This window comes from Psittacula echo, assembly GCF_963264785.1.
Source record: "Psittacula echo genome assembly, chromosome: 12".
Lineage (NCBI taxonomy): Eukaryota > Metazoa > Chordata > Aves > Psittaciformes > Psittacidae > Psittacula > Psittacula echo.
Window position 1 is genome coordinate 13,484,007 of NC_137747.1, and position 139,973 is coordinate 13,623,979.

General features: G+C 53.7%; 3 protein-coding genes across 10 annotated transcripts; 1 reads left to right on the forward strand and 2 right to left on the reverse strand.

Annotated features, from left to right (window-relative positions):
- Positions 1-9,553: 9,553 nt before the first annotated feature.
- Positions 9,554-21,162, forward strand: GSS (glutathione synthetase). Of its 7 annotated transcripts, none has more exons than XM_080628226.1 (13): positions 9,554-9,609; positions 9,933-10,069; positions 11,212-11,357; positions 13,356-13,431; positions 13,967-14,106; positions 14,235-14,351; positions 14,778-14,858; positions 16,015-16,092; positions 17,331-17,397; positions 17,972-18,166; positions 18,343-18,424; positions 18,912-19,101; positions 20,025-21,162. In XM_080628226.1, the coding sequence occupies exons 2-13, from the start codon at positions 9,941-9,943 to the stop codon at positions 20,146-20,148; spliced, it is 1,425 nt and encodes a 474-aa protein (XP_080484352.1). In that variant the 5' UTR covers positions 9,554-9,609; positions 9,933-9,940; the 3' UTR covers positions 20,149-21,162. The 7 variants fall into 7 exon arrangements, with proteins under 7 accessions (XP_080484352.1, XP_080484354.1, XP_080484353.1 ...); XM_080628227.1 differs by lacking the exon at positions 9,554-9,609 and adding an exon at positions 9,835-9,854; XM_080628230.1 differs by lacking the exon at positions 9,554-9,609 and having other exon boundaries at positions 9,930-10,701.
- A 911-nt stretch (positions 21,163-22,073) lies between these two features.
- On the reverse strand, positions 22,074-57,169 carry ACSS2 (acyl-CoA synthetase short chain family member 2). Its single transcript, XM_080627961.1, has 18 exons — positions 57,084-57,169; positions 56,681-56,876; positions 37,536-37,627; positions 36,587-36,690; positions 36,213-36,285; positions 34,883-34,958; positions 33,183-33,297; positions 29,936-30,073; positions 29,543-29,713; positions 28,690-28,823; positions 27,507-27,639; positions 26,977-27,033; positions 26,678-26,758; positions 25,748-25,856; positions 25,566-25,634; positions 24,240-24,416; positions 23,479-23,553; positions 22,074-23,318 (listed from the first exon to the last, which is right to left on the reverse strand). The coding sequence occupies exons 2-18, from the start codon at positions 56,767-56,769 to the stop codon at positions 23,191-23,193; spliced, it is 1,821 nt and encodes a 606-aa protein (XP_080484087.1). The 5' UTR covers positions 56,770-56,876; positions 57,084-57,169; the 3' UTR covers positions 22,074-23,190.
- Positions 57,170-67,560: 10,391 nt separating this feature from the next.
- On the reverse strand, positions 67,561-92,046 carry MTCL2 (microtubule crosslinking factor 2). 2 transcript variants are annotated; one of them, XM_080628116.1, is made up of 15 exons: positions 91,912-92,046; positions 83,505-83,729; positions 81,823-81,981; positions 78,897-78,959; positions 75,253-76,473; positions 74,180-74,296; positions 73,924-74,049; positions 73,006-73,236; positions 72,743-72,850; positions 72,324-72,491; positions 71,080-71,331; positions 70,914-70,985; positions 70,475-70,545; positions 68,774-70,223; positions 67,561-68,680 (listed from the first exon to the last, which is right to left on the reverse strand). In XM_080628116.1, exons 1-15 carry the CDS (start codon positions 92,041-92,043, stop codon positions 68,531-68,533), a joined length of 4,545 nt encoding a protein of 1,514 aa, XP_080484242.1. In that variant the 5' UTR covers positions 92,044-92,046; the 3' UTR covers positions 67,561-68,530. The 2 variants fall into 2 exon arrangements, with proteins under 2 accessions (XP_080484242.1, XP_080484241.1); XM_080628115.1 differs by having other exon boundaries at positions 74,180-74,299.
- Positions 92,047-139,973: the final 47,927 nt, after the last annotated feature.

Sequence of the window (139,973 nt, forward strand, 5' to 3'; positions counted from 1 at the left end):
GGCAGGTCCTCTGCCCTCCCACCCTGCTGTGGAGTGAAGCCTGGGACATCCATGGGATGGAGGACTGCAGACGTGTCCTCCTGAGCCCCACAGAGAGGATGGCTGGGCTCAGGGATGGGTGGATGTTGCCTTCATTGGCCGCACTGTGCAATGTATGGGCATCGCATGGTGCCAGTGTTCCCATGAATTACAATGGTCCCATAGAGGGGAGCCTGTAGCCTGAACAAGCTGACTCTGAGCACATCAGCAAGCCCCCACCTCCACGTCCCATGTGGGCATTGTCTCACCAGGCTCAATTCAGAGGCTCAGGTCCTCATCAGGATTGGACTCCATGGATGCGGACACTGCAACCACCCTGGGGACACCATTCCAGGGACACCAGAGCTGAGATTCCTATTGAGAACCCACGGCAGAGGTGCCCACCCTTGACGAGGCAGGTGTCCTGAAGAGCCAGGGGCGCCGGAGGACCAGAGGTCCCTTGAGGTTACCCTGGTGGTCTCCTGCCTCTGCCCTGGGCTCCGCATCAGGTTTCCACCCACAGCCTGGAGGGACCCAAGGCTCTGGTGGGTCCGGTGCCAAGCACCTTTGCCCGCAGTGCCCAGCAGTGGGCTGAGCCCAGCCCCAGCAGCTGGCCCAGCCCCGCACATTCTTCCCAGGGCTCCTCTCACCCCCTCCCGGCCTTGTCTTTAAAGAGGTTTTATGTTCAGAGATTCCTTCGGCAGCTCCTTCTGCTCGCCCTGGTTTCTGTCCCTCTTTGAAGAGGTTCCAGCAGGGTCCATCAAAGGCCGAGCAGATCTGTAAAGGGGAAACGTGGAGCGGTTGCTCCGGCAGCTGCTGAAGCGCAGTTCCGCTGGGTTCGGATGCCTTTGGCGCTGGTGTTTGTGATGTGGTTTTCGGGGCAGTAGGAAGCTCATCCTCACATTGCTGGCAAGGCCTGAGCTGGGCCCTGCTCACATGCCCACGCCATCCTCATGGCTCCTATGGACCTCCCACAAAACCCCATGGGCACAACAAGGAGCCTGACAGGAGTTTCCTTTAGGTGGCCATTGCCCAAAGCAGGCTTCCCCAATGTCCCACCAGCCCTACACAACCATCCTCAGTAGTGGGAGCATGTCCCCTGACCATTGAGGCACCCCTGTTCTTCCCCTCATAGCTCTGTACTTGATGTTGGTGTCCCATGATGCAGAGGGTATGAGGATGGGGTATATGGACAAGGATGGAGCCTCTCAGATGTGCCCCCAAGGGCTGGACAAGCCTCTCCCCACGGAACAGGGCACCAGCAGCACTACACTGCAGAGCTGCTCCTTTAATGAGCATCAGATCACCTCCAACCCATCCCTGGGGAGGCAGGAGGGTGCCAGGGGCTCAGCCATCCTCTCCAGTGAGATCCCCTGCCTGCTCCCTGACCCCCAGGAGGAATGTTTCCCATTAGCAGGCTCTGATAAGTGCAGGAAGGAGAATTACTCTCCGTGTTGGGCAGTTTGCTGGAGGTTTCCACACTTCACATATCACTGCTATCAGCTCCCTGAAATGCACTGGAGGCGAGTGCTGATTAGATAAAGACAATCTGCAGAGGGGCTATTTCGGGCATATTTCCATCCAGCGGGAATGTCTGTGCACAGTGGGGCAGGCGGAGGTGACAGGCCAGCGCTGCCGGTCCCACAGCAGCCCATAGCCCAGCCTGGCCAAGCAAGGCTCCCTCCAAAGCAAACCCACAAAGCCCCACAGCCCTGTCCCACCACAGCAAGGGAGGCAGCAGCCACCACCGCAGCACAGCTCACCATGCACCCCTCACACCAGCAGCAGATGGGTGCAGCATCAGTGCCACTGCAGGGGCCCCAGAGAGACTCCTGTGGGGCTCGGGATGGGGTTAGCACTGGATCCCCTCATCTCACAGCTCCGTGGGCACTTCCCAGCATGAGTGCTCTTCAGCCTGGATGTCCCATCCAGTGCTGGTTGCCTTGTCCTGAGCTGGCTGTCATTTGGCCAGGGGTGAAGTGCTGCCTCTAGAACCCTTCATGAGCATGCATGAATCTGCTGCTGCCATGAGCACCTTGGTGCAGTGTTGAGGTGCAGCTCACCATAGCATGAGGCTTGGGAAGCATGGGTACGCTGGAGGTTGACTCTCCAGACACCATGGTTGCACTGCGTGCAGGATGTCTCCAAAATGAGTATCAGGACTGAGAAGGTACCTGGAAGAGACATGATGTGCACAATCAGTGTCCAGAGTTAGCAAGTAAGGTCATACGTAGGCATGGAGACGGTGAGGTCACCTGGAGACTGGGACCATTGGAGAGGTTTTGTTTGTTTGCTTTGAATTTACCAGCTTTGAGGTTTAAGGAGCTCTATTCTGGGCATTGCCACTGTAAAGGAATGAAGGTTGTACCAAACACAGCAGAAATCACAGCAACGTCTGAGCCTTCAGTGAAGACACTTGAGGTTTTGGCAATGCACTTCAAAACAGTGAGAGCAAAGAGAATCTGTTCATTTGAATACTTAATAGCACCTTAACTGCAGCTGGCCTGCCAGGACAGACCCTGGTGCAGAGCAGCCATGGGGAGTCATGACCAAGAGCTGCTTTGGAGGCTGCAAGGGCGGTGCAGAGCCTGACCAGAACCAGAGCTGGGATGTGGTTCTGCCAGTCGGTGTGCAGGATCTGTCCCTGCAGTGCCCTACCTGGTCTGGTTTCAATAGCTGCTCAGAGAGCAGGTCCTTGGGGTGATCTCATCACAGCCCCCTGCTCTCTCCATCCCTCATGTACCTTTTCCTTTATTCCATAGGAAACTAGACTAGGGTGGTGTCTAGGACATAAGATGATGGAATTGGCTGCTCTGGGCTGGGACCTGCTTGGCTTTAGCAATGTTTTCTTGGCTTGATGAAGGCCATGGCTCAGCTCTCCTGGCCCATTGACCCAGCATTCTGCTCACCCCAGGCTCAGACACTGCTTGGCTCATCCTCCCCGCTGTGCTTGGTCATCAAGACTCACACTAGATTGGGCTCAGTCTATCTCATGGCAAGGGACCATTGTTCACAATGGAGTGGCAACAAACATAGGAGTTCTTCATGGGATCTGGTAGGCTTAGACCTTTCTCAAGGCTGGCTGTTATTGCAGGAAGGAGCAATGTTCTGCATGTCATCATGTCATGGCAGGAGACCTTCTCACCTCACTATGGCCCATCAAACAACATGGGCTTTTCTTTCTCCAAACTGCAGCAAATGTCTGATTCCAGGTTCCCAGCCTCTAGTTTGGATGCATCCTGGTAGGATGCCACCTTGCAGGCTTTGGCTTTCCCCTACAACATGTCCCTGCCCCTAAGCAAAGTCTGTCCAATGCGTTTGGGCTCAAGGGTTACCTTGAGCAGCCCAGTGGAGCAGCTGAGCTGGACACACACACACACAGCCCATGCTACCGCTCTTTGTTGGCCAGAGGGTGAAATAAACCCCCTTTAAAGCTCCCCCAGGAAGCAAGTCCTGGTGTTGGTGGGACTCTGGCCCAGGGGATGGGCTGCTGGGATGATGTATGGCCAGCATGGTGCTGTTGGGGCTGCTACAGGGACCTGCTCCCATGGCAGAAGGGATCAGCATCCACAGCCGGCTCAGCTCGGTAGCTCCAGTTTGCCTCTCTCCCAGTATGGTGCTATTTATACCTCTCTCCACAGCACTTCACGGCGCAGAAAGGCCTGGTGGAAGAGCTAAGGAAGTGAAATTACTTTGGGGAAGAAATGACACTACCCATTTATAAATAACCCGGGTTTCATTGATCTTTTAGATGCTCTCTTGGCAGAGAGTCCAATGTCATCGCTCCAGCAATGCAGACAATACTTGGGCATTGTTTTATTCTCAGTTACAGGGAAAAGGACAGCACCAGCTGCCTTTCTATCTTTAGCCCATGAGAGCACCCCTCAATTGTTCTGCACTTCAAACAATAGGCACACGTGTGGGGGTTTAAGATTGCTGGCCTTACCAGAGCATTTCGCATCGAAATACGGCCTTAGAGACAATAGATTTCTCTCATGCCCTGCCTGAAGCTGGTATTTATCCGACAGAGAAGCCAGGGTGCAAGAGCTCTGTCTTGCTGTTCTTGCGCATGCTGGGCCAGCGAGAGGTTCAGCTCCCGAGGGAGCCCTCTGAACCCTCTTCCATGAAAATAGCCCTATTGTTCTCTCTTTATTTGGCTGGTGCTGAGCATCGCATCATCCCTCCGCTCCTGGGGTCAAGTTAATGGCTTTGGTATGGCTCTACTTCAAAAATGAGTTGCATTAATGCACAAAGAACCTGAGACACCACAGAGCTGGCCAAAACCTCAGGCTGGGCTCAGCTGGTTTCTTTGCAGCTGGAAGAGCAAAGGAGAATTGGGGGGTTATTTGGTTTGCCCCCCTTACAGAGTGCCAGGGCAAGCGAGTGTGCCTGCGAGCAGTGGAGGAGCCACTCTGTGCAGCACGGAGGGGCAGCCACGCACCCAGCTCTGCCCCAGCCCGTCAGCTGCAGTGGATCAGATGCCAGTGCATACCTCAGCAGTGCTGTGGGCAAAGGATCTGCTCGCTTGCTGGTGGCTCTGCAGTGCCCTGGTGCCCATCTGATCTGCCCTGCACAGCTGGGGGGACCTGGGCTCTGCCATGGGCATCCTGTGTGGATGTGGCAGCAGGGGCGATGTACCTGCCGCAGAATTCCTGTTCATGTGTCAGGAGTGAGAAAAGCAGGGTCATGTCAGAGCTATTTATTCCCCCCACGCACCCCACTGTAGCTGATGCTGTATTGAGTTTCAATTGTCTGAGCCTTGGGCAGCCTCGGAAAGGGAACGCGACATCCCAAAGCCACAAAGCCCATCTTTAAAGGCTCTTTCCCAGCCAGAGGAGAGGTTTACATGTATAAAGTGCTTTTCTTTAAACTTTGAGGGACTCTATTTTTAGCAAACAAAGATAATGTCCCAGTTGCTGTTGTTCATCTTTTGTTGCATGTAACATGCCAAATACTTACCGTGTCTGCCATATTCTTTTATCATGTAACCTTCTCCGAGCTGCTCTGTGGCTCTCTTACGTTGCAGCAGAGATTATGGGCTATCTGCACGTACAAATCCTTCCCGGGCTACTGGAAAAGGTTTCATTGTCCAAACTGAATTTGGGAAAGAGAAAGAAAAGGCAAGTCACAGCTCTCTGTAAAGACATTTCCCAGCTGAGCAGGCTGCGTTTGTTCTGGGAGCTGCCAAGGACAGGGCAGCACCATTTACCAACCTCCTGCAATGAAATCGTTTTTTGCTTAGAAACTCAAGCTTTTTATGCCCTTTCTGAGACTCTCAGAGCAAACATAGGAGGGGACTTAGGACCCTGACAGGACTGAGGATTGAGAGGGGAAATGCTTCTGTTTGAGTAAACTCTGTCTTTTTGCATCATCATTAAAGCTCTTGGACTTTGTTCCTCATTTCCATCCCTTGGCGAGCGTGTGGATGAATCACTTGCCCTGTGATGGGGTCTGAGCAGGCTCCAGGCACAGGGCAGTTTTCCAGCAAGACAAGACTGGATCATCAGTCCGCTTCCAAATTTACAGCCTGGATCTGTACTAACAAAGGTGTGAATCCACAGCCAATGATCAAAGGGACAGCAGAGAGGAAAACGAAAGAGACAAGGCGGGTGTATTAAAGAGCTATAACCACAGAGCTTCATTTCAGTGACTCAAGAGGCTTGCAATGACCTGGACAACTTCAGGCAGTGGTAATAGGATAAAGAGCCAGGCATCTCCCAGCCTGTCCTGGCCACCAGTGATAATCTGCCTACGGAGGGCAACCAAGTGCTCAGTGCTTGCTGGAGAAACCTCTCCACCATGGACAGGCCTGTCCCAGGGTCAGGGGCTGCCTTTGCACCCTCCTCTTAATGCCTACAGCTGTGGGTGCCCCTGCCAGGGGCTCTCCCTTGCTGCCACAGAGTGAGGGCATGAGCAGCACATGTGTGAGCTGGCACCCTCCTCAGCTGTGCTCTAGGGTAAAACGTGTATGTATGTAGCATAGAATCATGGAATCCCAGCCTGGTTTGTGTTGGAAGGGACCTTAAAGCTCCTCAAGTTCCAACCCCTGCCACAGGCAGGGACACCTTCCACTGGAGCAGCTTGCTCCAAGCCCCTGTGTCCAACCTGGCCTTGAACACTGCCAGGGATGGGGCAGCCACAGCTTCTCTGGGCACCCTGGGCCAGCGCCTCAGCACCCTCACAGGGAAGAGCTTCTGCCTAAGAGCTCATCTCAGTCTCCCCTCGGGCAGGTTAAAGCCATTCCCCTTGGCCTGTCCCTACAGGCCCTTGTCCCAAGCCCCTCTCCAGGTTTCCTGCAGCCCCTTTAGGCACTGGAGCTGCTCTCAGGTCTCCCCTTCAGGAGCCTTCTCTTCTCCAGGCTGCCCCAGCCCAGCTCTCTCAGCCTGGCTCCAGAGCAGAGCTGCTCCAGCCCTCGCAGCATCTCCATGGCCTCCTCAGGTCTCCATTCACAGCCTCTTCGCAGTCAGACGGGTCAGGAACACTCCTGTGCACACAGGTTCCAGGGTGAGGACTCGCTGTGGGGTTGGTGCAGTTCTAGGCTTGGTGCTGCCTTTGCTGCTGGGTAACAGTGGCTCTTAGGGCAGACGGGAAACCGAGGCAAAGGATAAAGCCACAAAGTCATCAGTAAGTCAGTGACCAAGCAAGGAAAGGATCCCCTCTCCCTCCCAGGCAGTCCAGCAATGCATCATACAGCTCTGAGGCATCTTACACCTCTCTTGGGTCATGAAGGTGATAAGGATGTCTCCATCCTGAGAGGTTTCAGGGCTTGGCTAAGGAAAGCCATAGCAACCCTGATCAGTGCTAGGGATGGTCCCACTGTGAGCAGGAGGTGGGTTAAATATGAGCCCCTTCCCTCGCTCTTTCCCTGACACGAGGAAATGTCCAAGCCAATCCCTGCTCGTGGAGCAGACAGAAAAGTATCCACAGGCAAGGCATTGGAGTCAATGAAATAATTCACAACTTCCCACAGTTTCTGAGCATCATATGTGGATTAACTTGTTCTGCTGCTCGTACAGAGCTGCATTAGTGACAAATTAAGTCCAAATAAAGATCATAGAATCATAGAATCATAGAATAGTTAGGGTTGGAAAGGACCTTGAGATCATCAAGTTCCAACCCCCCTGCCATGGGCAGGGACACCTCACACAAAACCATGGCACCCAAGGCTCTGTCCAACCTGGCCTTGAACACTGCCAGGGATGGAGCATTCACAACCTCCCTGGGCAACCCATTCCAGTGCCTCACCACCCTCACAGTAAAGAATTTCTTCCTTATATCCAATCTAAACTTCCCCTGTTTCAGTTTGAACCCGTTACCCCTTGTCCTGTCACTACAGTCCCTGATGAAGAGTCCCTCCCCAGCATCCTCAGATGTAGATCTGAGGCTGGTGCTCAGCCATTGTTCTGCTGGCTACACGCAAGCACCACACAACCAGCAAGCAATTACTTCAAACCTTCATAACAGAGGTCACAAACCAAGTCCAGACCCACTGCTTTTGTTGGGACCTCACAGTTTCATCATGAATGTGCTGTGAAAATGCTTAAGTAACTACATTACCCCAGTAGCTACCCAAACAGCTGCCTTGGAATGACAATAAAACTTTTTTATGCTGTTGTGTTGATGGTACCTTACTGGCAAATGAGTTAGAATTGGTTTATTTATCACTTTTATTACACTTATGACACATTTTACTACACTCATCATAAGGGCAGAGAGTTAGGACTGACAGTCCCTTTGCATATTGAAACAAAAAAGTAAGAAGGACCTGGTTTGGTTTGGATTTATTTACACATAAATCAACTTTATCTGTTGCTAAGCCAGACGCGTTCCTGCAGAACTACCCCCTCGATTTGTCACGCTGCCATTTCCAGCCCCATTGCTGGGAAATGAGCATCTTGCAAGTCTATGAAACTGCTCTGAAACCTGAGATTTACCAGATGTACTCAACTGAGGAGGCACAGAACAGCCCCCAGCCTTGGATCTGTCCGGAACATGAGCAGAGAGCAACCCTATCTGCTGAGGAACCCAAAGTCAGCACAAACACTCATCTAAAGAGGGAGAAAAGATCAGCTTGCATTATGCCGTGGGGCATCCTGGAGACTGCTGAGGCCCTGGGAGCCTCCGAACTGCAGCACAGCACATGGCCAGGGACATCCCATGGGACACCCGGGTGCTCTCAACACTGGGAACAAGGGGGACTGCATCCAGGTACCCCCGGCCACCCTGTCCCCAGGTCCTGCTGGTACAGCGCAGCAAAGGGATGTGGGCAATGACGATGTTGAAGGAATGGAAAACATGAAAATGCTTCCAGCACCAGATCAGTTTGGGCTCTTTATTTCCAATTCCAGACTTGTAGAGCGTCTGTCTTTCTCTGATTGCAAAGGGCAAATTTCAGCTCCTGCAAAGGCAAGGACGGCACAGCTTCAGTACAGAAGGAAGTGTCAATGAGTTAACATGGAATCATAGACTCTCAGACCGGTTTGTGTTCAAAGGGACCTTAAAGCTCATCCAGCTCCAACCCCTGCCATGGGCACGGACCCCTTCCACTGGAGCAGCTTGCTCCAAGCCCCTGTGTCCAACCTGGCCTTGAACACTGCCAGGGATGGGGCAGCCACAGCTTCTCTGGGCACCCTGTGCCAGCGCCTCAGCACGCTGAAAGGGAAGAACTTCATCCTTAGATCCAATCTAAACTTCCCTTCTTTAAGTTTGAACCCGTTACTCCTTGTCCTGTCACTACAGTCCCTGATGAAGAGTCCCTCCCCAGCATCCTTGTAGCCCCCTTCAGACACTGGAAGCTGCTCTGAGGTCTCCACGCAGCTTCTCTTCTCCAGGCTGAACAGCCCCAACTTTCTCAGCCTGTCTCCATACAGGAGGTGCTCCAGTCCCCTGATCATCCTTGTGGCCTCCTCTGGACTTGTTCCAACAGCTCCATGTCCTTTTTATGTTGAGGACACCAGAACTGCACACAATGCTCCAAGTGAGGTCTCACGAGAGCAGAGCAGAGGGGCAGGATCACCTCCTTCGACCTGCTGGTCACGCTCCTCTTGATGCAGCCCAGAATACGGTTGCTTTCTGGGCTGCGAGCGCACACTGCAGCCGGCTCATGTTCATTTTCTCATCGACCAACACCCCCAAGTCCTTCTCTGCAGGGCTGCTCTGAATCTCTTCTCTGCCCAACCTGTAGCTGTGCCTGGCTTAGGCGGAGAAGAGATTCAGAGCAGCAGATAATTGATTAATGTCAGATAACTAATCTCAGGTCAGTTGCTGAGCAGCAGACGGGACAGGGGTGCGCTCTGCCCCCCTCCCTGGGCCGGGACAGGCAGAGCTGTTAATGAAGATGGCGATCATCACCTTGAGATCCCGCTGCACACCAGCACCCTCCTTACGTCACAACGTGACGTCACACCTCCCCGTGACGCACCCCCGCTCCCGCCACTTAGCCCCTCCCACAGCGACGTTTCCCCGCCCCCGCGCGTGCCGTTCTCCCACGCTGATTGGTCGGGTGCACTGCCAATCCGCGTCCGGGGCGGGGCGAGAGGGGAGCGCTGTCCAATCGCGTGCCGCGGCGGCGGGCCGCAGCGGTGGGGACAGGTGAGGAGCCGGCGGGGGCTGCTGCGGGGCGGCGGTCGGGTACCGGGATCAGGGCCCAGGCCTCAGGGCGGGTCCGCTGCTGGGCCGGGGCCTGCCTGGAGCAGGGCGGGATGTGGCGGCCGGGCCCTCCGCAGGCCGCGGGGATGCCGCATGGGCCAGCCTGAGGGAGCCGCGGCCTCGGGCTGTGTCAGCCCGCGGTGCCGGTCCTGAGGCGTGGTCTGGTGCCGGGGCTGGGCCGTGCTGAGGTCTGCGGGCCGGGCCGCGCCGCGCTGTTTGCCGAGGCAGCTCCGGCCCGGGTGTGTGACTGTGCTGTGCCCCCGCAGCGCCGAGCATGGCTGCGCCCTGGGAGGACGTGCTGCGGGACAGACCCGCCATCCAGGAGGCCGCGGCGGTGGCGGTGGACGCGGCGCTGCTGCAGGGCGTGTTGATGCGGACCGAGGGGCAGCCCAACGCCTCCGATGTAAGTGCCAGAGCGCAGGCACGGGACGGGTTCGGTCCCGCCGCGGTGTGAGTCAGCAAAGCCAGAGGAGCGCGGGAGGAGCCGGCTGTCATCCTGGGGGCTGAAGCCCGACAACCTGAGGCTTAACTCACCCCCCATCCTGCTGATGAGCGCATCTCCCTGAGACACAGCCCTGCAATACCGTTCCAAGGAGAGGGATAGATCCGGAAATTTTTGGGATTGGAGAGATTGCCAGGAGCCTGCATGTGGGTGGTGGTGCGAGTTCATCCCTCACCCAGCCTCTGAGCACCCCACTGAGCCTTTGAACCAGGAGAGCATCTCTTGCAGAGAGTGCTCCCTGGGGGTGGCTGATGTGTGGGCTTACCTCTGGTGAATCCCGGGCAGCCGGCTGGGGTGAGGGTGTTGATGGGGGTCTCGGCCTGCTGGAGGGGGATCTGGTGAAGGGTCTCAGAGGAGGATGTACCCCTGTGCGGGAGGGGTGGGACACTGTCAGGGATGGGTCTCTGAGGAGCTTGGGGGCAAGCAGGGAGCTGTGCTGGTACCTGGCAGGGGTGCAAGGAGGGAGGTCTCCACCATGAGGACTGCTCCTTGATGTCAACCCCCTAGTCAGAGCTCTGAAGGAACCTCAAAGGGTGAGAGGAAGAGGGAGCTTGGAGAGGCCGAACACGCTGCCAGGGTCCCTTGTCATGTGTAAAAGTCAAGGGGGATTGGGAACTTCTCTCTGGTGTCATATTTTGGCTTTGAGGGTGGGCCTGTGCCTGAGCTGTGGGGTCTGGAATCACCCCTGGGACTCAAAGATCAAAGGCAATGACTGAGAAAAACTAGGACTGGCAAATTCCCCTTAGCTCTAAACCAGAGGCATTTTGGAGACAGTGCTTTCCAGTTGAAGTAGAAACAGGGCATCCTTAGAGAGAAGCAGTCACCCAGCTTGAGCTGTGGAGCAGCTGCTACTGCAGTCCCTGTGGATGCTCTTCAAGCAAAGCCCTCAAAAGCCAGGGGTCAGCAGGGTTGAGCCATGTGTCTGTCAGGGTGCACCCAAGAGGGCTTAGGATGGCTTCAGCCTTCACAAAAGCAGAGGCAGCCCCTCTTCAGTCCCACTTAAGCTGCACAGACCTGACCTCTTTGCTGCTGCATCTTTGCAGGTGGTGAATTTCGCTCCCTTCACACTGTTGCCATCTGCAGTACCCAGTGCCCTGTTTGAACAAGCATACGCTGTTCAGCAAGATTTTAACATGCTGGTGGATGCTATTAGTCAAAACAAGGAATTTCTGGAGCATACTCTGGCCAGGTAACGCTCTTTCATGGTGCATTTTAATGAACTATTTTAAATGCAAAGCATTTACCACCTTTCAGCATTCCCACCTTCCATCCATTCATGTCCTTCACCTGAGGCAGGCACTCCTGTCCTCTGCAGAAAGTGTATCCTTTCCTGCATTATTTGTCCTAAGATTAATCCCCATCAAGTCTCTGTGTTTTGAGGTCTTCTTGGGCCTCAGGAGATGGAACATCTGGCCAAGAGGTGACTCCCTGCAATGATCTTCAGTTTTGCCAGTGCTTCAAGGTTGTGAATTCTTATTGTGAGCTTGATAGTCCCTGGGCCTTAAATTCAGATTGCTGGGTCCAATAACCACCAGCTCTGCCTGCTGTTATGAAGAGGTGTTTGTCCTCCTGCCATCCTTCTCTGTGCTCAGACACCCCATGTCTCCTGCTCTCCCAGCCATGCTGGGAAGGTGATCCAAAAGCTCTGGGTGATGGAGCGACCATCCCTCACTGTGGAACCCATAATCCATAGGGCTGATGCTTCCACAAAACCCGTTTCCCTTCCTGCTATCTGTGGGAGTGCTGCTGGTGTGGAGGTGCTGACACCTCTCTGGCACTGGGACAACGCAAAGGAGACTTTTCCAGCATCCTTCTTGTTCTGGCCTCTCAGAGCTGTTAAATGCTTGTGCCTGTTCCAGAGCTGGCTGCAGCCAGAGCTTGTGGGGACATGCTTATACCTGTGGTGAAGGAATGCAGCGCCTGGGGCTTGGGTGCACTTGGTGCCTGCCTTGTGCTGCCTCCTGTGCATTGTCTCAGGGCAGCTCCTTGGAGGTGCTGCTCACCACTGGCTCAGGGATTTGGGATCCTGAAGAAAAGCCAGACCTTCTCTAGCAGGGCCACTTGGTACCACAGTGTGTGGGATTTGGAAGCCCACAGGGTGGGGATTCGATGAAGCTGGTAAAGCTTCCTCTATGAGCTGTGCGTGCAGGCCCAGAGGGACTTTTCATTCCTTTCCTGTGTGCAGAATTCTGCTGTGTTCCTTTGCTTTTGCTTGTCTCTTGCCCTGCAAACGAGTCACCTCTGCACATGGTGCTTTTTGTAGAGTGCAATGCTGAGCAAAGCACGTTTGTGTTGTGGTTATACACCCTTGATGAGGAGTGCTTTCATGGTGAGATGCTTAACAGTGCTGTAGGACCTGATTTAGCCACAGCCCTGCTGTTTGTGCTGGGGGGTGTCCCTGGGAAGGTTTTGTTTGTGGAGAAGCGTGATTCAGAGATATCTCCAGGAACTCACCAACAACGTTGAGGAATTCTTTATTGTGGCGCCGGGAGACACGGGGGCTAGCTCCTCCTAGCGTGTCTCAGCCGAACCTCAGACTGTGGTTATATTGTTGCTTAGCATGCATATTCATTAAACGTCATACATATTCATTAACCATCTGAGAGCCGCTTTACATCATTCCACGCCCATTTTCACATGCGCACAACAACGTGGTAGTGGTCTTTTGGGAGTCGTTTACTTCTTCCAACAATCTTCATCACTTCTGGCAGTCTTTGAAACACACGCAGTAGATAATGCTTACATCAGCTTAATTGGTTCGGTAACTGCAGACATAATCATCCTGTCCTTCTATTTATCAGTTAGCTTAGCTGCAGCCCATCCTGGACATCTGCTAGGTTCAGATACTCTTTATCTACACGTCCTGTTTTTCTATCCTGTTTTTCTTACACTCATTTTTGTACTAAGGTCATAAGGACCTAAAACTACGTCAGCTACAATGGTTTATCTTATACAAGGATTCTCATTATGTTCTCTAGCTGCACTCTGCTATTTTTTTTTGTGAAACATATACCTCAGTTATTTTCCATTGCTACTGCTACAAAGCCATCAAACTTAATGTTACTTAAAACTGATTTTACTTATTTACAAAGGTTTGTGTTTCATTTTGTGACTCCTTGTCTCGAGTTAACTTCTTTGTTCCTCTGTGACAGTGTAAGGGGCTGATGTGATGTGTGTTCCTCTCTAGCACCATCAAGGTGGATGACTTCACAGCTCGACTCTTCAGGATCTACACACAAGTTCTGGAGGAAGGCTTGGCTCAGGTACCTGCCAGGAGACCCCCCCCAGTGCTCAGTGTCCCTCTGCACCGTGGTGGCCTTGCCTGGGCTCTGTCTGCAGGCTTGCTGCTGCTTGGGACTGTCCCCTGGTCAGCCAGGTCACTCCAACACCACAATGTCTTGGGTACAGCCTGTGACCTCAGGACTTTGCCCTGTTTGATGGTCGTGCCCTTTGGTTAGTGCTGCTGGAAGCAGTCAGGCCTTGACTGGGAGGGTTTAATATGTCTTTGTCCTCTGGGAACCTAAGGAGAGTGCAGGGATGCGTTCCACGTCAGGACCTGTGCTGACAGGCTCTCCCTGCACAACCTCCTTTACTCTAACAAGTGTTAACTCCTTGGAGTGCTAAGGAGGGCGGTGGTTCCTAAGCAAGGGCCAAAGCACCCATGGGCATGGCTTGCAGGGGTTTGTATCAACGTGAAGGTGACTGGATCTGTCCCAGGAGGATTTTGAAGCAAGGTCATCCAAGGGATTTGCAATTAAAGGCATCAGGAGCCCCCACTTCACCTCCCCTTTGTTCCAGTCTGTGTTTTTAGGCATAAATCGCTCTGATTACATGTTTGACTGTGGGGTGGATGGGCCACCAGCTCTGAAGCAGATAGAAATAAACACCATTGCTGCCAGCTTTGGAGGCCTCACCTCCCGCACTGTGGCGGTCCATGGGTAAGGCAGCATCTCCGGCCTGTGCTGCAGCAGCTGTATGCATGGCCTGTCTCTGCATGCTCCCAACCTCCTGCTCCCTGTGACTGGCCAGGGGCTCTCATGCCATTGAAGAGTTCTTTGTTCCACAGGCAGGTGTTGAAAGTGCTGGGAAAGCCTCAGGAGGCATCACGTCTGCCACCCAACAACCCATCCAGAGGCCTTGCCTTGGGTATTGCCAAAGCCTGGGAGCTCTACGGCTCTCCAAGGTAAGGAGAGAGGAGGTGCTGGAGGCTGCTCTCGTCTGCCCTGAGGATGCATGTGTTTAGGTTTGAAACTGTGCTTTCTGTTTGCAAGACGAGCTGCTCTCAAAGCCTGGGACACCCTGGAAAGAGCACTGGGTAGTCTTAGCGCACAAAGCTGCTGTGTCCCAAAGGCAGAGAGGGGCAGAACCCTGGAGGAGTTGTGGGGTTCAGTAGCCCTTCACAGAGGTTGCTTCTCCTCCTGCCCTTGAGCGCATGCCCTGCACTGGTTTGGTTGTTACACAGGAGCAGTGCTGCTCTCTGTTTGCATGCTGACCCATAGGGACACTGGTGAAAACGAGCAGGAGCAATGCAGGAAGCTCACAGAGTTGGCATTCTTGGGTGCACATGGAGTGTTTCTGAGTTCAATGATGGCCTTGGTGTTTCTTCCAGTGCTGTCGTGATGTTTCTGGTGGAGAAAGTCCAGAGGAACATTTTTGATCAGCGATGTGTAGAAAATGAGCTTTGGAACAGGTAAAGGTTGGATTTTCCTGGGATGAGAAAGGAAGGAAGTGGTACAGGCTTGGAAAAGGGAAGCAGAGTGAGCTGCTGCCAGATTGTGGTGTTTCCCTCGAGGCAGCTTTTGGGGTGTCTCCAGGCTCTCCAGCAGGCACTAGGAGTGAAGGAGCAGGCCAGGGAAAGGTGGAGGTGTGCAGAATCCATTTGCCACTCACGGATAAAGTCAAAACACTTTTAGTTTCTGGGGCTGTGAGAGGCCACATGTTGGTATGTAACAGGGCAGCCTTTATCTTGGACTTTGCTCTGCTATGCAGCTCTCTCAGCATTCCTTCAGTGGCCTCCTGCCCAGGCTCAGCGCCCACCTTCATCTTTTCACCAACTTCCTAAAGCCTCTCACCAGCTCTTTGCTGGAAATACCAGCAGCATCAAAGCCTCTGGTCTCCAGGGCTGATTCCTTGCTGATATTAAGCCTGTGTAGTCCTCAGAGTTGCACCAGTGGTAGCTTTGTTGTGTGCCCCATCTCTTAGATAGAGACTGTAAGGAGCAGAGCAGGTTAATGAGGGTCCTGCTTGCCTGTGACTCGGGAATTGGCACAGAGCATTTCATGAAAGCTTAAATAATGAAGCTCCAAAGCAGAAGGAATCAACGTGGCCTTGGAGGGAAGCACTGGGGAGAAGGAGGTGTTCAAAGGGTTAGCCCCGGAGCAGTGCTGGGGTGGTGGGAGGTGGATCCCGTATCGTGCAGTGTCTCCACATCAGCAGCTCCACACTGCCGCTGTGTGGAGGAAAGGCTGGAGAGCAGGAAGGAGGTAGATAAAACATGGGGGAAGTCGCTGTCTGCAGCTCTTGGCTTGGAAGGCAACAGTGGGTGAATCTGTTGTGTAGGGATAAAAACCCCAGACTACCAACTTGTCTTAGAAGCCCTTTAGGAGATGAAAGGGGAGATGGAGAAATCCAGGGGTTCAGGGACATGTTCTGCTTCCTATAGTATCTGGGTGGGAAACACAGGAGAGGTGCTAAAACCTGGGACTGGTTTGCCCTGTAGGATTCCTCTGGCTCTAGTGTAAAGCCTGTGAAGGAGCCTCCAGCTCCTCCTTGCTGGAGCCACTGGCTCCACCTCTGATTCCCAGTTCAGTGCCCTGCTGGTGACTCTCCCACTCCTCTCTTGACAGGAATATCCGGGTCATCAGGAAGCGCTTTCGGGATGTGTTTGAGAAGGGCTCTCTGGATGAGGCCAGGAGGCTGTATATGTGAGTATGAGCCAAGGTGCGCATCCCGGCTCTGTGTTGGGCACACGGGGCTGCAATGGGAATGTTCAGCCAAAGCTGGTGGGATGTTCTGAGTGTCAGTAGTGCCTTTCTGAGAGTACTTCTCCTCCATACTCCAGGCTGCTACTTCCCCTTAGGGCTGGAATGATTTGTTTGCATTCACACACCAATCCCTTACAGCTGGAAATGCAATTTCCCTCCTTCAAGGAACAGCCATTAGAGCTCTGTGGGATCTTCAGTTCCTCCACATACATCTGCTAGGAGAAGTCCTGGCTGTTCCAGAGGCTTCCCCAAAGCCATTTCCTGTTTACTGCTCACATAGGGGTCTGTCAGTGGGTGCTAGGGTGCTGGAGGAGGAAGCATCCCACGTCCTCATGCTATCTGTTGGATTTGAATTCACTCAGCATCTTGCTGTCTCCCTATGAAGGCCTGTGCAGGTCACAGGCTCCAAGTGCTGGCCATTGGTCCCAAGTGGGACATTTGTCCTGTTTCCAGGTACTGTGTTTGCAGCTGTACAAGCCCAGAGGAAGCTATGGTTTCATGGCAGTGTTTTTACTGTAGTTAGGCTGGTTTTTCCCTGGTTTGACCTTTGGTGCCTCTGCTGTGTTTAATTAACAAACACATTTGTCATTGCCAGACAGTTGAAGTGTATCCACTGCACTTCCTCAGAGCATCCTCTCCTCTCCCTGCTGAATGCCTTTACACTTACACTGCCAGCAGGTTCTGTGCTGCTTTCCCTGAGCACATGCAGGGTGGCCCAAGTTTGGGTGCGTGGTGCTGCAGGGGTGCTGGTGGCCCTGCCCTGGCGGGGTGATTTGGTGCCTGGGCAGGTTGTGGAGTTGATGTCCTGCCTTGGATTGCCACTGGAGAAGGACCCTGTTCCCTCCCAGCTTCCAGCATCTCCCAGGCCTGGCTCCTGGTGGCAAAAGCTATTGAAAAGTAAGGATCTTCCGTCTGTGCTGGCTGGAGCCTCGGAGGCTGTGGCTGGTCATGGGCAGAGGTGAGGTGTCAGCTCCCTGTGTCTCAGGCAGGCGGCTGGGGTGCAGTGGAGCAGAGCAGGGGCTGGCAGCTTCCCCTGACAGAGCCAGGCAGGAGCAGAGCAGCCTGGGAGAAGGGGCGAATGGTGGAATGTTGCCTCCTGACTCCACTGCAGCCCCCTTGGTGCTGGGGTTCGGGCAGGGGTGGCCTGGTTCTGTGAGTGCCTCTGGTTTGTGTTCCAGGGACGGGCAGGAGGTAGCAGTGGTGTACTACAGAGAGGGCTACGTGCCAAGCAACTATGACGAGCAGGTCAGTGCTGACCCCTCTGCTCCAAAAAGCCACCCATGCTCTGGCCTTGTCAGTGAGTGTGAAGTGCCCTGTGATCCCCGGGGCATGTGTGCTGTCCGGGAGGGTTGGGGTTAGTCCTGTCCCACGTGGCTGATGGCATTGGGAAGCTGTGACGCTGCAGTGATATGGGTGTCCCTGGCATACAGTAAGCAAAACGAGTGGCTTTCTTACTGCAGCACTGAACTGCTTCTGTACAATAGGGGTTAGCACAGGTATTAGCACCAGCTTAAAGGGTTTAGGCTTGATCTACAGACTGCACTCTCCTCTGCTATAGGGCTATTAGGCTGCAGCTAATACAGACCAGATCTTGCTGTTGCCTGCAGGTGGCAGCACTGGAGAAGCTGGGAAGGGGGTGGCGGCAGAGGAGGTGGACCAGTGGTGGTGGGAAATCCATGTGTGCATCTCCAAGATGCTGTTCCCATCCCGGGCAGGCAGGCAGGGAGGAGGCAACTCATATACCCGTAACTGAACAGAAGGGAGTGGAGAGAAGCTTTAAACCTTCGCTCATGGGACGGTCACTCTTTTTGTGCCTCAGAACTGGGAGGCTCGGCTGCTGCTGGAGAGGTCCCGGGCAGTGAAGTGCCCTGACATTGCCACCCAGCTGGCGGGCACCAAGAAGGTGCAGCAGGAGCTGAGCCGCCCGGGGACTCTAGAGCGGCTGCTGCCCGGCCACGCTGAGGCAGTCACGAGGATCAGAGCAACCTTTGCTGGGCTCTACTCCCTGGACATGGTGAGTGGGGCGGTGCAGGAACAGACAAGCAGGCATGCGCTTGGCCTGTGGGATGTTTCTCTCTGGTTAAGGAGATGCTGTGGTCCTCGAGGGACCCTGTTGATCCTGCTCACAGGGGGGTTCCTGGGGAGCCCCTGCTCCTTCCTCATGCTTTGCTGTTTCATCCTCCCTGGCAGGGTGCTGAGGGGGACAAGGTGGCTGCTATGGCTATCGCCGACCCCGACCGCTTTGTGCTGAAGCCGCAGCGAGAAGGTGGAGGTATGAGCTGAGCCCATGTGGGGCTTCACTGCTGCTCATGCTGGAGCAGGAGAGGTGATAGCTCTGTGGTGGCTCCTGGTCCTCTGCCAAGGGGGTTGGAACTGGGCGATCCTTAAAGTCCTTTCCAACTCAAACCAGTCTGGGATTGTGTATTAGGCAAAAACTCTTCCCTGTGAGGGTGCTGAGGCGCTGGCACAGGGTGCCCAGAGAAGCTGTGGCTGCCCCATCCCTGGCAGTGTTCAAGGCCAGGTTGGACACAGGGGCTTGGAGCAAGCTGCTCCAGTGGAAGGGGTCCCTGCCCGTGGCAGGGGTTGGAGCTGGATGAGCTTTAAGGTCCCTTCCAACACAAACCCATCTATAAAAGATGGGTGGAGGAGCTGGGCTATGGGGAGCCCCAGGCTGGGTCTCTGGCTGCTGGGGCTGCATAGCTGGGGCCAGGGGGTTCTGCTGTGCTGGGCAGTCCTTGACTTGCTGGTTTTGTTGCCAGGGAACAACCTCTATGGTGAAGATCTCAGGCAGGTTCTGGAGAAGATCAGAGACAGCCCTCAGAGAACCTCCTACATCCTGATGGATAAGATCAAGCCACGGCCAGCCATGAATTACCTGCTGAGGGCTCACAGCCCCCTGCAAGAGTCCGAGTGCATCTCAGAGCTGGGGATTTTTGGTGTCTATGTCAGGTGAGAACGTGCTTGTACTGCAGATGCTTTCCTGCCCCAGACAGCACTGGGGTTGGGAGCATTCTCCTCTCTGCACTGGGAGCACAGCAGCAGGGCTGATGCCTGCGGGGAGGTGGAGGTGCAGGAACAGCCCTGGCCGTGCAGCCTCTGCCCTGGTTGCAGCTCCGAGCACTGCTCAGACCCTGCACTGCTGCTCTGGCCCCACTGCCAGTGAGCTGGTGCTGGCAGTGATGGGTGTAACAGCCACATGGAGCTGCAGTGTTCACCCGTGCTCTCTGGGAGCGCTGCTCAGGTCTCTGGTGCAGCCATGTGCTTCTCTAAAGCCCTGGTTAGAGCAGGAGTACCTGAAGGCTGAATTTTAACCCTAAGTAGCTGCTGCTTTTGTTTAAAACCCTCGTAGGCCCATTGAAATGGTTCCAGAGCTGCTAAATTCAAGTCCTTCTGGTATAATTTTAGACACAAATGTACTCTGGCAGCATTCAGAACCTGGCACTGTCTGTGCAGTCACCCAAAGCACCACTGAGGGAAGGCACAGAGAGGGCAGGGCACAGCTCTGCTGTGTGCAGACACCTCTGCATCAGCCCTGGGGGTTTTACCTGCCCTGCACTGGGGTAGGGAACACAAATCCCACCATCCAAGCTGAAATTAGACCAGGTTGGATATAAGGCAGCAGTTCTTCCCTGTGAGGGTGCTGAGGCACTGGCCCAGGGTGCCCAGAGAAGCTGTGGCTGCCCCATTCCTGGCAGTGTTCAAGGCCAGGTTGGACACAGGGGCTTGGAGCAAGCTGCTCCAGTGGAAGGGGTCCGTGCCTGTGGCAGGGGTTGGAGCTGGATGAGCTTTGAGGTCCCTTCCAGCCCAAGCCAGGCTGTGACTCTGCCATCAGCTCTGTGCTGCGCGGTGCTCACCTGCCCTTTCCTTTGCAGACGGGGCTCGGAGCTGGTGCTGAACAAGGCCGCGGGGCACCTCCTGCGCACGAAGGCAGTGGAGCACGCGGATGGGGGGGTGGCGGCGGGGGTGGCCGTGCTGGACACCCCATACCTGGTGTGAGGAGGTGACCCCCTCCTGCTGCTGCCTCAGGAGCTGAGCTGCCCCAGGCTGTTCTTGGGGTGCGCTTGCCAAGGCCTGCCCTGCTGGGGATGGTGAGGAGGGGTGGGAGGACACCGCTGCTCAACCGCCCCATGGACCAGCCCCAGCTTCTCTGCACGACAGAGGGGCTCCCCTGCACATGTCCTTGCCCCTGCGCATCCCACCCGTGGCCTCCCAGGACAGCACAGCTCTGGCTGTCCCTTGGGAGCCACAGCAGGCACTCATGCTGCTCCTGGTTGTGTGCTCCGTGATGCTGTTGTTCCTGGAGACACAAACCCAAAGCATGTTCCTGTGCCGCACGAGGCAGGCAGCAGTGCAGGCTGCATCTGAGACCCCCCAGTGATGATGAGGAATTGGAGCCTTTATCACTGTGTCCATAAACCCCAAATCCCCAGTGTCTCCCACTGCAAGTCCCGCACTGAGCAGCTCCCGCCTGGGCTGCTGCAGCACTTACAGCCCAAAGGGGTGTCAGGGAGCCCCAGCCTCAGTGAATGGTCCTGTGGGACCTGGGAGCTTTGTGCTGAGGAAGCAAAGGAACTGCAGGAGAGGCTGAGCGGGTGCAGCCTTGCTGCCGATGCTTCCCTCTGGCACCAGCACAGGGCACAACGTGTCACCCTCCAGGTTTCATGGGTTGGGAACAGCAGCAGTGCAGGGATGTGGGCCCAGCCTCTCCTTCCCAAAGTCTTTTACTCTTCCTCCAGCCCCTCTTCCTCCTCAGCTGAGCAGTTCGAGGGGAAGCAATCACAATGCACCTTTCCAGCAGTGCCTTGGTTAAAGCAGCCTCAGCTCTACCCTTGTGGTGACACCAGAGGAGCAGATTAAAGCCACTATTCCTGAAGCCCGATTGTGCTGAGTGCCAGTGCAGCGCTGCTGCTGCCCCTGTGCACCTCAGTGGTCACTCCTGTGAGGGGGAGCGGTTCGACATTCCTGGGGGTTGTGGCACTGGGGGGGTGATTGCCCCCAGCCACACATTAAAACATGATGTGCAATCTGAGCACTGCTTCTGTGCCTGTTCTGTGTGATGCTGGGTGCAGAGGCTGCCTCCTGGGTGCCCGGGCTGCTTTGGGCAGGGGTCCACGTGTGCACAGCCCTTCTGTGTACCTTGAGCCCAGGGGTGGCTGAAGCCAGCCCATCCCTTTGTGCTCTGGGTGCACCGTGATGGAGGTGGGTCCTGGCATCGCAGCTGGTGTGAGGGCTGCCAGGTAGGACACGTCTCCAGGAGGAGATGCTGAGCCCGGAGCTGGGATGCAGTGAGCTGGAGCAGCAGGGGAAGGCGCAAGGTTGGACCAGTCATGAGGAGCAGGAGCACAGCGATGGAGCATGGCCCTGGAGCTGACACGGGACCACAGGGTGGAGGCAGAGGCTGGTACCCAGTGCTGTGCCCATGTGAGGACCAGGCCTGGTGTAGAAGCGAGCCCTGAGCTCCTGTGGGTGCTCAACTGCATCAGCGTCCTGTGGTGTTGATGTCAGATGGGTGTCACAGTCTTGTGAGCCTCAATGGAATAACCTTGGCTGGAGCCCAGGGAGAAACTGAAGCTCTGCCCTTGCCCCAGTGCCCAGCAGCAGCACAGGCAGTCACAGCCCCTAACTCTAGCCCATGCTCTGAGCCCATTTCCATTTTGTTTCCTTGAACTTTATTCCGTAAGACTCGAGCTGTTTCCAGCCAACACGACACAGTGAACAGTAACTGAGTGAACAGGAACAAGGTGGCAATCCAGTGTTACAGAGTTGTGGGGGACTGCACACGCAGGTTATGGATCACAGACAAGGGCCGTGCCAGCAGGAGCAGCAGGTAAGGAGTGAGCCATAGTCTTTGTACTACAGCAACCAGCCCCAGAGGCAGCTGCCTCACCCTCCCCACTCTGCTCAGCTGCAGGTAAAGCCTCTACAGCTGCTGCAGCACGCTTTAAAGCCCATTTCTCCTTTGGTTTAAGTGCAAAATCAAACAGCTCACATGCAGTGTTTATACAGACATTACAGAGGAGGTAGCTCAACACAGGGCTGGAGTTAAATGTACTTCACTGGAAGAAGAATGGCTTTGGCAGTGCCCTTGTGATGTTCAGGCTCTTGGGCTATGGGTTTTGGGGTTCTTTATCCCTCTCAACATCATAAATCCCTGACACATTTAAGCAAAAGCCAACCTTAAACATCTTCCACAATGTTCTTCCTGATGATGAAACACCAGCACTAACTGCCCTGCCTGCCTCGGTGGCCTCTGCATGCGCTCCCTGCCTTGGGTACCACAGCACCTGCTCCTACCCAGGACACAAGAGGAGCATCAGCCCGAGCTCAGCACATCACGCCAGGGCTTCTCCTTGACCATTTGTGGCTCTGTGTTGTGTCCACGGCCAGTGCAGGACCTTGGGTTGGGTAAAACACAGCCACTGGCACTGGGCACTTGGGAAGCAGCAGATCTTGGTACCCAATTGCTCTAAGCAAGCTGTTTAAAGCATAGAGCCCCCTCAGCCTTGCCCCACTCCCTCTCAGGCTCAAGGACCACTGCTAGCAGCAGACTTGGACAGTGGATGCAAGATTGAGGCTCAGCTGTGCAGCTGTAATGTGCTTTGCAGGGCTCCAAGAAGAGGGAGCTCAGCTGGGCCTGTGGGGGCTGCAGCTCCCTTCCCTGCCTGCATCGAGTAACTCCAGCTCCATCTCCCCTGCAAGCCCCAATGTTCCTTCCCACTGTGCCCAAGGTGCCAGACCCCCCTCAATTACATAAAGTTAACCAACAACCCCAGCCCCAACTAACTTAAACATCAAGAAGGAGGCGCTGGAAAGGGAGGAGGAGTACCCCTGTGCATGAGGCTCAGCCTCACGTGTACAGCTCCCATGTGGAACAGGATGCACTCACTCCGAGGCAGGGACACACCAGTGAGACCTCTCCAGAACCTGTCCCTCCTTCAAACACTTGTACATTCAACTCAATGGGTGAAGGTCCATATCCCGGGGCAGGCAGCTGGGACCTGCTCACGGGACACTGCTGCCACAGCAGGGCCGATGCTGCTACTGGCCAGTGTTACATCTGTTGTTGAACAGTTGGTCTATGATGCTCGGGTCTGCCAAGGTGGACATGTCCCCCAGGTCATGGTCATTCCTGGCAATCTTCCTTAAGATCCGTCTGGTAATCTTCCCTGTAACAACAGCCAGGAGAGAGGAGCAGAGTCAGCATCTCCTCCACATCCTCAGCACGAGTGGGGAGTGCCCAGACCTGCAGCATCCTCTTTGCCCTGAGGTTGCTCCCCCCTGACTTTGGGTGGCCCTGGAGATGCAGTTGAGGGCTGGCTTCCCTACCTGAGCGGGTCTTGGGCAGCCCGGGGGCATACTGGATGTAATCGGGCGTTGCGATCGGTCCAATCTTGTCTCTGACTGCGAGGAAGAAGAGATGTTAAGTGCAGGTAGGAGGCGGCACCACACAGCTCTCTTTTGAGGCAGGAGGCCCATGACATGCACAGCCCAGCTGTAGGGCAGGGCTTAGGGCTGCTGCACCCGCACCTCCAGGCTGATGGAGGGCGCAGCGAGACCTGCAATGCCAATGGGGCCATAAGCACATCCTGCCAAAGGCAGCAGCACTCATCTTTTCATCCTCTCCATCCTCAGGAGACCTCTCCAACAGCTACAGCCAGCACTAAACACCATTTTGATAGAGCAAGGCCTGATTTGCTGTTGGGTTCCTCCAGACAGGAAACTATCACGGGCCCATTTCATGTCTGATGTGGCCATGAAAGAGCTCCCCTGAGACCAGAGCACAAACACCCCAGAGCACCCAACAACCCTCTCAGCAAGTCAGGATGTGCCCAGGGGAGCCGTGCCCAAACAGAAGAGCACAACAAGGCTCTGGGCACCCCAGCCCTTCACAGAGCTGCCAACTCCCCTCCCAGGAGGTCCAGAGGGCATCACATGTACAGCCAAAGGCTCAAGAACTAATTTTAGTGCTTGCCAGCCGTGCTCTGTGCTCAGAGGGGCACCTTGTCACACTTGTCCTCGCTGCATTCCCCACACTCCCAAACCCTGCAGCACCCATTCTGCACCTCCCCAGGCCTGGCTGGTGGTACCTTGCTTTTTGAGCTCATCCTCCAGGCTCTTGGTGAACTCGTAGCCAACCCTCAGGGTGACGAAGCAGTAGAGGCACTCTCCCTTCAGGGAGTGGGGGTGACTGACCACTGCAGACTCCGAGACAGCCGGGTGCTCCAGCAAGGCTGACTCCACCTCTGACGTGCTCAGCAAGTGGCCTGGGAGCAAAGAGAGGCAGAGCTTTAGACCTGTATGGGTGAGGTGAGGTCCTGCAGCCTCCAGCTGCTGGGAGGAGGAGGGAAAAGGCCCTAAACTATGGGTTTGAGAGCAACAATTCCACGTGCTTGAGAAAAGACAACGGCCAGAGAGAGAAACCCCAAAGGCTGCCAGGCATCAGCCACCTGCAGAGCAAGGCCACCTCCCTTGGCTGTCCCCACTCCCACCTCTGGGCTTCTTGACCAGCCCAGGAACTGCTCACAGCCATGGGATTAGACAGAGCACAGGCTGAGGAGGAGCTGGATGTGGTAAGAGACCGGCCCACATGGGGAGCTGGAAGGTGCAGAGGAGAAAGAGGCTGGACCTGCCATGCACTGCCCCAGCTCATGGCTGTGCAGGGATGACGTGATGCTCCACACCTCGGAGCAGGGGCCCAACTCCCTCCTGTACCCCTGCTCCTGCACTCTGACATTCCACCCTGGAAGTGCTGCCACAGAAAAGCACTGGAAGGCGGTTGACCCCCAGAATGATCAGGCGGAGGATCAAGCACTGCTGGTCAGATAAAAGGATCTACTTTGATGCAGGGACAAGTACAGCAGCATCTCACAGCCACCAGTAAGTAACTACAGGCTACAGCCTCCAGGGAAGAAGCTATTAAATGCAGTATACGGATAAGGATGGGCTGAGAAGCAGCTGAATCTCAGACTCACTCAAGAGAGGTGGGACAATCACTACCCTCTGTAGACATTAGCTCCAAGCAGCCTGATTCAGCTTCAAGGTTAGCCCCATGGTCTTGCCCCATCTCTGTGATCCCCTGTGCCCCAAAACCCAAAGCACAGAGGCACTTGGCTGGTTAAGGATCTCCTCTGAGTGGTTACTGAAGGTTCCTTCCCTGCAGTGCATTGTCTCCAGAGGAAATGATGCAGAAAGCCACCAAGTCACAGGCTGGTGTCTCAGAAAGAAGATGACCCAGCAGTTAGATCCACTGGAGGGCAGGTTGCTGGGCAGAGTCACAATGCAGAACCAGCCCGCATAAACCAAGGTGTATTTATAACTAGTGTCAGGAATGGACGCACCAGTGTCCCCCCCAAGGTGTCTATCAAGCAGTGTCAGAAAGCACACTGGTACCCACTGAAGACAAAACTTCTTACCAGAAATATTCAGCATGTCATCCATTCGCCCTGTGATCCAGTAATAACCATCTCTGTCTCTCCGGCAGCCTAAAAATAGCCAGAAATGCCAGGGTGAGGAGCAGTGCCAGCACCCAGCCACTGCCTGCCAGCACTGAGACTGCTGTCCCCAGGCCTCTGCAGCTGTGTGCTCCCCAACCTACCATCGCCTGTCACATAGTACCCAGGGAACTTCTTGAAGTAGGTTGCTTCAAAGTGCGAGTGGTTCCCATAGAGCGTGCGCATGATCCCCGGCCAGGGCTGCTTGAACGCCTGAGAACACACCTGAGTCAGAGAGAGCAACACCAGCAGCCCAGGCTCTGCCATGCTGAGACGGACACGGACTTTGCATAGGATGAAACACAGAATCCCAGCCTGGTTTGTGTTGGAAGGGACCTTAAAGCTCATCCGGTCCCAATCCCTGCCACGGGCAGGGACACCTTCCTGTAGAGCAGCTTGCTCCAAGCCCCTGTGTCCAACCTGGCCTTGAGCACTGCCAGGGATGGGGCAGCCACAGCTTCTCTGGGCACCCTGGGCCAGCGCCTCAGCACCCTCACAGGGAAGAGCTTCTGCCTAAGAGCTCATCTCAGTCTCCCCTCGGGCAGGTTAAAGCCATTCCCCTTGGCCTGTCCCTACAGGCCCTTGTCCCAAGCCCCTCTCCAGGTTTCCTGCAGCCCCTTTAGGCACTGGAGCTGCTCTCAGGTCTCCCCTTCAGGAGCCTTCTCTTCTCCAGGCTGAACCAGCCCAGCTCTCTCAGCCTGCCAATGAACATACAGTGATAAAGAGATGCCAGAGACAGCCAGGACTGATGACACTTGGACACTTGCTGCCCAGTGTAGATCTACTGGGAAAGCCTCACCAGGCTTGACACAGGGGAAGGAGCTTGGCTGAAAAATTGTTCCCATCCTCCTGCATTTAACCATCAGCTGAACAGCTTATTTACAGCAGAAAGCTCCCAGCAAGTTATGACAGTGAAGAAAGTTCCTACCACCCAAGAAGGGGGTCCCTTGTGTGGACCCAGAGTAAGCAGAGACGTGTGTATGCTACCAGGAAGGCCCAGGGAAGGGACAAGAGAAAGGTGAGATCATCTTTACCAGGTAGCCTTCTGCTTCTCCTTCCATCTCTTCCCCTGACTCGTTCAAGATGGCAGGGACCACACCGAAGAAAGGGAATGTCTGCAATGAGGACCAGAGAGAAAGGAGACATGGAGGTGAGCCATGAGCCACTCCTGGGAGGCAGAGCAAGGGCAGCTCTGCAGAGGCTGTGGCACATGGGGCCACCTCCCTGCATGTACCATGGTCCCACAACCACCCCGAGAGGCTGGAAACCACCAGGCCATGGTACAGGCAGTGCCAACTGCTGCTGCAGTGCCCTGGGGAGCAGCAGTACTCACAGCAGAGCCTGGCTTCAAGGGGGTGGCAGCAGGGAGCGGTGTCAGCATGTGGCCACCCTGCAAAGAGAGGGAAAACCGAGTGAGTTTGGGCCATGCCAGCCTATCCCACGCTGTCTGCATCAGCTTTGATCACACCACATCAGACACAGGCTGCTCAGGGTAGTTGTGGAGACAGGGCCTTGCTAACGATAAAGTAGGGGATGGGGGCCTGTGTTTGGGCACAAAGCTTTGGAGCTGCTGGGGGAGAGAAAGAAGGGCAAGACAGGGTTCAGAACAGACCTTGGCAGGGACCAGAACAGATCTTGGCAGGGACCCTATGGAGAAGAAGGTTTCCCCTTGGAGCCTGTCTGAGGTCCAGGAAAGAAAGAGGAAAAGGGGAACCAACACTTGCAGTCCAAGCCTGGAGTCTCCTGGGCAAGCAGAACAACTAGTGCCCATAGAACCAAAGAAACAGCATGGCAAAGCTGCCAGCACCCTGCAGGGAGCACGAGGGAAAGAGAGGCCCCAGGCACACCCAGGTGAGCACTCACTGTCTCTGTCTGCCAGAACGTGTCCACAATGGGACACCTCTCTTCTCCCACCACGCGGTAGTACCAGAGCCAGGCCTCAGGGTTGATGGGCTCACCAACGCTTCCCAGCACCTTCAGAGACTTCCTGCTGTGCCTGCAGAGAGGAGGGGGCTGGCAGGGGCTCAGCAGGCCATGGAGGGCAGCTGCTCTGAGCCTGCTGCACAGCAGAGCCTACAGGAGCCTCTGGGGTACCCCCCGAGTGTACTTTAAGCTTCCAGGCAGAACTCAGACTTCCTTCTCAGACTTCCAAACTCAGACCCTTCTCAGCCGTCTTCCATGGGGGAAGAATGAAGACCTCTGTGATTTTGGTGTCTCCCACTCCAAGCTCCCACTTGGCTCTGCTCGTCCCTGGGCCAAGGAGCAGCTCTCTGCCCAGCACAGCTCTGTGAGCTTTGGGTCAGGAGTAAGGAGAACCTACAATCTCTGAACTTAACTGCAGCTTACACTGAAAGAGGACATGCTCAGAAGTGCCATAATGAAGCCAGTGCTGGGGGGACAGAAACATGGCCTGCATATTGCTGTGAGGCAGAAGATCCTGATCTGCTCAGAAAATCTGCTGGGGAATCATAGAATGGCTTGCGTTGGAAGGGACCTTAAAACTCATCCAGCTCCAACCCCTGCCACAGGCAGAGACACCTTCCACTGGAGCAGCTTGCTCCAAGCCCCTGTGTCCAACCTGGCCTTGAACACTGCCAGGGATGGGGCAGCCACAGCTTCTCTGGGCACCCTGGGCCAGCGCCTCAGCACCCTCACAGGGAAGAGCTTCTGCCTAAGAGCTCATCTCAGTCTCCCCTCGGGCAGGTTAAAGCCATTCCCCTTGGCCTGTCCCTACAGGCCCTTGTCCAAAGCCCCTCTCCAGGTTTCCTGCAGCCCCTTTAGGCACTGGAGCTGCTCTCAGGTCTCCCCTTCAGGAGCCTTCTCTTCTCCAGGCTGCCCCAGCCCAGCTCTCTCAGCCTGGCTCCAGAGCAGAGCTGCTCCAGCCCTCGCAGCATCTCCATGGCCTCCTCTGGACTCGCTCCAACAGCTCCACGTCCCTCTTGTGCTGCTGCCCCAGAGCTGCTGCTCAGAGGAACTTGGGGCTCCTTCCCCCCACTGCTACCTCTGGCTGTGCAGGGATCCCTGTGCTCTGGGGACTCGCACTCACTTTCTGACAGGCTCGTCCCCGTACTTCATGAGCAGCCGGATGGCCGTAGGTGCTGTGTAGAACTTGGTCACCTTGTACTTGTCAACGATGCTCCACATCCGCCCGACATCAGGATAGGTGGGGACACCTTCAAACTGAGAGGGGACAGGGCAGTGACAGGGGCACCATGCATGGAATCAACCCAGTCCAGGGACCTCTTACTGCTTCTTTGGGATGGATCTGGCATCACCCGCCCCAGGTGTCCTAGCAAATGTCACCTGAATCACCCAGCAACACAGGCACTGTGGTACCATCCACCAGCCCAAATGACCCGTGCCCACATGGTAAGTGGCAAGAGGTCCAAACACAGTGACAGAAACCCAACCAAAAGTACCAAGAACCCCAAAAGGACTCCCTCAACGTGACAGTGATTTTCCTGCTCACATTTCCCCAGGGAGCCTGGGACACAGGCCTCTGCTACCCAATACAAGTTACAGCAACACACTGCCACAGGAGATGTTAAATGCAGGGTGTGCCATCAGCAGCAGCAGCAGCAGCGACAACATCATTCCCTCCTCCTGGTCTAGTTTTCCCATTACCCCGCAGCAGTCCTGGCTCCCCTGGCTCCCCAAGGCTTGTACTTCTAAGGGAAAGAAACCAGGGAGCACTTGAAAAGTTAACCCCCGAAAAGCACACACTGGCTGTCCCCGAGCTGTCACCATGTCCTTGGGGACCACCACTCTTCCTTGCACATCCCAAGGCACTGCACGCAAGTGAGAAGCATGTTCATCACAGAGCAATGCAGGGATGCAGCTCAGCACCACACTCTCCACTTTCTTGGTGTAAAAGCACCCAGCTACCAGCCAGCACTTACTATCACACTGGTTGCCCCATTGGCCAAGGGTCCATACGTGATGTAGGAATGACCTGTTATCCATCCAATGTCAGCTGTGCACCAGTAGACATCCTCAGGCTGATAATCAAACACATATTTAAAGGAGGTGGCAGCATAAAGCATGTATCCACCCACTGTATGCAGCACACCCTGCAAGAAGAAGGCACACAACTGTCAGGGTTAGCTCCCCCCAGGGCCCTCACCCTCCCAGGCCAAGTTGAGCATCACTGGTCCACTGAGTGATGGAACAACTGGCACAGCTCCTTTCTAAGACTTCTGTGGCTCCTCTTACTGGGGCCTCCCAGCGTGGCCTGGCCACTTCCTAGATGTTACTGCAAGCCAGCTCTGGGGGTGAGCTGGGAAGAAGCATACCTTGGGTTTCCCAGTTGAGCCACTGGTGTAGAGGATGAAGAGCTTGTCCTCCGAGTCGCACCACTCAGGCTCGCAGTCCGTGCTGGCACCGCTCATCAGCTCGTGCCACCACATGTCTCTACCTGGGGTCCAGGGGATCTGAGGAGAGCAGGAGAGTAGAAACAGGCCCCAAAGCCATTGAGAGTGCAGCCCCCACTTTCTTCCTCTCATGGACCACTGAGGCAGATATTCACAGCACAGCTTCTGTCCCAGAGCTGTCTGCTGCAAACCATGCACCACAGCTGCAGCTCTCACTCCAGAAGCTCCTTTTCTCAGCCCACAGCCACAAGGAAAACCTTTAAACAGTCTGTCTGCACACACCTGAAGCACTGGCAATGCTGCTAAATCCCTCTCAGCAGCCAGGAGAGGGCTGCTCTGTGCTCTCACAGCACAGGCTCCTCTTGGGCTGCAATGAAGCAGCCAAGCAGCAAACACTGAGCACAGCCACACACACTGCAGGGACCCCGATGGCAGCATGGCCCAGACAAACAGGAACACATTGGGCTCACACTGCAGACCCCCAAAAAACTGTTATTTGGATTTTAAGGCAATTACCCTGATAAGAAGCGACTGTTCCATCACTGAACCATCACCCAGCACTGGCTGCCAAAGGCTGCTGCTTGAGGATGCCAGAGGTGTACCAGAGCCACCAAGGCTTGTGGCTGATGGTCAGAGGGCAACCCCAGAGCCGTGCTGGCTGGTACCCCTCCAGGGTGGCACAAGGCAGTGCAAGACCCAGCTCCACTTTCTCTCAGAGCAGCCTAGGGGCAGCAGCTCCCCAGCACAGAGCTCCACTTCCCACATTGACCCTGGGCCTTGCAGCTCCACATGGGGCACATCTCCTCCTAAAAGAGCTACAGCCTGCTCAGTTGGGTTGTGGGGGCATGGAGAGCAGCCACGGGCCACACAGTGACTCTCTGCAGCCCTTAAGATGTTCATGGGCCATCCGGAGGCACCAGGATCCTATGGTCCAGCACATGTGGTGCAGGGGATACCAGACGCTTCACAGCCCAGCATATCAGAGCCTGCTTGGAAAGCTCTCACAGATCCCCAGGGCTTTACCTGGGGAAGCAGTTTCCACAAGGCTGTCCCCATCAGCAAGCTCCCAGCAAGGCACCAGGTCAAAGAAGCCCAAGGTAGGCTCCCACCAGCCCACCCAACAGTTGTTTTCTTGCATCCCTCCTTGAAGGATCCCTCCATTTTAACACCCAAATTCCACTACCCCATGGAGGAGGTGAGACCCACACCGCAGCACCCAGCCCTGGAGGCCAGGCCTGCCTCTGCCTGCTCCTCATGGGGTCCTGAGGCTGCAGCTCCTTGGATGGGATGGGCAGAGTCCAGATGTTGGGTCTGGAGCTCCAGGTTGGCTGCTGCAGCCAGGAAGCTGTTCGTGATCCCACCAGCATCACCACAAAGGGGAATCTGCTACAAGAGCTGCTTTAGAAGGCAGAGAGATGAACATCATGGACACACTGGCAGCACACCCCAGAAGCTGTGCATCTCCCCTCCTCAACACCCTGATGTGCACTCAGGCGGTTCATGGATGAAGATTTATCTCTGGCAGTGAAGTTGGTGGCACTGCGTTCACCCTGAAACCGTGAGCAGCTCTGGCCAAGCAGTGAGTGGTGTCTACCACTAACATGCAACTGCTGGTAGCCCGATGAGGAAGGCATGTGTGGCTGTGCAGTCAGAACAGTTAGGAAGGGGGTGCAGAGGGAGGTGCCACGAGGAGGAAGGCAGTGCTGGGTGTAAATACCTTAGGATGGAGTCTCTGGGAGCTCTCCGTCTTTTTTCCCTGTTAAAAATCCACAGAGAGGGTGTGAAAGTGGAAAACTGGAGGATCCACACCAGAAATTGCAGGCAGAGATGCTGGGAAACCATCCCAGTAGCTTGGAGAGCACTTGGATCCTGTGCCAGGCCAGGAGAACCCTCTGAGCAAAGTGCTGCCTGTTGCTATCACCTTTCTTGGGCACCCAGAGACCACCCCTGCACACTGGCCAGCTGGGTACAGAGCACAGAGCCAGAATATAGCCCACAGAGCAACCAACAGTGTTACACAGGCCAACAGCATGGTGAGAGTGCACTCACCAGGGAAAGCAACCTTTAATAACCAGGAAAATTAACTCAAAGATACAGAATCTGCTGGACTTGTTGTTCCAGGGATGGGCACAGACCATCCCTTTGGAAAGCAGAGACCAAAGCTCGAATGCACTCCCCAAATACAACCCATTTCTGAAGAAGCAGCAGTCTGGGGATGACCCAATGCAAATCATCACCTAACACAGATGGGCAGAAGACACGGAGCTGTGAGGTAGTTGGAAGCAACCTGCCTGTCATGTGGATGGAGGCAGCAGGACTGCACCCCAGGCTCAGGAGCTGAGCAGGCAGCCGGGGCTGCAGGACACCTTCTCCTCCTTCCACCCCCATCTCACCACATGCCTCTGGCCCACATCCTTTCATCTGGTTTCAGTTGCAAAGGAAAGCCCCAGCCCTGACAGCTGACGCAGTTGTTGTGCCAGCTACAGAGACTGCACTGTTCTCAGTGCATGATTGTTGGGAGGGCTATTGGACCCACACCATGAGCATAAATGTGTTTTAACTCTCTTAATGCCACTGTCACAGCTACAGTGCAGAAGGGCACTGGTCTTTGCATAGAAGGGGAGAGAGACATAGAGGTAGGAACGAAAAGTTCTTCATTAGGTGGAGGAAAACAGGCATCTTGTCCTTGTCCTAGTGGCTTCAGAAGTTCACAGAATCCCAGTGGTTCGTGTTGGAAAGGACCTTAAAACCCATCCAGTTCCAACCCCTGCCACGGGCAGGGACACCTTCCACTGGAGCAGCTTGCTCCAAGCCCCTGTGTCCAACCTGGCCTTGAACACTGCCAGGGATGGGGCAGCCACAGCTTCTCTGGGCACCCTGTGCCAGCTCCTCAGCACCCTCACAGTGAGGATGGACCTGCTGTGCTCTCAGGGGTCCTGCAGCTGTCAGCTACTGATGGTATTAAAGGAAGAAGCAAGGAGAGGATCTGGTTAAGACAAAGGAACCACTTCCAGACCATTCTCAATGCAACAGCAAGGAAGAAGAAAACAGGAACAGGAGTCAGAGAACAGGAGCATCCAGGGAAGCAGTGTGGTGGTTTTACACTGATGGATTTTCTGGGCTCAGGCCCATAGAATAAAATCTCCCCTCCTAAGCCCCAGGAGCATACCTGTACATCCTGGCACACCCTTTTGAGAGGGGGAGACTTGCTGCATGTCCCAGCCACCGCTATCTCTTCCCTCCCCAGGTGCTTCACCACAATGCACTTCTTCAAAGGGCAGCCCCTGTAAAAGGCAGGAGCTGTCAGATCAGGCTGGTCAAGGGCTAAGCCTGCCCTTCACAGGCAGCACTGGAGGCAGAGAAGGGGCTCTGAGCAGCTTTTGCTGAGCTACAGTATGTACTGCCATGCAGGCTCCAGGCACCATGAACTGCCAAGGGACACCAGGCACAGGAACAGGGCTTGGAGAAAAGGAAAGGTCTGTGCACACCTCACTGGGGATTTATCAGGAAACAGGATCCCACAAGCACCTCTCACAGGTCACTGCTGGGGAGACTCCTTGCAGATCCCAAATTTGCCCATCTGTGACCATGAATAAGACCTCCCACAGCACCCAGGAGATAGGAGGTGGCTGCTCCCATCCCTAAGCATGATGGACTGAGTCAGAAGGAGGAAATGCTTCCAAAGCCAGATTATACATCAAGGAAAAGAGCAGGCATTTGTCCCCTCAGGAGGGCAAACAGCCTACTTATAATGCAAACAAAATGCCCTTATCTTCCTCCAGCCCCTTCAGAGTACCATCACCCTGTCTCCATGAGGTAACTGGCAACTTCAAAATCACCCGTCTTCCAAAGTCCCTACTTCTACAGACATACAAACTTAGGTTCTAGTGTTTGAAGTGCTTTAAGAGTTTTAATTTCTAACATGCACAGACTATCATGCACAGATCTAACTTACCAGACCACATTCAGTCTCGTACAAGCTATGCAGATACTGTCTATAAGCACGGCAAAGTCATTTCACCATGATCATTTCCCTTTCTGTAAGATCTGACGGTAGATGTGTCTATCTCTGTATGGTTACAGGAGCTCAGTGAAGATGTTCAGTAAAATAAAGCAGCTTCACCATCGGCTTGTGTACAGCCAGGCCCTGATCCTGCACACACATTGAGCATGGCCACTGGAATGCCTGTTCCTGTTCACACAGCCAGTTCCAAAACTTGGTTTATTAAATTATTAATGAATTAGTGGCTTTGGAGCAAGACTTAAGCCTCATCTTGACATGCCCCAAGGCACTGTGTCCATCTGTTCACAACTGGCACTGCATTATTCCCTCCACTCCAAGAGCTGCTGCTGCACAACTGGGCGATCTGCCATAGTATCATAGAATGGTATTGGATGGAAAGGACCTTAAGATCATCTAGTTCCAAACCCCTGCCATGGGCAGGGCTGCCTCACGCTAGATCAGGCTGCTGAAGGCTCTGTCCTACCCTACCTGGCCTTGAACACTGAAAGGGATGGGGTATTCACAAAGGTGAATAAAGGTAAGGAAGTTGAACAATGTAATTCAGTCCTCTTGGCCTCTCTGATAAAGGAAGGCAAGTGAGTCCATGGGCTGTAATGATAGTGGATCAGTTTGTCTCCAGCACATCCTCTCATCCAATATTTGGGCCTTGAGGTCAGAACGGACAAGAGGAAAGTTAAAAGAAGGTATTTTTAAGATGAGAGAGTTGAAGCATTGTATTACTTCCAAAAGGCTCATGAATGTAGTGCAGCTCGTGTCTGAAATGCTGCAGAGTCTGCCCACTGCCCATGGCTCAGGAGCAGATTCCACAGCAGCAATGCCTTTCTTAGAAGGGAGTCCAAACTTACTTGTCTTTACATTTCTGGAGGGCTTCATCTGCAATCTGCTTCAAGCTGATCAGCTTGTCCCCTCGATAGAAGGCATCTGCAAAATAGAAAGGAGAACATTAAAGGGGCTTCAGAGCCAAGGCAGCCTGGGACAGCTGGAAGCAATAGGCAGCTCCAGGAGGGCAGAGCAGAGCTCGTGCACTGGAGTGAGGAAAGCAGACAGGCAGCTGGAGGGAAAGGTTTCTAACATTCCCTTTTAGCCTATAGAAAACATGTCAAGAGAAATGGTGGAACTCCTTCCCTGAGAGAGGTTCCAATTTGACCCAACAAGGCTGTTGGGAATATTCTGTGGGAAATAATCCAACACAGCCAGAACACAGATTGCATCTTACTGGGTCCTTTCCATGCCATGGGTCTACTAATAAAACCGCTATTTCTTGCACTATTGCAAAAAAACAGTTGGGAAATGCAGTTTGGCTTACATGCAAAACTGCCATTTTCTTAATCCCTTGCTTTACAAGACTGAGAAGTGCAGCATAAACATCCCTGAAATTGGGAAGGGAATTCTCATGTAAGGACTGCTTCATAAACAATACATCTTGCAAACATCTGGCTGGGTTTGAGAGGAACACGGATGAGAAGCATTTGGAAACATGTTATTAGCAGCTGGTGACATCATGCTCTACAGGCCCAAGTGGGCGGGCTGTTCAGTGCTTCCCTGTGTGTTCTGGGAGGAAAGCAGCCCTCGAGCACCACTACAAGCAGTGCATCCGCCCTGTGGTGGCTCAGCCGCAGCACTGCCCCTTCCTCTGCCAGTTCCACAGCATCTGGCTTTAAAGTCAAGTCCTTTCAGACAGGCAATAGTAGAATCACAGAATGAACCAGGTTGAAAAAGACCTTTAAGATCACTAAGTCCAACCCTTACCCCAGCAGTGCCAAGGCCACCACTAACCCATGGCACTGAGGGCCTCATCTACACAGTTTATGAACACTTCCAGGGACGGTGACTCCAGCCCTGCCCTGGGCAGCCTGTTCCAATGCCTGAGCACCCTCTGGGGCAGGAATTGTTCCTCAGCTCCATCTAAACCTCCCCTGGTGCAGCTTGAGGCCGTTTCCTCTTGTCCCATCCCCTGTTCCTTGGGAGCACAGCCCAGCCCCTCCTGGCTCCATCCTCCTCTCAGGCAGTTGTAGGGAGCAATCAGGTCCCCCCTGAGCCTTCTCTTCTCCAGACTGAACCCCCCAGGTCCCTCAGCCCTTCCCCGTCACACTGTGCTCCAGGCCCTGCACCAGCTCCGGTGCCCTTCTCTGTACCTCAACAATAGTGGCTCAGGGGCACAGAATAATGTTTTACCTGCTGTGATGAGGAGACAACAACCGCCGTCAATAATCCGCTCACAAAGGGAGTCTGCTGAGAAACCTGCAAACTGACAGAGCACACAACAAAGTCAGCAACGACACACAAAACCGCCAACCCAGAACACCCAACAGCAGCTCTGCATTTCACCCATGGTAAATGATACCACCAGGCACAGACGGAGAGAGCTGAAGGAACTTATTCCACAGTTAACACAGAAAAAGGCTAAGAAACAGCAGCACCTTAACCTAGCTTCCATGTATCTATCTCACGGTCAGCACCCATCCCTGCAGCTCCTCTTCCTAAAACAAGAGCTGGTCTCCCCCTCAGAGAGCTCAGTACTGAAAGCAATGCAAAGGGCTGGGTCCTACCACAATGGTGTGCAGAGCTCCAATCCTGGCACAGGCGAGCATGGCTATAACCAGCTCCAGGATCATTGGCATGTAGATGGAAACGCGGTCTTCTTTCTTCACACCTGGGGAGGCAAAAGAAACGTGGCTTTTGTCAAAATGAAAATGTCACATGTCAAAAGAACAGGGTATAGAAAGAAACTGATGATTTAAACTCAACAGTTTTATGCACACAATAAAGCTTCAAGTTCTAGAGCCAACCAGCCTTGGGTTCTGCCTTTCAAACCTAACGGCTCTTGTAAGAGCCACTGTAAGAGCTCAGTGAAGATCTTGTAAGAGCCATTAGGGGTAATGGGTTTAAACTTAAACAGGGGACCTTCAGATTGGGTATAAGGAAGAAGTTCTTTACTGTGAGGGTGGTCAGGCACTGGAGTGAGTTACCCAGAGAAGTGGTAAATGCTCCATCCCTAGCAGTGCTCAAGGCCAGGCTGGACAGAGCCCTGGGTGACACGATCTGGTATGAGATGTCCCTGCCCATGGCAGAGGGCTGAAACTGGATGAGATTTAAGGTCCTTTTCAACCCAAACTATTCTGTGATTCCTGTGATTCTATGATTCTAAGATGACTGCAACGACTCCATGTTTTCCCTGGACACAGCCCCTTGAAGGAGGCAGAAATGCAACCAGTGCCTGCTGCTCACTGGAAATCCCAGAGCAGGAAGTTTGGAGCACAGATCTCTTCCTTGTACAGCTGCCATAACCACCAGCAATCAGTTTTCACACTCACAGCCAGAGATCAACCCCCAAAAGTGTGTTGTGGTGCAAACCTGCACCCACCAACTGTGGGAGCAGAGAGAGAAGCCAATGATTTTGCACAAAATGACTCAACAGGCTGGCGAGCACACACAGAATGGGTGCAATCTCCTCCAAAGCCCTGCTCTGATGCTTTCCGAGTAGCCAACACAGCGTACCTTGGCTGCGGAGGACGTTGGCAAACTGACAGACCTTGTGCAGCAACTCGCTGTAGGTGATTTTCATGGAATCCTCAGGTTCATTCCCTTCCCTGGGAAAACAAGGTAATATTTGTTAGTGTACAAGCATTACAAGGCGAGAGGGACACTGCAAGGTCAGAGGTACTGCTTTGGGCAATATGTATGTCCTCCCCTGCCCTTCCGAGCACAGAACAACCGAAACCCAGAAATCCAATCCTGGACTAAAGTTCTCCAATAGTAGGAAAATTTAGTCCAAAGTCCCCATCCCTGTGTAAATAGTACACTTGAAAGCAACCGAGTGCATGCAGTGGAAATACATGGGATTTTCAGAGAGGCAAGAAGGGCCTCAGAGAAACAAAGCTAAGAGCAAGCTGGGATTGATGGCACAGCACCCTTGTTCACATGTACTTGTGCCTGCAGATATGTCTGCATGAAACATGGGCCAATGCTGTTGTGCAGCAACACCCAGCCCTTAAATACCTCCCATCTGATTGACAGGGATGGGATGCCAAGGGCTGGCTTACCTTCCAAGGTCATATATAAATATACTCCTGTATCTCTGTCAGTGCTATGCCTGCTCTGCATCATCCTCTCTGTGGTTCTCCATGAACCAGCTCTGGCTCCTGCGGCCCTGGTGCTAGTTCAGTAAGACCTTGACATTAAACACACTGACTGGGAGAAGAGCCAAGAGCTGCACATGGAGATGGCCCTGGATGTCACGTCCCCAAGGAAATGGTTTGCCACCAAAGTAAAAACCAGCTGATTTGAATGTGACACAGCACTTCAGCCATGCAAACAAGGCAGCACTGCCACAGACCAGGAAATTAACGGAGAATGTGAGATGACTTCATTCACTTGGTCTCCCACACGCAGGAAGGAAGGAGACACCTTCCCAGGTCTCTCTCCAAGGCAGCCAGCACAGAACCATCAGTGATCCATGAAAGAAGAAGGGTATCACTCTCAGATAGTGCCCCTGGAAAAGCGTTCTCTTGAGTATGTGCATCCAAGTGAAACACAACACGGGTGCTGGGGAGGAGCCAGGAAGCACCTCCATGGTGTGTCCTCCCTTAGGACTGCAGCCAGGCTCCGGCTAACTCAGGAACAGCAACCTCACTTCTTCAGCATCTCAAACAGCCCAGAGCATACACAGTATGTACTGCACTTAGCTAAAACTAACCCCTGCTCTCCTTTCCCCCAGCAACACCATCAGGAGGGCTCTTGTGATGCAGAAATGCATAAACACACCCCCTCATTTCTCATGTAATTCATAGAATCAACCAGGTTGGAAAAGACCTTTAAGATCATCAAGTCCAACCTTTAGCCCAGCACTGCTAAGGCCATCAGTAACCCATGTCACTGAGGTCCTTGTCCACATGGTTTGTGAAACGAAGGAGATTCTGGTGGAAACAGCATTAGGGCTGGGACACCCCCACTGCTATAAGCTCTGTGCCCCCCGCCCTGTGTAGGACAGGGGTATCAGAACTGGTGGTTACATTTGGATCATCCCATTCCAAAGCTGCTCATGGATCTGCTGCTTACAAACTTGATTTACCCCACCTGACACCTGGTTATACTCCTGGCTTCCGTGGTACTCTGCAGCAAGTGGGTCCATCCATACCTGTACTGACATGCACAGGGCAGTGTTCCTTCCCACCAGTAGCTCCTGAAAGGGAATTCCCTGCTTGATCCTTTATGCAAGTTTGAACTCTTTTAAGTGTAACAAGGAAAGAAACAAGAATACAAAGAAGAAAAGCACAGGAATGAGAACCAGCGCCCAGGGCAGCTCTGCCCTGGCATCCAAGTGGTTTCCTGCTCTCTCCGTCATGAGCAAGATCACCACTTTGAGCTAACTGCCATATGAAACCATGAGATGAGGTCCCTTACAGCAGGAAATCAGAGCTTCCTCTTTGCTTTTATTACTTGAGGGTCAAAGATCAAAGAGCTGATTTCAGTGCTGGACTGAGCAGCTGGAACTGATCTGGCTCAAAGGAAGAGCATCTGCTGCTGTTGCTGCTGGCTGCACGCTGAGTGCCTTCCCTCACCATGCAGAGGTCTTCCATGCTGGAGCCACACTGCAGGTGCAGCAACATCAAGGCCAGTGCTGTGCAAACCTGCCTGCAGTATCATTGCCAGTGCAGCTCTACCCTCAGCAATGAGCCTTGCTATGAAATACCTCCTAAAGACAACTATAATGCTTCCAAATACAAGCTGGAGCATCCCAGCCCACTAATCCCTGCTCTGCAGATCTCTGCACTGTGGTTTGCTGGGCACTGTGGGCAGGCCCTGGTTGCACAACCCAGCCCCCAGCCCAGCATCAACCTACAGAACAGGACAGGGAGGAGGGACATCCCTTTGCCCATGATCTGCTGCGGCCTCGGATCTACTTCCAATCTTTGCTAAGGAAGAAACACAACAGGAGGAAAGACCAGCATAGGCTGTCCCATCTGGAAAGCTTCCCACATAGGGCAGGCAGGCAGCCTGTGCTCTGTGTGCTGTCTGGAGGCTTGGCTCTGTAGGTGAGCTGCTGCTTTAGCCAAGGACACCACAGAAGGCACACTGGTTCCCCAAGCCAGGAAAATCAGGTTTTCCCATCGATGTGGTAGTGCAATACCTGCTGAAGAAGGGAGGGGAAGGCTCTGCTTTGTGCACTAAACCTGGGAGTCCTCCAACACAAGCAATCGCAGCAAAGCTCAGCTGGTACCCGTGAGGGACATGGACCTGCCCAGAACCATTCACTGCTCATGGCCTTGCTGTTCCTGCACACAAGAAGTGCATCTCAAGCGCTCCAGGTCCTCCTCAGTGCTGGGCTTCAGGAGGGAAATTCAGGCCAGGGAGTGCACCCAGGCTTGTCCTCAAAGCCAGCACACACAGGGCACTGCAGGAGAAACGTCAAAGGGAAGTTAAAACTCACAAGGATTTTCAGAGGGCTTTCAAAGTCCTTTCCACTCATTCTCGTAACTGCAGAATAACCCCACGAGCACCAGCGGCAGCGACCTCAGGCTTTGGCTTTGAAGCTGATGTTTAATGGGAAGCAAGTCACATCCACCCTTCTGCAGGACAAGCTGCCTCCTTTCACCTCCTCTCCAGCAAAGGCCTCCAAGCAGTCTCTCAAGAGCACGCCATTGCTTTAAGTTTCCTCACATCTGAAAACAGTGTGGAGTGCCCACAGCTACACTCAGATTGCTCCGTCCTATTCTCCAGAACAAAAGTCCAGAGAATGATGGATTTTAGGCAGGGCATTTAAAGGAATGCCCACTCGCACGCTACCCAGTCCTCTGGGCAGCAAAAGCAAGCCTGCAAATCCCCGGGGTTGGTTTTGCAAGCAGCATCTCCCCTTCTTCGCCCATCAGATGTAAGAGTTGTCAGCGCTGAGCCTCTCGCACAGACTCACTTGTTCAAATTCAATTGAACTAAAAATGAGATACAAACCCTTGCATTTCCGAACCCATTTTACAGCGCTCACCTTCCACAGCCCTGCAGAATCCAGCACCCCCAAACACAGCCTTTGGTAAGAACTGCTGCGATTGCCAGCGTGCCACCTTTGGTCTAACAGGGAAAAGCCATTCCCACCTCTCCGAACTGCCCAGAGACATCATGAGATGAAGCACAGTTTGAGCCTGATGTTTTCCTCATCTCCCTTAACCCAAGTCCTGCATGTAGCAAGGAGTAATCCCAAATTCCATAGTATCATCTGGGGCACAGCAGGAATGTATCTGAGATCTTTTAGCACTTGAGCAGCCTGTGTTTTACACACCACATGTTGAGTGCAGGCTCAGCAGGAGAAAGTCAGCTTTTGGCCATATGGTCTCAGGGGAACCACCCATCAACTAAGTACATGCAAGTCCTTTAAATGAACCCACCAGATGCACAGCTGCAGACCTTCTGTGGCAGGCTTTCTCCTAGAAAGTGGTGCTTTGGTGAGTAAGGCAGGTTTTATGCAAAGATGATGACTTCCTAGCTGCCTGCAGCCATTCACATAGCCCAGGGGCACTGGGGACCATCACCACAGTGGTGTGCAGGGTGGTAGTGCTCATCTCTGTGCAAAATAGATCCCTGTCAGCATATTAAAAGGAAGAACAGGCTCTGCAGAGGACTTATCATACTGCCAGCAGTTAAAATAATGGGCTCTCCACTTCTGAACAGGCACCGTGATGCACACAAGCCCCATGGTACATATGTCTTCAGTGGCCTTACCAGTGTCTCAGCAAGAAACAATCTCATGGAGAAGTCACCCTGGGCAGGAGAGGAAGAAAAGCTCAGGTAGGAGACATGAACACTGTCACCTCTGAGGTGCAGCCATGCTTCCAGGAGCCTCACAGAATTCCTGCCTGCTCAGCTGGAGCTTCACCTTGGAGCTGCAGAGCCACAGACCTGTTGCACTCAGTGCCCAAGGAGCTAAATCCAGGTTAAGCTTCCCTGATAGTTTAGTGAAAGATTCAGTGTTGTAAGCATGTTATGTAGTACGGAGCATGGTTTGTAGGAGCAGCGAAGCATTTCTTTAGGGGCACGCTAACTCAGGTTGACCCTGTGGAGCAGCAGTGTGGCCAGATGCACTCGCTGCAGAGCTGCACCGTGCTCTGCTCAGCATCAGGGCTGACTACAGCACTTGTCCTGAAGCTCTGCTCCAAGCACCCATCACACAGCCAAGCCAGACTCACACTGCCATCTACATAAGCAGAGCCCACCTCAGCTGGAGGATAAGAAGCAGGAGGGAGGGGTGGTGGCTTCTTAACCTTCTACTCAGTGGCCAAGGACATGCCCATGTCCCAGAGCACCTGAATGGACCAAGCAAAACTGACCTGAGAACAAACCATGAATGCTGTTTGGTTCCTCTTTCACCAGATTCCTAACTGAGAGTTATGCGCATGAGGTGCTGGAGTACCAGCTGAGCACAGCTTCCCTATGCTACACTTGCCTTGGCACTCGCATGAAGCAGCAGGAAGCACAGGTTGCATCAACGGGAATTCTGGTTTTCAAGGTAATTGCTGATGATCATTGTGGTTTCACCACTAAGGGAAGGTGGTGTAAGGAGAAAACACTGAAATGAAGCCAAGCAAGTGAAGTGTGACACGTTTCCAAGACCTGCCAGACCACAGACAGTCAGGAACCGAAAATGCAGAGACCAAAGCAAACTAGGGCACAAACCCAAAGCCTATGTGATGCCTGTAAATGCTCCCACTGAGGAGCAAAGGGGCTGAAGATCCTTCAGGTTTCTCCTCGAAGCTCCTGTGACCACATCACCCACAAATAAAAGCACTAACCCGCAGTCAGGAAGCCCTGCTGGGGTGTGGGCCACCTGGAAGGTGATTTTTCAGAGCAAAGCAAACCACCAAGTTTCACTCCAGGACCAGCAGAGGCAATGGCAGCTCTTAGAGCAGTTTTGCTTAATCCACATTTTAGCTACAGAAAAGCACTCCTAAGAAAACAGGGATTTGCCATTTGAAAAATGTGCTGGAAGAGGAAAAGGACCCTCTCCCAGATGGCAAAACACCACAGGAAGAATGTGCACAGTGGGGAACCATGGAAAGCCTCCAGTGGAGCAGAGATGGGGACTGTAGGAATGTCCCAAAACATCTTTGGTGCCATCTGAACTAAAACACACTCAAAGCTCAAAATCCCTCCTAAGCATGGGACCAAGCTGGTGCATGGATGGAGACAGCAAGTTCTCCAGCTCCTGCTCCACCAGCAGCCTGTTGCCAGGGCACAGTGCACGGCAAAGCAAGTAGCTTTCCTCTACCACAGGCTCCTGTATGGTGGCACCTCCTCATATGTGAGCTTGCTGGGGGCAGGGCTTCCTGATGTGTTCTGCATCCCGAATTAGAGCAGCAGAAATACCAGGCAGAGCTCCTTGCCATCTGGGAATGGGCTCACGTGCAGGCCGCATGGGCAGCGGGAGCCCCAGCATTCCCGGGCTGCGTGCTCAGCTACCACGGCCATCAGCTGCTCCCAAACCTCCTGCTGCTAGAGCCTCAGGGAAGCTGTGGCCTCAGGAAGGCTCTGCCTGGAGCCAGCTTGGGAGTTTGGGAATAACAGCTGCTAAAATTGGGAAAACCACGATTTCTCCCTTCACCTCCAGCCTTGCTTGTCCTATCTGACATGGGAATGGTGCTGGAGCTGAGAGCACCCTGTAACATCTGCCCTGAGGAAACAGATTATGTTGAAATGTGACATTTGGAGAGACCAGCTGTGCAAGATCATCAGAAAAAGACACCGTTTCATCAGGAAAAAATGCCTGTATTTGCATGGATCATTCCGTATGGGAACTCCTCCCATATGGAGACAGGCTGAGAACATTGGGGCTGTTCAGTCTGGGGAAGAGAAGCTGCATGGAGATCTCAGAGCAGCTTCCAGTGTCTGAAGGGGGCTACAAGGATGCTGGAGAGGGACTCTTCATCAGGGACTATAGAGATAAGACAAGGGGTGATGGGTTCAAACTGAAACAGGAGAAGTTCAGGTTAGATATAAAGCAGAAGCTCTTCTCAGTGAGGGTGCTGAGGCGCTGGCACAGGGTGCCCAGAGAAGCTGTGGCTGCCCCATCCCTGGCAGTGTTCAACGCCAGGCGGGATGTTGCCTGGAGCAAGCTGCTCTAGTGGAAGGTGTCCCTGTCTACGGCAGGGGGTTGGAATCGCATGAGCTTAAGGTCCTTTCCAACCCAACCCAGTCTGAGGTTGCTCCTATGCTCCTAAACAGACTGCCCAAAGCAGAAGCGTCTCCAGCAGTACCAGCACCAGGATTTCAGGAGGAAGCTGGGAGGGGCAGAAATGGGCTTGCAAGAAACTTTCATGAGAACATTTCATACTAACAGGACTGTCTGCCCAGCCCTGGTCATGCTCAACGTCATCCACTTCCCACCACAGGAATCCATGGCAGGAAATACCCAAAGGAGTTCTGGAAATGCCGAGAGGTTTCCCAGAAAGCTCAGCCTCTGCAGTCATGCTCGAACCCCGTTGCGTCATGACAAGGATCAAAAAGGAAGAAGTTGTGCAATGATGGAACATAAGTTGGGAGGGGCTGGTGAAAAGGGTTTCCCAGCATGTTGAGAGGTACCTGGCAGCACTGAGGGAACACTGCGGAGTAAACCTGGCACAGGAACCCCAAGGGAAAGAAAACTTCATGAATATAACAGCTCACCTTCTAAAGCCATACAGTGAACTGAGACCTGCATTAAAACCACCCTACGGTTTTCTCCTCATACACACAGGTAGGGCCTAACAAAGCTCCATTGTCAAACCCCTCTCTGAGCCAAACCATCCCAACTGAAAGGTGACCATGTCCCTAGGATGAACAGGCTCCTGTTGCTGTAAAGAAACCCAAAGCAGGTGTCAAACAGCGCTGTGCAGTGCCAGAGCAGGAGCCCTGTGCCCTACAGAGCACCATGTGCTGTGTCCAGCCCATTCTTTCCAGCCCAGCTGACTCAAACACAGGCATTACTGTGCCTGTATTGCACAAAGCAGCTAAAATGGAGCTGATTTCTAAAGGGTCACAGGGCCACCATCTGCTCTATGAGCAGGGCATCAGTCTTCCAATCATCTTTAAAAACAGCCATATGGAAGTACAGCTAACAAAGCAAACACCCAACACCCTGCATGGCTGCTGGTGTCCCACAAGAAAGACTGCATCAATCTTTGTCCTTCCTTCTCACTACACACACTCTCAGCTACTCTATCTGGGGCCTTTCAGATCCTGAATGAGTCCCAGAGGCATCTCAAGAAATAATCTTTGCCTTCTGCAGTCCAACCACTGTTCACTTCACCATCTCCTGAGTGATGCCTTCAGCACAGAGCCCAGCTGGATGTGGACCCTGCTCCAAAATCACTCATCATTCACTGACCTTCCAGAATTCCCTCCAATTTTCCCACTCACCTGCCAGGCTATCCCCTAAGATTTACTTCAAGCCCCTTTCTCTGGATTGTGGGATGCTCAGACATCTCTGAAGGAACCAACACCTCCTGGCTTATACTGCTGCCAACATCAGCAAGAGGGTAAAGTAAGTGTGATGGGGTTTGTGCATACTGTGTTCACACCTGAGAGCCACAACACTGATGGGTAACAGGGAAATTCAAGGGAAATCTACTATTGTTTTGCTACGTTTGATCAAATAAAGCAGTTTACAAGTAACACAGAGCACATGTAAATACCCCAGTGCTGGTGTTAGCAGCCATTCTGTGCTGCCAGGTATCTGCTCAGCAGCAAGGGGAATGCTGCTCCTCTGGGGCTTTGTGTTTTTCCTACTCACTTGATACGGAACATCAAGTCAAAAGGATATCCCTGCCCATGGCAGGGAGTTGGACCTGGGTGAGCTTTAAGGTCCCCTCCAATCAAAACCAGTGTGGGATTCTGTGATTATGTTCTTACTTCAGTGTTGTACAGCACAGGAGCAGAGCCAATGCATCCAATGACAGCTTTATACCAAGTTTAGTGAGAGGAAAGTTTAAGATTTTGAAACATAAAGATTTTAAGGGTTGTTTTTATTAAACAAAATGTTCCATAGTGTTGAAACAGAGCTCATCTGCAAGACTTGCACAGTAGGTCACTGAGTCTGGCTGCCCTCAGCCAGCACTTCTAGCCTTGCAAGCTAAAGCCATGCTGTAGAAGAATGCAACAGTTTGAGAAGAGAGGTACATTTGATGCCTATCATGAGCAGTATTTTCAGAGAAACAGAGCCCACTGGGGGAGATCCTATTTCCTGCTGATTCCTTGTTCTAACAACTTGCATTGAGGCCACAGACACATTCTGGATGAAGCTTCTGCAAGTCAGTCAATAAGCCACCTACAGTTGGGAAACACCCCTATTGGGAAATGCTGTTTCAAGACCTTCTAACACTGAAAGCTGATTCCAGTGGGGGCTCAAACAATATCCATCAAGGCTATGACCTGCGAAGGGGTGAGGGATTCAAACAAAACCAGGTGAAGTTCAGGTTAGATACAAGGAAGAAGTTCTTTACTGTGAAGGTGGTGAGGCCTAGGCACAGGTTGCCCAAAGAAGTGGCAAATGCCCCATTCCTGGCAGTGTTCAAGGCCAGGTTGGACAGAGCCTTGGGTGACATGGCCTAGGGTGAGGCACCTCTACCCATGGCAGGGGGTTGGAGCTGGATGAGCTTAAGGTCCTTTCCAACCCAAACCAGTCTGGGATTCTATGACTGTGATTTCTGGTGGACATTTCAACTTTATGCCTCAGACACCTCTACAGCTGATGGCCAGAAGTCACCTGCTGAAGCGTCATCTCAGTGGTCACTGGCAACAGGAATGTAAAACATGCTTCATTAGCAGATACCCAGTTGTGAAGAAGTAATCAAGAAGGCCATGGGTTGCCTCAGGGATTCCCCTAAAGGAAAGTGTCATCTGTAAAAATGATAAGCTTTGAGCCTATGGAGAACTGCCAGGGCTCATGATCTCATATCACACCACATTTCACCATCTACAATAAGTTACGTGCAGATATGCAAACAAAGAACTGAAACCCTACTGTGTGCAATGGCTCTGATGCAGGGCTGGCCACAGGAGAAAAAGGCAAGCTCATTGTGGTGGGGGAGTCAAAGAGGTCTTGTCAAAGCACTGGCAGCCAATACTACAGCCTAACAGCTCTTCAGGCTGTAAAGAAAGCCCACCAGGCACAACGCTACGCAACGCTCCAGGCTTGGGGAAGAGTGGCTGGAAAACTGCTCATGGAAAAGGACCTGGGGAGGCTGACTGACAGAGCAGAACATGAGCAGCTCATGCCCAGGCAGCCAGGAAGCCACCATTATCCAGGCCTGTACCAGCACCAGTGCAGCAGCAGGGCCAGGGCAGTGGTTGTGCCCCTGCACTGGGCACTGGTGAGGCCGCACCTCGAATCCTGTGTTCAGTTCTGGGCCCCTCACTGCAAGAGAGACATTGAGGGGCTGGAGTGGGGCCAGAGAAGGGCACCAGAGCTGGTGCAGGGCCTGGAGCACAGTGTGATGGGGAAGGGCTGAGGGACCTGGGGGGTTCAGTCTGGAGAAGAGAAGGCTCAGGGGGGACCTGATCGCTCCCTACAACTGCCTGACAGGAGGATGGAGCCAGGAGGGGCTGGGATGGGACAAGAGGAAATGGCCTCAAGCTGCACCAGGGGAGGTTTAGATGGAGCTGAGGAACAATTCCCTCCCAAAAGGGTGCTCAGGCATTGGAACAGGCTGCCCAGGGCAGTGGTGGAGTCACCATCCCTGCAAGTGTTCACACACCTTGTAGATAAGGCCCTCAGTGCCACGGGTTAGTGGTGGCCTTGGCAGTGCTGGGGAATGGTTCAATCTAATGATCTTAAAGGTCTTTTCCAACCCTGCTGATTCTGTGATTCTATAACAAATGCAACTACCCAAAGGAGAAACACCATGCCTGGAACAAGCACCCACTCCCACCTCTTCTGGCAAAGCCTGATCACTTTGTCCCCTGACAACGTCACTACTCAGAGCCAGTGTCATCCCCATGGAGCCCTTGTCCCCTTCTGCTCCACTCACTGCAAGGTGCCAGGGAGGACACAAGCCATCCACACAGCTAAAATAATCATGTTTTCTAGTCCAACGAACAAACTGATGGCTCTGACCTTCCATGTCCTGGATCCCTACAGGATTCACCTCCTTTGTGTCCATGAACTCCATTTATCCACCCCACGTCTCAACTGTCCTGCCAGCATTCATCGTGTGCCATCACTGCAGAACCATGGTGCCTCTCTCAGCAGTCAGCAAACTATTCTTAAACACAGCAAGGTGCCTGTAGTAGCTGCCAGAGTTACAAGTTCCACATGTAAGAAGCTGCAGGAGCTATTGCCTGTGCTCACTCCTCGCTACTCTCCCAGGTAGTGATTGTGCAACCACAAACCCAGAACCACCCACGGCCACAGCAGCTCAGCCAAGAGCCTTCCAGACAACAACAAAATACTAGTCAGAACCAAGGTGCAGGGTTTGCCCCCAGGAGCTGTTTATGGAGGGCACATGAGCCTGGCCATCATCAGCAGTTCAGTTTCAACACTGGTCCTTGGGAGACCTGCTGCTGGTTCTGAAAAGTGACCATTAAAAGTGAGGAGATGAAGGGTAAGTCTAAAGCAGCTCCACAGAACTTCCTTGAACAACCTTTTTGTGGGAATCCTCATGAAAGCAGCCTGAAAACAGCCATATCCGTGTGCTCAGCGCCATACAACTGCACTCCTACAGGACTCCATCACCTTTTCCACGCACAAAAAAGTGAGCCGATTCCACTGTACCACTAGAGATACAGGGAGGCTGGACCGGATGATCTCCAGAGGTCCTTTCTAAACCTAATGAATCTGTGGGATTTACCAGTTCCCAAGACCCCTCTATTGCCCTCTCTAGACAGAGTGGGGCTGGCAACCTCCCAGTCCTTGGCACAACAGCCCTTTGCAAGAGCACACAGCATACCCTGGCCAGAGCTCTGCAATTTCACATTCAAGTCCCTGCAGTCCTCTGGGGCACATGCCATCTAATTCTGGGCACTTATTGCCATCCAACTTGTTTATCTTCTCAAATACTTCCTGGATATTCCCTTGTATTTATATAGATGGACGCTGTACCCTTGCCAGTAAGCAGCTTCCAAAGGTTTCAGAGCAAAAGGCTAGGAGCAAACAGTTCTGGCAAAACCCAAATGAAAGTTGCTGCCCTGATTCGAGGCTGTTGCTGTGTGTGTTCCCAAGCTGCAGAGCTTACACAACCTTTTCCTCACTGCTCAGCCATGGAGTCTGAGTCTGAGATGCTGCCTGAGTCCTCCTTTCTTTACAGACTTAACAGAGAAGAGCCCCAGTCCTGCAAGAGCAGGTCCACAGCTTATTTGAGCTCTGTGAAAACTACTTCCAGTGACTATCTTTAATAATGCTGAACACCTTCCACATGGAGGCACAGCTCCAGTGGTGCTTCTGAATGGGCAAACCACAGGAGACCACAGGCAGTGTCATAGAATCCCAGACTGATTCGGGTTGGGAAGAACCTTAAGCTCATTCAGTTCCAAACCCCTGCGACAGGCAGGGATACCTCACACTAGACCATGTTTCCCAAGGTTCTGTCCAACCTGGCCTTGAACATTGTCACCAACCTTCAGTACCCCCATCCTTTGTTGCACTGCAGAGCACCAGGCTGACAGCACTTGCCTGATCCTGCCCTGCATCCTATGATGGAAAAGGCTCTGCACAGCAGGAATACGGCTTGAGATCTTCAAAACATTAAACCAACCATTTCCTGGCATCTCACTGCAAACCAGCATGTGTAGCTGACAGGGATGACTCAAGCTCCTCTTCCAAGTCAGGAGAGAAAAATTATTCCAAGTGCCTCTGTGTCCACCAGCTGTCTGAGTAATGTGCACACAGATCCCTGACTCACAGCAGCCGGGAAAGCACACAGGAAGCTTCACTGGAAGCCCACAGGAAAATACCTGCCTGAAGAAGCTATTTGCTGCTCTCACATACTTAGTTCATCCCTTTGGCACAACCACTCACCTGAAAACTATCTCAGACTTTCACTAGTCAGGAAGTGGATGTAGGATGCAGCAGACAAGTGCAAGCCACTAACTGAAACACTTGGGACAGGACAACCTCTACATATGACAGGAGAAAACTGGCAGAGGTCTCTGCATACAGATAGCCTTTGGAACCAAGCTTCAGCCCATGATCCCTGTGTTTCCCAGCCCCTCAGGCCAAACCAAGAAGCTCCAAACCCTTAAGCAGGCATCACCATGCAGCCCTGAGGCAGCACCATCTTCTTGAAGATGGAGATTTCACCCATCAATGGAGAAGAGCCACAGAGCTACACCAGAGGACAACCTGTGAGTGCCTGCTGTCCCAGTTTGCACTTACATAGAAGCAGCTGAACACAGTGGTGTTTGCACTACTGCCACAGCACCAACCATACTGGTTGATGGCTGTCCCAGAACTAGAAGTGGAAGAATTCCACCAAAGAAGTCAGGAAAGCGGAATACTTGGACTTTACTCCTTGATTTTAATACCAGATTCCTATTGATGCTCCCACCATTCCCACTCCTGAACTACCGATGCAGCTCAGAGCCAGAGAGGACCTCACAAAGCAGAGATGTTCCTGTTTGGAGATTCCAGGCTGTTGCTGTGTGTGTTCCCAAGCTGTGTGTCCTGAACCCTTCTCCTTCCTGCTCAGCCAAGGCTAATGGGGGTCACCCCACTTCCCATGGAGACCCCATCAGGGAAAGGAGCTGTGCTGAGCCTGGGTACTGCTGCAAGCATAAACCAAACATTGTAACTTTGCCATAAGGCTTCTCACTGCTGTAGAGGTTACACACATTCCCCTGTGGCATGTTCTCTCTCCACAGTAGCATCAGGGGAACAGCAGCTTTGGGCCTGGCTGTTTGGTAGCACCTGCAACACAGCTTTGACTGCTCTCAGCAGCCTGCACACACAGGCCTGCAAGTGTTTATCAGTAAAAACAACCTTCCCAGCAGTGAATCTTCACTCTTTAAACACCCTGTGTGATTCAGGGCTGCCAGAACAGTGTTGAAAGAGGCTGCATCACTGGAAATGTAACAAGTCATACAGGAAGTTACTAAAGAAACAAAGCATCAGTTTGGCATGGGAGATCCTGAGTCCTGAAGGCAGTGGAGGAGCAGAGCTGAGTGCTTGGGGCAGGAGCTGGCTATGGTTAACACCTCTGAAGCCTGGGTGGTAACAGTCAGCACCCTCAGCCACAGCATCTCTGCTTACGACAGTATTGGACTGCGAGACCAAGCACTTGGCTCTCAGCAGTTTAAGGCAAGATTATTTCTGCAATCAGAAGAGATCCAGACTTTTACAGAAGAAATTCAACTGGAACAGCTCAATCTGGCTTCAGTTTTGAAACTGGGATGACACAGCCCAGGATAAAGAAGTCCATGGAGAGGAACAGCCACCAGATCAACATGCATGGGGAGCAGGCAGGACCCAGCACATGTGGGCTTGTCCCATTTATGCTCAGCAGCATCCTCAGACCAAATCTGTGTCTGATAATCTATGGCCTCTCTGGAAGGCTGCTGGACAAAGCCTTCCGGTTTCCTAGTAAAAACCTCCAAAGGGGCTCTGACACTTGGTTGTTGTTTTGTGGTTTTAGGTTTTCTGTTGCTCAGGTTTTTGGTTTGGTTTTTTTTAACAGGTTCTGTAGTTGTTTACTGGCTTTCAGAAGGATTCATTGAAAGAAATGACACATCTACGAGCCCCCAAATCCTTTATTACATTAAAAAAAACCCACAACACACCTTCTCCATTTTATCTTTGCAAGTCATGTTTGTTCTAGGCCCAGAATGGGAACCACAAGCAGTGGTTCTTCAGTTTAAATAGAGCTCCAGTAAGCTCTGGCAGCCTTTACCATCTGTTTCTCCTTTCTAGATGTGTTATTTCATATGCAAGCAGAAGAAAGAAGATTATCAATCTCCCAATGATGGCAGAAGCCAGCACCTAGGCTAATAACAGTGTCCAAGGCTCTACCTCTTTCCCTGCTCCCACCAGGTACCACCAGTGCTGCAGGTGGGCTGAAACAAAGGCAAGAACTTCATGCGACCTGCACACAGCTGAAACACCAAGAACAGGCTCCATGCAGGTCCCTTCCCACCCCAGGGTCTCATTAGGGAGCGTGTGTAATAAGTGCTGTGCTATTTGAATTCCCACCTGGCTCTGTTTTCCCTTCCACAAGCTGCCCAGGCTGATGTTCACATGGGATTAACAACAGGCTCTTCAGCACAGAAGTACAGGTTAGTCCACATGGCACAGGTATGCCCAGAGCATACCTGTGTAAAGACACACTGTGCTCCTGCTCCAGTTTACACTGCCCACCACAGATCAAATCCTCAGCACTCCTGCAAGTCCCCTACAAGTGTCCCAGCTAGTTTGTTCAGTGCATTCCAGCTGTGAGGCCCACAAAATAGGGATCTACCTGCACAGTAACCACAGCATTACTGACTTCAGCCTTTCCCTGCAATTATGAAGCAGGTTGCACTTCTGAGAGCAGCACTTTAACAGAAACATTTCCTGGAGCTTCTGTTCCTCTTTAGGCCAACATGAATACCACAGAAAGAGGAATCAAAAGCAGCAGAAACAGAAATACTTTTAACGTACATAAGCAGCAAGAGAGACCACAGTGAAACAGGGAAAATGCAAGTGTTTCCTACCAACTCAGGATGGTCATTGTGAACTAAGCAGTGCTAACAGCACCAAAAGAAGGGTACCACAACAGGAAGTGTCACCTATGTACAAGTTCTGCAGCACAGAGCAGTGCCATGTATCGCCCTTTGTGCTGAAAGAGCAATTCCAGGTGGCCTGGGATGAGGCCCTCTGAGTAGAGGCAGTTTGGGCAATCCTGGACTGCTGCTGGTGCAGGAACATTCAAAGCAGCTTGGCCAGAACACATCCACATGAACTGCTCACTTCTTCCAGTCCATGCAACACTTGAGACAGCCCCGGTCAGGGCCACACAGCAGCTGAGCTCTGTCAGGACACATCTCAGAGACACCAACCAGTGCCTTGAAAAATTATTCACTTTTTCCCCCCAGTATTTCCTCTCTGAAAGCAAAGATCTCCTTTAACTTGTACCTTTTCAAAGCTCTCAGAGGTGGGCAGTCAGATACCTTGGTACAACACCAGGACCTTTCCCCATCCAGCAAGGTACAGATTTTCTTAGAAGCAAGCAGCCAAGGTATTAAAACCCCCAAACATCCAAGCCCTTCCCAGGAATCCTCTTTGGCTTTGGAGGCTCTCATTTCTTTTTTGACATTCCATACAGTGTGACAAGTTTCAAGTGGTTCACGAAAGTGGGCTCATTCAACAGTGTCAAAGCAAAATGAGAAAGGCCAAGACAACAGCAACTACACTTCGTTATTGAAGAACATATGTTCAGAGAGGCACATGCACACTTCTAGAAGATTAGTTTTATGAGCTGCAACCCTTAGCCCTGTTTCCTTAAGACCTCAGTGCCACAAGCTCACAGGTCAGTACCACACACATCCCATTTAACATGCCTCCTTCATCTCTCCCCATGACATTCCCAGCTAACAGCTCCAGATACCCCAGCGCCAGGTCACTGGTGACAGAACCATGCTAGGAGAATTTATCCTGAAGTAGTCAGGGAAAACTGGCTACTAAGGAGGAAGAGACCTTGTTTTTCAGCACCGTGAACACCATGGCTGTTGGACACCCACCCTTTTAATACCCACTCCAAGCTTTGCTCAGCATCACAAACACCCCTCAAAGGCTGCCAGAATAACTACCAAGCTGGTGGCTGCTGCCAAGCTGTCACCCAAAGACTTACGGGCAAGAAGAACAATGCACCCGCTCCCTCCATAAACTCCAGCCCAGCTGCCAGCACTGCCAAAGGGCTCTGTTTGCTGGCACACCTGAATGAGTTTACAAAGGAGTTTACCATCAGAAGCTGCAGTCACTTTACAACCAGGTGAGTTAGAGAATATATTCAACTAGCAGGGAAGGAAGCAGTTGCCACCATTTCACCTGTGGCAAGTATATCAATATGATTATTTGCCAGACAGTACATGTAATTCTTCTACTTAAGTGAAGTTCTATGGATGGAAACTCCAGTGTGAACCCAATTTTACAGTCATGGCCAGAACTCCACTGGTAAAACATGTTCCTTTCTGTAGGGGGGTAGATCCAGGTCCCCCTTACACCAGGTCACTGGGACCCTTCAGCTGCACAAAATCACTTTGAGCAGCACAGTTGTTCATCATTAGGGGATCTGGCATTCTTACTGCAGTCAGACTTCTCCAGCTGCTCTGCTGAAAGGACACTCCACAACCCAAGTTATTGCATCCCTAACAAGTTCCACATTTAATTGTGCTTCTGTTCTACCACATACAGTCATACCTGGGCTAGGTCAGCAAGGGCGCATTAGCTCTGCATCTTGGACATCACTAGGGAAGCCTATTTTGCATTAGTATGAAAATTCCAAGTTGCACATGGCTTTTAACACTAGTAACTATTCCAGTAAAAAAATACACACATCCTTAAGGCTGGAAGTTAACTTTTCTTCCCAAAAGGAATATGGAGAAGCCAGCCTTTCCAAAAGCATCAATGTTATATGTGTTCAAGTGCAAGGAATTATAAAGTCACAGAACAGTTTGGGTTGGAAAAGACCTTAAGATGATCCAGTTCCAACCCCTGCCATAGGCAGGGACACCACACACTAAAACATGTCACCCAAGACTCCATCCAACCTGGCCTTGAACAATGCCATGGATGGCACATTCACAACTTCCTTGGGCAAGCTGAGCCAGTGCCTCAGCACCCTCACAGTAAAAAACTTCTTCCATATCTAACTTAAACTTTCCCCTGTTTCAGTTTGAACCCATCACCCCTTGTCCTATCACTACAGTCCCTAATGAAGAGTCCCTCTCCAGCATCCTTGTAGGCCCCTTCAGATACTGGAAGCTGCTCTGAGGTCTCCATGCAGCTTCTCTTCTCCAGGCCTCCTGATTACCCACATGGTCTCCCTCTGGACTTGCCACTAGCTCACCCTTCTTATCCTGCCTCCCCAGATGGGATGGGGAGGAGAATCAAAGGAATGTAAGACAAGATCAACCCCAACGCTTACGCCTTTGACTTGGAGGATCAATGAAAAAAATCTGAGCTCCAGAGCCCCTAACCACCTCTCCCAGGGTTCTGTAGTTCTTAATGATTCCCAGGCTACTGCTGTCAATATCACAAGCACCCACATGAACCACAAGAAGTGGGAAATAGTTAGTGGGACTTACTAGACCAGGGAGCCTCTCTGCAACATCACTGATCTGAGCCCCTGGTAGGCAACACACCTCCCTCGAGACTGGATCAGGCTGACAGATGGGTGCCTCTGTGCCTTTTGAAGTAGAGTCACCTACTACTATGACCCTCTGCTCTTTCCTGGAGGCATTTAGTAGTGATCCTCTTTACTGGTGCATCAGCAGGATGTTCATTTGGTGTGGTATGCAGTACCATGTTAGCCCCCTGCAGAACTATGAAGCAGTTCTGGGTGGGGACAGCAGATTTTGGAGAAAGCCCCTTGCTTTTAATTGTTCTCTTCCCCCCTCCCCCCCCTTTTTTTTTTGTTATTAGTTCCCAGCTTCCTGGATTACTGCCCTCCTTTTCTGCATGCACTATGGTGGATGCTTTTGGCCCCTTCACAGTTTGGGCCTGGAGCAAGCAGTCCAGCTCCCTCTCAGCTTCCCTGGTATCTCTTAGCCTACTGACAGTCTCCCACAGCTCAGCCACCTGCTGCAGGAGCACCTCCACCAGGAACACCTGCACCAGAGTGCACCCTTGCCCCACAACACCAGTGGAGGAACTTTCTGCACCCGGAGCTCTGCACTGCAGCCTCCGCTCTCATTGGGTCTACTGGTGCCAACACTGCCAGTGCCGGGGCAGCCAGGGCAGAGCTCCAGGAGGAGAGTACTCATCACCCCCCTGCCTGCACCAACTGCCACACCACACCCTGACTGTCTGCCCTGGCCGCACTCCCTGCGCCATGCTTTACCCACTCAGGGCTGGTGCCATCCCTCCTCATACAGCCCCTGTGAGCCAGTTGCTGGCTCCTGGGCAAGGCCTGTGAAGGGCTTGAGGCTCCCTCAATGGCTCTCACTGCTCAGAACTGAGGCTCCCGCATGCTCTGTTTCCTCTCAGTCTGGTGTTGAAGGCTCCTCTCTGAAGCTGCTCACCTCAGTAAATGAATCAATGGATACACTCAAGTTTTAGGAGAACCCTTCTGCCACAGAACAGTGCCAAACCCACAGAACATAAAGACAGAAAACATGGGGTTTATCAGCTTTTTGCTGTTAGATGTTGTTGCCTCATCCCATTTCTCTGCCTGCATCACAAAGGAATTGTGGTACCTGCCTCAATAACATCTGACTGCTCTTTGCTTTTAGCAGGTTCAAGTGCAAAGGCAGAGCTGGAAGTCAGGAGCTGCCCGTGGCTATGGTGGGCCACTTCAGTGCACCCAGGGTGGGCAGAGCAGCTCCATTGCACAACTCCTCTCAAACACTGAAAGCAAACACCTGCTCTCCCTATCTAAACGTTAAAGCCCCTCAGGTTTGACCATGTTTTCATTCACCTCAGTAGGAAGCAACCTTGTTTATACAACTTCAGCATGACACACACCTTCTACACCATAATAAAACCAAAAATTTACCAGTAAAAAGCAATTTTGTCCCCAAGTTTCTTCTCGTTGACATTTCTATCCAGGACGTTGTAACAGATGTTAGTGGTCGCCCCTTTCATCCACTCAATGAAGACCTTCCCCTTTGTCACATCGAAGTTATACTTCAGAAAGGGCCCCGTGTGCGGAGTCTTCCAGTAGAACTGTTTAGCAATGTCACCCCAAAACGCTGCAAAGGCAATGGCCAGAGCTCACGACCCAGAAACAGGCTCGGGTAAGGAGGACAAGGCTTTAGGGAACAACGCACGGCAGCCCCACGCTCCCGCACCCCACGCTTGGAGGGCCCAACGCGGCCTCACCCCTTCCAGCCCGCCCGGCACCCCCGGCCCCGCTGCGGCCCTCCCCGGGACTGGCGGGCTCCCGGCGCGGCGCTCACCGGGCGGGTCCTCCACGGAGCGCTGGTACAGGCTCTCGTACTGGGCCAGCGACGGGACATGCGCCGCCGGCAGCCACTCGGGCCGCGGCGGGTAGGTCCGGGCCTGCTCCTGTCCCATGGCGGAGCGCCGGCAGCTCTGAACGGGCAGACGGCCTCCGAGCCCGCTTTAAAGAGGCGCGGAGCCGGGGGCGGGAGCGGCTGAGGCGGCGGAGGGCGGGGACGGCCGAGGCAGCGGCCAGGCCTCCCGCTGCCGGGCGGGGGGGCAGCACCGCCCCGCAGAGCGCCAAGGCCCGCCCGGCGGCTGCGGCACGGCCCGCGGAGCCCGGCAGGCCGCGGAAAGCGTGAGCACACGGGGGCTCGCCAGCACCCGACTGCGGGGCGGCGGCGATGTCCCCTGTCAGCCATGTCCCCCTGTCAGCCATGTCCCCCTGTCAGCCGTGTCCCCCTGTCAGCCATGTCCCCCTGTCAGCCGTGTCCCCCTGTCAGCCGTGTCCCCTGTCAGCCGTGTTTGCACCCACCCGCCATGCCCTCCTGTCAGCCATGTCACACTCGTCACCCCCATGAGTGGCGTCTCCCACATCAGCCATGACCTCCATGTCAGCCCTGTCCTCTTCCCCACTGATGTCTCCCTGTCAGCCATCCTGCCTCCACCATTGGTGTCTCCCCATCAGCCGTGTCCCCTCTTGTCAGTGGTGTCCCCCTGCCCCCCCGTGTGCCCCCCATCATCCATGTCCCCCATGCCAGCAGTGTTCCCCCATTAGCAGTGATGCCGCACCAGCCACGTCTCCCTTGTCAGCAGTGTGCCACAGGGGGACACTGCCCTTGCAGACAGTCAAAACTCAACCAGAGAAGCCCCTGACCAACCAGCCCTGTCCGAGCAGGAGGTTGGACCTGGGCTCTCCCAAGGGATAAGGTGATTCCATGAGTCTCTGGCCTGCCTATGGTTGTACCTCCAGCAGCAGACCCGTTGTTGGCTCAATCCATAACATTTCCTTCATTGAGGAGCACTCAAAGGATAAAATCCATAACCTTGAGCTTGGCACAGTATTCCTCAGCTGGGAAGCAGTGGCCTGGTGCCAGTGAGCAGGTACAGCCCACTCTGGGATCCGTGGTGTTTTCCATGATTGAATGTGCTCCCTGGGAGTGTTATTAGCTTGCTGTACACTGCAGGAGATGCAAACCTGGGGACTGATGAGCATCATCGGCCACTCCATGTAATCAGCAAAGAGGCCACAAACAGTTCTTCTACAGACACAAGTGGCTGGTCCTGGTGTGTATTTTCTATTAAGGCTGCTCCCTAGCTCTCTGAAAGGCACATCTGCGCTGCTGCAGCTCCCCGCTCTGCTGTTAGTCTGCCCACACTGCTGGAGGGCAGAGGTTCTTCTGTGACTCCATTTGGGAGGACGTAGCTGCTTTCCTCCAAGACGAAACCCAGGAGGCGTTCCGATGATACCTCCCTCCATGGGCTGTATCCTCTGGGCAGCACCACTCCAGGGATGCTCTCTACACCTCTCCGACATGACCTCAGCAGGCTTCACACCTAAACCCGGTCAGCCACCCTCGCACCACACTGCAGCACATGTAACAGAGCTTCCTTAGCCATGGGGTATGAAATCACTGTTGTGGAAAGCTGCAGCGTGGCATCGTTATTAACCAAAGAGTCACTGGAAGGCATAGTTAGATCTTGCAGTGCAGGGACTCAATCTGCACTACTAAACCACACGGATGAAGGTGAGGTCTCCAGCACAAGCCCAGTCCAGATGCTCAATTTTAGCATATTCCCTGTTGGAGTTTCAGTCTGGGACCACCAGTGTCGAGCCCAGGCCCATCTGTGGACACAGTACAGACACAGTCAACCCTTCATGGTATTTCCCTCTCCCAGCCACCATTATCATCACTTGCAAGTTCCCTACCACAAAAAGAGTTTCTGAAGAAAAAGCCACTTTGTCCATGCATCCTGGGCTCTCTGACATGGAGAGATTTCAAGCTCCTCCAGAGCTACAGCAGTTGCACTCCTCTAGCACTTCCCTCAAAGCTGTGGTCCAGGCACAGCCCCATGAATTTTGGGGTACATGTGGCACATCGTTGAGAACCCCAACTAGAAATCACACCGATCCTCTCCTGAGCAGTGGGACAAGCCCAGCACTTCCAAAGTCCTTCAGAAGCCACCTTACACTGAAAATGTTCTATTACGAGTTGCCAAGCCTTAGTTTTAGGAGCCTCTGTCTCGAGGAGTGTGCATTCCCCAGCAGGGCTTCAGAGCTCACTACCAAACCCTCTGTCCGCCAGTGCCAGGCAGGAGCCTGTAGTTCACCCCACTGCTGGGAAAGGGCTTTGTTGCTTTCCATGTCCTAGGGCCCCAGAGCCAGCGAGGAGGTGGTTCGCAGACCTGGGAGGCACCCTCTGCTTTCCTTCCCATTGGCCTTTGGCTCTCCCGTGCAGCTGAAATTCCCCCCCCCCCAGGCTCAGTGACAGCATGATTGCTGTGCAGCAGCTGTTGCTGCTGTGGGCAGGACATCCCGAGCCACCAGGCCAGGGCAGCACCATGTCCCACCAGCCCATCAGCTGCCCTCCACCCAGCATTGCCCAGTATGGGCTGCCGCAGCCAGGGCATTTCTTTGCTGTGCTTCAGCTGCCCACAGGAAGCTGCCCGATGGGAAGAGGTTGCATCACCTTCACCTCTCTCAGTAAGTGGAAAACTCAGGACAGCCTCCTGGACATGTTTTCCCACGCTCTCTCCTCTTGCAGGAGTTTTGTAACCCTCCAAGCGCCTGTGTACAGGGCTGCAAACTGCGTAGTTGGTACCATCAATCACACCCCCTGTGGCACAAGCACAGTCCTTCCTATGCTGTCATTTCAGGGGTCCACAGCTGACATATCATAAAATCACAGAACTCCAGCCTGGTTTGGGTTGGAAGGGACCTTAAAGCTCCTTCAGCTCCAATCCCTGCCACGGGCAGGGACCCCTTCCACTGGAGCAGCTTGCTCCAAGCCCCTGTGTCCAACCTGGCCTTGAACACTGCCAGGGATGGGGCAGCCACAGCTTCTCTGGGCACCCTGTACCAGCGCCTCAGCACCCTCACAGGGAAGAGCTTCTGCCTAAGAGCTCATCTCAGTCTCCCCTCTGCAATGGGCATGTCCAAGCCTCCCTTCTGTGATTTTATAGGCTCTAGCTGAAGTGCTCCTGCTGCGGGACCACGCTTTACTTCTCCAGCTCTGTCCACCCCACGGCAGTTTGCTCCCAGCTGGGCTCCTGCCCTGGTTGCTGGTGTGTGGTGAGGCTGGATGCTGCAGGGTTTGCTCTGACTCCAGCTCTCCTCTGACCTCACCAGGAAAACCAGCTGTATTTCAGGCTCTTTCATTTTCTCCTCCTGTAAAGTAATAAAGAACATAAAGGGTACAGGTTAATGTGTATTCTGGGAAGAATCCTAAGTGACACTAGCAAATGGTCTTGGGACCTGCAGAGCAGGCGTGAGAGAAGGAACAGGGTGGATATCTGACAGCAAGGGTCAGCTTGTTGCCCAGCCAGTGCTGGCAAAGCAATGTGCTCAAGGTCAGCTATATGAACAGAGGCCTGTGGTACTCCTGCCCCAGCAGACACGCATGCTGGAGATGGCCCATGCATGGGAGATGACACCTCAAGCAAGCAGTAGGACTGCTAGCAGAGTGCTGCAGGCTTGAGGGACAGAGGGGAAGGCCTTGTGCAGAACCAGCACAGCACCACTCTTGGGCAATGCTTCGGGCATCCCCCTCCTGCTGTGTGTGATTACCCTGTGGGCTCAAGTGGTGTGGATCCCCAGAGCACTGAGGGCACAGTGAGCCAGGGGAGATGTGGAGGGAGGATGTGACCAGGCCGCAGATCCTCCCGCTGGCGTTTTCTGTGCTGATTTTCAGCCCTCGGCCTGGCAGGGCAGCCCTCGGCTTGTGCGGAATGAATCAGCACACAGCAGCAGCAGAGTTAACGCCAGCCACCGCTCGTCTCCCCACTGCGGACACTCCTCCTCCGTGCTGGCTGCAGGGGGAGTTTTAATCAGCACGGAGATAGCAGCCCTGCAGCCCTGCTGGGAGTTATCAGCTCCTTTGTTTGTAAATGTAACTGCTCCGTACGGAGTTCTGGCACACGCTGCTGCACAGCAGCCTCCCTCCGGCCCTCTGCTCCCACCTATCAGGGTACGGGGCTATTAAAACAGGGCAGGTTGTGCTGAACACAGGATCAAGCCTGAGCTGCTTCCTTCCCCCCTCTGCTGCCGCTGGGAGGGAGACCTCTGCGTTTCAAGCTGCTTTAAGCTTCAAAGAGAAGCTGATGAATGTCACAGCCTGGTTAATTTAGGCCTCTGCAGAGTACAGACATCTATTCATAATCATTTTACATGTAGATGAGCTAATAACGCCATCAGGAATATAAATCAAGTCCAGGAGCTATGCTGGTGCTGTCTGCCTGCGCTTTCTGAGCGATGCAGCCACAAGAAGATGCCTGTCCCTTGGACGGGGCCAGCTAACCTTATAAAGATGCACTCTCCTCTCACAGCAGCTCATTTGTTTACTTGGGCTCTGCTGGCTGCTGCTATTTGCATTCTGGAAAAGGGGCCCAGGTCTGTAGGAGCCTGGGCTGCAGAGGAAGAGAAACCCGGATCAGGAGAGAAGGTGTTTGCAGCAGCAGCACGTTGAGGAGGTTGGGGTTTAAGAACTGGCTTCCCCATGTGGCTTCATAACTATCCGCAGGCTTCAGAGTGTCCTCACACACCCATAAATGTAACTGCCTGCTTGTGTGCCTGCTGTATGGAGTGGTGAGAAAGAGCTGGAGCTCCGGGGCGCCCAGTATCTGTGGCCCATGGGGCAGCCACGTCTCTTGAGGGCACCTCGGGTAGCACAGGCTCACACAGCCCGGGCAGGCAGCAGGGCTGTGCCCTCTGCTGCTGATCTCCAGCCATGCAGCAGTGCTGTGCCAGAGCCCACGGTGACAGCAGTGCGGTGTCAGCAGTGCCAGCCATGCAGCAGTGCTGTGCCAGGGCCTTGGTGACAGCAGTGCAGGGTCTGCAGTGGCAGTGATGTGGGGTCTGTGATGCTGGCAGCGCAAGGCCCACAGTGCCAGCAATGCAGGGCACACAGTACCAGTAGTGTGAGGTCTGAGGTGCCAGTGATGCCAGAGCCAGGCATGAGTGCACCACAGCCACATCTCATGGTGCAGCACGTTGGCTGGTCTCATCCCAGCATACTGTCCCCACACTGTCCCCTGGCACCATCTGCTTCTGCTGTGCCCAGGAGCTTCTCCGGTACCCAAGAGCAAGAAAGCCATTACCTACCTGCACAGGGGGTGCCTGAAGCTGTTTTCCAGCCCTGCACCCCAATACCAAACGTGGACATGAACCCCTGGCAAGGGTAAGGGCTTGTATGCGGGCACAGGAGCACGTCCCACACTCAGACAGCCTGGGGGGTAGCAGGGCTGCACCAGTGCTTGGTAGGACTGCCAGGGCTGATGACAGCACCCAGCAAAGCAAGTCTGCTTTGCTCTTGCTCTGCTTCCTTCTGGCTTGGCTATGTCCTGCCCCACACCATGTGGGGATGTCCATATGCTGGAAGTAGGAGTGGGATTTGGGGTTGTGCAAGGATGCTCTGGTAGCCAGGCAGACCTGGGAGCAAGGGGACACGGCTGGAGCAGGACAGGCCTGGAGCTGAGGTCGGTGCTGACACCAGAGGGTGGTGTGGGCTCATGCATCCGCAGCACCAAATCCTCTGAGCAGCTCAGGCCTGGGATCTGGCTCAGGGACTGGCCAGTTGCTGTGGAGCCCTGTTGGATCCTGCTGTGGAGCAGCTGCAGGGGGAAAGGCGCTGGCCACTTACCAGGGAGCTGCTCCCGCATTCAGTGGGGATGGGCTGCAGCTTGTCCCATCCCAGCCATATCTTCAGTATCCAGGATCCCAAAACGGCTCCAGGCACTCGACTGTGTCCTGCCCCGTGGTGAGGACACAACTTTTGAGGACCCAAGGGGGTCACTGACAAACACCCCGTGCTGCTTTGCACCAGAGGCTCAGGCTGTCCACAAGCAGGCAGATGCAGTGAGATGGGGGCTGTTTCCTTCATCACCCAGGACATCACCAACCACAGGAGCTGCATCTTCACCATAGCTGGTGTCCCTAGGGGCTGGGGCAGCCAGGGCTGGGAACAAGAAAGCCACCACTGGAGACACATCACTGCTCTGACCCGTTTGGAAGAAAAGGACTTGGAGACAGCTTTGATTTATTTTTTTTTCATAGAGATTTTTAATGTTAATTTTTTAACAGACTTGGTTTAATTTTCTGTTTTCTACAATAATTCCATGTAAAAATCCCAGTACAATATACAACAGTTGGAACAGTTGGAATAAGAAACCCAGCTTGGGGAGACACAGAACTTCAGCTAGTTTCTAACACAGGTAGTAAGTTCCCTTCACCCTCCCCCAGATTTCCCAGCCAGGAAGGCATGTGGACAGGAATGCTTTAGAAAGGTCACCCCCAGCCCACCAAGACACTGCCTGTATTGCAGAGGGATGGTCTCTCAGACAGAGCACCTTGGAATGGGCAGTGTCCCCTCCATGGGATGGTTGGGAGTCTCCAAGGCAAAGTCTGCAGTCAAGGGAGGCTGCTGGTCCTTGCGTGTGAGTGATGTGGGATGCTCTCAGGAGGCCCTGCAGGCGGGTCCCTCAGGTTAGGGGGCTCCCTTGGGATGGAGAGGAGACCTTTTCCCCTCTTGGCAGCAGCCCTGTGCCCTCGTGCAGCCATAAGGTCACTGGAAAGGGATGGCCATGGCCCTGCATGGCCCAGTCCCAGGGAAGGAAAACAAAGATGATGTAAGTGTCCCCGGCTTTAGGGTCCAAGGGGTCATGTCACAGATAGCTCTCTGGCCTGGGATCTGGCAGTCTTTCAGGAAGCCACTTTGGCCTGCCCCATGGTAGTCAAGCAGGCTGGATAGTCCTGCTTCAACAGCCTGGAGTGGTACTACTCAAGCTACATGGACTGGTCCTGCTTGAGCAACATGGGAAGGTTCTGCTCAAGCTACATAGAGTGGTCCTGCTCAAGCAGTATGGAATGGTCCTGCTCAAGCAGCATGGGATGGTTCTGCTGGAACAGCATGGGATGGTTCTGCTGGAACAGCATGGGATGGTTCTGCTGGAACAGCATGGGATGGTTCTGCTGGAGCAGCAATGGGATGGTTCTGCTGGAGCAGCAATGGGATGGTTCTGCTGGAGCATGGTCCTGCTCAAGCAGCGTGGGATGGTCCTCCTCAGGCAGGCTAATGTGATCCTGCTCAGGATGCATAGGGTGGCCTGCTTGGGCAGCATGAGATGGTCCTGCTTGAGTACCACGGAACAGCTGCAAGTGGCAGGAATAGATCCTCATGTCCTGCAGCATCCCAAGCACTGCATTTAAAAGCCATCTCTGCCCTTTCTTGCTCCTCTTGGAAATCCTCCACTGCTCAAGGAGTCTCCCAGAGATGTGTGTGTTTGAATGGATCGAAGGGGGCTCTGGGCCAAGCTCTGTGTTCCAAAATAGTTATTGCTATGCTAAATCAGGACACTGGTGACTTTATTTGGCTGAATTAAACCTTCTAACGGCAGGGATCCTCCCACTTCCCCAGTGACCAGCTCCAGCTGCACCAGCCCTAAGAAGTGTTTCTTGGTGTCCAGCATGAATGTGCAAGCTGTGGCCATCACCTCTGCTGTGAAGTGCCTTGAGTTGTGGGGATGGGGTGGGAGGCTGATTCTCCAGGTAACCCAGCCCCACATCCCGTAGGGCTGGTGCTGGTGGTGGCTTTGCTGGGTTAGTGAGGGATGGGAGATAAAGCAGGAGAAGAAGAGGAGAAAGTAACAGCAGGAGTTAGATGTGCTGGGAGTAAAAGAGTGCAGGGAGGAAGGAGGAGAGGATGAACAGCAGAGGTCAGGCTGGGAGAAGATGGGAGGTCAAGATGCAGTTGGGATGTGAAGAATGAAAGCACAGTAAGAGAGGGAGGTGTGAGGAAGGGAGGATGGTTGGGGGTAAGGGAGGGTGGCTGGAAGGGAAATCCGTGAGGGAGGCGGGACACTTGGAGGATAAGGAGGGATGGGGAGACTTGAGAGGTGGAGAAGTATGAGGGAGATTGGGAGGTGAATGCCAAGAGATGGGGAGAAAGCCAGAGGCCGAGTATGAGGAGGGACAGGGCAAGAGGTGAAAGAGCATGAAAAAGGAGGGGTAACAATGGGAGGTGGAGGTTCACAGGAAGGAGGGAGAGACTGAGGTGGAGGAAGAAGAGGTACGAGGTGGAGGATGAGAGAGAAGGTGTGGAATATGGTGGGAAGTGGGGGACAATAAAGAGGAAAAGAGGGTGAAGAAGGACAAGGACTGGGCAGATAGAAGTGGAGAATAAGGAAGAGGAGGGAAATAGTGGGCAGTATTGAGGGATAAGGAAGGATGGGGGACAACGGGAGGTGAAGGGGGATAAAGAATATAGGCAAGGGGATATGGGGTCGCTGTGCAGGCTGAGGTGAGCTGCTGGGCAGGATGGGACATGACAGGGGAGGCATGAGCAACACCAGCATCATAAGAACAATGCAGAGCCAAGTGGTGTGGTGATAGCCCCGGTGGGGAGGCCATGGAGGGCCCATAGGTGATGACAAGTTGGGGTCAGCACACGGGAATGGTGTTGGGGAGACAGCTGGGTGAGGAGAGGATGGGACACGGTGTGTGGCTGGGCAGCTGACAGGGTCTAGGTCCTGTCCCTCTGTGACAGGCTGAGGGGTGGTGGTTTTAAACGGAAAGAGGGAGATTCAGGCTGGATGTGAGGAAAACACTCCTTACAGTGAGGGTGGTAAAACACTGGCGCAGGTTGCCCAGAGAGGTGGGGGATGCCCCATCCCTGCAGACATTCAAGCCAGGCTGGATGTGGTTCTGGGCACTCTGATCTAGTTGAAGATGTCCCTGCTCATTGCAGGCAGTTGGAGCTGGATGAGCTTTGAAGGTCCCTTCCAACCCAAACTATTCTATGATCCTCCATCTCCCCACCCATGGGTGTTGCAGCCCCCCCCCCCCCAGCAGCACCAGTGCCCCAAGCAGGACAGGCACCCCTGTCCCTGCAGCAGGGGAAGGCAGCACCAAGGGCAGGGCTGAGGGGTTGCAGGGCCTTTATTCATCACACGACAAGCATGGGACAGGGGGACAGGGGCCTGTCATCAGGGCAGGAGGTGCCCTTCATGCGACCTTGGCGAGAGGAAGCAGGACAGGGCAGGGGCAAGCGTGGCTTTGCCCAAAGCAGTTTGGGCTTCGCACTGGTGTGGGAGGGGGACAGGACAGAGGCTGTGAGGGGCTGGGGCAGCACCAGCCACCTCCCCACCTCCAGCAAACCCTCCCCATTGCTTTTGCAGACCCATCACCAGCATGAGCTCAGCCCCCACCCCGCAGGAGACACCAGCACCACTATTTACAGAGTCAGACAGAAGCGACCAATATTACAAATCATTCAAAGGCAGTTGTAAAAATGAGAAACCACATTCCGAAAGTAGAGTCCTTAAAAAAAACCAACAAACCAAACCAAACCAAACCCCCTGTTACCAATGAAAATGCTAAAAACCACCCCAAAAGGATCTATGTACAGCAGGTTGCCCGTGGCAGTGCAGGGACCCTGCTTCCATGGCAGGAATGCTGCTGGTAAGGGTGGGCAGCACCTGCCCCATGTGTCCCACAGCCGAGGGTCCCCCAGGGGCTGGCTGGGCGCCCCAAGGAGCTAAAGGCCACCGGTGCTGGGCCTGACGGCCCTGGCTGATGCTGGTGTGTCCAGAGACACAGGCAGTGAGCAGCCAGCCCGGAGATGCTTGCAGAGGCTGCGACCTGGCAGTGATGCTGCTGTGGGGCTGGAGCAGGAGGGGCAGCAGCGGTGGCTCTGAGGCCAGGCTGCAAGATGACAGCAATGTGCAGAGGCCCTGGAGCTGTGTACAGAGCCCCAGAGCAATGCACTGAGTCCTAGAACTGTATACAGAGCCCTAAAGCTGTGTACAGAGCCCTAAAGCAGCGTGCAGAGCCCAAGAGCAATGCACTGAGTCCTAGAGCAATATACAGAGCCCTAGAGCTGTGTATAGAGCCCTAGAGCAGTGTACAGAGCCCTAAAGCAATGCACTGAGCCCTAGAGCAGTGCACTGAGGCCCTGGAGGCACCTACAGGCAGCTCCATCTCCCTGAATCCCTGCCTGGCCCCTGGCAGCAGCTTGGAAATAGGTCAAGCAGCTGCCTCCAGGATTGCTGTTCTCTGCTGGGGCTGCTCTGTGTGAGCTCTGCACTGCCATGGGGGCTGTGGCTGCTGCCCCGCTCCCTCCCCAGGTAAGGCTTTTGCTGGTGGTGACCGGGGGCCACGCTGCAGCTCCCAACCCACAATCAATTAATGCATTTGGTGCATGTCCCAGGCAGCTCCATTCGGTGTCTGTAAAATGCACTTGGTTTTACATTGCAGGCTGTCTGGAGTTGGGCAGAGCCAAAACGGGAGGAGAAGAGAAAAAAAGAGAGGAAAAAACAGAAAGAGAAGTATGGATATTCAGCACTTGGAGGAGCAAACACCTACAGGTGGCCCCAGGCAGGGAGCTGGGGGCAGTGCAGGGGGGGCACCACAGCCGTGGCCCCTCGCGAAGGTGGCAGGAGATACGCACCCATCAGTGTGCACACACAGAGGCACACGCTGCCTCTCCCCACACTGCGCATCCAGACACCCCATCTCTGCATCCGGATGATCCAGGGGGACACTCGGGCCCTTCCCGGTGCTGCAGGACCTCAGCAGCCCCCCCAGAGCAGAAGGGTGGCCAGGGAGGGCCCCGCATCCAGCCCAGCCCAGCCCGGGTGACCGCAGGGACCTTCCCCGCCTCCTTCCTGCCCGGGAAGCACGTGCGGCCCGCGGCTGATGCAACCACGCTGCAATCGGGGCTGGCAGGGATGCGCTGGTGCTCCCGCAGCGTGGGCAGCACTGGCAGCAGCTGCGGGGCCAACACGGCATCGTGCCCCCATCTGTTGCATCCATCCAGTGTCCCCACCGTGCTTCCCCCAGCCCTGCCCTATTTACACAAGCAGCCCCCCCGGGTGCTCTCCCCTTTCCAGGCCCCAGTGAGCCCTCAGCATGGTGGGGTCTCAGCTGACGTTCCCGGAGGGATCAGCACTGGTGAGGACCCCCCAGTGCTGGCAGCAGCTCCATGGGAGTGCGTCTCACACAGGCGGGAGGTGAAGCAGCCACCACGGTGGATGTCACCATGCACCCCAAGGGCTACCGGCAGCCTCTGCCTCTGGCTCCACATCTGCTTCCCAAGCGTCCCCAGGGGTGAGGGGACAGTTAGGAGACAGATGTGCCCACGGTGAGGAGACAGATGTGCCCACACCGCTTCCGAGCAGGGCCCCGCAGGGCATCAGCACGGGCGCTGTCCCGGCAGGAGCATGGATAGCAGGCACGCTGCGGCCCCCAGCCTCACTCACTCGAGGCCCCCAGCTTCTCCTCCGCCCTGGGGGGTTCCGCAGGGTGCAGTTTGCACTTGGATGGGGAATGGCGGACGGTGGAGCGGGATGGCCGGGCAAAGCAGGAGGTGAGGGACTGGGAGCTGCAGTCACACGCCACGTCCTGCAAAGACAGATGGCACAGGGGGGTTAGAGGGGCCAGGCACCCTGTCCCCCGCCATGGTGGGGCAGCCCGGGGGGCACCCGGCCTCGTTACCTCGCTGGCTATGGCCGAGATGAGGTCGGGGTCCCGCAGGGCTGCATCCTTACCCCCCTGCCCGGGGGACGAGGGCTTGAGGTCCTCGCAGCTGCTCTGCTTGAGCACCTTCTTGTTCAAGCTGCGGGAGATGCTCTCTGCCGGGTGGTGGGTGGCTGGGCCGAGGTGCTCGGCTCTCTTGCTGCCCTCCTCCCCTGGGGTCTCCTTCTTCTCCGGGGGGGCCGTGGGGCTCTGTGCCCGCCCGCACACATTCCTGAAGAACTCCTGCACGAGGCCGTACTTGGGTGCTTCGGGCTTGGCCCGGCTGCTCTCAGGGCAGCCCGGCTTCCAGATGGACTCGGTGCTGCCCGCGTGCTCCACCACGCTGAACAAGCTGGACAAGCCGTCGTTGATGTTGCTGAGGACGGGGCTGTCACGGGTGGTGGTGGAGCGGGCCCAGGCAGAGCCGTTCTGCTTGCTCTGGTGCAGGTTCCAGAGGCTCCTGTCCTTAGAGGCATCCAGCTTGGAGGAAGACCTCCTCTGGAGCTTTGGAGAGCCGTATTTCGGGGAGCAGCACGGCCGCTCAATCCTGGAGTGCACCTTGTCCAGGGAGGAGGAGATCTGCTTGCTGCGCACGGACACGAGGGAGGAGCTGCGTGGGGACCAGCTCTTGCTGTGCATGCTGCTGCCGCGCGGCAGGTCAGTCTGCAGCCCGATGCTCACCGTCTGGATGGTCTGTGTCCCCACGTGGGCCAGCCCCACTGTCTGGCTCGAGGTGCTCTTCACCTTCCTCTCCAGCGAGCTGGAGCGGATGGCCTGCCGCACGCAGTTGGTGATCTCCTTCATGTCGTCGCTCATGTTGCCGGAGATCTCCAGGTCGTGCAGTGACGGGGGGAAGCGGGGCACCGGTGGCACCGCGTTCTCCACTGTGCCAGCGTCCAGCAGCTCCCGCTGCTGCTTGGAGAAGTTGCAGAGCCACTGGCTGTAGGTGCTCTCAGCGCTCGCCGACTCCTCCGGCTCCTTCGGCTTGGCCATGGTGAACAAGAAACCAGGTTCAATCATGATCTTCCCCTCCTTGTTGTGCACCAGCGGCGCCTCCAGCCGCCGCACCACCGGCGGGCTGTAGTAGATGCGGATCCCCGTCTTGTCAGGTGCTGTGTAGCTCCTCTGCATCTGCTTCTGGGCTGGGTCGTGCCCGGAGAGGCTGTGTGCCCATGAGTAGTCCCAGGAGGAGATGCCCAGCTTCTCCTTGGCCAGGCTGTCGGGGGCAGGTTGCTCGATATTCACATATGTACAGTGGGAGGGAGGAAGGCCGGTGCTGTCCCGGATGCCGTTGGGCAGCAGCTGGGCACCTGCAGATGCCTTTTTGCCCCGGGAGTGGTCGCCCAGCCCTGGCGTGGCCTTTCCAGGGAGGTAGGGAGAACAGTCGAGCAAGCTTTCAAACTCTGACATGGAGGAAACAGACTTGGTCCTGTGGGAGGAGAGAGGAGAGAGCTCACAAAGGGATGGGGCAGTGGGTTGGGGGACAGCTGGAGGCACCCTGCTTTCCCCATAATGGGGCTCTCCTGAACACCCGTCCAACTCCTCATGGGAGCCCTGGCCTCCAGGGCAACACTGGCCCACAGCTGCATCTCCCCCAGCTGCTGGGGCTGCCAAGCCCAATGCCAGCCCCGTGCAGCCCCCTCTGTGCCCCAAGGAGCATGCAGGCACCAGCTCACTTACCTTTTGAGGTTGGTTCCCTTGGCTTCTGCTTCAGAGATTGTCTCTTTGTCTGTGATTTTTTCATTGAGAGCCTGGGAGGACACAGAAGCAAGCTCTGGTGTCAGCAGGCACAGGACCAACGTACACAGGTGGGCTGGAGCAGGGGCTGCACCCTGCTCCTCTCCAGCACGACCACCTTCCCCCACGCACCCAGGCCTGGCATCCCATTCCCACTGTGCCCACATCTATTACAAATCAATTCTTTATAACCCTTGATGTTCAGCCATGCTCTCCACCCTCTTATTCCCCCCAGTCCCTGGTGCTTCCCCTTCATTTGGTGTTCCTGGGAGTGTTAGTTGGGGTTCACATGTCCTCCCATCTAACCATACACTTAACCATATCTAAACATACACTTGAGCCCAATGGGCATTCCAAGAGCCCTCCAACCTCTCTTGCCCACCTCTTTCCAGTTGCTGCTGTGCTTCTCCATTTCAGAGTGCTTCAATGCCCATGGGTTGGTTCCTTTCTGCAACTGGAGAATGTGTTGGTCACTCAACATGTGCAATGTGGCCCTTAGGGCAACAGCAGAAGCTGGAGGACACATTCACGATGGGGACACACCATACCTGGTTGATTTTGTTCTGCAGGTCCTTCGCTTGCTGCTCTGCCTGCTGCTGCTCCTCCTTGAAGCGGGCCAGCAGCTCTACCTTCTCCTGGTTCCAGTTCTTCTCACTGATCTGCAGCTGCTTGGTGAGGTCCATGACAGCGCTGTAGGACTCGGCTAGGAGATGCTGGTGCTCCTCACGCTCCCTCTTCAACGCCACCTTCCAATCCGGCAGCGCACGCTCCGTGATCCCTTTGCCTGCCTTTGACTCCAGCTGCAGGGACATGGTGGTGGTTGTGGGGGACCCATGGTGCTGGACATCCCCAGCACAGGGGCAAGGCCATGGGTTCCCAGTGCAGATCCCATGCTGCCCAAGCCAATAATGGTGTCCCCAAGGCTGTGAAGCCCTGGCTTGCAGCCATGTCCTGCCAGACGGGCTGGCAGACGGTCACCCAGCGGGACACGGACTGAATGTGCTGCCTGCTCAGCTGTGCCCTGCCTACAGCCCTGCCTGCTGGACCCAGCTCCTGGAGAGGGGCTGGCAGAGCGGACCCCAAGGATGCTGCTGCTGCTGGCAGCCAGGAAGGACCTGGGAGGCTGCCACTGTGGCAGCTCTGTTCTTTTATGGGTGCAAGAGGGGAACTGAGCTCATCACTGAGCTCTGCCTGGAGAAATCCCACCTGGAAGGTGCTGGGGAGCAGAGCTGATGTATGGCCATGGGTTGCTGCCAGCAGTGTGAGGGAGCAAAGACACTCGTCACTGTGAGGGCAAGGCTGGAGGGGACTGATGGGACAGCTTCTGCAGGAGGAGATTCCCCCAGTGCTGAGGCTGCTCTCCCTCCACCTCCTGCCCTTGCCTCTGCCGTAGAACCACAGAATGGTTTGGGTTGGAAAGAACCTTAAGATCATCCAGTTCCAACCCCCACCACAGATCCCTCTTGCAGCACCCACGGGGGTGCAGAGCTCTGACCTGCACCACGACACAGGAAAACAGGAGGGCTCTGATGCTGCTCCCTGGGGAGGGACACTGAGCCCCGGCACCATCCCACTGGCCCCAAACAAACCCAGTGAGGAATAAAGAGCATCCTCTGCTGCTCCAGTCAGGTTTTCCTGCCAGCCCCGTTGCCATAGAAACTCGCCTGCCGGAGCGGCTGCTAATTGTGATTCCCACAGTGCCACCCTCTTCCCAGCCCTGCCCAGACGCCAGCGCTTGGCACACAGGCACCCCCGGCTCCCCCAGGCAAAGGGGGGTGCCCGGAGCCCCCACCTGGGCAATGTGGCACTTGAGCTCGGCGCGCTCCATCTCCCAGGCAGCCTTGGCCTTGGTGAACTGCTGCTGGAGCTCGCTGGCACCGCGCCGCTCCTCCCGCAGCTCTGTGCACAGCTCCTGCAGGGTCACCTTCATCTCTGCCAGCGTCTTGATGCACTCGTTGGGCTGCAGAGGGATGGGGGGGATCAGAGGGAGCTGGGCCCACCCAGTGAGGTGGGACCCTGTTGGGAGCTGCTCTCTCTGCATACCAGCCCTGGGGTGAGGGACAGGGGGTGTCACCAGGGCACAGGACCACCCCTGGGGTGCCATGCCAGCGGGTAGCACCCCCTCCCAGCCATGCACCCGAGAGGAGCAGCTAGCCCATGCCCACAGCCTCAACGGGGGTGATCCAACCCCTTCATGGGGACCCTGCTCACCGTGTTGGGGGTCCAGGCGTCCCCAGTGCACATCTTGTTGTCTGCCTGCTGCTGTGGGGCGAGCTCCTCCTCCTCCAGCAGCAGGTACAGCTCCTTCATGCTGTTCACCTGCGGGGACACCATGGCTGGGGTGATGAGGGGAGCCACAGCATGGGATGGGGACATCAACCAGCTCTGGGTGGGACACGTGGCCGCGAGGGATGCCCAACAGCATGGTCACCCCTCCACAGCAGCCAAGGTGGGAGCCCCTCAGCCCACAGTACCTCCAAAAAGTCCTCGCCCTCGCTGTGCACCATCTTGCCCTGGCGCCAGCGCTTGAGGAACCACTTGAGCTTCATGAAGAGCAGGAGGAAGCTCTGCCTGAACTGCTGCGACTCCTGCACCAGCAGGTTCTTCTCCTGGCTCCAGAACTTCTGCTCCAGCCGCCTCTGCAGGTTCAGGCTCTGCAGCTCGAACTCGCGCCGCAGCAGTGCTTTCTGGTGGTCCTCCTTCAGCTGCAGAGAGATGTGGGCTCTGAGACAGGGGCTGGCACAGCAGTGTGGGGCCTCTGCCCCAGGGTGTGGGCTGAGCCTGGTGCCAACCTCATATCTAACACCCCTGGGGAGCTGCACTGCCCTGGCAGCGGGCTGGGGACAGCAGGAACATCGAGGTATTGCCATGGATGCAAGCTGCATGCCCATGTGCAAGAAGGAGTGTGCAGAGACCCTGTGGCCCTTGAAGATGGGATGGAACAGCCTAGAAAGGACTTGAGGGTATTGGCTGATGAGAAGAGCCTGTAGGGACAGGCCAAGGGGAATGGCTTTAGCCTGCGAGAGAGGAGACTGAGATGAGCTCTTAGGCAGAAGCTCTTCCCTGTGAGGGTGCTGAGGCGCTGGCCCAGGGTGCCCAGAGAAGCTGTGGCTGCCCCATCCCTGGCAGTGTTGAAGGCCAGGTTGGACACAGGGCTTGGAGCAAGCTGCTCTAGTGGAAGGGGTCCCTGCCTGTGGCAGGGCTGGAACTGGATGAGCTTTAAGGTCCCTTCCAACACAAACCAGTTGGGATACTGTGCTCTGTGCAGCCCTGGGTGACATCCACGTGACACCCATGCCCTAAGGTGGGCCATGAGCCTGGGGCTGGAGGTGTCCATGGCCATGGGTGCAGGGATACCTGTCTCCCAGGTATCGGGGCTGGTGCCTACTCACCTGGCAGATCTTCTGTGAGAAGTTGTCCACCTCATCCTTCCTCAGCTGCCTCTCCTGGGAGAGCTGCTCCTGCAGCCCCCGCAGGCTCTCGTTGGCCTCTGACAGCACCAGCTGCAGCTCCTTTATCTGCAATGGCCCAGAGAGGGGATGCGGACGGTGGCCTGGCCTCCCTGTGTCCCCAGCTCTCCAGAGGGACAGCCCCATCCCCGCAGCCCTGTCCCCATCCCTGCTGGCCAAGGGGGGATGTGGCTCTTACCTCGGTGGCGTAGGAGTCATTCTCCTCGGGCCGGCAGGTCCTGTAGCTCCGGGGCTGTGTGGGGTCCGTGTCCTTGGCGTGGGGCATGCGGTAAGGGTCGGTGTCCCTAAAATCAGGCTGCTGCATGCGTGGGCAAGTTAATGAGAACAAACCAAAAGAGCGGGAAGAAAACAAAGCCAGAAAACAAAACAATGGGTCTCCGAAACAGTAAAGAACTACAAGACGACAAAAAGGATGAGGAGGAGAAGGAGCTTCATCACCATGGCGGGAGACAAGGCGGAAACCAAAAGGAAACACAGGATGAGGAGACACGTGGCCTGGATTGTTTGGGGAAAAGGGGGAAAAAAGAGAGAAAGAGGGAAAAAATGTGCAAACACCAGTTATGGTGCCATGCAGTGACTGGGGGAGACTGGGACCTGGGGCTGGTGGGACCACATGCAGAAAAATAGGACTCTGAACAAGCGAGTGTGCTCCAGAAATGAGCTTGGGCGCACAGCCCCAACCATCATGGACATCCCCGGTCCCTGCCATGAGGGACCCCCTGGAAAGAGGGGTGAAGACAAAGCAAAGCTGCTCTCCACTGCTTCAAAGGTACTCTCCATTGGATACAGATCTGCCCTGGAGCCTTTGCTCTCCAAATTACCCTGCCTGGGTACCACTGGGGACTGAGGCTTCTTGCAAACAGGGTCCCCACAATTTGAGCTGCTGTTATTGAGGCTCATCCCCAATAAGCAGAGGGGATGCTGGCCTGAGCTGGGAGAGAGCAGCCAAAACATCAGCCCCTGCTAAGGTGGGATTACACCCAAGAGCCCCTGGCCACAGGCAGAGCACAACCAGCCCATGCGGGGATGTGCTGGGATGCCCACCCCGTCCTGCCCTGGGCACACTCTGTTGGAGCAGAGTCCTACCTTGTCCCCGGTGCCCCTGGCATGCAGTGAGGTGTTAGTGTGGGTTTCGCTCTGGAGAGGCAGCAGGTTACGTTGGGGGTTGGAGTTTGCTCCATAAAAGCAGGAGGAAACGGGGCGGCAAATAAAGCGGCGGCTGCTGCGGGGGATGCGGCAAGAAGCCCGTACCTGGAAGTCAGAGGCATGCTCCTTCTGCAGCCCCTCTTTGGTGGCGTCGTGGCTGCTGGGGCTGGAGAAGCTGAAAGAGTCCGTGTGCTCCTTGAGGCTGCCGGTGAGGTGATCCACCTTCCTCACGAAGCAGCCCAGGTCCTGCTGGAGCACCCCCAGCCGCATGAGCAGCACGTTCATCAGCTTGGCATCGCTGGGGCTCTCACCTCCGCTGCCCACCGGCTCGCCCAGCAGCCCCCCAACACACTCGTTATCCAAGCAAGCCTTCAGCCCAGAGGTGAAGCCGTTGGCATCCGAAATCAAGATGTTGATCGCTTTGCTGACAAGCACCGCTTGGTCCCGGATGCCCACCAAGGTCTCCAAATCCTTGGGCTTGAACAGCTTGGCTGGACCATCAGGCACCTTCCCACCACCGAGCACATCAGCTTCACTGCCACTCGTGCCATCCCTCCAGCTGGAGGTGGGGATGCACTGTGCCGAGTCGCCGGCCTCGGCATCCGTCTCCAGCATGGGCCGGGTGGTCTGGCAGGAGGCGAGGTCGCAGCGCTGCAGGTTGGAGAGCAGGACGCGGTTCTCGTACTGCAGCTTCTTCACCTTGCCGCTCAGCTCGCTGATCTGCACCTTGGCCGTGGCCAGCTCCTCCTGCGAGGGCTCGCTGACCACCGAGCAGCTGTCCTCCGACAGCGTCACATCCAGGTCGTGCTCCGACTTGTACTTGCTCAGCTCGCTCAGGAGCAGCTTGTTCTGGTCCTCCAGCTCCAGCAGCGAGCGCCTCAGCAGCTCGGCCTCCTCCTCCACGAACTGCAGGTGCCGGCGCAGCTCCGCCACCGTGTCCCCCGCGTCCCCGCAGCCCGCGATGCCTGCCAGGAACCGTGCGTCCTGCCCCGGCAGCTCCCTGTCCCCCTGGCCCTTCATGTCGTCCATCTCCGCCCGCAGCCCGCGGTTCTCCACCTCCATCTCCACTATCCTCCGGCTCAGGATGTTGGCTTCCTCCTCCACCAGCTTGAGGTGCACCTTCAGCTCGGCCTCCCGGGAGTGGGGAGAGTCGGCCAGCTCCTCCACCGAGAGGGAGCTGTCGAGGTCCCCGTACAGGGACCTGTACTTCAGCAGCTCCTCCTTCATGCCGTCGTTCTCCTTGGCCAGCTTGGTCAGCTTCTTGCACATGAGGGCCGACTCCTCCTTGGCAAAATGCAACTGGCACTTGAGGTCTGCGCTGTCCTCCTGGGGGGACCGAGAGGGTGCAGGCGTTAAAGGGTGCTCCCATGGTGGCTCTGAGTGAGCCCTGGGGATGTGCCACCCTCCCACCCCGGGAAGCTGCAGCCTCTGCTCATGGACAGGAAACAACTTCGAGATCCATCCTGGAGGCTTTCAGGGAGGGCACGGAGACAGAGCAGGATGCCTGGGTAAGGAGAGCCGTGCCTCCAGCCCCTGCTGCTGCTGCACCCCCCTGCCAGGGCTCTGCTCCTCCCACCGAGCCCCAAACCGGGTGGAGAAGCTGCAGTTTTGGTTGGAAACCTCCCGAAGTCCCATTCCTCACCCACCATTTGTCCTTACTGCCACCAGGCGACAGAAAGCCCCGGCAGCAGCTCCTGGTCCCTTCCCCAGCCTCTTTGCTTCCTGGGAGCACTTCCTCACGTGTGCTTTTCTAACCGCAGCAGCCCGGCTCTGGGCTGCCTGCCCAGGCACACTGCTCCTCTGCTCTGGAAACCCTGCCGCATGGAGGACCAGTATTTCCTGATGCCCAGCTCACGGCTTCCCGTGCCATGGGATCACCCCAGTGCTCCGAGCTCGGTCCCTGCAGGAGGGGACCTGTGGGGCTGCGACCCTCACCCCACAGCACCCACTGGAGCTCGGGGGGGTGCTGGCGCCCAGTCCCTCTGCCTGGCTGAGCTCGTCCCCTTTCCTGTTTCCTTGGCTGGCACAAATAAGACGTCCCCCTCTTTGGGTGCTCCTGCGCCCCGGCCATGCCTGTGCTCACTCCCCAAGCCCCACAGCAGTTGTTTACCCCACCAGCTTCCCAGGCTGCCCACATTGAGCCCATGGCTGATGGCGGTGGTTGCCCCAGGAATTTAGGGTGCTGGTTTAGTCCCCAGATGGCCACAGGAGCCTCCCTGCTGCTCTTCCACGCTCACACACGCAGGCGCAGCCGCGCTAAGGCGCATTAAAGCTGTGCCCCCCCCGGAGCTGCAGAGATGGGGGGGCAGTGCGGGCAGACATGATCTCAGTTCCTGTTTATCCAGGGGGGAAAAAAGCAGCAGCCGGCGTGTCCCGCTGCCCCCTGACATTGCTGGAGGGACACACACGTCCCCAGAGCCACCTCGAGTGCTCCTGGGGCCAGGGCAGATCTCAGCACCGAGTCTGTGTTCTCCCATAGCTCCATTTCCAGTGAGCACCAGTGCTCACCAGTGTGGCCACACTCACCCGGGCAGGAAAGGGGCCCAGGAAGCCACCAATGAGTCACAAGCATCTGTGCCCGTGGGGCCACAGGGAGAGGGAGCATTCAGGGGGACACATCAAAGGGCATTTGAACCTGGGGAAGCTCAGGGTTTACTTTCCAGCGCTGGCTCCTTCCTGGAGCATCCATCCCATTGCAGAGCTGGGCTCCAGCCCCGCATCCCCAGGCTGAGGGGTCTCGGCTCCGTGGGGATGTGGGAAGCAGAGGGGGGGTTACTGCAGCCCAGCGCTGGGTTTGTTTTGGGACAGAGGAGAGGAGGGGCTGTATTTCAGTCTCAGGAAGGGAGGTGAGGGAGGGACCCCCTTGGCTTGGGGCTTGGGTGTAGCTGTAAAGCCACTCTGGGGACATGGGGGCAGGACTCTGGGACCATCATCTGGCCTGAAAGAGCTCTGAAGGATGGAGTTAAAAGTAGATGATATATAAAAGACCAAAGGGGGAAGTCTTTGAGAGCCTGGGGATCCCCATCCTGTGGCTGCACAGAGTGGGCTGTGCAATGCTCAACCCTCGGGGTACCTGGGGTCCCCACTACGGGACATGAGATGCTCTCAGCAGCAGAAGTGGCTTTACAGGGTCTCCCTCCCTACACTGCCTTTCGGGGCACAGACCCACTCCCCAGAATAAACCTTCCAGGTCTTTTGCCTTTGAAAGAGGATTTTTCCAGCATTAAAACACTTGTGTTTCTATTCCCACAGCAGCAGCTCTGCCCCTCTAACCCCCAGTAACAGCATTAGTGACTCACAGCAGCTCATCCCAACAGCAAGTGACAGCTGAAATCCTGCTGCAGCCCAAATCCCCCCAGCACCCTGGCAGGGCAGGGACAACGCGGACACCAGCCTGTCCCATGGGGACCTGCACCCCATGGGGTAGGAGGGACCCAGGCTGCAATAGTGGCAACCCAAGAGCAGGAGCAGCTCTGCAATGGAAAAGCCAAAGTCCTTCAGCTCCTTCCTGCAGTCCTGACCCATGGAAAGGGTTAAAGCCACAGCCACTGGTGCTCCATTGATAAATGAGATAAAGGATAAATTGAGGATGGAGGAGGATGGCGGGAGTCAATCCCTCCCTTATGCAGAGGCTCTGAAAGGCATGGAAGCCCTGTAACGGAGGGGATGCACTGCTATGCCCCGCTTTACTTCTGGGATCCACTGCCACCATGACCGGGGGTGCTGGTGGGACACCCTGGCACTGATACCTGCACTGATGGTTTCTTCTCAGCCTTCCCGATGGAGCGAGACCCTCGCTTCTTCAGGGAGTTCTGCAGGGAGAAGAGAGCTGTTACCTGGAGCGATGGCTCTGCACCCCAGCATGGCCAGACAGACCCACCATGGATGGACATCAGTGCTGTGAACCCCAGGAACACACCAGAGCTGCAGTGGGCTGAGGCTGTTTGCTGAGGGGGAAGCTGGGCTGACAAGCAGCATGATCTCATGAGGTTTGGCCAGAAATCCCCCTGCAGGCAAGTGAGCTGTGAGCGAGCAGGAATGAGCAGGAAATGAGCCGTGGAGAGGCTGAGTCATGGTCCCTTTGGAGCTGGATGGAGCAGGGAATCCAACCCCCAGGCCAAGGGACAGCTCTGGGGCATCCCAGCGTGGGAGCAGCCTCTCCCCCAAGCAAGGCACAAGTCCTGGTCACGGTTATGGGAAGGGCTCCTCAGCAGGGCCAGTGCTGACTCTGCCCTCGGGGTCTCTGGGGACACAAGGGACAATCTCCAGGACAGCTGGGGGATGGGGAGGCCAAACAGAGCAATAAAGGAGACCAGAGAGGGGGGAAAAACATGTGCCCGGAGCAGGGCCAGTTACATGGGGAGGGAAGCTGGGGAAAACCCCTCAAGAACATCCACACAGCCCCCATGAGCACTGGCCCATCCATGCAGCAGCCCTGGACCTACTTCCAAGCGGGCTCTGGGGCCCAGCAGCCAAAGAAAGCAGCTGGGAAATGCAGCTGAAATGTGAAATGCTGCCCGTGCCAAGGTGCCGCGCTCCAGCTTTCCTATTAAGGCCATGACCATCACCGGAGCTGCTGCAGGGCCTCTCCCGGGGGCTGCCTGTGCCACATCGCATCCCTCTCCTGCACCAGGCACTGCCTGGCCCCAGCACAGCACCCTGGGGCAGATGCTGCTGTCACTGTGGCTCCACCTCGGGTGCATCCCATGGGGTGGCCATGCCCCTGGGTCTCGCTGTGACCAAATTCAATGTGAGATGAGGTACCTGGACCAGTCCCACTTTTCTCCTGCCACCCCGCACATGCCACGGAGGGGCACAGCACACACACTTTTGGGATAATCTCCCCATCCCCACAATTATCCACTTACGGGAGAAACCTCTTGGAAAAGAGAAACACTGAGCCCTGAGGGGTGAGCCCAGCCCTGCACAGCCTCCGCTCAGCCCTGGCTTGGCTGCTAACAAGCTCTGCCATGCTCTGTGCCCTGCAGCAGCAAGGAGGAGCTGGAGGAGGGCTGTGACCTCACTCATTTGTCTCATTAGCACTGAGTGCTCCCTGAGTAACCCCGTGCCCTTGCTCGCCTGGGGACACACCACCGGAGCTGTGCTCTGAGCTGGGCTGGGTGTCCTCCCGCCAGCTGCATCCCCTTGAGTGCCGCAGAGCGGTCCTATCCTGTTCCACGCTCTTCTGCCAGGGCAGGGCAAGGCAAGAGCTGGCACTCGAGGCTCCCTGCACTGACCACACAACCATTGTCTCTGCCTGTTTTTCAAGCACAAGAATCCTGCAGCCCAGCTCCTGCTGCTGCCATTTGTTATTCAGCCTGTGCTGGCTGCAGGGAAACCCATTTCATGCCTGTTAGTGCAGCCTGCACAGGGGAGGGATGAGACGCCCCTTCGGGGTGATGCTGCTCTGTGACACTGAGAAAGTGGCTGCAGAGGGGATGGTGCGACCACGGCTGGGTCCTGTGGCTTGCCAGGAGCTGGCCACAGCATTATTCAGCTCACGGAGACCATATAACACTCCTCCAATACCTAAAGGGGCTACAGAAAACCTGGAGAGGGGCTTGGGACAAGGGCCTGTAGGGATAGGCCAAGGGGAATGGCTTTAACCTGCCAGAGGGGAGACTGAGATGAGCTCTTAGGCAGAAGCTCTTCCCTGTGAGGGTGCTGAGGCGCTGGCCCAGGGTGCCCAGAGAAGCTGTGGCTGCCCCATCCCTGGCAGTGTTCAAGGCCAGGTTGGACACAGGGGCTTGGAGCAAGCTGCTCCAGTGGAAGGTGTCCCTGCCCGTGGCAGGGGTTGGAGCTGGAGGAGCTTTAAGGTCCCTTCTAACACAAACCAAGCTGGGATTCTGTGATGGCCACAGCCAGCCCCAGAGATCCCATGCCATGTGCTGGTTCCCTGCCCTGCCACACAGGGAGCACGGCTGGGGGCAGAGGGAGCTCTCCTTGCATCATGTCCCCATCCTCAGCGGGAGCAGGGCCAGAGCTCTGCCTCAGCACATCTCTCACACTGCTCTGATGGCTCAGCCAGCGATGATGCTTCCCGAGGCTCCCGAGGGACCAAAGGCATCCCGGGCAGTAGGGAAGTGGGTTACCAGTGCTGTGGTGGATCACAAGTACGTGCTGTCACGGGGATGCCTTTCCTGATGACATCGCTCCTGGCTGGGAACTGTTCCCAAACCTGGCACGGCATGGGGTGCCATGGATCATGGGCACATGGCTCCCCAGGACACGAATGGGATCATGCACCCCCCCCAGCTCCACAGCACTGCTGGGACACCACCGGGACATCGCAGCCATGCAGCCTCATGGCTCAGCCCCACTGGAACCAGCAGCATGTGGTCAGGATACGGCCAGCACCAGGCACTGTGCCAGGGGCACAGCAGCCTCCACACATGGTGCAGAGCTTTGGCCAGTCTGAGCAAGTGGCTGAGGACACATAAGTGGCTCTAGCACACGGGGAATATCCCATAGACCCCTGGCACATGGCAGAGCCACCCCATGCCCCGGGGCGGGCTGAAGCACGTCTCACACAGGGCAGGCACTGCTCCGGTTTCACAGCATCTGCAGCAGGGTTTGGGTTTCAGCGATGGGATCACGGATGGGATCCCACAGAGCAGACACCTGCTATGGGCAGAGCCCTGCGGATGCCTCCTGGTGCCCCCCATGTCCCCTCACCTCTCGGAGCTTGTCCATCTCGTTCTGCACCACCTGCTTGGCCAGCTCGGTCTCGATGAGCCGCTGGCGCAGGTCCTCGTTCTCCTCCTCCAGCCGGATCCTCTTCTTCTCCACCGCCTCCAGCTCATTGTGGAGCCGCACGGACACGTCCTTGGCCACCTGGGGACACAACGGGGCTGTCACAGCCTGGTACAGTGCACACGGGGCTGGGACTGCAGCATCTGGGCACCACAGGCCTCATATGAGGCTGTTACTGGAGCAGCCACTGGGCTGGGTGACACCATGGCTCCTGTGTGTGTCCCCTCCATTGCCTGCTGTGACTGCTGTTCCCATTCCCCAACTGTTAGGCTGCCCCACTCCCCATCGCCTGGCCAAACCCCACCTTCCCCAGCCCTAACAGGATGCTCATTGCCTTGCTGTACTATTTTCCCACACCATGAGGCTGGAATCACTGCCACAAGGCTGAGAAAGCAGGCAGGCAGCACCAGAGCAGGCAGCAGCCACTCACTGCAGGCAGCAGCTGTGCTGGCAGGGAGAAAGAAGAGCTGCTGCATCACATTACAGAACAAACAGCAGCTGCCCCGGGTGCAGGGTGGCTCCATCCATCCATCCATCCATCCATCCATCCATCCACCCATCCTGGGCACAGACCCATAGCCCCCCTCTCCAGATCCTGCAAGGGAGCAGCCCCTGACATAAAGGGAGCTTAACAGCATGGAGCATTCATTCCTGCATCTGAAGGAAAGGAAAATCATCCCCAGTGCCCCTGGTCCCCTGCCTGCCTGGGGTACCAGGGCTGTGGAGGCAGATGGGGCAGCCCAGGCCATGGGGTCAGGCCCCCATTCCCCCCCAGGGATGGGCTGTGCTTTTCTTTCCATGAAGGGAGAAGCTGGAGGGGGATGTTTCAGGCAGCAGCACTCAAGCTGGGGGCTGCTGGGTGGCCTGGGAGGGAATGGGCCCCCAGCAGCACAAGGCAGGTTCACAGCCCTGTGCTTGGGGCGTGCCTCAGCTCCAGAACTGGCTGTTTTCTGCTCAAGAACCAAAGCTACTCCTGGAGCTGCTCCCGTCCCCCCCGAGCCACCACCGCACCCCGCTTCTGGCAGCAAGAGCCCTCAGCAAACACTCACCGGCACCAGCAGCTCCTCAAGACCAGCGGCTGGCGGGGCAGAGCAACGTCACCCTGCAGAAGTCCCCTTGTCCCTGCCCCAGCCCAGCCTGCCACCGTGCGTGGGGCTCTGCACGGGTTCCCTGATGGCTGAGAGGAGCAGCCCCCATGTCCCAGCATCCTGGTCCCCACGCTCCCTCTCTGTGCATCTGTGATGCTCCAGCTCATGGCAGTGGCCCCATCCTCTCCCCATTGGTGAAGGATAAGGGAGCTCAACCTTGGGACACACAGCTCCAGCCTGCACAGGATGAACCTCACATCCTTGGCCAATGCTGTCCCTCTCTACCCCCGGGCCTCCCCAAACACTCCCCACCTGCAAGCCGCAAGCACTGCTCCCCACTTCCCACATCAACTCCATGAGCAGGGAACCATGATGCCCCCATTGACAGCCCAATAAGCAGCACAATCCATGGCACTCCCTGCCCATCCCCTGCCCCCCCCATTGTGCTGCACCAGCCACGGCGTCCACACCTCACCTAAACCCACCCTGTGTGCCGTGGGGACTGCACAGCCTCACCTTGACGTCCTGCTCAAGGCTGTGGATGAGCTCTCCATCCACCTGCCCGGTCTGCGCCACGCGCAGGCTGCGCCGCTCCGCTTTGCGCAGCCGGTACTGCAGGATGCGGCAGGTCTTGCTGGCCTGGTCCAGCTGCTGACGGAGCTCCTGCAGCTGGTACACGTCCTCCTCCATGTAGACATCCCTCATCTCCAGCATCTCTGCGCGCAGCTCCTCGATCTCATCCTGTGTGGAGATATGCGTTAGAGGGGACGGACCCTGCAGATGTCCCCCCTCTTTTTGTGTGGTGGGGACACATCCCCACCATGGCTCCCCTGTTCTTCTCCAGCCCACAGGCTCTTCACACACCTTCAACCCCTCGGTTCATAGAATCATAGAATCGCAGAAACCCAGACTGGTTTGGGTTGGAAATTAAGGTCATCCAATTCCAACCCACTTTCACAGGCAGGGACTCCTCACCCTAGACCATGGCACCCAAGGCTCTGTCCAACCTGGCCTTGAACACTGCCAGGGATGGAGCATTTACCACACCTCTGGGCACCCTCTGCCAGCGCCTCAGCACCCTCACAGGGAAGAACTTCTGCCTTAGATCCAACTTGAACTTCCCCTGTTTCAGTTTGAACCCATCACCCTTGTCCTATTGCTACAGCTCCTGAGGAAGAGCCCCTCTCCAGTCAAGCCCCATCCTTGCAGGAACAGGGCTCAGAGCCATTGGGCATGATCATCCGCTGGTGACCCAGCCACGACAGGGAACAGCCAACACGGGCGCCTGTAAGCATTGGTGGTGAAAGAAAGAGGAAGATGGGGGAGGGAGAGGAGCTGCAGGAGCAGCACAGGCGGCAGCCGCGGCACGGAGAATGTGGGATGTCTTTGGAAAAGATGTGTCAGGGAGGCAGGCGACAGGAGGAGGAGATGGCAGGCGAGGACAGGGAGGCAACGCGGGGACACGGCGAGATGCTGCCAGCGCCGGGAACCAGAGGTTGTCCCTCATGTTGCCACCAAGCAGCAACCGCTGGGCTGGGTCCCCTGTTCCACCCCTTCCCAGCTGCATCAGCTCTCATGGTGACAAACCCCTCCTAATCCAGCAGAGCCTCCAGCACGGAGCTGCAGTGTCACTGTCACAGCAGGGCCAGGGCTGACATCCTGCAGGGACCCAAAGCCTCGTCCAGGTCTGTGGGAACCCTGCATCAGTTGCAGCCCCAGTGCCATCTCCCCATCCAGCACAGGGCAGTGGCCACTGGGGATGCTCAAGGACTGTCCCCTCCTGTCCCTGGGGACCCACACAGGCTGCATTGCCCAAAGTTCTTTTCACATCCCTATGAGCATCCTCCAAGCAAAGCTCCAGCCATCACCCTGGCTCCTCTCCTCCTCAAGAAGACCCTGGACCTGGCATGCTTCTGGGAAGGGATCAAACATCTGCTTTCCAGCCACCACTCAACAACCCCATCACCACCAAACGTCTCTCCTGCTCCTGCTGCTGCCTTGCTCCATGGCACGGCCACAAGATGAGGATCCAGCACAGGCAGCGGGGATGCACAGCCCCGATTCGCCCCAGGCAGAGGGACCAGGACCCCGCTGCTCCTGAGCCATGACAGTGCCCTACAGATGGGGTGAGCAGCACTGTGCCGGCTCTGCCAGGCGCTGGCACACTCCCTGCCCGCTCATCCCGCTGGATAAAGCCCCAGCTGCAGGAATTCTCCCTAAAGGCAAAGCGGAGCCTGGGAAGGGGGGGCAGCAGCTGCGGGGACAGGCACAGTCGCTCACTGTTGGCTTTAAGCACTACGTGATAAACAAGGAACGTCAAGGAGACAATCCTGGATTATCTTCTGGTCCAGGCTGCTGGAGCGCGGCGGCACCCTGGCCACCAGCATCCTGCTGCCCCCCTGAAGCTGCTCTGCTTCATGCTGGGGGGTCTGGAGAACAAGAGCAGGGCACAAACAGCCCTGAGGCACTGAGATGGGCAGCGGGGAGTGCCAGGGCTGGGGCTGTTCCAGGGACAGCTGGAGACTGTCCTATGAGGGGGCATCACTATGGGCATGTCCACCCCTGGACAGCTCAGGGGTGAATCCTCCAAGGCTGAACAGCACCAGACAGTCCCCTGACATTGCGATGCACCCAACAGAGACCCATCACCAGCACTGCCCATCCCATACAGCAGTGCCACAGCCCTGAGGACACCACCTTGTAACCCAAACCAGCCAGGGGAGCTGGCCCATGGCATCTGTTCCTTCAGAGCTTTCATGGGCAAGGTTGAGCAAGCTGCTCTACTGGAAGGTGTCCCTGCTTGTGGCAGGGGTTGGAACTGGATGAGCTTTAAGGTCCTTTCCAACCCAAACTACTGTGATTCTATGTAAAATACATCATTGCAGGTGCTCTGCAGCAGGGTGATGGAAAACCACCTTTCTCCACCAAAGGCATGCGAAATCATGGCTTGAATCTGATTGCAGAGGCACCCGGGGCTGTCTGCATCCTGCTCCAGTGCTGATCGTACCAGCTCCCATTTGCCATGAGGCTTCCCCAGGCAGCAGCCGAGCAGGGCAGGGAGCAGGGACCTTGGAAAAAGCCCAACCAAACCTTGCTGGAAGGAAGCCTGGCCTTGCAGCACCAAGAGCTCCTCTTGTTTATCCCTCGGGTTGTAGCAACCATTACACTGGGATGAGGCTGTGTCCAGCATGAGCCGCTGCCTGGGCAAAGCCCATCAGCACAGCCTGGAGCTGCTTCTCCCAGGACTGGGGCTGGGGGGTTTGCAGCAGGATTGGCACTGTAAGGCTGGGAAAGCTGCAGGAATTTGCATGCACCCCATAATACCAATAAACCCTTCAAATGGCAGCATCCCAGCAGCCACGCAGCCCACCCCAAGCTTGCCCCTAGGAGGCAAGCTGTGCCATAAGCCATTGTAACTGGATTAGGATCGGGAGCAGAAAATGCCAGTAAACTGCAAGGGAGCTCAGGATGGCAAAGCTGAGCCCCTCCATGGCCAGGCTGCGGCAGCAGAACAGCCCTGTGGTGACTGGAGGTGGCACATGGGGGCACATTGGTCCCCCTATGGCTTTGGGGTCTGTGACAGCCACTGAGCCTCACCCTTTGCATCTGCACATTTCCTGGGGCTGATGTCCCAAAGCAAATCAAAGAATTCATCTGGATAAGGTGAGAGCAGAGCCAGGAGCAGGGAGGAACCCCACAGAAACACCCCCAGTTGAGGGGTGGCGTTGTGACCACGAAGCTCCATAGCAATGAGAAATCAAGTGTGAATCGTGAACCGGTTTGGGCTGGAAGGGACCTTAAAGCTCCTCCAGCTCCAGCCCCCTGCCACAGGCAGGGACACCTTCCACTAGAGCAGCTTGCTCCAAGCCCCTGTGTCCAACCTGGCCTTGTGAAACAGAAATGAGGTAAAACAGAGAGAGGGCAACACCGAGGACGAGATAAATGACTTCTGTCCAAGAGGCTGCCAGGCTTGGCCTCTCGTCCCATAAACAAAAGGTGTTCACCCCTGCATGGAGTCACGGCCTCCCAGGACCCCTGGGCAGCTCATCCCCTCCATCCCCCAGGAATACCCACCACTGCATCCGTGCCCACCCTATCTCTGCAGCCGCAAAGATTTCATTATGGTGGGTTTACACCACAAGTCACCCATCTTGGGAATGATGCTGGGATCTGCAGCTTGGGGGGACCCATTTCAATGCCCAAGGGACAAGGGTGTGCAGAAGCAAACAGCTCGCATGTCTGCAGGAGCCAGGTTATACTGCACAGAGGAACCCAAGAGACAAGATACCTCCAACCTTCTCTGCACAAACCTCAGAGACACTGTGTCTCCCTGGGGAGATTATTAAGAAAACTAAGGAGCGGCAAGGATGCAAACTGCCTTGATCCAGTTCAGACAAACGTGTGTGCAGGCCCAGAGCAGGAGGAGGTAACAGCTACAGCCATGTCCTCATGCCCGCCTGCAGGACACCTCAAAACGCAGATCAGACCCATCGGTGTTGTGGCAGAAGAGTTAAACCCTCAGTTCTCCTGCCCAAGGGGTGACACGCTGGCCTAGGTGCTTGCAAGAACACAGCACGCCCAGAGCAGTGCAGGGGACTCGCGGCTCCTCAGCAGGATCCACTATCTCTTAGAAGCAGAAACAGCAACGGATACACAACAGGATGATGCAAACAACGCCATGGCTGGTGGCTGAGGTGCTGCTGACAGCACAGACACCCTCAGCTTTGGCAGCCTCGGGCTCTGGGGTGCAGGGGGGACAGGCAGCACTCGGGGAGCCCAGCCCTGGCTGCATTCGCACCCTCCACCCGCACCCCAAACCTCAGCACAGGCTGCAGAGGAGGAGCAAGGGTGGAAGCTGCCTCTATGCTTTGCACTGATGCCTTTGTGCAGAGCCTGGGGCCACGCAGGCAGCGGGAGAGCCTGAGATCCCTGGTGCAAAGGTGGGGATTACTGTCCAGGAGCAACAAGCACCAGCTTCCTCCGAGGTTACAAGGACAAAAGCAGCAGCTTTCCATTAACTCTGAGCCCCCATCAGACAGGAGAGGGAACTATGCTGGAATTTGCTAGGAGAAAAATGACATCAAGGGGGAATTTCGAAGGGAAATTGCCTGCGGTGTCCCTGCCAGCCAGGGGTTCCCAGCAAAGGCAGCTCACCCGAGCCCATGCTGGGGTGCAGCGGGTTGAAGGATGGGTAAGGCACACCCTGTGTCACACAGAGGTTTCTGTAGGTGCATCGACAGCAGCTCTAGCCCAGCTCTGACAGCAACCATCAGCCATCCTTCCCTCCACGTCATGCTGGAGCCCAGTGCAGCACAGCCCTGCCCTGGCTGGCACTACAGCTCCTGCTCAGCACAGAGCACGTCAGCGAGGGGAAAATCCACATCCCACAGCTTTACACCTGCCCCATAATGAACAGGCAAACAGCCAGGGGCTCATTGCAGCCCAGCCTGTGCTGGGCAGCACCTCAAGAGGCAAGAGCCTGTGAATCCCCTTGCACTGGATGCTGGCAGGTGACACATGGCATATCCCTGCATCCCGGCTCTGCCTGCGCTTACCGGGACCCGCGGGCACGGTCCCTGCCCCTGTGGGCAGGCAGGATGTGAGCAGCAGCAGAGCCGGGACCCTGTGACAGCCCTGTGCCAACCAGGCTGCCCAGACACAACCTCCAGGTCCCCTATACACCTCCAGCTGGGACTGTGTAGTTGGGAATATACTGTGGGATGCTCCCAGCGAGCCCTCACTGGTCCCTGCCTGCTTTGGGAGAAATAAGGCACCCACCCACCCACCCTACGTGCTCTCCATGGAGCTGGGAAACGCACCAAACCCCAGGGATGCGGGTGATGCAGGAGGGGGCAGGCAGGGCCGTGCTTCCAGTGTTACACAGCTCTCTCCTGGGCACCTTCCCAAATTGAGGAGAGGAAAGGGTTTGCAGGCATCCCCTCCCCTCGCTCCAAACCCTCTTCCGTGCCCACTCTTTGTCTGCCCATCCCTCCGCAGCTGCTGCTGTATCACATCTCACATTTTCCAGCCCGCTGAGCAGGGCTGGGAGCAGCTCTCCCATCACACGGCTCAGCAACAGTGAGATGGGGCAAGGACACCCGAGACATCGCCTCTCCTCGCTGGCTGCCACCCTGCACGTGAGGAACGGCCCTTTTTTGGGGGGAACACTTGAAATAACCCATTTATGGGGTGTCACAGCAGGTGCACAGGGACAAGAGGACACATGAGCCCAGCCGCTGCACCCAGAGCGGGAGGAGGAAGGCAGAGCCTTGCACAAATCTGGGTTACAGAGAGAAATGGGTGAAGTGTGCTTAAAATACGTACGTTTGATTATGGCAGCTGAGGGAGGATGCGACGTGAGCTGGCACTGCTGCCGAGGGCTGCGATGTGCTCTGCTGGGAAGCTCCAACCCCAGCATGCAGCACACGGGTGTAGTAGCACCACACACGCCTGGCCTGTGCCAGAACGCTGCCAAAACCCTCCCATCCCCCAGAGTTCCTCGTTTCTCGTTAGAAACACACCAGGTTTGAGCTGGCTCCGATGAACACATGAAAAAAATACTCATTTGCAGCTCGCAGCGTGAGTCCTCGGAAATAAGTCACCTCTGAGGAGCCTGATTCATCCATAGCCAAGGGGAAGGGAGCTGCTGGGGACAGAGGGCATCTCTGCAGGGTCCCTGCAGGCTGCTCTCCAACCCGGGCTGCACGGCCAGGCGGGTGATGTTCATCGCTTGGGTTAGGGCTTGATTTTTGCCCTAAAGCCCCAAATAAATACCCTAATTTTTAGCAGAGCTGGCACAAGGCAGCCCCCTGCTGCAATGAAACAAAGGTTTCTGCTCCTTGATGGAGCAAACCTTCCACCTTGGAGTACAAGGGGTGCCCAGCTGGAGCCTGGGGACCATTTCAGCAGTCTCCTGCTCAAGTGTCATGAGAAACAGCCTACAACACGGGCATAAGCAGGATGCTCATGTCAGGGAGTAGACTCAAGTGCACACAGGAGATGCCAAGTAGGGAGGATGCCACCAGCAACCCCACTGCACTTCTTAGTGCACATAGCCACTCTCCCCACTGCTCCTGGCTGGGGGGGTTCAGTTGTCACCCTTAAGGCAGGTAGAACACTGGCAGCCCGCTGGCCTGCAGCCTGCAGGAAGAGCATCAAGTGGAAATGGAGGAAGCGCTTGCTTGTTGGCACTGGAGCGTTTGCACGCGCGTTCCTGGACACCGGAGGGGCCTCATCTGTGTTTTTCCAGCTCTCAGTAAATCAAAGCCCTTAAGCTCTTGCTGCTAATTCTGGCAGGACTTGGGACACCAGCTGTGAACCGGGGCTTTGCTAATGGACAAAGGGCCTGACTGAGCATCTTTGAGCGCATCCCCAATGCTGAGCTCCCACCTCACAGCTATAAACCCAAGGCATTTACAAGCTTTGGCACCAGCGGGTGAGAGCTGGCCTGCTTTCCCACCTGTGACATCCCAAGAGCAGCTGCTGAGATGCGGTACCTGCCCCTGAGCCCCCAGCAGGTGACTGCACAAGCATTTCATCCAGGGCTCCACCCTGAAGAAGAGCAGAGGGTGCAAAATGTCTGCAGCCCACCAGGACACGGCGCTTGGTGGGTGTTTGTGCCCCCCCCGCAGCAGGCAGCGCTGCCACGGGGCAGCAGGTCAAGGTGTGACTGAGAACAAACTGCTCTGTGCCCCTGTCCCCACACAGCCCATCTGCCCTGGCTTCACCCATCATGCCCCCCCCTGAACCAGGCAGCCACACTGCATGCCCGGAAAAAGGCCCCGGGAAGCACAGGAACCTTGGAAAGAGGCGAGTTGGAAAATGTCCCTGGGGTCTGGCAGCATCAGCAGGCAGGGAGGGCATGGGCAGCATCCCTGCCTGCACCAAGCTGAGCAGTGCCCTGCTGAGCAATGTCCCAGGATGCCAAACCAGGCTGAGCCAAACTGTGCCGTGCTCTGCCATGCCAAGCTGGGTGGAGAACAGCTGTGCTGTGCTGAGCTGTGCCAGCCCAGGCTGTGCTGAGCTTAGCCATGCTGAGCTGGGGCCATGCTAAGGCTTGCCATGCCCAGTTGGGTCATGCCAGGCTAAGATGGCCCACATTGTGCCAAAGTGTGTCCTCTGCCAAAGCGTGCCATGCTGTGCTGAGCCAAGCAGTGCCCAGCCATGGCACACCATGCTGGACCATGCCCAGATGGGCCCTGCTGTGCCAAGCTGAGCTTTGCTCTATGTCAGCTGGGCCATATCAGGCGTAGGGAAACCATGCCCTATATCCAAGCATGCCCTACATCATGTTATGCCAAACTGAGACAAGGCCATCCATAGCATGAAGTGGCATCCCCAGCCGTGCCATGGTACACTGAGCTGAGCTGTGTGCAGTGGTGCTGTGTGCAGTGGTGCTGTGCTGGGCTGAGCCATGCCAGTCCCTGCACCCAGCCATGCCATGCAGTGATGCCCAACTGAGCCAGGCCAGGCTATGCTCGGCAGTGTCACGCCAGGCTGAGCCAGGCTATACAGGGCTGAGTCGAGCTGTGCCCTGTGCCCAGCCATGCCCAGGGATGCTGCACTATATTGTGATGTTCTGTAGAAGGCTGAGCTATGCTATTGCCCAGGGATGCTGTGCCTTGCTGAGCCATGCTTTGGGATGCCACATTGTGATGATCCTTGCCTTGGGATGCTGTGTTGTGCCCAGAGACACTAAGCCACGCTGGCGCATGCCCTGGGATGCCACACCACTCCATGCTATAGCCAAGGATGCTGTGCCATGCTGAGCCATGCCCTCAGATGCCATGCTGTGCCTCGCCATGCCATGCCATGCCCAGGGATGCTAAACCATGCTATGGCCAGGGATGCTGAGCCTTGCTGACCCACGCTGTGCCACATCACTGCCCAGGGATGCCGTGCCCGGGGATGCCGCCGTGCCCACCTTGAGATAGTCGTTCTCGGAGCGCAGGTCCTCCAGCTCGCGGAGCAGCCCGTCGGTGCCGGCGTCCAGCAGCTCCTCGGTGAGGTCGGAGAAGGCGAGCGAGGTGCTGAGCTGCAGGCGGCTGCTGGCCATGGAGGCGGCCGAGGGCTCCTCGGGCAGCGGCGAGGCCTCGCCGGCCGAGGGCGGCGGCGGCGGGGCGCTGCCCGGGGACTCGCCATCGCTGCCGCTGAGCCCCAGCTCCAGCGAGAGCAGCTTCGCCTCCTCCGAGGCGCTGCAGTCAGACACCTCCGAGCTGCTGTCGGTCAGGCTGGGCCCGGCCACCGGCCCCGGCCCCGGTCCCGATCGCTTCGCCCCGGTGGCCGCCGTCTCCGCGCTGCGGCACCGCCCCTTCGCCCTGGCCGCGCCGCGCCCCGCCGGCCCCTTGCAACCGGCCCGGGCCGCCGCCGCCGCCGCCCGCTTCTCGGGCCGCCCGTCCTTGCCGCCGCCCGCCCGCCGCGGGTGCGCGCTGCCCGCCGCCAGCCGCGGGGCCGCGCCCGGGTGCCCCCCGCCGCCGCGCCGGCTCTTGGCCAGCGACCAGCCCGGCACCTCCTTGGGGCGGGCGGGCGATGGTGCCCGCTGCGGCTTCTTCTTCCTCTCCGGGAGCGGCGGCGGCGGCGGGGCCGGCGCGGGGGAACCCTGCTCCGCCAGAGCGGCCTCCATGTCCCGCTGCGCTGCGATGGGATGGGCTCACCCCGGCTGCGGCTGCGGCCCCGGCTCCGCCCGCCCCGCCGCCGGGCGGGGACGAGCGCGGGCGGCGAACAAAAGGCGGCGGCGGAGCGGGGGGAGCGGGGGGGCGGCCGCGGTGGCTGCTGCAGCGGCAACAGCGACCCCTCCGCCCGCACAGCGCCGCTGCCCCCAGGCCCGGGGCAGTGGCACCGCTCCTGGGTGAGGAACATCCCGGGGGGAAAGGCACTCCCCAGGGTAGGGGGTCCCCGGGGCATCTTCAGAGAGCAGGCATTTGGGGGCGGCCCCGGCGCGCTGCTATGGGTGAGGGTCACCCAGGCAACCCTGGGGACAGGAGATCCCCGGGGTACCCCTGTAGGGGGGGTCACCCCGGGGTATGGCGGTGGAGGGGGTTTCTGGGATACCCCTGAGGGTAAGGGTGCTCCGGGAGAGGGAATGGTATCCCCAGGGTGTCCTCAGCAGTACAAGTGCCCAGGGAGTGCCTCTAAGCGCAGGCCCCCCAGGACAGTCTCGGAGGTGGGGGTCCCCAGGGCATCACTGTAAGTGTAGAGCATCCTCAGAGGCAGAGGTCTCCCATGAGTGATAGGTCCCCAGGGCCCCTCATGGTGAGGATCCTGAGGCACCCCCATGGATAGGGGTCCCCTGGGCCCCCCTCTCGCGGTGCCCACCCAGCCATCGGGGTGTGCGGAGCTGGGCACGGTGCCTCTCGGGGGGAGCCCATTCACAGCCAGCGCCTGTGCGAGGCTGCTCCCTCCCACCCGCCGCGTCTCTCGTCCGTTACAACCCGGCCCCAAACCGCTGAGAGCATCCGAGGGCTGAGTTTGAAAAATGCTGCTCCGCGCTGCCGCGGCTCGCAGCGGGTGATGGGCTCTGCCGCATCCTGCAGCCCTCCCGTGCCCCCTGCACTGATTCGGCTTTTAATGCTGGGCAGCACAACCCCAAGACAACAGCTGCTTGCCCCCAGGGGCAAACCCGAGCCTGGCCGAGCTGCAGAGCCAGAGGGGAGACTGAGATGAGCTCTTAGGCAAAAGCTCTTCCCTGTGAGGGTGCTGAGGCGCTGGCACAGGGTGCCCAGAGAAGCTGTGGCTGCCCCATCCCTGGCAGTGTTCAAGGCCAGGTTGGACACAGGGGCTTGGAGCAAGCTGCTCCAGTGGAAGGTGTCCCTGCCTGTGGCAGGGGTTGGAGCTGGATGAGCGTTAAGGTCACTTCCAACACAAACCAGTCTGGGATTCTGCCTGAGATAAATACACGTGGGGGTTATTAAGACATTGCTCGACACGCAGCCCCCTGCCCCCCCTGGGGAGCCCCCCCAAGCACCCTCTGGGACGTGGGGTGAGATTGAACCCCCTCTCTGCCCTAAGCCAGCCATGCATCCAGCATAGGAAAACCAGGATTGTACAACAAACCAAGGCTTTTGTTACAGGAATAGCTCCAGGCTGCTCATGGGCTGAACAAGCGCTATAAATCGCATGGATGCCTCTGGCCATGGCTTGTTGAGTCCCTCCTGCAGCTCTGTGAGTCTCAAGGTGGTGGCTTCAGCTGGTCAACAGATGATGACTGGGACAAGGGGATGCAGGTGGAATAAGGGACCTCCAGAAGGTGAGGGGGACTCAGTGCCCCAATCCCACAGTACAGCCACTGCACTGCGGGACAGTTCCTGGGTTCTCCTGCCCCTTCTAGGCTAAATCACAGCCACAGACGCTGCTTTTCAGGCTGGGACACGTCACCTGATCCCACACCTCCCAGGGAAGGAGGATGAGCTGTTACAGGTCCCATCTCACAGCATGGTGTACGAAGGATGGATGGAAGGCAGCGTGGAGCTGCCTTTCTGTATGTGCTGCAGAGCTACACATGCCCAGAGCTAAGGGGAAGGCTGCACCATGAGCAGAGCTGTGATTCAGTCCTGCTGCATGACTGCACATGCCCCTGCATGGGACATCAGGCCCCGCCCCACAAGTGCTCAGCTCATTAATGAAAATCATTACTTTTCCTCTGAGCACTTGTCAATGGTGTAACACAGGGCACACCATGGGCTGCCCTCATAGAGCCACACAGAAACAGGGGAGCAACGGATGAAGGCAGCATGGCCCCAGCCTTGTCCTTTGGGACAGTCCCCAGGATGCCATAAGAATGGGGCACAGATGGCCCTCAGAACTGCTCAGGGTTGAGCACAGAGTGAAAAGGCTTTCCCAGAGAGCAGCCTCCTTCAGGGAAGCTCGTGTCCCAGGGTGGTCTTATCACGCACCACTCATTTGCTAGAGCTGGGAACTCATCCCTGCACTCTCAGCCTGGCTCTGCCTTGTTCCCACTCCTATCCAAGTGGCCTCAGGTTGTTGCATCCAGTGGTGGACATGAATACCATCACAGCAGGGTGTGCATCCCATCACTTTCGCAGCACAGTGAGCTGGCAACAGGCTGTGATGGCTGGTGAGGGCTGAGCCAGGCCTGCTCTGGGACTGCTGCCTAGGGAGCAACTGCTCCAAGGCAGAAACAGGTTTGGGGTGGAAGTGGGAGGGATATTAACAGACCTCAAGATACCCCTGGGGCTGGAGGCAACACAGACAGCCAGATTCAGAGCTGAGCCAACATTACCCTGGGCCAGGCACCTTGTCCTGCACTCACCATTGTGTTGGCACAGCCACGGAGACGAGCTGGAGGACACGGAGCTCTCCATGGGGCTGTGCCAGCTGATCTCAGGGATGCTCTGTTGTAGTGGTTGGTCTTGAACTAGCTGTTCCCAGGAGAATCGGTCAATGAGTTTGAATTAAATGCTGGTGGATGGCTTCCCGAAGCCTCTGAAAGCAAAGCAATGAGCTTAACCAGCCCCCTGGGCGCTGCGCAGGTCTGGCCGGCAGCCAGCCCCAGCCGGGAATCAGTGCATCCCTGAGCAAAGGGAAAGGGCTGCTCACCTGCGCCTGCACTGCTGGAGGTGGGCTCGAGCAGGGCAGGAGTTCCCCCCGGCCACTCTGCACATCCTGAGGGCCACCAGGGCCTGGGAGAGGGGACACAGCGAAGTGGTCAGAGGGAGCATCTCCTGCTGTACCACAGAGCATCCATGAGAGGTGCTTGCTCCTGGCACAAGGACATGAATCCTGCAGATCCCAGTCAGCACCTCCAGGGCCACCAGCTCATAGGAGTTGATGGCACCTTGCTTGGTGTGGACAAGGGCAGAAGAACCCCAGGGGTACAGATCTCAGAAGAGGGGTCCTCAGCACAAAGGGCAGAGCCCAGAGGAGCACTAGGAAGCAGCAGCAGGGCTTCCCACCTGAGCACCTTTCTGGATCAGGCCCTGGACTCTGCATGCTGCTCCTATGGCTCTCAATGTCAGTGCTGGCTTTGCTCCAGATCTCTGATGAGGTTGTCATGCGTATGGTTAAGATGCTCAAAGCCTTGTAGCCAAGAGCTACAAAGCAAAGAGCAGCAAGCCCTGGAGTGTGGCAGGAGACAGAGCTTGAGCCCTCAGCCTTGGAGGGTGCAGTGGGACCCAGTGAACCTACACATGGCCCAAACCCTATTGATCAAAGCCAAAAAACCCCCACAAATTCATCCTGTAATTTATTAGGGAAAAAAGATTCAGCAATGGTTGCAATGCTCAGCCAACATTCAGCATCCCCCTTGGTCAAAGTGTTTGAATCTGATACTAAGCACTTCCCATACACACTATTTGAATGACAAACCTTCTGATGGTGTTATTTTTAAGCACCTATATGCATTGCTCGGTGAAGTGTCCTGCTTCCCCCTCCCCACCACTGCTTTCACTGCTGGGGTTTGCTGCCAGGGAGGGTCCAGCATAGGGACGTGCAGCCAAGGGCAGAGCCAGCATCCCAGGGGAGACTCTGGGAGCAGAGGGGACAGTGTGTGTGTCCTGCTATGCCGTGCTCATTCCTGGGGGAATCGCTTTGTTTTCCAGCTGCAGCACATCTGCTTGCAGCGCTGCTTGACATGGTGTTGCATCAAGGACAGTCTGCGGCAACCATAGCAACAGCACTGCCTTGCTTTTCCACCTTTCCCAGCAGCAGTGATGCTGATTACTTCCAAATTCCCTGCTGCCTGAGAAATGCCAGCAAAACCCCTCTGGCCAGGCAGGAGGGAGGCCTCTGGGGAAGGTACCCAGACTCTGCACTCCCACCCCCACCAGCCCTGAGCCACATCCCAAATCCCGGCTCTCTCCATGCAGCATCAGCAGGGTGGGAAGCACTGCCTGCCTGCACCAACAGCTCGGATCCCAGAAGAGGAAGGAAGAAGAGCCAGGAAGAGCCAAGCACCCTGTGAGAGACTGATCTGAAATCAGTCTGTCCATTGTCTCAAAGACTGGTCTGAGAAGCTGAGCTGGAAATCCACCTGTCTTTTGTCTCAGAGATGGGTGGGAGGAGTTAACACTCCAGTACCCATTGCCTGGGAGAAGGGTGTGAAGAGCTGAACTGGGACTCCACCATACATTGCCTGAGGGATGAATGGGAAAGAGCTAAGCCTCTTCCTGCCCATTACCTTGAGGACTGGTGGGAGGAATTGCTGCCCATTGTCCCAAGACTTGCTGCAGCCACCTGAGTGTGCAGACACGTGCAGTTGAAGAGCTGGCTGCAAGACCAGGGAAACTGGTTCACTAGGAACGTGTAATACGCGACGTGAAGAACAGGGGTACTCCCCTCAACTCATTATAAAGGGGGAAAAGGTAATCACCAAGAAGGACATCACCAGGGTTGCCATGAGGATGGCTCTGGAAGGATATCTCCGTAAGGACACTTTCCACCGACTACTACGGACCCTGAGGGACACTCTCCATGAGACACCGCCGTGAGAGCAACTCCATGAGACACACTCCATGGGGACGACCCCAGAAAGATGCCTCCATGAGGACACTCACCTCCGATGGGCTCTTGGGGGATGCTCTGCTCTGATACCGACTACGAACCCTGAAGAACTCCCACCACCAATGACAACAACGGGTCTCTGGGACACCACTGGATCCACGGCGGTGACAATCTCTCTGCATCTCTCTCTGCACCCTGAAATCTTGCATCATTTTGTACCTTTTATCCAAATCTGTCCTATCGCTATCCCCCTTATTACAGTAATTTCCCTTTTTTAATAATTGTCCTTTTGTAATAAACAAACTGTCCCATTCCGGTACTTGACCTCACTTGCGTCTTGATTTCACTCTTGGGATCATGAACTGAAACAGAGTCCGGCACTGGGGTTTTCTCCAATCGGACCCTGACACACCCAAACATCTCTGAGGTCAGCAGCAGTCTGTAAGCAGACAGCAGTGCCAGCATTGTGTGACAGAGCACAATGGTGTTGCCTCACTGCTGGGGTTTGGAGATGGGGCCCTGGGTCTGGAATGGTCACCGGCATTCAGGTTGTCAGAACAGCCCTCATGGATGCTGATCAGAGCAGCACCCAGTTTCCATGGCACACCCTTAGCCTCTCCCTGACCTGCTGTAAGGTATCCCAGGATGCAAAGATGAATAAAACACTACACACACCCTGAACTCCCCTTCCCAGAGCAGCACCTACTCCTGTGCCAGTGGCTGCTGCAGCACCCACTGGTCTCAACCCACTGAAGCTCGCCACCAGCCCCACAGCCTCCCGCTGGGCCAATCCCACCTTCCAGCGCTGTGCACTTTGCAGCTCATCACCCGTGATGCCTGTGGTTCCTCACCCTGCCCTTGGTGCAGGTCCTGGAGCCACACAAGCCCCCCTTGCCTGTCCTCCCCTGAAGGCATGGTTTGGGGGGCTCAGTGCTCCTGGACCTGCTTTTGGGGGTCTCTTACTTTTGGGGTACTAAGCCACCACATTCAGGTCCAGGCTGCACCACCCTTACACAGCTTTCCTACATAGAATAGTTTGGGTTGGAAGGGACCTTCAAAGCTCATTTAGCCCAAGACCTTGCAATGAGCAGGGACATCTTCAACTAGATAAGGTTGCTCATAAGCACATCCTGCCTGGCTTTGAATGTTTCCAGGGATGGGGCATCCACCACCTCTTTGAGCAACCTATGCCAGTGTTTTACCACTCTCATTGTAAAGAACTTTTTTGTCACATGCAGCCTGAATCTGCCTCTTTTAGTTTAAAACCCTCACCCCTCATCCTGTTGCAACAGGCCCTGCTTAAAACGTCTCCCCATCTTTCTTATAGGCTCCTTTTAAGTACTGAAAGGCAATAAGGTCTCAGTCTGGTTCTGCAACAGCAACAGTGCAGGAGAGTAAGGTCAGGTCTTGGGTCAGGTCCAAACAACACACTGAGCCCCCAGCCTGGCTGTCCCAATAGTGGTGATGCTGCAGTGTGGGAGGATGGGCTGTTTGTGACGGACAACAGGGATAAACCTGCTCTGGAAACCCAACACAGCACTCAGCATCTCAGCCACGTTCATGGCACCAGGGGAAGGGCCACCACAGAGTGACCCAGGACCCCAGCAGGCAGCCTGGCTATCCCAGCACATGAGTGCCTTGGTTGAGGAATGTCCAATGGGATTCAGGACAGCAGCGGGGGGTCTCCGAGATGCTGAGGGCATCTCCCAGGCTGCCTGTTCCCAGCTCAGCCTCACAGGAGCTGCTCTGCTGGGGACAGAGACAAGGACATCCCCATGGGCCACGGGGGTGCTTTCCTCGCCTCGCACCCTAAAGCCCAAAGCAAACCAAGGGGCTTTGGAAGCAAAATTCAGTGGCAAACCTGCAGAGCGGCGTTCCCCGGCCGGCGGAGCTGCATTGCCATCTGCAGCCCAGCACAGAGGCTGCAGCCACCGCCAGCGGGACACGGGCTGCCGAAAGGGCTCCTCAAAACGCCCTGCAGAGACACTCGCACATCGTCGTACGTGCACGTGTTGTTACCCTTGTGCTCGTACTAACGGCGATAAAAAGTTGCTTCATCGAATCCCAGCCTGGTTTGTGTTGGAAGGGACCTTAAAGCTCCTCCAGCTCCAACCCCTGCCACGGGCAGGGTCACCTTCCACTGGAGCAGCTTGCTCCAAGCCCCTGTGTCCAACCTGGCCTTGAACACTGCCAGGGATGGGGCAGCCACAGCTTCTCTGGGCACCCTGTGCCAGCGCCTCAGCACCCTCACAGGGAAGAGCTTCTGCCTAAGAGCTCATCTCAGTCTCCCCTCTGGCAGGTTCAAGCCATTCCCCTTGTCCTGTCCCTACAGGCCCTTGTCCCAAGCCCCTCTCCAGGTTTCCTGCAGCCCCTTTAGGCACTGGAGCTGCTCTCAGGTCTCCCCTTCAGGAGCCTTCTCTTCTCCAGGCTGACCCAGCCCAGCTCTCTCAGCCTGGCTCCAGAGCAGAGCTGCTCCAGCCCTCGCAGCATCTCCATGGCCTCCTCTGGCCTCGCTCCAACAGCTCCACATCCCTCTTGTGCTGCTGCCCTAGAGCTGGATATGTTCTGTTGGATATCTGAGGAAAAAACCAGCATCCTTTAAATATCAGCTTAGTACTTGCAGTGTCCAGTTTCCCTACCTCATCCCTATCAGCAGGATGGGAGCAAAAGGAAGGCTTTTTGCCTTGCTAACGTGTTGCTGGTGGTGCCCAAAATGGAATACTACAGCACTACCCAAAACACCAAAGGTATCAGGCACGGGAATGTGAAATAGAAATGAAAACCTGGATGAAGTCTGTGTTCAGCTGGGACAGCCCAAAGGCTGATCTGAGAGCACAGTTGTAGGTGCAGGTCCATCTCCCCTCCATCAAAAACCACTGAGGATGCTCAACCATGGGTCCACACTGGGGAGGAGGAAGGGCAGCACCACCATGGTTCAGTCGAAGGCTCAGGGATCCACAAGGAAAAGCCTGCACAAGTTGTTCTCTTCACTTGGCCACCAAGAAGCTGCCAGCACCTGCTCTGTAGAAGCTCTCAGGGCTGGGCAGTCACACTGAGGTGCTGGCCGCAGGCTGGCTCTTAAGGTGTCCCCAGCGCACGCATGGAGCTCTTTAAAGACACAGGGATCTTGCAGAAAGAAAGAAACCAGAACCCCAGCAAAGCCTGGAGCTGCAGCCGTGTTCAGAGCTTGGAGCTGTGCCCCCAGCCTAAGTCCAGCCGTGTTTGCACTCACCCTTTAAGGCAGGCTTTGTAGCCAGAAGCTCAGGGCAGGCTTTGAATGGTGAGAGGGAAAAGGATTCTAGAAGCCATCAATGCTTCTCCTGGGGAAGGCCTCCTAAAATAGGGTGAAGCCACACTTTGTAGCTGTAAACCCAGGCAGCATCAGGCCAACATTTAGCAGCAGCTTACAGACAGTGAATGAACGCGAAGGAGAAAGCACAGCAGCTTCCTCCTGTGTGTGTGTCCCAGCACACCTTAACCAAGCGTATCCACCAGCTGCACTGAACAGAAAGTACCTCATGAGCCCTGCTCGCCCCTTCAACACCCGCCCCTGCCTCCGCAGCAGCAGGGAGCCCTGGGCACACCGATAACCACAGCCCCTGAGGAGCCCCATGTGGGGCCTCGCTCACCCCCACCTGTGATGCAGGAGCTCTGCTTAAGCTCAGAGCCAGGCGCCATCTTGCTCCTTGGCTGCGGTTCCTCCTGGGGAGTTCCTCTCTTGTGGTGTCTCAGAGCTGATGCTGCTGGGAGGTTGTTTTAGAGCCCTGATTGACTTCTGCTGCCCTTCTAAAGCACAATTGAGTTGGAAGCTTATGTCCATGGCTCCGAAATCTGGTAGCTGGTTTGTGGGCAGCCATCTTGGCATGCAGAGGAGGTGATTGCAGCTGCCAAGTGTAGCAGCCAGGCCTGGGGGTGCGTGCTTCTTATTTGTGTCTTACTTATGCTAAGGGTAGAAAGGCCAAGAGAAGAGCTGCATTGTCAGGAGAGTTTTCCTCAGTAGGAGGTGTAACACTTGGTGCTCTTTCAGTGGTTGCTGTGCTGCTGCTCTCCTGTTTAATGAACCCTGTGATATGGTGGGGTCTGTACTTCATAATTGTGCCACATGGCTGGGATAGGATCATGGAATGGTTTGTGTTGGAAGGGACCTGAAAGCTCATTCAGCTCCAACCCCTGCCACGGGCAGGGACCCCTTCCACTGGAGCAGCTTGCTCCAAGCCCCTGTGTCCAACCTGGCCTTGAGCACTGCCAGGGATGGGGCAGCCACAGCTTCTCTGGGCACCCTGTGCCAGCGCCTCAGCACCCTCACAGGGAAGAACTTCCTTATATCTAACCTGAACTTCCCTTGTTTCAGTTTGAACCCATCACCCCTTGTCCTACAGTCCCTGATGAAGGGTCCATCCCCAGCATCCCTGTAGCCCCCTTCAGACACTGGAAGCTGCTCTGAGGTCTCCACGCAGCTTCTCCTCTCCAGGCTGAACAGCCCCAACTTTCTCAGTCTGTCTCCATACAGGAGGAGTTCCAGCCCCTGGTCATAATTGTGGCCTCCTCTGGACTTTCTGCATCACCAGCCCCTCATCCTGCGTCCCTGGATGGGATGTGAAGAAGAATCCAAGGAATGTAAAACCCATGGATTGAGATCAGAACAGTTTAATAACCAAAGTACAACAGGTTATGTTTATATAGAATATAAAACTAAAAAGAGAAAGTGAAGAGGAAAAACCCAAGAAACACAAGTGCTGCACAATACAGTTGCTCACCACCCACTGATCGATATCTGACCCGAGCAGCTATCTGTCCCTCTGGGGTAACTCCCCACAGTTTCTATACCGGGCATGACGTGCTCCGGTATGGAATACAGCCTTGGATAGTTTGGGTCAGGTGTCCTGTCTCTGCTCCCTCCCGGATCTGTGTGCCCGTCTGTCCTGGGTTCAGCAGTAGCAGTCAGTTTTTCTACTGGTGCAGTGCTGTGTTTTGACTTTTGGCCTGGGAATAATACTGACAAAGCCAATGTTTTCAGTTGCTGGTCAGAATGTTTACCCTGACCAAGGACTTTGTGAGTCTCATGCTCTGCCAGGGAGGAGGAGAAGCCGGGAGGAAGCAGGAACAGGACACCTGACCCAAACTACCCAAAGGGGTATTCCATACCACAGCACATCATGCCCAGGATGTAGAACTGAGGGTCCCCGGCAGGGCTGGATCACTATGGGGTGGGGGTGAGGTACCGGTTGGTAAGCGGTTGTATTCTCTTCCTTGTTATTTCCTTTATCATTATTACTATTAGTGGTAGCAGTAGCGATTTGTGTTATACCTTAGTTATTAAACTGTTCTTATCTCAACTCATGGGAGTTGCATTCTTTTGATTCTCCTCCCCGTCCCTCCAGAAGCAGAGGGAAGAAAGGTGTGGGGGGGGAGTGGACTTCGTGGTTCTGATTTATGGCCTGGGCTTAAACCACGACACCGTCTCATGGCAGAGCATGAAAGACTGAAAAGTCCTTGATCAGGGTGCGTGGTACTGAGCATCAAATGAAACATCAGTGGGTTATCTGCATTGTTCTCAGAGTGAAGCCAAAACACAGCATTGCACCAGCTACTAGGGAAAAAATGAACTCTATTCCAGCCGAAACCAGGAGAGTTTCCACCCCTTATTCCATACCATTCGTGACATGCCAGGTCTCACACTTTCCACCATCAGCTTTCCTGTCCTTTGAGAGATACATACATATACGTATATTATATATATGCATACATGTATGCACACCCAGATATATCATTCCCCTAGTCTGTGGACCATCACTACAAGCGTTTGTTGAGTTCATTCAGTCCACGACTTGGGGCTCCATCTGTCATGTGTCTCTCCGGGCAGGAAAGATGGGTGGTGTGTGGTGCTGGCTTGTTGCATGCTGAAGCTTATTCTGAATCCATCTCCATTGCACTTGTCCAATTTTACTGAGTCCATGCTTCGTGAATGTGATGATCAAAAGGGAGTCAGGTTCAGATCCTCCAAGCTGGAGCAGTGGAGATGGGTGCCAGGAGGTGTCCAGCGCTGTATTGGGTGTAAGGCCACCGTGGCAGCGGTAGTATCCAGCGTATACAGCATCACACAGTTCAATTCAGTGGCTGTTCTCACCCAGAATTAAATCCCTTTGAGATACACACCAGCCTTGCCCATCCTCCCACATTACCCACCAAGTGCACCAGGTCCTTGAGCGAAAGCAGTCCCACGAGCAGGTTTGCTTTTACCCAAGGCAAGACCAACCCAGACCGTTTTCCCCATCAGATTCTTTGGTAGTTTGTGGTACAGTGGGGCCTCCCAGCACGTGTCACCTCCTCCTCTGGTGACCTTCCACAGTCTTTGCCCTCTGCCCAGTCCATGAGGACTCCTAGGATTCCTGGGTGACTGGAGCTTATTGGTGACTATGGGTGACTTATTTGAGCTCGTTGTCTCCGTGTTCATCTTTCCAGTCTATTCCCAAGTACTGGCTTTCCTGTGCAGGTCCCTTGCCCTTACCCTGCTTTATTGCCAAATCCTCTGAGAGACCAGGCAAGGTGGAAAGCTGCATAATTTCCCCTGTCTCTAAAGCAGCTATTCCAAAAGCACATTGGTACCCTTTAGGGTTCTTGAAATACCTTCTCCTGAGAGGGTCTATGCCAAGGATGCCTCTGGGCCAGTCACAGTGGGGTGCTTTTGCCACTCCTTCCCAGTCAGGCTGAGTTCAGCCTCCAGAGCAGTCAGCTGTTGGGATGCCCCTGTCACTCCAGAAATAAAATGTGTTATGGCCCTTGATGGTATTAGGGTGCACTGTGCACTGGGGTATACTAGTAGTTGTGCCAGGCCATCTAAGCCATAGGGTCCAGTTAAGGTGGTTGTCCCTGTCCTCCACGTGGCTGGAGGCAGGGCCCCTCTATGCCTGGTATTAGGTATGCTGGGGCTACCTAAGAATTAGGACCAGTGGCCGTGACTGGTCTGGCCCCTGTGACAGACACTGGTTGCAGTGACTGCAGCTGATCCGAGCTATTACTGCTGTTGGTCTCCACTCCAGACTTTTGCAGTGGCCATATGAGGCTATTGAATGGTGAGAGAGACCTGCTGATAGCTCCTTGGATCTCCAGTCTATGGATCAGGGAGTGTTGGTTGGTGAGGTATTGCCACGAGTGCACTGTTGTGGTCACTATTGGCACTTGTTATTCTTCGACCTTCTGTAACCCCACAGCAGAGAGACAAGGCAAGGTGGAGGGCTGCTTCATTTCTCTGTCTCTATAGCAGCTATTCCAAAAGCCTGTTGGACCCTTCAGAGTCCTTTAAAAGTCTTCTCCTGAGATAGTCTGTGACTGTCTGTAATGTGTTGTGATCCTTGATGGTATTAGGTTACACTTTGTACTGGTGTGTGCTATGGCCTTATACATACATGGCTCTAACATGTCAGCCTATCTAATCCACACAGTCCAGTTAACCCAGCTGCAGCTTCAGGGAGTCCTGGAGCTCCGCAGATGCTGGAATAGCTTTGGCTGTGCAGAGCTACTCTCCACTGGGCCAGTGGTGGAGCAGGGTTTTAGTTATGACAGCAGGCACAGCTCTGCACCTCTTCAGGACAGTGAGGAAAGATGTGGAGCATTGTTTCAGCTGCAAAGTTACCTCTAAAATACGAGTACTGATGGCCATGGGTGCAGTGGGGCAGAAGAGTGAATGATGTTGGTTGTGCAGTGTGGATGTGGGCAAAGTTCTACAGTTCTAATTGCTTATAGAAGCATCTGTGCTGGTGCCTTGGGTGCCACAAGTGCAGTTTTGCCCAGACCAGCCCTCATCTTGGAGCTTGCCAAGAATCTGTGCTGCAGCAGCTGAGCAGGACCAGTCCCAGTGGCAAAGGCACTTTGCTGTCACCATTGAGATGGTTTCAGTTCCTTGTTGTGGGGCTTGGGATTGTGCCTGCTCAGACAGGGGGATGGAATCATCTTTGCTTGGGAGCAGAGCCGGTGGCGAGATGGCAGCCTTCAATAGACCTTAGGATGATGATCTTAAAGGCCTTTTCAAAGGCGGATGATTCTGTGATTCTATGAGCAGGACCTGTTTGAACATCTTGAGCTGTAACCAGTGGTCTTGGATTTCTCGCACCTCCTAACACATCAGCATTGGGAAATCCTTCATCCTCATCCCCTTTTCTTCTCTTCCCATGCTTTTCCCTTTGATTTCATCTGCCATCTCCCAGGGGATCTGCTTCCTGCTCGTTTGATTTTGCAGGGACTTGGCTGCCATGGGATGCTGTCGTGCAGACTCTTGCTCGCTGGTGGTGCTGGCTGTCATGGGGCGCTTGGTCGGCCTGCTGCCCACCCCCGCCAGTGAGGGCACCCTCTGGCATGAGACGAGTCCCAGGGGCAGTGGCAAATGGCTTAGAAGCACCCTGGGCTGGCTGTGCAATGCCTCCTGCACCAGTCTGTCAGTGATGGGTGGTTGGTGCTGGGAGGCATCCGAGGGGCTGGCCTGAGGACTGGGCACTGGCAATGGCTTTAAAAGCACCCTGGGCTGTCTGTTGAGTGCCTCCTGCACCAGTCTGTGTGTGATGAGTGCATGGTGTGGGAGAGCAGCCGGGGCCAGGACACTCCGCAGTGGCACGCGGTTCAGAAGCACCCTGGGCTGCCAGCGGGGGCTCAGCAGTGGATTTTCCATAGGAGCTGCCACGGGATCCTTCTGGGGACTCTCCTGAGCTCTGTCCCCTGCAGGCTCTGCAGCGTCCTCAGAGCTCTGCACAGAGCTCTCCAGAGAGCTCTCCTCTGCAGTGTGCGAGGGGCTCAGTGGTGGCCAGGGCGAGAGGTCTGCTGATCCCCTGACCTGCTCTCCCTGTGGGTCCTGCAAGGGGGAGGCCGGCACCTCCCAGAAGGGGTCGGCACCTCCCAGCATCGCTGACCCTGAGCAGCCCTTGTTCTCCTGATGTGCACCCAGCGCTGCAGCGCGTCAGGGACTTGGTTGAAGGAGCTGTCGCTGTCCAGGCTGCTGGGGCTGCCGTGGAAGGTGTTGTCAGCATCCTCCATCTCCATAGTGCTGCTGTCCTCTGCCCTGTACACCAAGAGGAGGGGGAGCTGGTTGGGATGGGGACTTTGGGGACATCAGGAACTGTGTCCTTGACAGCCCCCAGCCCCACCACCTCCAATGTCTCTTTGGTGCAGCTGCGCTGAGCCATGCACCTGGAGTGTTCAGGGAGCTCATGGAGCATCTCAGCAGAACAGCTGGGTCCATCCGTGGTCTCGGTGCTGTCCTCAATGTCGGAGAGCTGTGCCAGCAGCGCCCGGTCCAGAGTGCAGTCTCCATTCGCCACCCGCTCCAAGAATCTGAAGAACTCGGTGAGGAATTTGGTGATGGTGAGGCTGTTGGGGAAATGGAGAAATCAGGCACAGCGTCCTCTGTGTCCCCTGGCCCCACCACCCCCCGCCACCACCAATGGCTCTTTGGGCAACCGTCCTGCACCGCGTTCCTGGAGTGTTGGGGGGCTCGAGGAACATCTCGGCAGAACAGCCTGGTCCATCAGGGGTCACGGTGCTGTCCTCAATGTCGGGGAGCTGCCCCAGCGCCGCCTGGTCCAGAGCCCAGTCTCTGTTTGCCACACGCTTCAAAAAGACAAAGAAGTCGATGAAGAAATCGGTGGTGGTGAGGCTGTTGGGGAAATGGAGAGATCAGGCACAGTGTCCTCAGTGTCCCCTGGCCCCACCATCACCCCGCCACCACCCACCCTGCACAACATACTCGGAGAGTTCAGGGAACTGTTGGAGGAAGCCGTCCCGGTCGGGCACATCAGGGATGGTGTCAACTTCATCTCCTGTGTTAAATGAGGCGAGCTGATGGCTGGCGTTGGTGTCTTCTGCCTGGTCAGGAAAGGCATCAGCGGGGGTGGCTGGTCCTTGCTGGGACACCTGTATTGGCTCGACAAGATTTGCTGGAGTGGTCACTGCTGCTATTAAGGCACCCAAAGGCAAGGCAAGCGCAGGGCGATGCAGGGTTTGTTCAGCTTGGCTCAGGCTTTTCAACTCCCCTTCTTGGGTGCAGTGGGGTAGAGAAGGGAATGATTCTGGTTGTGCGGTGTAGAAGGGAGAGCATTGCTGCAGTTCTAATTGCACTGTTGCTCGTAGAAGCAAAAATACTGGAGGCTGGGATGCCACAAGTGCAGTTTTGCCCAGAGCAGCCCTCGTCTTGGAGGTGGCCAAGAGTGTGTGCTGCAGCAGTTGAGCAGCACCAGTCCCGGGTGGCAAAGGCACTTTGCAGTCACCATTGAGATGATTTCAGTTCCTTGTCTTGGGATTGTGCCTGCTCAGTCAGGGGGATGAAATCATCCTTGCTTGGGAGCAGAGTAGGTGGTGAGATGGCAGCCTTAAAAAGACCTTAGGATGATGATCGTAAAGGTCTTTTCCAATCTGGCTGATTCTGTGATTCTGTGAGCAGAGTCTGTTTGAACCTCTTGTGCTGTAAGCTGCTGTCTTTGTTTTCTTAAACCTTCTAACAAGTCAGCATTGGGAAATCCTTCATCCTCATCCCCTTCTCTTCCCATGCTTTTCCCTTTGATTTCATCTGCCATCTCCCAGGGGATTTGCCACCTGCTCGTTTGATTTTGCAGGGACTTGGCTGCCATGGCGCTCTCTTCCAGGTTTGTCAGGGCAGTTTCTGGCTCTGTTATGGTTTTGGCGCGATGGTCACAGTGCCCCAGCACCTTCACTGCTTGCCCCAGCGGGTGCAAACTCGGGATGGAGTTCAGGAAGCTGCCGTGTGGTTGGTGCAGGACGTCCTCATCTCTCCCCTTGCTGCTTCCTGCCCGCTGTGCACTGCTGCCCACTGCTGTGCTGTGCCTGTGTGTCTGCCCCTGGCACAGCGTTTCCTAGCGCTTGCTCAGCCGGCGCAGCTCCATCTTCCTCCTTTTCTTTGCTGGGATGCTGTCTTGCTGGGAGGACTCTTGCTCGCTGGTGGTGCTGGCTGTCATGGGGCGCTTGGTTGGCCTGCTGCCCACTCCTGCCAGTGTGGGCACCCTCTGGCATGAGATGAGTCCCAGGGGCAGTGGCAAATGGCTTAGAAGCACCCTGGGCTGGCTGTGCAATGCCTCCTGCACCAGTCTGTCAGTGATGGGTGGTTGGTGCTGGGAGGCATCCGAGGGGCTGGCCTGAGGACTGGGCACTGGCAGTCGCTTTAGAAGCACCCTGGGCTGTCTGTTGAGTGCCTCCTGCACCAGTCTGTGTGTGATGAGTGCATGGTGTGGGAGGGCAGCCGGGGCCAGGACACTCCGCAGTGGCACGCGGTTCAGAAGCACCCTGGGCTGCCAGCGGGGGCTCGGCAGTGGATTTTCCATAGGAGCTGCCGCAGGATCCTTCTGGGGACTCTCCTGAGCTCTGTCCCCTGCAGGCTCTGCGGCGTCCTCAGAGCTCTGCACAGAGCTCTCCAGAGAGCTCTCCTCTGCAGTGTGCGAGGGGCTCAGTGGTGGCCAGGGCGAGAGGTCTGCTGATCCCCTGACCTGCTCTCCCTGTGGGTCCTGCAAGGGGGAGGCCGGCACCTCCCAGAAGGGGTCGGCACCTCCCAGCATCGCTGACCCTGAGCAGCCCTTGTTCTCCTGATGTGCACCCAGCGCTGCAGCGCGTCAGGGACTTGGTTGAAGGAGCTGTCGCTGTCCAGGCTGCTGGGGCTGCCGTGGAAGGTGTTGTCAGCATCGTCCATCTCCATAGTGCTGCTGTCCTCTGCCCTGTACACCAAGAGGAGGGGGAGCTGGTTGGGATGGGGACTTTGGGGACATCAGGAACTGTGTCCTTGACAGCCCCCAGCCCCACCACCTCCAATGTCTCTTTGGTGCAGCTGCGCTGAGCCATGCACCTGGAGTGTTCAGGGAGCTCATGGAGCATCTCAGCAGAACAGCTGGGTCCATCCGTGGTCTCGGTGCTGTCCTCAATGTCGGAGAGCTGTGCCAGCAGCGCCCGGTCCAGAGTGCAGTCTCCATTCGCCACCCGCTCCAAGAATCTGAAGAACTCGGTGAGGAATTTGGTGATGGTGAGGCTGTTGGGGAAATGGAGAAATCAGGCACAGCGTCCTCTGTGTCCCCTGGCCCCACCACCCCCCGCCACCACCAATGGCTCTTTGGGCAACCGTCCTGCACCGCGTTCCTGGAGTGTTGGGGGGCTCGAGGAACATCTCGGCAGAACAGCCTGGTCCATCAGGGGTCACGATGCTGTCCTCAATGTCGGGGAGCTGCGCCAGCGCCGCCTGGTCCAGAGCCCAGTCTCTGTTTGCCACACGCTTCAAAAAGACAAAGAAGTCGATGAAGAAATCGGTGGTGGTGAGGCTGTTGGGGAAATGGAGAGATCAGGCACAGTGTCCTCAGTGTCCCCTGGCCCCACCATCACCCCGCCACCACCCACCCTGCACAACATACTCGGAGAGTTCAGGGAACTGTTGGAGGAAGCCGTCCCGGTCGGGCACATCAGGGATGGTGTCAACTTCATCTCCTGTGTTAAATGAGGCGAGCTGATGGCTGGCGTTGGTGTCTTCTGCCTGGTCAGGAAAGGCATCAGCGGGGGTGGCTGGTCCTTGCTGGGACACCTGTATTGGCTCGGTGAGATCTGCTGGAGTGGTCACTGCTGCTATTAAGGCACCCAAAGGCAAGGCAAGCGCAGGGCGATGCAGGGTTTGTTCAGCTTGGCTCAGGCTTTTCAACTCCCCTTCTTGGGTGCAGTGGGGCAGAGAAGGGAATGATTCTGGTTGTGCGGTGTAGAAGGGAGAGCATTGCTGCAGTTCTAATTGCACTGTTGCTCGTAGAAGCAAAAATACTGGAGGCTGGGATGCCACAAGTGCAGTTTTGCCCAGAGCAGCCCTCGTCTTGGAGGTGGCCAAGAGTGTGTGCTGCAGCAGTTGAGCAGCACCAGTCCCGGGTGGCAAAGGCACTTTGCAGTCACCATTGAGATGATTTCAGTTCCTTGTCTTGGGATTGTGCCTGCTCAGTCAGGGGGATGAAATCATCCTTGCTTGGGAGCAGAGTAGGTGGTGAGATGGCAGCCTTAAAAAGACCTTAGGATGATGATCGTAAAGGTCTTTTCCAATCTGGCTGATTCTGTGATTCTGTGAGCAGAGTCTGTTTGAACCTCTTGTGCTGTAAGCTGCTGTCTTTGTTTTCTTAAACCTTCTAACAAGTCAGCATTGGGAAATCCTTCATCCTCATCCCCTTCTCTTCCCATGCTTTTCCCTTTGGTTTCATCTGCCATCTCCCAGGGGATTTGCCACCTGCTCGTTTGATTTTGCAGGGACTTGGCTGCCATGGCGCTCTCTTCCAGGTTTGTCAGGGCAGTTTCTGGCTCTGTTATGGTTTTGACGTGATGGTTACAGTGGCCCCAGCACCTTCACTGCTTGCCCCAGCGGGTGCAAACTCGGGATGGAGTTCAGGAAGCTGCCGTGTGGTTGGTGCAGGACGTCCTCATCTCTCCCCTTGCTGCTTCCTGCCCGCTGTGCACTGCTGCCCACTGCTGTGCTGTGCCTGTGTGTCTGCCCCTGGCACAGCGTTTCCTAGCGCTTGCTCAGCCGGCGCAGCTCCATCTTCCTCCTTTTCTTTGCTGGGATGCTGTCTTGCTGGGAGGACTCTTGCTCGCTGGTGGTGCTGGCTGTCATGGGGCGCTTGGTCGGCCTGCTGCCCACTCCTGCCAGTGTGGGCACCCTCTGGCATGAGATGAGTCCCAGGGGCAGTGGCAAATGGCTTAGAAGCACCCTGGGCTGGCTGTGCAATGCCTCCTGCACCAGTCTGTCAGTGATGGGTGGTTGGTGCTGGGAGGCATCCGAGGGGCTGGCCTGAGGACTGGGCACTGGCAATGGCTTTAAAAGCACCCTGGGCTGTCTGTTGAGTGCCTCCTGCACCAGTCTGTGTGTGATGGGTGCATGGTGTGGGAGGGCAGCCGGGGCCAGGACACTCCGCAGTGGCACGCGGTTCAGAAGCACCCTGGGCTGCCAGCGGGGGCTCAGCAGTGGATTTTCCATAGGAGCTGCCGCAGGATCCTTCTGGGGACTCTCCTGAGCTCTGTCCCCTGCAGCCTCCATCTCCATAGGGCTGCTGTCCTCTGCCCTGTACACCAAGAGGAGGGGAGCTTGTTGAGGGCCTGGTTGGGATGGGGTCTTTGGGGACATCAGGGACTGTGTCCTCACCAGCCCCCAGCCCCACCACCACCGATGGGTCTGCGCCGCCCTGCGCCGCGTACCTGGAATGTTCTTGGAGCTCATGGAGCATCTCAGCAGGACAGCTGGGTCCATCAGTGGTCACGATGATGTCCTCAATGTCTGGGAGCTGCGCCAGCACTGCCTGGTCCAGAACGCAGTCTCCGTTCACCACACGCTCCAGGAAGTCAAAGAACTCATTGAAGAATTCGGTGATGGTGAGGCTGTTGGGGAAATGGAGAGATGATGCACAGTGTCCTCAGTGTCCCCTGGCCCCACCACCACCGCCGCCACCCTCCACAACGTACTCGGAGAGCTGAGGGAGCTGCTGGATGAAGCCATCCCAGTCGGGCACATCAGGGATGGTGCCATGTCTGTGCATGGTGTCAGACGATGGCTGGAGCCGATGGGTGAAGCTGGTGTCCGCTGCGTGGTCGGGAAAGGCCTCAGCGAGGGCGGCTGGTCCCTGCTGGGACACCAGCATGGGCTCGGCCAGAGCTGCTGGGGTGGTCACTGCTGCTGCAGAAGCAAGGACAGGGAAGGCAGGTGCAGGGCGATGCAAGCTTTGCTCAGCTTGGCTGCCTGCGCTCAGGCTCCTGAGCCCCCAGGCCTCACCTCTGGGCTTGGTGGTGGTCAGCAGAGCCGGGGCAGGCTGGTGGGGCCTGGCGGGGGGGACGGTGTCCCCCGTGGCTGCCCGGTCCTTGGTGGAGGCCGCCTCCTGCCCACGGGTGCAGGGGAGCTGTGGCGCGGGTGGCAGCGGCAGCGCAGAGGGGAGCTGGAGGCGCTGCCGCGGGGCCGCGGGGGGCCCTGACCCCCCGTGCGCCAGCTGGTGGGGGCCAGGCTGGTCCTGGGCAGGCCCCAAGGACAGCGGCAGCCCCGGGAGAGGGGGTAACGCGCGGGTCGCGATCGGTCGCTGCACGGCCAGAGCATCGGAGCTCAGACCAGACACTTCCATCGCCATTGGCAGGTGGAGGGGAAACCTCTCTGTTGGGAGAAGCAGAGAGAGGTGCTGGGGTGAGAAAGGGGCAGGCAGAGCCGGCTGGGGGCTACCTGTGGGGCAGGAGCCCCGGGAGGAGCGGGAGCTGCTGCTGTACCTGCCATGACCGTGGGTCAGTGTCAGTTGGGCTGGGGCCAACGGCCCCTCTCCAGCAGGCCCCACCCCACCTTCCACCAATCCCGGCTGCTGCAGCGGCCTCGCGCCCAACGGACCCCAGCAGCTTCCCCTGGCCGTGGTTTCCTCCCCTGCTGATGATTCCCTGCCCTAAATCACGGTTTCCCAGCCCGCAGCGGGTTCCCATCCCAATGATGTTTCTTAGGGCCGTGTGTGCTTCCCGGTCTCTTGCAGTGGTGGTGGTGGGAAAGGGGCTTGTGGCGCTTTGGGTTTGTTCTTGTCCTCGCCCCTCTCTGGTGTGGGCCAGGGCTCGGTCTCGGTCTCGCTCTCAGGGAAGATCGACCCTCCCTGCATGGCGTCTTTGCTGGCTCTTGTCACCCTGTCACTGGGGCCCTGGCTGGTGGGACCCATAGGGCACGTTGTGAAGCTTCGCTGCCCCCTAACTATCAGGTCAACCAGTCTTGAAAGTGTTAATGTGTATGTGTGTGTGTATATATATCTATACATATATATACACGCACATATAGATCTACATGGACATCTTTGTATGTATAGCTACCTATGTATATCTACATGTGTGTGTACTTATATATTTACATCTACATGCACACACTGTAATGGGATAACCTTGAGGATTTTTACTGGAAGCTTCAGCCCTTCCTTGCAAATTCGGGCTTTCCTTTCTGGCATGCGATGTTGTGCTGTGCTGTGCCGAGCTAGGCTGTGCTGTGCTGTGCCGAGCTAGGCTGTGCTGTGCTGTTCCCTGCGCTGGCCGTGACGTGAATGATGAGACTGTCGTTTGCCTGAAATCTCAGGTGTTTTTTCTGCTCCAGAAACATTTTCAAGACACACAAAGGTAACAGCTGCAAACAGGATTTCTTTTAATTTCACACTAGGAAAAAATCCTTCCCTGTGAGGGTGCTGAGGCGCTGGCCCAGGGTGCCCAGAGAAGCTGTGGCTGCCCCATCCCTGGCAGTGTTCAAGGCCAGGTTGGACACAGGGGCTTGGAGCAAGCTGCTCCAGTGGAAGGGGTCCCTGCCTGTGCAAAGGTTGGATCTGGAAGCTGTAAGGTCCCTTTCAACACAAACCGTTCTATGACCCCAGCCCATTTGGATCCTTTTTGGATTTTTTTTATGAAAACAATTGGTTTTCGGTTTTTTTTCCCCTCTCTGGGACGTGACATGACTCTGAGAAAAGGAAGTGAAAGAGCAGAAGCTGGGACAGGACTGAGTGAGAGCAGTGGCAGAGTATTATGAGCAAAGGGAAGTTGTATTTTGATCTGCTCAGGCATTTTCATATCAGACTTGCACCTTGTTTGCTAACGTGAGGATGACAGCAACTGAGGGCAGGAGGGCTGCTCCAGGCAGGCTTGTGACAGCCTGGTGGCTTCGTCACCAAGGCTTTTCCTTGGGTCTTTTTTCAGTTCTGTCTGGCCATCTTGTTTCCTGAAGCTTCAGACCCATCCGAAGTCTGTGTTGCCACAGCTATGGCTGGAAGAACAGTCGGTGTTCTTGCAAGGGGTTGGTGCAGTCTTTGAAGGGATGTGAAGTTTCCTCTTTCAGGGCTGTTCTGGCAGGGGTACGAGGGGGAAAATGACACTTCGTGTCCTGGAGTTTTCCTGGGGGGTATTTTCAATCCCCCACATTTTAAGGTTGAACATTTCCACACGGAAATCCATTTGCAAGTAATGGGGTGCTCCTGAAATCAAAGCACTTTGTGTTATTTGCAGCCTTCTCACACTTTCTCCTCTTGAGCCCAGGCTGTGCTTTCCTCCCCGTGCCACCTGCACGAGGTTCCCTGGAGCGTTGTCGGAGGGCTGCTGGGTGGGTTTGTGCGTTGCAGCCTCGGGCCAGCCCAGCCTGCAGGAATGGTTCTGCATGTTCTAGTGCGCCTGTTGTGTTCATGTCCTCTGGTTGCTCCCACCTTCCTGTGTGAAGCTGTTCACTGGTCAGGCTTAATGAGGACACTTTCTGTCCTCTTGTGGGATGGAAGGAGGGTTGGCAGTGAACACTGGGATAGCAGGTTGCTGTGAGGAAGAGGAGTGGGGCTGTCCACATGTGGGGACGTGTGAATATCAAGCCAACAACTTTAAATGAGTTTCAAGTTTCAAGTGCAGTACGAGGACCTCTTTGATAGAGTGAGGGAGCCTTTCACCACTCCATCCCTATGCCCTACATTTACCATTTGATCCTCATCTTCCAAGTATGTTTTATGTGCTGCTTAAAGACCACTTCTCATTAGTGGAGTGAAGCTCAGGCTGCAAAATCCAGAGGGGAGCTGGTGCAGAGACCCAGCCCTCAAAGTTCAAGAGGATTTAGTTCAGCCAAAAGCCAATGGCCCACTTACAAAATCCCTCTAAATTCAAGCTCTGAACAGTCTCTGTGTCCAAAAGTGCTTTCCGAGTATGAGGAAGGCTCCATCTTTAGGAACTGGAGTTGTGCCTCTTCTCCTTCTGCTTTGTAGCAGGGGGGTCCTGCAGCTCAGTAGAAGCAGCACTTGGAATGCTGCTGTCCCTGTGGCTGCTCCTCTTTGATCTATGTTCTCAGCTTCCATCTTGCAAGCTCAGCAGCTTTGTGTCAGGTCAGTATTAAAGTAGAGAGTTGGGATTTCTGTAGAGGAATGCCTCTTCAGAAACAGAACTTACACAGACTGCTTATTCTTGAGAGCTTGAACAAAATGTTGTGTTTTTTTAAGCTTTAGGCTTTGTAAAGCCCTCAGAGCATGCAACATCAGTAAAATGAAACCAGCTTTTAAGTAGTGGATGCTGTGAAAAAGAATCATAGTGAATAAGAAAGAAATACTTACTATAAGATAGATTCCCAGTTTGCTTATAGCCTAAACCCTGGACTGCCTGTCTCACCTATGTTGCTCTACTCTGCCCACTGGCACCCTTTGTGCAGTGTGGGAGCTGTTCTGGTAATGATGGTGACAGACGAGGGTATGAGGTAAGTTGTCTTCATGCTGTCTGCATGAGGATGGCAAATATAGCCCCTGTAATGAGCTGGCCAGTGCACAAGAGCACAGCTTCCACCTTCAGATGGAATTGGAGTTGCTTGGCTCTGAGCAGCAGCTCTAATTACTGCTCATTAACGGAAAACCTCTTTCAGTTTAATTGCTGAGAGCTTGTGCTTCTGAAATAGAGGGTCTTAGCTCTAATCCTGCCTCTGCTATAAAGCTCCAAGCAAGTCCTGCAGTCTAGGTAGACATTTTAGTCTCCCACCTGATCACAGCAGGCTTTGAAATTGAAGCTTTCCCATGTTGGCCTGCTTGAATTCCCCACAGTGCGAATGCCAATAGCAAATCCTTTCAGTCTTTGCCTCTTGGCCACTCTCCCCAAAACAAAGCACAAGCCAGGCTTGATTGTACTCTGAGTTTGAGGTGTGGGAGCACTTGGGGACCTGGTGGGTTGATAAGCAGGTTATTAAATGTTGGAGAAAGCCCATGCCTGTGGGCTCTTGGGATGTTTTGGGAGGCTTAAGCTTGCAGCTGACTCCCTGTGCAGGCAGCTCAGCCTTCCCTGGGTGGGAGACAGCACAAAATGCTCCTGGCTGAGAAGAAAATCTATGCAAAACAGGCTCCAGGAGATGAAATAACAGAAGTTTAATGCAAGGGCTGGTTCATTCAGAGGACGGACAAAGCAATAGGGTGAACCTTGGCTTCTGCCTTGCTGAGCTCCACAGGGCTGGGCTTGCAGTGGTTGTGAATCACTGCAGATTCAGAGCCTCTGTATCACTAGATGCAAACCACCAGAGACTGTTTGCATCACTAGATGCAAAGAGCATCTACTGGAGAAGGCGAGGATGGGCAAAACCAGCGTGAAATCCTGTCTGCTGGCTCCCTCTTCAGAGAGGTCTAAGTGTGCAGACAGAGGTGTTTGCTCTGCTATCTGTGTCTGATACTGGCTGGGGTACCACTGTGCACACTGCTTTCCCCACCACCAGGATCTCACTCCATTTGGAGAAGTAAACTGGCCTGGATGTTGGCTCAACAGGATACCTGAAAGCTTAATGGATGCCTGACCACATTTCCAATGTGCTGCTATACATTGAGCATGTGAATAACTCTTTGAAGCTTGTATCTAAAGGAATTGGAAGCACTGAGGTCCTGTGGTTGGAAGCTGGGGGTTAAATTCTAGTTTGGGTTATGTGTGTGGGAGATGTGGCCAAACATCTGGATCTCCTGCCTTTGGGTGCAGACTGCTTCTCACCAAACAGAATTCCCAGCATGTGGCCGAGGGTGATGCGCTGCTGAGCTGTGTAGGTATGAGGCATTAGCTACTGTGTTGTAGAGTTGATTTGATATGCTTTACGTCAAGTGTTTGTAGCAGAGAGCAGCTGTTTGCTGCTCCTACGTTTTCACACTCAGTGCTGGGCTAAGAAGGGTGATTTTGTTATTAAAAAGGCAACAGAAGATGTTTCTGTGGGGAGGGGAGTTGGTGTAGATGTCCATCAGGAGAAACAGTGCCATTGAAATAGCCTCCCAGAATGGTTTTCTGGAAAGTGGAAAGCCCCATGCCCCATGGTGGGACCCGTCATGGTCACCCAAGCTTGGTTTCCTCTTGTTTTCACTGTATCCCAGCAAATCATCTGCAGCAGCAGCAGGCAGGCTCCTAGCACTGAAGTCATGGGTTTTTTTTAATAAACGTTGCAGAAATGAAGTCAAATGTGATTCAAAAACCTGGTTTAACATTTGGTTTCTCTGAGGGGTGGTAATTCCACCCTCCAGCATGCTCCCCAGGGAATCTCAGGAGGAAGGATGAGTCCTGAGTCTGAGCCTGATGCAGCCTGTAGGCAGGAGCCCTGTCTGCACCTGCCAGGTCTGGCTCCCCTCTTCCTTGACGTACACAGCCCTGTTGTGGGAGATGTTATAAATGTGAGGTAAATCACTCAAGCAATCGATGGCCCACTTCAATCATGACCTGAAACAGCAGAACCACAAATATAAACACTTCTTGAAATGATGACAACTTTCTCAGCTCTAGACTTCCATTATATACCATTGAGATGTATGCTTTTAGGTCCACTGTAAGATTTGGCTGCCAAAAGAGACGTTTCCTGAAACATCTTTATGGCTTTACCTGGGCAGACTTTTCAGCTTGAGGAAGGTGGTTGCAGCTGAGGAGCTGGAGGCTTTGCCAGCTGTTGGGACCACGTGATATGGGGGCTTGGATGGGCTCTTCCCCCACTGGTTGTGTCCTGAGCTGAGCAGGCAGCACCTGAAGGTCTTCCGTGAAAGACAGAATTGGAATAGGGTACTTCAGAGATGGGCTAAATAGTTGCTGCACTTCTGCTCTGAGCCTTCTCTGTGTACTAAATCATGAAATTCCCCCTTGGCCTGTCCCTACAGGCCCTTGTCCCAAGCCCCTCTCCAGGTTTCCTGCAGCCCCTTTAGGCACTGGAGCTGCTCTCAGGTCTCCCCTTCAGGAGCCTTCTCTTCTCCAGGCTGACCCAGCCCAGCTCTCTCAGCCTGGCTCCAGAGCAGAGCTGCTCCAGCCCTCGCAGCATCTCCGTGGCCTCCTCTGGCCTCGCTCCAGCAGCTCCACGTCCCTCTTGTGCTGCTGCCCCAGAGCTGGATCAGGGCTGCAGGGGGGGTCTCCCCAGAGCGCAGCAGAGGGGCAGGATCCCCTCCTTGAGCTGTGGACTTGTGCAATGTGATGCAGGATCCTTTGCTTCCTCCTGGCTCATGGTGATGCTGTGCCGTGGTGGGGCTGCCCTGTGCCTCCTTGCTGGCTCAGCTGCACTCCGAAGGCAGCACAAGCCCTGCAGAGCTGCAGTGCTGCTCTTCCTGTGCTTTAGCAGCTTCTCGCAGGGGTTTGAAGCTATGGGAAGAGTGACCGGACTCTTAGATACGGACATAACCCAAGTTGACGGTTTTGCTGGTGTTTTCAAGCTGCAGTCTCCCACGAGATGGTGCTGTGGGACAGGGGACACTGTTCCCTGAGCCATCACTACGGGGCTCTCGCTGCTGCTTTATGGCACCGGCTGTAACAGAAAATGAGTTTGTGGCTGCAGTAGACGGCTGAGGGTTTCTCACAGTGTCTGTGCAAAGGGCTCTTCAGAGGGAACAGATGGGGAGTGAGCACCACTGGCTGCAGCTGGGAGAGTCCCTGCCTAGGAAAACCCATCAGAGGGATAGTCACCAAATCCCATTAAACAATACAAAAATGGCAAGTTGTGCTGAGCCCTTTTCACTCAGAAGTGAATGCTGCTCATGTGCTCAAAATCTGTATAGGCAAAGAGGAAGCACACTCGTGTGTAAGACAAGAACATATTGGTAGTATCCAAATATTAGCTATCCTACATACTACAGTACAGTATCCTAAGACAGTATCCTAATAGCTTAACAATTATTAGACAAGATAGGTTGTTACTGGAAAAAAGAAATAATGTGGTTAAAATATATGCTGTATTATATACATATATGTATATATGTGTATATATATATATGTATATATATGTGCATATCTATATACATGCTCTTGGCTTCTACCCATTTTTGGGGGGTTATGTTCATCCTTGCCTTGGTCCCCTGGCCCTGAAGTTTTGTGGTTTCATTCTGGTAGCAATAGTGGATGTTAGAGTAGGTTGTCAGCATCTGGGTCCTTTGGCAGGAATATGATTATTCTGGTGGTGATTTTGCTTTGCTTTCTCTGGAGTAATTTCTTTATATTTCCAACATGCCTTTACTCCTTTGCTCTTTCTTCACTGAGCAAAGAAGCTTTTACTCCATTGCTTCTTCATGGTCTGCAGCTGTGGTACGTCTAAACTTATCATATGCAGTGGCCCTTCCATGTATTAGATTCTGCTTCTGTGTTCTGCCTAAAACCAACTTAGCCCAGCTCCAGGTCTGCATTTGGTTAACTGACTGTTAATGAGTTGTTTATGGCTGTGGTGTCCCCAGGGCCAGTTGCAGCTCTTATCCCTCCACACCTGCATGCTTCTGCTGCATCCTTGTCTCTGTTTCGGTCCTGAGGGTTTGCAAGGTTGGCACAAAGCTTATGGGCTGCTTCATCAGGGACTTGTAGTGATAAGACAAGGAGTAGTGGGTTCAAACTGAAGTAGGGGAGACTGAGATGAGCTCTGCGGCAGAAGCTCTTCCCTGTGAGGGTGCTGAGGCGCTGGCACAGGGTGCCCAGAGAAGCTGTGGCTGCCCCATCCCTGGCAGTGCTCAAGGCCAGGTTGGACACAGGGGCTTGGAGCAAGCTGCTCCAGTGGAAGGTGTCCCTGCCCGTGGCAGGGGGTGGAACTGGGTGAGCTTCAAGGTCCCTTCAACACAAACCAGGCTGGGATTCTATGGTTCCATGGTATGTGGTCACTGGCTGCATAGGCACTGGAGAGCAGGCGTGGCGGTTCTGTCCCACAGCCCTTCCCCTTCCAGTGCTTCCATGCTTTGTGCATGGGGGGGTGGCCGTGTGGGACATTTTTGATGCTGAGTTCCTGATCTCGGAGAGTCTTGTTAGGGGGAAAATTGTTTTTTTCTGAACATATTCTGTCAAATGATGTTCTTCATTAATAATGATTTCTTTGATCAGTGTCCTGAAAAATGCGGACAGTTCTTAGAAAATCTGGTATTTCACAATAAGTGAGCAAGTATTTGCCAAAGGGATCCTTCTTTCTTCTTAAGCCAAGCTCTGGGTCATTCCGATTGAAAGAAGATACTATGGAAAATACAAAAAGAGCCAGGAATTGCACCTCAACCTGTGTTTTCAGTTTTAATTTCAGAGCCTCTCCATCTAGAAATAAAAGCATTACTGGGGTTTGATGTGGAGTCCTCTGAAGTCAAAGGAAGATTTTTCCTCATAGTGATTCAGTAACAGTTAAGACTGGACTGAAAGAGGCTAAATAATTTAGGCAGGAATTCCCACTGCTGTGTGTTTGCTATGCAAACATGCTGTGAGCCAAAGGGTGCACTGAGATGCCCATGAATATGGAGATCCCCTCAGCTTCCAACACACAGGCTGGGTCCAGCAGCAGCTGAGCCACTGCCAGTGTGCCTGGGTCCTTAAAACCTTCATTTGTGGCAGCTCCTGAGTTTTGCCCATATTCCCACCATGGGGATGGTGTGGAATTGGTCCTGCCTGTGTGCAGATAGGTGATGAACTGTGTGCGCTCACCTGGTGATGATTGTGTCTCTGTACTGCAGGAGAGCTGCTGGGGCCCACCAGAGGCAATGGGGTTTCGTTGGCTTGCATTAATGCACTTAGTGAATTCAGTTAGCTAAATTTGTCTTTCTGTTTAGTTTTATTCTGAGGAATAGTTTGGCCAAGAAGCGTAACACAAGTTGCAACCTGTTTCTGTAACGTGGCAAACCCAAAGCAATCCTGGTTTGGGTTTTTTCTCATGCTGCCTGTTGCTCAGCTGCACCCTTTGTTACTGTCCAGACACCTATTCAAAGCTTTGCTTCTACAGCAGTAAGAAAGATGATCAGTTATATTCTTCACCAAATTGTTGTTTCTTCTGCCTAGCCCAACCACTCCAGTGGGATCTTTCCCCATATTTTTCTTTCCTGAATTGCTTTGTGACATTATGCATGTCTGCTCTAAGCCTACGGTGACTTGTTGCTTGCTGTTGGTGGAGCGATGTGGTCATGCCAGGCTCTTTTTCTTGGCTTAGGGTTATTTGGCAACAGCCAGACCTGGGGCCAAGTCTGCAATGTGGTGTTGCCTGCTCTGTCTGCAGCAGCGACACCCACCTCTGACTCACGTATTTGTCTCCTTAGGTCTTGCCTGGGAACAATCTCTTCTGCAAAGAAATAGCTCCTGAGTCTGTGCTGATGACTCTGATCACCCCAGTCCTGTCTCCTCCTGTCCGTATGAAAATCTCAGCCTGTCTCTTCAATGTCCTCTGGAGACGCAACCATCAGCTCAATCTCTGCATGGCTGAGACCTCAGTCTCTTCCCCATGCGCTCCCCTTCATCCCTTCTTGATCTGCTGCCAGTACCGTGATTATCATTCAGGTCAGCTCATGTGGCTGTCTTTGACTCAGATTTCTTTCTAGGTCCTGGTGTTGAAGCTACTTCTAAATTTTGCAGGCTTTTCTGCCTAACATTTCTATAATTCAACCCTTCTGATCCATCTATGCAGGTAGGGTGTCTGTGCCTCTTGGCTTATCTAAGGCTCATGTGTTTCTTCTCATGCTAGCAAGTATACACAGCCAGAAGGGGGTTGGTATTAAAGACTTTCACAGCCACAGTGGGTCTGGAGCTTGACCAAATGATTGTAGGTTTGTAGATTACACTTAAGCCAACCCCAATTTTTTATTGGGCTTCCAGAGTAATAGAAAACCTGAAGAAGTGCCCTGAATCCTGTTTTCTTCCCCTTATCAAGATTTTTTCCATTCAGATGGACTCCTACACACAACTATATAAACCCAGGCATGCCAGAACCTTGGGAATGTGACTTCATCTCTGCTACTGCCCTGTCCGTGCCTCAGCAAATGCAGTCCTGCCCCACTCTGCTCGGGTAAAACATCTCTTGGAACCTTGTTTTTACCAGTTTTCTGTGACAATGTCTTGTCTGCCTGCACCCCTGCTGCTCCCTGTCACAGCACCCACGTGCCAGCAAAGCTGTTGTCTTCACTGTTCAAGTGTATTCCTTCCCTGATGCCAATCTACCCTCTTGACAAACATCTTCGTGGCCTCTCCTACACAGTCTCCTATGCCTAGACATATTGGCTGTAAAGATCATCATGAGAAATCTAGTGGGTCTTTTACTTTCCTCTCTTAACGCCTGGTTTGCACATTCAAATCCTGACACCAGGCAAACCACTGACCTATGATTTTTGCCCATGTGGCTGCTCAGTATATTCTCCCTGATTCCTTACTACTTCTCTCATCTTGCTGGAGGCAGCAGTAAATCACAGGGGGAATGAGTGATGTGCAGGAGTCCAAAACAGCTTCTTGCCCTTTGCCTCTTGCAGCTTTCTGCCCAGGGCCTGGCAGAATTCCCTTTGCCATCCCATCAGCTTTGCATGTGATACCTTCAACTAAGGAAGAGACTTTGTACATTGGACATCCAGAACCTGACTCATAGGCCAGTTCTTCCAGACATTAGTGCAAATAATTTCTAATTGCATTCCAGAGAAGTGGCTGTTTCCTATTTTTTTTTGCAGGTAAAAGCCTCTCAGATAAATATGCACAGAGAAATTGGGTGTGCTGGACAAGGGTGATGGTGGCCTACATCTTTCTGGTGTGCTTTGTCTGTGCATCTAATGGGCTTTGTTTACTAGTGCTAAGTCACGGTGCCTTTGGTCACCACAAATGCAAAGCAGGCCAGTTCAGACCATGGAAACTGGGTCATTACTAAGGAGGAATGAAAAAAACCAGTGTGTGAGCTGGGAGAACAGAACAAAATGACCAAGGCACAAAATGATGAGGGAACTAGGAAGGATACAGAGGATGAGACATTAGACGCAAGAGGAAGATGGGGAATTGTTGGCCTTGTCCTCAGTGGAGAGGGAAGGCTGTGGATGAGCAACGCCCAGCACATTAGAGTTTCATGTTGAAATCCTTCAGCTTCAACTAAAACGTGCAGCTGCCACGAGGCAGCCAACACAGAAGAAAGCAAGAAAACATGTGGATTGTTGTTCTCAAATCTGCTAGGTGCAGTGAAAAATCACTGTATGGGATGTAGAGAAAAGCCTGGTGCAAATTCAGAGCTGTTCCCTGGTTTTGAGACTTTAGGAAGAATGGGTGATGCCCCCTGGCAAAGGTGAAATAATTCTGTTTCAAATGGGGCTAAGGAACCTCCTTGTACAGACCCGCAGTTTGATGTTATCTGCCAGGAAAACACTGGAACAAATAATGCAACTGTTCGCATATAATGAGGAAGTCAGCAGCATCCCATGGGCTTTGTCATGAACAAATGGCTTTCAAAACATTGTGATTTTTCCCCTGTGTCAGTATAATCCAGTTTTATGGTCAAGAGGAAAGCGGTGGATATCATATAACTTGACATTAATAAAGCTTTTGATTTTTCTCCAATTAATTTTCATACTTGAGGTAGAGAAACCTCATTAGAAGAGAATTTTCATTTGGTGGTTTCAAAATTGGCTGGAAAAGCCATGCTAGAAAATTGTTTCTTCTCAAACCAGAAGGTTTTGCAGAGGTTCTGCACAGGTTTATCCTGGGTTTACTGTCCATCAGTATTTTCATTAATGATCTTAAGGATGAGACAGAGATTTTTCTTATTAAATTTTTAAATGAGGCCAAACAGAAGGTCTCCACAGCAAATATGTCAGAAGGATTAGGATTTAAAACTGTTTTGAACAAAGAGGTGAGGAATAAAATGCTCCCCATGCCCACTGTTTGTGGGAGAAGTCACAGGTTTAGGTTTCATCTCCTTAGACCGCTGGGTGCAACTTTCCAACAGGGAGAATAATCAAGTACCTCCATTGCTTGCGCCGGGGTACTGTGAAAGCTTCAGCACAAGCATGGTGTAAGAGAAAGAAATTAAGATATGGTTGTATGAGGGTGATTCTCCCCCATTGCAGAGGCTGGCCTGTTGAGGTCTCTTCCCTCCTTATTTCTGGTCTATAAGGTGGGAGAGGGTGGTTTGGTGTCTGATGGCTACAAGCTACAAGGGACCAGCCTTGCATATGGGTGCTGGAAGGTGATAATGAGCATGTTCCCCTGCCACTGACTCTCATGTCTCATTTTTGTACAGCATCTTCTACTGACTTGAAGACCACCAGAGTATTCACAACACTGCTTTTGCTGTTTCTCTGTTTTTCTTTGGTTGAGGGGGTGAATGTGTGAATTCATAATGTGATTTACCAGCTATACAAGTTAATAATGTGGATTTTGTGTAGTTTGGACCACTACTAAAGGATGAATCAATAATGCATAGATCTTCTAAGTTCACTAAATTCCCAGAAGTAAAACTCCTTCAAAATTTATCTGTATCTGGAATAGCACTGTCTTATAATTTACACTCGTGCTCCTATTTCTGGACTGATACAGCTCATAACATTTTGTATTTCCAGTTTTGAACTTGAAAAAGGCATCAAAATGAAAGTGAATTTAGTAAACAGGGATTTTCAATTTGGATTCTATAGAGAACATTTGCTGTGCATGGAAACACTTGCTGGTCCAAAGTGGTTAATTTGCCTTTGTCTTCAGGACACAATATCAGACTGCAACGAAGTGTGCTCTTAAGGAGAGATGGATCAAGACTTGACATCTGCCAGCTTTGGGTTCACTCGGGTTAGACTCCTGCAGTAGGAAACACTCCTTCCTAGAGCTAAGCAAGGCCCCTGCGGCTTTCCCAAAACCTTGGGTCAAGTGGGTTTTTTGAACCTGGACCTGACCTGGACCCTCATTTTGGGTCTTGGTTGCTTTATAAGGAGAAAACTCTGCGAAGGGTGTCTATAGGAAAGGAACATATTGTGCTACACTGTAATAAGGTTTGAGTTTCATCAATATTCAGTACTGGTACATGCTGGGGAGTGTTAGGACTGAGCAGATATTGCTAGCACCAGCTGTTGCTTTATGGCAGTTTTTCATGCTTAACAGTAGGAGGTTAAACTATAGCATCATGCAAAATGGAAAGCTACCAGGAGCTGCAAGCAGCACAGTAAAATTCATGCAAATCCCCCTTTGCTCCTTAATGGGTGTTTGTGATTGTACCGAGGAGCAGCTCAGTGGTCTGGGGCTGTAATGAACATGGTTGTTTCCCTGCACCGTCAGAGTTTCTGTGCAACCTCAGGCAAGTCTCTAAGGCGTAATTATTTTAAGATATTGAGGTCTACAGAAGCCTTTGCTTTAAGGTTGACTAATGCATTATAATATCTTTTAAAACTCTGTCCCTCGGGCTTCTTGAAGATGATTCATCTGACTGAAAGCATCTGTCCATGTCTCATTCCCTCATGTTATGGGAGGGTTTCTAAATTCTCTGGGCCTTTAGCTGGTGGCACACGGTTCCCTAGGGCCTTGTCACAGTGTCTGCCAGTTGCACCAAGAGGTAGGTCCTTAGGGGAGGTGCAAGTAAGCCTGCCCAACTTGCACCCATGCCTCTGCATTTGTTTAGTTTTCCTGATTCTCAATCCTCTCCTTCGCAAAATGTCCTCGTAGGGCTTTTTTGAGGTACTTTGAAAAAAGATCTTGCACGTGTCCTTCACTTACAAGACCCCAAAACCCCCAACAAGGTGTTCAGGGGTGAAAAGTGCTGAAGGTGGATGTTTTGCTTTCTTCTGCAGTCAAGCCCAGCCAAAGACCTCATGCCTGGCACACATGGCCACCACCAGCACACCACAGCCAGCACCAGAAAAGGTAGGTCCAGTGCCAGGTTATTCCATAATTGTGTTGACAATTCCTTGAATGAGCCTGGCCAAGCCATCCAGCTCCTCCAGGTTTCAGTATATTTGTGTGTAAAGTAACAATTCTCATTTTTTCCACTCACTGTCTGCCTTGAGTAGTCAAATTGAGATGTCCAGTAGTGGGATGGTCCTTATGTGTTTCTGTGACTGATCTATTACGTGAGAAACTCAAAGCTCGGTGATAAACAGTGCAATTTTAGAGCCATTGGGGATAAAGTGCTGGGAATAATGTCTGGAGACAGGTATTTTTGGTCCTTTAAAATCCAAGCAAAACTGGTAATTCTCTTTCGGATTTGTGTTTACAAAGCACATATGGTAACCTTATGGAATGCTCTTTTGACTAAGGGTAGACGATGCTCTGAGGTTAGAACCTGCTTTGGTTCTAAGTCTGTAGCATGTGGTCTGAAATGTCATTCCTGAATGATTAAGACATCTTCCCAGGAACACCCTGTTGTTGGTAATGGCAGCTTCTTACCATCATACAGAGTTTCAATTCATGGAAACGTAGTTTTGAGAGCAGGTCTCCATGTTGAATGCCTTTAGACATCAACTGGGGCGTTAACTTACAGTTAAATCAGAGCTCGATGCTGGTTGTAATTAGGACTGTGAGGGTTATTACTACTTGTTGTAAATTAAGATATAAGTGTACTTTAGTAGAATTTTAAGTTTTACTTTTGGTTGGCTTTTTCTTCCTTTACCAAAAGACCAACCTGAAACTTCCTGGATTTGATTTGATTTGTGGGGGTGAGGGAGGTGGCATCAAACAGCAATTTGCATACTCTGGTCAAATGACAAGGTGGTGCATGTGCAGGAATGGGGACATACCTGGTTATGTGCCATTTGCCAGGGAAGGAAGCTATTCCCACAGTGACTAAAGGCCTCTGTTCCCCTACAAGGTCATCAGAAACATTCCCTGCCTTTGGCTAAATCATAATTGCATTAATAAAGCCTGCAGCTCCCAGGGGCAAAGGCTGTAATTAGAAGCAGTATCAGAGGTTTCATCACTCTCTGCAGTGTTCCCAGCAAGCAGATAGGCTCTGCCTGGATTTATTGATGCCGTTCCCTGCCTTTGAATAAACAGCTCTCACTGTGCTTTTGCTGCCTGGCAAATGTCTCTGCATTTGGAAATAGGTGCTTGGGGTGCTAATGTGGAGATCAGATCTGCTCCCCTCAGCTCTCAGCTGAGGGGAGATGGCAGGAGCTACCCCAGCCCAGCAATGGAAACGAAATGATCTGGAGGATGAGCTGGTTCTCATCAGGAAATGGGTGATTATGAGCACCATGCTTTGTTGGATGACTATGTGGGGTGTCTTGGTGTAACTTCTGACTGCTCTGCCTACCTTGGCTGCTCTTTCAAGTTTAAGATTGGCCAGGAATGACAATATCTGCTATCCTGCAAGGGATCTCTGTGCCCGTACAGCACCCACTTAGGTGACAATCACTTGACACTCCTTAGCCATGAAAACAGCTTTTCATTTTACTGCAAAATTGCAGAATACAAGGTTTGAAGACCCGTGTTCCACAGTATTGACTGAGATGTCATAAATGTATGTATGTCTATGTGTGCACGTATAGCTGAATAGGCACATATGGAGAAAGAAAGGCACAAGCCCCAGTGAATGCTCATGCTGGGACTGTCAGTGACCTGACAGCTGCTCTGCCAAGGCTCCTGCCATCCATCCAGCAGGCGAGCTCTCCAGGGGAGCCTCTGCCTGGCAGAGCGACGCAGAGCTGCTGCTGAGCTCTTCTCTTCCGAAAAGTCTCTCGGTGCTGCTGCCTGGCTTAGCAGCTTATTAGTTTCCTTCAAAAGGTGAAGGCATTGGGAAGGTCTTAAATAGCTTCTTGGCCTCTTCGTTGCACTTTGTGGAGCTGTTGCTCTTCAGCATTTCAACTTAGTAGGACTCTTTCTAAAGGAAAAGGATCAGAGTAGAGTAATAGTTTACTCTTTCCATGTGGGAAGTATGGGTAGAGAGAGTGGAGTAATATGCTTGGGCTTATATGTTTGTTAGCAGTAGTATGAGGAGGGGCGCAGGGTGGATGTGTAGGAGATTTAGACTTGACCCAGAGCTGGAGTAAACCAGCCAGGTCCCATGTTGGCTTCAGTGGAGCAGAAGACAAAAAAGCTTCTATCCAAAGACAGGAATATATATTCATATCCAAAAGCATCAAGCACTTTGGTTAGTCTCTAATGCTGTTTCATTCTACTTCATACTCCTCAAAGCTAGGAAAACACTGCTGTGTTTTCCTCCCTCCACACTACCCCCCAACCTGCTGCATGCATGCCTCCTCTCTCCCTTTTCCCTTACTGGTCTGAGGAACTTTCAATGGGGGAAAAAAGATCTAAACACCATCTGGTTCCCACAAACAGGATCAGCTCTTGGGCCATTTTCTCAGCATAAGACAGCATAGTTCCATCCTCTGCAGCAGATCAACTCTTCTTGCTGCAGCTCCGGGTTTGGTCCCATATGGTCAGTACCCAAATGGTTTCTATTATACTACTGTTGTGCCTCAGGTCCAGCTAGCTACTGTGCAGAATCAAACAAAACCAGCCCCTGCACTAGGGACTAATAGTTGTTAATACCCATTATGCTTAGTACCTGGCTGTATTTAAGTAGTGTCCCGGGAGCTTCATACACTTCCCAGTCAATCACTGTGGCTCATAGCTTTTCTGCAGCATTTGACCATTTTTTAAGTCCCAGGTGGAGCCATATGCTCGCATGAAAGCCAGTGCTTTGAAAAAGGGAACTGAAGTTTATATCCATATTTTTGTTATGAAAACTTAACCTTCTAAAGATTCAAACCTCAGTAGGTCCAGCAAACTGAAAGGATTTCTTACAAGATTAAGGTTAAAATTATATTGATTTTTGTCAACCTCGGGCTGAGATGAGAATTGGGACTATTAATCACAATTCTATTCCAACAAAGTCTGCTAATAATGGAGTTATACACAATTCTTAAGCTGTCTGTTTTCTTATTTCCTGGTAGTTGAAAAACATGATTAAATGATGTTCATGAAATGAAATATCTGGAGCTGTTTTCCCTACAATAGTCAGTGAATAAGGAATTGGAAATTGCTTCTGAATGACCCACTGGGGCACTCAGGCTGTGGTGTGTCCTTTCAAGGAGTCAGCAATAGTCATCTGGACCAGTAGAAATGAAATGTGAAAGTTTTTAACCTTCTGATGGAAGCCTGGGACCTTCTGGCGGCTCCTGCCACAACCTGTGGTTGCCTCTCATGGGTCAATATAACATAAAGCACAAAAGGAGCTGTTTTACCTCAAGTAACCATGTTAGAAGATTGATGTTTTCCCTGTGCAGCTACTTCTGAAGAATCTTGCTGGCCATACCCAGAACTTGGAAACAGGGTTGTCTTCTAATGGGTAGTACTCACAACAATGAAGTCAAAGCCAAGCAGAAGCTGCGCTGGAGCTAAGCAAAGTCTCCACAGGCAGATGGGTATGGAAAAGTTAAGTCTGGAGTGACAGGAAGCAGAGAGCATTGCTGGAAGAAAAGCTTCTCAAAAGCTTTGTGTTTTGGTGGAATGACCAAATTTAGTGGAGTCAAATGGGGGTTTCCAGCCTCTGGAAGCAGCACAATAACTTTAAATCAAATGCCATCTGATTTTTAAACAAACACTAATAACAATGGATCAATATTTGAAAGTCAGTTACAGCTCAGTTAACCTGTGACCTTTAAAACCTCCCAGAACTGCTCTGCTGTTCTCTCCAGTGACACATCAGAGTTCCCAGGTCTCAGACAGGGTGGAAAGCTGTCTTCATTTCCAAAACCTGCACTTACCTCTTTAAAACCAGAAAAATACAGTCTTAAGTTTCTCTTTTTGTGTGTGTGAAAAAGGGAAGAATTCCTTAACATCTGCACAATTGTCAAGGAAAGAACTAGTGAAAAATGCACATGCCCATCTGAAACCGAACATTCTGACGTGCCCTCCTACCATTTCCTACAGGTAGTTACTCTGAAATGACAGGCGCTTACGTCTTTAGAAATGAAACACAGCCACCTACAGTGTAGAGGACTCAGTAATCCAAGAAGGACTCTTAAAAAGAAAAGGGAATTGGTAACTTTATGACCATAACTCTGCTGTAAAATTTCAGATTCTACTTTTTTACCCCCATTAGATTTCTTTCACTCCCTATTTCAAGCCAAAACACATGTTTTGTAGCTTGTAATTGAAGCTTTTTGGTGAAGGCTACATCTTTCCTTCCTGATGGAAGGCAAAAGTACCTCCTGGAGAAGCCACTGAGTATGTGGGATTTGAAGGGGTATCCAAAGGTTGATTTCAGGATATCCTCAACAAATTCAGAAATCAGCAACATGAAACAGTGTTTGTAGATCTAGGCAACTATTTTCTTGTTTAAGTGTATTAGAAATCAGTCTCACAACTTGCATATACCACAGAGCTAAAACGCAAGGGGAGAACCTGTGGAGCTCCTGAATTAAAAAGGGGTAATGGCTTTATGGGAAGCTTGAGTTTGCCTGTCACATTTCGAAATGTTTGAATGGTGCTACAGAAAGCACAAATCATAAATTTGCTTTGTGCTATTCAAGTATTAGACAATGATTTTTGTTGCATGAACTTCATGTAGGTCAGCTTAGGACTGGGGGGAGCACCTGCAGGTGCCCCAGCACTCCTGGTGCCAGCCTCGATTGCAGTGCTCACATCAGCTTTGTCCTGGTGAGCCATGAAACTTCTCTAAGTTTTCAGTCTTAAGGAAGATGTTGTTTTAGAAGGCATCAGGATTGGGGGATCGTGTTCCCTGGGGAGGGCTCAATTCTGTAGGGAGCTGCATTTACAATTACTGTGAGCCAGCAAGTGCAGTGATGTTTTCGCTAGTCCAGATGCTGAATGTTATGCTCCATTGGGGAGTAGCTACAGATGTAAAAATGCAGTAGCATGTTACAGTGGAATGACTTTGTAGTTAGGCTCTGTAAACAGTTGTTCCTCAGCCTGTAAGTGTCCCAGGCTTGATTTGCTGGGAGTGGTGAAGCCTTCCTTGCTGCAAACTGCACTGGATAAGATGTAGGCATCTCTTTAGGTGTGGGTAGAGCTGGTCTTGGTGGCCATCTCTGGTGCCATTCATGATAAAGGGAAGAAAGATCTGTCTCTAACTCAGAGTTAATCCATTAACATCCTTTTAATTATGCTGCTGCCAGTCAGGATGTGAGTGAGCATGTCTGTGCACCTTGACCACACTGATGTGTAATGAATCCGGTATGCCTTTTATGTAGCAGAAAAAGAAGCTTCTGGAAAATATATCTACTGAAGCTTTACAACTACTGCTGCCTTTCTTGTGTTTTGTTCATTTTGCATTGTCAGACGAGTTTGGAGATATCAGGTTAGCCAGGATGATAAATAAATTAACCTTAATTAATTAGACTATTTAGGACTGATTCATTTATTTTGTTTCAGTGTTTCCAATTCACCAGTACTATTTTCTGCTCTGTCTCACAGTCGCTGTCTCATATTGCAGTTTATTGTTGTATCTGTTAGGGTTCATTTAGTATGAGAGGGACCTGTGATTTAAAGACTACAAACACGTATAAACAATGTAGGAATAAATCGAGAGGCTTGGCTTATTCTGTTGTGCTCCATGCCATGCTGATGTGACTGTTAGGATCATCTGGTCCATAGTTGTCTTGTATTTGTCTGCTTTGGAGAAAAGACGGTGATAACAGGCAGCTGTGTCTGTCCGTGCTAATGTACTTTGAGTATGACACCATCCTTGACACCACTTTGGGTCCTGAAGTACCAGGCTGAATGATTTCTCCCTGTCCAAATTAGAGAGTTATCCTTGCTGAAGCACCAGTAGTGCAGGATGACACATGGTTACCTTTCAGTGACTGGAGTTTGAAACTCTGGATTTGGTTTGATAGACACACATCATGCGATTTGTTTGTTGGACACACCAGACACTTACAACTTTCCTCCCTCTCAGTTTTGCAGAATTGGATTAAGGATGGTTTGAACTATATTTCTACTCTGACAAGACTACAGATCTGGTATCCTCTTTTTGGACACCATCCAAACACCCCAATAGATAAACACAAGGTTACCATTGCAGCTCTCACCTTGCCTTGGCCAGAAGCAGCAAGACAAGGCTGTGATAATTACATTTGCATCTTTCTTAACTCCAAGTTTGTGTTCTTTTAATTTTCTGTCTTGATGAATCAAAATAGCAGAAGTTGGTGTGTTTCTATGACAGTACTTGCCCATACCCTGAAATGCTTCACTTAATTGTAGAAAAGCAACTCAGGAGAGGAATTTCTGGAAGGAGAAAGCAGCAGTTCTGGAAGCTCAGCTTGCTCTCTGCAGGGCAGTGGTGTTCCCAGGGTTTTTTGCCTACATTTCCCCTCTGAAGTGAAGAGTTTCCTGGCTGACACACTCATTTATTCTCAGGAGTCTGACTTGGTGCTGGCCATGCTCCTGAGCACACTGCAGTTGGTTCCTGCAACGTTTGCTCTGATCTCCTTGGAGCGGTACCCACATCACCTGGGTGAGGACGGCTCAGTGGGTGCACATCTCCCATATGCTGAACTAGCCTGGAGATGCTGTGTGCAAGTCAGGTAAGACATGGGGCTGATGTATAACAGGAGAATTCATGCTGTAGGAGGCCCCAGAAGGTTAAACCCCACCTGAGCTGCTTGCTCGGAGAGCTGAAGCTACTGTGTCCTCTGTGGTGGCTCCCTGATGAGGAGACATCCAGTGCACCCAGACAGGCTCTGCTGCCTATTTATCTTCCTCTTGGGGTTGAACCTATCATTACACAGAGGTTCTTTATCGCAGACAGTGCAGCAGTGTCTTCAGCACAGGTTTATGCTTTGACAGACCCTAATAAAGCTATTTTTCTTTCGCAACCTTGACCAGGCAGGTCTGCTCTGGATGCTGATCTACAATTTAGCTTCACTTGGATGACTTGGAGCAACCCTGACTCTTTCAAGGCTGAGTGAAAAAATGTTCCCAGCATGTCGAAGGAAGACCTCGCAGATTTGTCTCCAGTTCTTATGGCTGGTGCCTCCCACTGTGCATTTGATTCCCACGTTTAAATTCTGAGCAGATAGCAGTTAGCCTTCACCAGAATACTTTTTTTGCAATCCTATCAGCATATCAGAGAGCAATATTAATGCTTTAAAGTGCAAGTCCCAGACCCCCCAGCTCTGCCAGGAGCAAGCAGCAGAGCTAAAGCATCCAGTGGTAAATAAGCTTAGCAGATTCTCTGACAAAAGTAAGAAAAGGACCATGTTGGATTAAAACAACAATGTTTGTGTGTCCATTTGGGTTTAAAAAAAAGGACGTACATGGTTTGGCACATGGCACTTTTTGTTTGTAATTTGTGAGTCTCTGCTTTCCTGGTTTGCTTACATCAGTGTGTGTTTGGCTAACAGAAGGTGTATCAGACCTCTTCACAAAACTTGCCTCTTATTCTTTAGGCAGCTTGTACTTCAGGTGCTGCTGTACCCAAAGACACACTAAGACTTTGTGCGTGGTTTCTTTCTTAATGTCTGTCTTTAGAGATTCCTCTAAGTAGGAATAAAATATCACAAGCTACCTTTAAGTAGGGAGCAACTGAGCGTACACTGAACATTTCATAATACGCTATTGGGATGGGATACCTGTTCCCTCTGAAAGTGGATGGAATTAATTCTTTTCTGGTAGCAATAGCTGCCGGGCTTTAGCTCAAACAACGACTCTATCTTGAGCTTTGAAGTGTCTGGTTCTTATTAAAAAAATCATTAGGCTACAGCTAGAGAGAAGTTTTCCGAAGCTTAACCTTGGCAATGGGTAACTTCCTATTCACAGTTGTTTTCTTCTAAATGGGTAGCCTAAAAATAAATTAACCCCTCCCCCCTCAATCTTGACTCTAAGAGATTTTTGAATTACTTGTAAGATGCCAAGGTTTCCTGTTGTCAAGATGGGCTGGTGAGACACGAGCTTTTATCAGCCGTGTTTCATAGTTGTGCGTGTTGAGTAGGTGAGAGGGTAAAAAATACATCTGATAGAAGTAGTTTGGGCAGATTAGTTGATGGGCCTAATAACTTTCCTCCACCTACTCATCCCCTCTTTTAGGCTCTTGCAGGCAGAAGTCACAAAAGCAAGAGTTTTTCTCATTCTTCCTGTCCTTTACAGCTTACCTTGAGCTGTGAATCCATCTGGATTCTTAAGACAAAGAGCTCCATCAGAGTTCCCTTGCTTCCATAGATGTTATTTTTGTGGGCAAATAATTGATGCCACATGGGAGCTGAAAACAAAGGTGATAGTTGCAAAAATACTTGCTGGCAGGTTTGGTTCATTTCCAGCAGCCTTTGCTTTATGCCACAGGACTCAAACAGCAGAGATTGCTCCTCCTGAAATAGCCACAGTGAAACATGCCTCAGGTGGTTTAGCAGTAATGTTGAGGAGGAATTGCTAACACAGTTTTTCATCTTGACAGTGAGGGGCCTCTGTTGTCTATACCTTGCAATTTTAAGGGAAAGACCTTGTATGAAGCTGGCATCCTCAAGCTTAAAGCACTGCCACACATCCCTGTTAACCATTGTTCTTCTGCAGCTACTTAGGAATTCAAATGATGTTTTCTAATGAGGAACTTCAACTGGCCAAACAGCGACACAAACATATGTTCCAATGCAAAAGAGCCTTCTGTTCTGCAGCTCCTTACTCCCTCCCCAGGAATATGGGCTATAGGAAGAAAGAACAAGATTTTGATATGTTAATTTCTAGTGTCATAAAAATATAATGCTTGTTTGTCCTTTATCAACAGGCTTGTTCATCTCTGAGGTTCAGCTTGTGCCTAATCATGTACTGTATCAGCTGTCCTCCGAGGCTGCTGAATGAGGGTGAATATTAGCACCAGACAGTGTAAGCTAACCACATTGACTTGGATCTCTAATACCTCTGCCTATGCCAGAAAGGATCTTACTGCAGGGCTTTTGAGGCTAATGCTGGGGTGTAGCATCAAGGCACTGTGAAATGTCCTCTAGGGACACTTTCTGGACTTGCTGCTCTGATTTCAGCTTGTTGGCTGGAGCTGCTCTGATTTTATCTGGTAAAGTCAGATCAAACACAAGTACTGCTTTTGCCTCCCTCATTTGATTTATCTACTCCAATGTTTCAGAAGAGCCAGCTCCATTCTTGCAGACAGACATAGATGTGTAATTGTAGAGAAATTGCCATCAGTGTAACTGGAAATAGCACTGGAAGAGGAGACCAGGGTAGATAAACTAGTCTTTACATTTGTAAAGATTCTGGATTTCTAAAGCTGTCATGTGTAGGTACATGAGAGCAATGTGACAACGTTATTTCTTATTGCGTCCTTTTTTAAAGAGGCCACAATTGCCTTGCTCCTACCTCTATGTTTGCCTGCATGTCTAATGCTGTTGGGAGTCAGGTCCAGCCTGGCATTCAGGAACTCGTCTGCCAATGTACAAAACTGGAGCTGGTGTCAGCAGCACTAAGTGACCCCTATGCTGGAGCTGCTGGGTGCTGCATCACTTTTATCCCCAACACTTCTCTGTGTAACCTTCATCCAGGTAGGCTGAGCATGTTCTGTTCAGATTCTAAGTGCATTTACAAGGTTTCACCAATAGCAAAGGCCTTGAATTGAGTGTCTGCTACAACCTGCTCTGAGTTCACTGCTGATCTGATCATCCTGAAGATGATGGAGTTCCTTTAGTGTGAATTTGGACCAAAACATTTAACAGGGGACATCTCACCATAAAGTGAATCAGAAACAAATGACCCAGAAAAACAAGGTGAAGAGTAGTGTTTATATTCACTTAGTTTTGCATCCTATGAAAATGAGTGGAGAGTGGATGGAGCTCCAGCCCTTCTTTATTTCAAAGTGGATAGACCCCCTTTACTATATCTCTGCCCTTACAGATGTCAGCGATTAAAAATATCAGGTAACCACATTAGTGCAGCACCAAATCTCATGGAATTCTGACTGTGACATCTTGCAGAGGGATCTGTCATCTGAGAAACTCCTCTATAAAAATTTTTCAGTGTTGATCTCTCTCTCACATCACAACTTCCAGTCTCCAACTCCATTTACCTTAGGGAGGACTAAATTGCAGATTATCCTCCTTCTATAACCATTACTTACAGTTTCCCCTGGTCTCTGCTGAGATGCTGTGCCTCTATGACGTGATGGCGTACAAGTAGTTTATTTTACTAAGCTCATCCATTTGTGGCTACACAAAGCAAATCAAAAGCTTGAACTTTTGAAACCACAGGCAGATGCTGCTTGGCAACCTTCACATTCACCTGCCATCAGCGCTGCAGAGAGGAAACCTGGAAAGCACCATCTAAATGCTGCTTGGCTGATTTCATCTACCAAGCTGGATGACTGGAACAGCAAGGCAAAGGGAAAGAGAGGGTTCAAAGCATATTCACTGCTGTATAGATATGCATTGTGAATTTGCAGTGTGTGTAGTAGAGGGGTTATTTTAGATTATATACAGCAAGTTTTCCTGCTCTCTGTTTTCTTCATGTGCTCTGTTCTGATGTACCCAGCACATTCATGTCCTCTCTTTCTCTTGTTTATCTCCATCCAGGCAAAAGGCCACATGTGCTGCGGTGAGTTGGTGGCATCACTGCAAAATGCCTGGTTGGACACGAGGAGCTGCACACAAGCAAACAGCCATGAGCCAGGAAGAACTACCATCTTGGAGGGGCCCATACGTCACTTCTTCACTGGAAGTGGGTCAAGCAAAAAGCCCTGGCTAGCAAAAGCAAATGCTTTCTGGGGAGTAGCACGTTGTGTAGGTCTGTGCTTGGTACAAAGTGATATTGATCCTGCATTAAGGCATTTAAGAATGGCTGCAATACAAAGAAATAAATGTCACACTCATAAATGAGAGTTGAACTAATTTAAATTACCCCTGCAAGATAATGAGAAGCTATTACAGCTCTGGATCTGCGTGCTCCCTGCTTGAAACATATAATTTGGCAAGCAGATAGCCTCTTTCTTCTCTATTTGTATTTTTTTTGCAACCTTTCAAGGGGCAGAGCAGTAATATTGGATGAAAATGAGAAAGATGTTTAGAGCATGAATTGTGCTTTCCTACAACGCATCCAGAAAAAGCTCTTTCCTCATTCCATATCAATAAAAAAGCTAAAGATAGAGGGCAGAAAAACAGAGCCTTAAGCTTTTAGGAGCAATCTTTCTAAACTTGCTATCCCATACTGCTTTTTTAATTAAAAATTTATCCTCCAAATTACTTCTGCTTTCCATCTGAATTTGGCTTTCCTTTACCTTTCAGGCTGGCATCTATCATAGCAAGTACAGCAGCATGGAGAGGGGTGGGGGGGTCAGTCAGTGATCAGCATGTGTCTTCCCTGTTTACCTACATCCTTTCATCTCACTCCTCTGCTGCATATGCTTAGCATCTGGCTGCTAACCAAACACGTTTGACTACTGTCTACAAATAACATGATTCCAAATATAAAATATTCTGTGACTCACATTAATTACAAAAAGAACAAGGAAAAAAAAGGAGGATTTTAATGAAGTGGAAGTTTTCCTGGGAAGATGAAGCGATCTGTTTGATTGCCATGAGCCAGCTAAAGAAAGAATAAATCCACAGAGGAAAAGAGAGGTCTCAATTATAGTATAAAAGAGAGCGTGCTATGGATTTGGGAGAGTAGATTTAAAATTATACTGAGTCGGCCCCAGCGATGTCAAAAAGAGCTGGGGTTGTAACCTCAGCCACCACAGAGCTGTAATCAGACGGGTGTAAGAAGAAGGTGTGAAGATGCTCAATTTATTTGCTGGCATTTGGCAATCTAGATATTAACCCATTTTTAACTTATTTTGTGCACCCAGGTTTCTTGAAGGCTGGGGCATCATGTCAATTCACTGCAGCTGCCCTTTCTTCTGCACTCCAAGGTTAGAAATGGTGACTTCTCTCCAGCACCAAAACCATGCCCTCTCCCAAGACACAGGGAAGTCTGAAACCTCCATGGAAAAGCTGCTCAGTGTTTGGTGCATACAGAAGGTGCCACTTGATGAGGTAAGAAATATTATTTTCAAGCTTATAGTCAAGTATTGCAAATAATTACAAAATAGAGCTCTATGCAGCTGAATGTTATTTTAACTTACATTGATCAATGCTTGCTTCCAATCTAATGCATGAAAAAGTCTATCAAGGATAATGCTTATTCACTGTGAATCTTGGTTAGAAATAGATCCTCAGGTGATACATCCATGATGAGCCATTTTAAAGAGGGTATTATATGTCTCTCAAAGCCTTTTGGGAGGGAGGAGGGAAAAGGTACTTTGAGACAATAGGAAGCTGATTCAATAGCTGCACATGAGAAAGGCAGTCTCATGGTGCAGCCTTTGCAAAACAAGCTGAGCACCACAGTGCTTTTATGTAATGCAAATGATTTAGATGAAATGAGAGGAAGAACTGAGAGAAAGTAAGGACAGGCCCAACAAAGGCTAATTAAAACGAGGTGGATGCAAATCCTTGCAGGAGTTTGGAAGGACTGAGCTGTTCCATCCCTGCTGCTGCTTGCAGAGATGTTTGCTTACAGATTGGCTGCAGGGACAGGTAGCTTGAGTGGTAATCTCCTAAAGAAATGCATGCTTTTGTGGTCTCTCTGGGGCTGTTTAACAGGCCTACAGGGCTTGATGAAGCAGAGGCATGTCTCCAAATCAAGTACTTGATCAGTCTTCATCTGCTAACACTGGCAGTCCTCAGTTGATAGTTTTTGTCCAGTAAGGTGATAGCTGAAAGGGGTTTTTCACCCTTCATTTAAAAACTGTTGTCAAAATACAGCATGGGTAAGTGGTTTGCTTTAAAGGGTCACCTGTATCATAGTACGTGAGTGTCTCTGCTTGAGCTAGAAGCTACTTCAGCAAGTGATAGCAATAAAACTTGCATCCAAATGCTACACCACCCAAATCACTGCCGTGAATGGCAGCACTACATGGAGGGGTGACAGAGCTGATGTGTAAAAACATGAAGACATCTTGCGGGCTCAGTGCAGCTCCTGGATCTCCACTCTCAGCCCTGCACAACATCTGGTGTGAACATCTCCCCAGAACCAGGTATGGAAACACTGAGTTAATTGGCACTGAATGAAACCATTTTTTTCCTGAATGCCCTTTACTTATTAAAGTGGTTCATGACTAGGAGGGGGTGAGACAGCCAGGATATAATTAGAAATGCATTCATCACTCCTGCTGGTAATTGTTTTCTAAGAACACATAAAAAGGGAATCGATTGCTTTCTGGAGTGCCTCATCACGCTGCAGGTACCACTCACAAATCACAAGGAGCTGGGGAGCCCAGCCCTGTCCCTGGCAGTGTTCATCTCCATGATGCACCCCACTGCTCCGTGTCCGTGGGGGACATGGGAGCAATGGCAAGAAAAATGAGACCCCATCGAGAGAGATTTATGGGCCTGGGAAGCAAATGCCTGCAGTGGCAGCCTGGCCCCAGCTCTTAGAGCTGCTTTGTGAACTGCTGGAACTTGGGCCATTTGCAAAGTGGAAAAGAAAAGGAAAACAGGAAATGAAGTAAATGTGGTTTTTCAGGTTTGGGATTCAGGCTCCACCTTGGTTGTGACACAGTGCATCAAAATACCTTTATTTTGGATAACTGTGACTGCAAATGATGCATTTCTTGATCTGGCAGGGAAGGGTTTAAAAGCCTTCCCGTAAAAATGAGGCCAGTTGATGTGTGCCTTGCCTGTTTATTACACAAAATGAAAGTGGGTATGAAATGCTACTGAATCAAAATGGCGTCTACCAGATGCTGAATGCCTCTTATCAGTACCTTTATGCTTACAACTGTGCTGAAGGTTATTTTCTGGGGCCCTCAAGACAAGAGGGGTATGAACCTGCTTGAACAAGTCCAAAGAAGGGCCACGGAGATGCTGCGGGGGCTGGAGCAGCTCTGCTCTGGAGCCAGGCTGAGAGAGCTGGGCT

Excerpts from the sequence above, each read along its gene's own strand:
- GSS (XM_080628226.1), top strand. The coding sequence starts at position 9,941 with ATGGCTGCGCCCTGGGAGGACGTGCTGCGGGACAGACCCGCCATCCAG. Across the intron at positions 14,859-16,014 it reads GAAAATGAGCTTTGGAACAG|GAATATCCGGGTCATCAGGA; the intron begins GTAAAGGTTGGA and ends CTCTCTTGACAG. Across the intron at positions 18,167-18,342 it reads GGCTCTACTCCCTGGACATG|GGTGCTGAGGGGGACAAGGT; the intron begins GTGAGTGGGGCG and ends CCTCCCTGGCAG.
- ACSS2 (XM_080627961.1), bottom strand. The coding sequence starts at position 56,769 with ATGAAAGGGGCGACCACTAACATCTGTTACAACGTCCTGGATAGAAAT. Across the intron at positions 37,628-56,680 it reads GACAAAATTGCTTTTTACTG|GGAAGGGAATGAACCTGAGG; the intron begins GTAAATTTTTGG and ends TTGTTTTCCCAG. Across the intron at positions 36,286-36,586 it reads GAGCTCTGCACACCATTGTG|TTTGCAGGTTTCTCAGCAGA; the intron begins GTAGGACCCAGC and ends GTGCTCTGTCAG.
- MTCL2 (XM_080628115.1), bottom strand. The coding sequence starts at position 92,043 with ATGGCCAGCAGCCGCCTGCAGCTCAGCACCTCGCTCGCCTTCTCCGAC. Across the intron at positions 76,474-78,896 it reads AGAAGAAACCATCAGTGCAG|GAGGACAGCGCAGACCTCAA; the intron begins GTATCAGTGCCA and ends CGGTCCCCCCAG. Across the intron at positions 74,050-74,179 it reads ATGACTCCTACGCCACCGAG|ATAAAGGAGCTGCAGCTGGT; the intron begins GTAAGAGCCACA and ends GGGCCATTGCAG.